We start from the raw sequence: 119,347 nt of genomic DNA on the forward strand, positions 1-119,347 counted from the left end.
TATATATATATATATTTTGAAAGTGTATGAATTTTATATATTATCATTCATCATTTATGTTTTGAGCGTGATATTAATATACTATTATTATAAAAATTTATACATAATTGTTATATGATTCACTATTCATTTGTACTACTTTTTTTTTAAGAGTTAATGATGACTAAAAATGAATGATGAATGTAGACTGAGAGTCTATAAAACTTTTACACCGTCAAAACATACATTTTTTCTCTTTATGTTTTATCATTATTGACTCCTCAAAAAATTGTGTATAAATTTTTAACAAGATATTACAATAGTATGGTACAAGATAAATTTTATCATTATTCTCTTAAAAGCATATATATTTCAATTTGTAGAAGAACATGAGTTGTAATTAAGCATATATATTATCTGACAAATCATAAGTCTATAATACATAGAATTTTATGGTACAAAGGGTGAGACAACCGATGTACTCCCGAAAAACATGAGTTGTAATTAATGTTATGATGTACCTTATCACCAAAGAAATCAAATAGATATCCAACATCACCACTAATTACACGCTTTCCTGAGATCACAGTCAAGATTGAGAGTCCCAATTGCAGAAGATTGTATACAAACCCAATTACTATTGTAGAGAGCATGTATCTACATTCAAAAATCGAAGCCGATTAATTAACAAAAGTAATATAAATCAATAGTGGATGATATGCTGACGATATAAAAGCTTTACACTATTAGTACATACATTTTAAATTCATAATCTCCACTTATCAAAACAAAAGAGATAAATATTATACTATTTTTTTATAACCAAAGTTTTAGACATGTATAGAGAAAAATACCATTTTGGTAAGTTAAGGTAGAGTTAATGCAATATTTAGAAGCCAATCCTTAAACTAATGATTTGAAACAAATCTAAATCTTGATCAATCATAATTGAATTAAAATCACATGAATTTATTTAAAATAAACTATTTGAATGTGTGTGACAACATAATCATGAAAATAAAGCATCTTTTGCTATACAAATATAAATTATCTACTCTGACCACTAAAATCATGACATATATCATATTTAACCATTTTCTACAAAATATTTCTAAAACTAAACAAACTAATACACATGTCATATTTTTACCGACAGTAGAAGATGAATTATCTCTTGATATGAGAAGATACTATCACAAATTACAATAATCCTTACCTATAAGCATGAATGTCATTGAATTTTGCTTCAAGAGGACCAATAGTTGTATCCTCAGTATCTTTGTCTAAGACAATAATTATGAGTGCAATCAAAAGGAACACAAAGGTTAAGATCCTCAAAACTAAGACAACACTTTTTGAAATTGTAGCACTTGAGGGTGTGCTATCCATCTCAGCCATTTCCTTAATGTTAATGTCAATGCACAAAATAAAAACCTAATTTTTGCAACTAAATTTGGTTTAGTTTCTGGCCATTTATAACCTGATGAAGAAGTTGTTGTCCTCTTTTTCATCAATAGAGACCGGATATTCTAATGGTGTCTCATTTTTTATCCCGAGTCAATAAATTATTGCCACATAAATAAAAAGAAATTTTAAAAAAATAAAAAAATAATTTTTATATTACTTGTTAAAATCTAATTGATCCATAACAAAGAACGAGGATACCCTTAAATACATGTGATGTAGGATCCATTTTAATAGTACTTATTATAATAATGATAAAGTCAAATTTGCCAAGTAGATACATAGAATGAAATTAAATAAAATAAATTAAAAGTTTAGTTTAAAAATGTTGGGCATCACAACGTGCTGCAATGAATTATAACCAAAGTCTATGGTTACATAAGAATTTATTGGAAAGGTTTTGGATATAGTTGACTTCTAATAGGTTGACCTTAGCTGGAAGATTTGTGACTTGATTATTGTATATAAAACCACTATGATTATTATTTGATTCATCTTATTTTTTTATAAGGATTAATCTCTAGGGCTTATAGTTACATGTTTTTTTGTTTCTTATAGATATCTCCATACTAAAGGTAATTATATTTGAGTCGAGAATATTTACATATATGTGGGGTTAACTCTCCCAACGATTATTTTTTTTATCCATAAGACTCGAACCCAAAACCTTATTTAAGAAGAATCAAACATGTATCACTTGAACCAACATATGCTGATCCAGTTACATGTTTTTTAATCCCTAGCAAATTTTATGTGTTCTTTAACCAAAACAAAGGCATTTTTTCACTAGGTGGATGGTTCTCTTAATTTGTGATGGGAGGGTAGATCTAACATTTTGTTTATGGATTTGAATTCAATTTATGAAATGAGGATATAACATACAACCTTACCTTATAATTCATTTTATGAAATGAGGATATAACATAACAACCTTACCTTATAATTGGGATGAGATTAGAATGTGGTGGTTTATGTATCAATTTAATCCCAAAAAATATAAAAAGAGAAAAAAATGTATACAGTGACAATGTAAGAGTTTCTTACATTATCCCAACATTATACACCATTCATTTTTAGTAATTATCGACTTTTCAGGAAAAAATAATTCAAATGAATGGTGGATGATGCACTGATTGTGTATAAATCTTTACACTGTCAGTGTATAAATATTATACTCATATAAAATTTGTAACTAGTATTCAAATAATGCCAATATGAGTCAGAATAGTCTCTATTTACTTGGTGTCACTCTCAAGAATTGATAAAATGACTAATTAAAAAACTTATATACTAGATTTCTCATAAGCTATTATTAGTAATATAATAGTTTTTTTTTTCAAAAACTCTAGATTAAAAGTAAAATAGTAAAGAATAGAGACTGCAAAAGTGATTTCACACAAAATGTAACATTAAAATGTGGGACTAGAGAAAAGAGAAATTTATAATTTATTTATACCTCCTCCATACTAATATGGAAAATAATATATGCTTCTATATCCTATAAAAATTTATATATATCATAATTATATTTTATTTGTTAATAATTAATTTATAAATGATATATATCAATTTCTTATAGATATATAAAGATTTAGTAGAATAATATATTATTACTTGTTGTCGATGATGTTTTGTTTATACACTTAGCGTTACAACTTACAACTCAAAAGTCTCATCTACATCCCCGAGAGAAGATTAGGTTACAATCTTAGGGAATAAGGAACTGTTGGAATATGGATATTCACAATAATGAATATTATATTATATTCATAAAAATCCATCATTATTCTATTTTTTTCACGTTTAGATATTCCCAAGCAGTCTTACTTTCCTGCGCATTTTCCCAATATCTTCTTTTAAAATGTGCACATAAATGATTTTGTGTACATTATCATTCTTATTATAAGACATTTTGATAGGAAAATGAGATATTCTTATAATAAATTTTTCTACAACTTTTCTTCTATTTAAAAGAAAGTGATATTATTCTCAAAATGATAATTTGTGTTATTAATAATTTTTTATAAATGACATATTTCACTTTTTCCGCAGAAGAATATATATGATGATTCATAGGAGGATATATCAATAATATTTTAATATATCATTGCAATTTTTAAGAATATTCATTATTTTTTCATTAAATATCCTTATTAATGACTTTTATGTACAAGAGAAAGTAAAAAGACAGAAATAAAGTAGATTTTACATTGTTTGGTTTTAGATAAAAAGAAAAGAGAAAATAAAAATATCCTGAATAGAGATATGTTATCCCAAACTATTGGACCAGACTGCAATCGGGGAGTCTCCAACCATTGGGGAGTTCCATTGTCATAGTGAGATGATATGAGATGAGTGGAAAATCACAAATGATACGTTATGTCTTGAGTCAAAACCTTAAGACATTAATTTCATGGATCTTTTCTACTTATAAACTCTTTCACCCCTCCTCGCATATCAAACGTGAGACTTCACACTTAAATAAACTCAACAATTTCCCCTTAAGTGTGTGTACCACACACTTTCTGATCCGTTCCCCTTAAGTCCACCATGTCCCAACCGAACCATCGACCCTGGTACAACTTGTTGGATAAGACTACAACCAGAGAGCCTCCAACCACGGGAAGTTTCATCGTTATTGGAGTATGAGAAGAGTGGAGAGTCACAAGTAAGATAGCACGTATTGAACCAAAACCTTAAGACATTAGTTCTATGAGTCTTTCTTACTTATAAACTCTTTCACTTCTCCTATATATCCAATGTGAGACTTTACACTTGATAAACTCAATACAAACAATGTTTCAAATCTTATCTTACACAAATGAAAACATACGGTGTCAATTAAAAAATTTAAACACTCATTAATTTTTTCTATTTTTGTTTCATTGTCATTGGTATGGAATATGATTTGGAGCATAATTTGAGACAATTCATCTTCATTTCATTTTCTCTCCAAATAAGAGGAGAAACAAAATAAGTGGGTCACACTCTATTTTTTATTCTCTCTTCTCATTCCCTTCTCTAAACCAATGGAGAGAAAGAGATCATTTCTCTTTAATTTCTCTTGCATCCTTCTCTTTCTCCCATTTCTAGTGAGAAAAAAACAATACAAATAAATGATAATACTACCTATATAAACATTAAGAAAAAAAATATATATACACCAACAATTTAAAGTTTTATTCATGTCAGTCTATTATTCATAATTCATTTTTAATAATCGTACTCTTAAAAAAGTAATACAAATGAATTATAATATAGTAACTACATATAAATCTCTATGTTTAATGTACATATATTTTAAGCTCAATTATGTTTGGCTACATTACATAGCACTACAGAGCTGAGAAGTCACCATACTAAATTATACTGCCTATATAACTTCTTGACTTCAATTCTTATGTATAACCTTTTTCAATCTTGTGACAGAAAATGGCAAAAAATGATGAGAGCATTGCTATTGGAATAGACCTTGGTACTACATATTCATGTGTTGCAGTATGGGAGAAGCAACACAATCGAGTTGAAATCATTCACAATGACCATGGCAACAAAATTACTCCTTCTTTTGTTGCCTTCACAGATGACCAAAGATTGATTGGAGATGCTGCTAAGAATCAGGCTGCAATTAACCCAACTAACACTATCTTTGGTATTTTTTTCTTCTTTAATCAGTTACATTTATTCGGTATCGGTTCTGGCTTCATTAGTTTTTTATCTTATTATTACAAGACTTCTTTTCGACTAACCGGGTATATGGTATGTTTTACGTAAGGTAAATAAGTGAACCATGTCACTATGCTTCTTTCAAATCTTCATACTATTATATATATATTTTTTGTCTTCTTTTAAGCAGATGCATAGAGTATAATTAAATGACAGCTAAGGATCATTGTTAATTTTGCAGATGCTAAGAGGTTAATTGGTAGAAAATATAGTGACCCTATTATTCAGAATGATTTGTTGTTGTGGCCATTCAAGGTCATAAACAGTAATGATGAAAAACCAATGATTGTAGTTAATTATAAGGGTCAAGAGAAGCACCTCTCTGCTGAAGAAATATCATCTATGATCCTCTCAAAGATGGGCGAGATTGCAGAGTCATACTTGGAGTCACCTGTAAAGAATGCAGTAGTTACAGTGCCTGCTTATTTCAATGACTCTCAACGTCAAGCGACGAAAGACGCTGCTACTATCGCTGGCCTTAATGTCATGCGGATAACCAATGAACCTACTGCTGCTGCTCTTGCATATGGTCTTGACAAGAGAGCTAATTGTGTCGATGAGAGAAATGTTTTTGTTTTTGACCTCGGTGGTGGTACTTTTGATGTGTCTCTACTTACAATTAAGGGTAAGATTTTCGAAGTTAAGGCCACAGCTGGAGACACTCACCTAGGAGGGCTGGACTTCGATAACAGAATGGTAAACTATTTTGTACAGGAGTTCAAAAGGAAAAACAATGTGAACATTAGTGGAAATCCAAGAGCTCTACGGAGGTTGAGGAGTGCGTGTGAGAGAGCGAAAAGGGTACTCTCTTTCGCTTCTAATACCACCATTGAGGTGGATTCGTTATTGCAGGGCATTGACTTCTGTTCATCAGTCACTCGTGCGAAGTTTGAGCAACTCAACATTGACCTCTTCAAGAAGTGCATGGAGCCAGTGGAGCAGTGTCTTAGGTTTGCAAAGATGGAAAAGAGCAGTGTTCATGATGTTGTACTTGTTGGTGGCTCTACAAGGATTCCTAAAGTTCAGAAGCTATTGCAGGATTTCTTCAACGGAAAGGAACTTTGCAACAGCATCAACCCGGATGAGGCCGTTGCTTATGGTGCTGCTGTCCAAGCAGCTATGTTAAGTGGTGAAGGCAATGAGATGGTTCAAGATTTGTGTCTTTTGGATGTCACCCCATTGTCTCTAGGTTTAGAGACTAGTGGAGGTCTTATGACAGTATTAATTCCTAGGAATACTCCAATTCCTACTAAAAGGGAGCTAGTATTCTCTACATATTCAGATTACCAATCTAGTGTCTTGATTCAAGTTTATGAGGGTGAAAGAACAAGAGCTAAGGATAACAATTTGCTTGGTAAATTTGAGTTTTCCGGCATTCAGTTGGTACCCCGAGGTGTTCCTCAAATCACTGTCTGCTTTGATATTGATGCCAATGGTATTTTGAATGTCTCTGCCGAGAACAAAACTACCAGCCAGAAGAACATGATTACCATTACGAATGACAAAGGAAGGTTGTCAAAGGAAGAAATTGAGAGGATGATTCAAGAAGCTGAAAAATACAAGTTTGAAGATGAGGAACATAAGAAAAAGATTGAGGCCAAGAACGCCTTGGAGAAATATGCATACAACATGACAAACACCATAGAGGATTATAAGATCAGTTCAAAGCTTTCTGCAACAGACAAGGCAAAGATTGAGGATGCAATTCAGAAGGCATTTCAATGGCTTGATGCAAATCAGCATGCTGAAGTTGATGAATTTGATGGCAAGGTGAAGGAGCTTGACAGCATATGCAATCCTATTATGGTCAAGATGTACCAAGGCGGTGATGACACAGATCGTGATGATCCATCTACTTTTTCTGGCCACAAAATTGAGCAGGTTGATTAACTGAAGCAATCAGCTGTTGGTAGAAAATGATGTAGGTTGGGTTATGGGTAACTGACATGGAATTTTGCTGCACAACTATGTTTTTATTTTCGTTACCATTTTGTTGAACAATTGGAAACTTGGTACTCTTAGCAAGAAAATATGTTTATCTATCTATTAGTTCGCAACTTATTAGTAAGAAAGCTAGAGCGGTATGAGTCACTAGCTAACAATTAAAAAGATAATGCAAGATTTTAATGGAGAAACAAATCTGCATCATACCAGATCAATAAGTGACTGCCTTGAACAACTCTAATTGATATAGAAAGTACAGGATGAAAAAATCAAGGATACATGTCAACATGTAATTAGTCCCTTGCATGTATGGCTCATTGTATCTTATATCTGGCAATATATATATAAAAAGGACCTGGTTACTGAGGCATAGTCTTTCCTCATTTTTATTTTAATCCACTGGAGCTTGAAACCTTGTCAACAACCTCCTCTTCCATTTCAGCTAGTTGACGACAGAATGCTTCAACATCATTTGCCTCTTCCTTGAACATGAACCTGAATTCTTTCCCCCGGTACTGACCAACACCTTCCTTTGAAACTGTACCGGGTACTGTTGCCAATACTTCAAATCCCTTGCGATCAACAGATGTTAAATATGCATCCTTGATATAACACAGGAGAATTAGTTAAGATGTCCTTTAATTTTTGTTACCAGATGTAAAAAAAAAAATAACAATGATACAGAAAATATTAGCTTTAAATCTATGCACCATCAATTTGTTAAATTATGATGTGCAATCTGTATGCATAAACTAAAATCATGTTTATAACATCTAATGAGATGATACTATTTCATGGTTTCAATATTTGTTCAGAAATCTTTGATACAGAAAGAACATATTTTAGTTTTCATTGCTTAAGGCTCAGATACTCTAAACTAGCAGACCAAAATGGCATGTAGAAGTTCTAACCTAACAATCAAGAACGGGGAGACATAACTTGAAAATCCTAGATTCTGCTGTATGGGATATTAGATCAATCATAATGTTTTTGAATTTTATATAAAACATAATCAGCAATAAAGAATAATCAAGATCATTAAATTACCTTTGCATGGGCATTCATGTAAACAAAGCAAAAAAGCATGAGTGCTGTCCGCCTAGATTTACTCTGGTTAATGCCATCAATCAACTTTGCTGAAAATGGTGCTACACAGGAAATATACAAGAGATGTGAATCTTTTATTACAGAAATTAGAGGTAGTGGTTTCATGCATCTCAAACCAGGTCTGTACCTATTAAATCTGCTTTGACCTTTTCCATATCTTCAATATCCACATCAAAAGTACTTCCATAACCATCGATAAATGTGCAAGACCTGTGCATTATATACTCTTACATTAGATGGATAGAAAAGTATATATATATATTTTTCTAATTTCAGTTGTGGCTTAATGATAGTCCTGAAGTCCTTCTGGTCATACTTTACAGGGTGCAGGACAGTAATGTTCGCTCAAACTGATTATTTTAGGAATAAGTTTCTAAAATAAATGACTTCTGTGAAAGCCTTAGTAACAGAATACACAAATAAGAAGAGCATGGACAATCATCTGATGCAGCATACTACACCTTTAACAAGTTCTCAATACTCTAATATCTTTTCATAGTGAGAGTTGGATACTATTGAAATAATATGATTCAGAGAGTTAAACATGAAGTTCATACCTCATTTTAAATCTATATACAGAAAATCTTTCATCGTCTTCCAATAGTTCCTGAAGATTATCACTTCGTGATGTACTGCTATCACTAGAAGTCAGTACTCCAGAAGCAGTGTGAGTGAATTCATTGATTGTTTTTCGCTCAGATATTATGACTTCTTGAAGTTTCTTTGCAAGAGACTTGGCCTACACCAAGATCAAGAACTTAATGTGAATATTGAGAGCAAGTCTATGACAATACGCTGACTCTTTTGCAGCTTGCCAATATTATGTTAAGCACCCGTCCAAAATAGTATAGCAAATGGTCCAAACCAGGCTAGCAGATGAAGTGTAAGTATAACTTTAATGGTTACATTAGAAACGGAAGATGGAGCAAAAAACAAAAGTTAAAGTAGCATTACCCATGAACATTTTAGTAGTATTGGATATATTGATTGACGTTTTTAAAAACAAAAGTAGAATGAATGAAAATTTTCAGAAAATAAAAGTTCAAAACATAGAGATACAATTAAAAGGCAGTGTCCTGAAAACATAGACATAACCTTTCCTTCTTCCAAATTTTCAGAAAATTGTGTTTTTCTTGTATAGGAATTTAGATATTACATCAAGAATCATGTATCCGGAATAAAAATAAGATTCCTTTCCAAATATAATATTGAAGGTAATGAACTATGTTGCATGGGTACTTCAAAGAAGGTGGCGTGTCCATATCGGGTAAGTACCAGGTACCAGTACTCATGGGTGAGACTCATTTGATGTAAATTGTTTCAAAATTGTGTCATTTTGGGATGGAAACATGCTTTTTCCCATTTTTCTTCTTAGTCAAATCATAACACTAAATATGAGTAACATAATTAGTCTTTCATCTTCCATTGCAGTCGGTTTGGATCTCAACCTCTCATCCTAAGCCTTTCGCATCCTCGGCTAATGCTAACTTTCATCATTTGTACCTAAATATATTACCGTACTTGTACGTTACATTTCTAAGAATGATGTATCTTGTGCATGTATACGTGCCAGGTATCATACCTGTAATCATTCAACATATCCGTACTCTAGTTTTTGAGAAAGTTCGAACGTTGTACCCGATACGTACCAGGTACGTACCCGTGTTGGTGTAACACAGGTAACAAGCTAATGTTTTACTGTAAAACAGAGCCATAATGTTATTTTTCCCAAAGAAATATATATTTACTAAGACCCTACTGGGAGTCAACTTTGTCCATTGAGGTTCCCCCATATATGCTGACATCCTCTACAAATTGTTTGTGTGCATCTTTATCAGTTGAAATGAGATATAATGGTATTTAAAGCCCGACTTCTTTTCAATTTTCATTCTTATCCTCATTTCTAATTAGTCTCTTTTCTCACAACTAGGTTTTGAGAATATCACCCTACCTGATTATTAAAAAATCAATCAAGAGTAAATTATTGACAATGATGAAGACATATAGGTGGTAGTGATGACTAGATCCCCTTTTTCCTTCTTATTTTTAATTTAAACTTCTTAAGGATGAGATAAAGTTTACTGAGGCAGCAGTAGTTATTTGGCCATGCTAAAGACATTGAAAAGCTACATAGCTAAAAATGAGAGACATTAAGGGGCCAGCATGAGGGTCAAACCTAGAAGATTTTCATTGAGGAGACAAAAGGCAACAATTTTATTTAGGGGGTGGGAAGAATTAAAGCTTTTTTGTTTTTTTTTATAAATTTATATGGAAAAAACACATGAGTTTTACAAATTTTGGGGTAGTAACCATGCCATCACAACAAAAGATGCTGCTCCTGACCAGCATCATTTTGGTAAATTATATTAGTGACATGAAATGATGAAGAGCAGGAATATTCACAGTTACTGTGGCATTACCTTATCTTCTTTAAGAGGAATAACATCCCCAGCTAACGCAACCCGTGCTGGTAACTGCAGCATGTGAATAAATGAAACCAATTAATTTATACATTTATTTCTTCGAATTTTGCGAGAATCGGAAGGCAGGCTCCATTATGACAAAATTCATTCTTGTCATGTAGAAACCAAACTTGGGTACTATAAGTTTCTCATTTAGAATAAGATGATATTGTTGTAGTACTGGTTTCAAAAGAAAAGATATGTGTAGCAGGCAAAACCTTTTTTATTGATTTCAATAAACCCCCCACTGGGCCTGGATAGGGACTTGTCACGGCAAATGAACCACGCTCATTAATTATTGTGTTCTGCATAAACAAATAAAAATTCTGTCATCCTTGCAACTACGAAATGTACTCATATTACTTGTTATCACATCTAGTCTCATCCTCAAAACTCAAAAGTGATGAGTGTGAATCAGTATTTGACTGAAAGAGTGGGGAATGGGGGGAAAATAAATAAAGGATTTCATATGCTAGATAGTAACCTTCTAAACTTTTCTGCTAATATATAAGTTCTCTGAAACAATTTTCTACTGTGATGAATTTGTCACTTCTTCAATTTCTATTTTTATTCCAAAAATGTTAGTAGGCTCTATCCCATCATAGCCAATGAGAAGCAATGATTGACAAAATAACTGTCTTGAATTCTAGTTCCATAATACTTCCATTTGGGAGCTGGTTCCTCTGCCCCTAGCAAATCTACCATTGCTGACATCATCGCTGGGTTTATGTGATAAAGTTCATATGGTCAGACAAATCACCCTAAAGCAAGGTTGTAAGCTAAACCACTAAAGGCTATGCACGGATTAGATAATGGCGACACGTCAAATTTGGCGAAGATAACCTCTCAGCTTCTGTAAACATTTTCTCTCCTCTCCACGGCTGCCATGTAGCAATTGCTACTAGCTTGACATTTAAAATATCCTAGTTCATGGCAAGCTTCTTAAGTTGAACAGACTTATCAGGAACAACAATCCAGTTTTGTTGCTTACGAGAATTCTGGATAGGTTTGCTACTTGTCTTTCACCTTATGGTCTGAAAATATCCCACAGGCTCAGTTTGGAAGATATAACACAGTTATTCAGCAAAGTGCAAAAATCGAAATATATTTTTGCAACCATCTCATCCCCGAAATTTTCACCAAATTACAAGGGGACCCCAAACTGAACCTTATAGTAAAGCAATATTTGATGTTTTTATGGTGAACTAAAGCTTTTTGACCTATAAGGGTAAGCTGTATAATAAATTTATGACGAACTAAATTTATCTCGTTGTCACATTGGATATAAGAAAGAAGTAGGAATAAAAAGGGAAGAAAACAGAGTAACATACCACATTATGAAAATCATTTTCTGGCACCCAAAGGTATGGCTGTCCCCTTCTAATGATGTACTTAATCTTAGATGTGTGAATATCCCCCTTGCTGTTAAAATCATGCAAAAGTAACAACAACAACCCATTATCAAAGTACTAATACTGCATAAGAATCATCATACAAAATATCCTTAACAATAACTTCAAAGAAAATAATACTATGGGATATCTCACTGGCCTCCCCTGAAATTTAGCTTAATTACATTCAACACCCTGCCGCGGCGCAACCATAAGGTTAGAGGTCACGAGTTCAAATCCTAAGAACGGTATCTTTTGTTTCGTAAATCTGCATACATCTAACCTTCTCACACTCCACTCGGAGGGTGTCCGATGCACTGGACCACCCTTTTTACATTCGACAATCGACACCCTCAAAGTAATTAAGCAAATATTCAAGAGGGTTAGTGTTATTATCCCATAATAACATTAAAGTGAGTGAAACATGAATAGATACATGACCAATCAAAACTGAATAAGTATCTACCTTCCTTTGGCATCTGCTTTGATAGTATTAAGAGAACCTTGCCAATTTGATGCTAATATATTCTGCATAATAATTGCAAGAACAAAAACATTGTGGTAGAAAATGAATGATATGTGAAGAAAAGTATGAGAAATGAAGAGAAAGAGAATGATGAAGAACCTTGCATTTCTCAGCGTATGACAAAACCGTTGCTAAGTTGCGTTTCATGGAGTTTGTTGAAGTATGCACACCACCTGTTTGATCAAATTTGGAGAATAGACACAACTTTAACTACACTGCTCTTGTGCTACTAGTAATGACTAAATGAAAATCTATTGGCTTGTTTTCATCTAGGTTTAAAGTTTAAAATTTGTGTGTATATGCAATAATAATGATAATTATTATTATTACATTTGAATGATATAATGCTGGAAACGAAGTGAACAGATTTGAACTATAATTTAACTTAGTTCAACTTGAAATTTGACTCTAGTTTGATACAAATTTTTTTTTAGCTTTAATTTAACTTGATTAAAGTTTGTGAAGTATTTGGTTTAATTTGAATTAGTTTATTTGGACAACTCAAATAATTAATTAATTTTAAAAAATAATACAAAAAATTATATAATAACAATAAAACATAAAAAAATAACACTCGAATCATATATAATAACAATAAACATAAAAAATAGTATATTTATCGAGCTAACTCAAGAACTAACAAATGAAATTATATTCACATCAAGTTTAACTCATTTATTTAATTAGCTCAATTTCCAGTTAAAGTTTGGTTCATTTAGTTAACAAGTCGAGTTTATCAAGCTAAATAATGGATCAAAATTCAATGTAGTATTAAATTAGTTCAGTTTATTCACGCTCTGAGTACTATTTATATAAGGAATACTTGTGGAGACTACAATAACACAACTCAAAATACTACTTAGAAAGAGATGTTTTGGTTAAACTAAAAATATATAATATATAGATGAGAATAAAATATTTTTTGTTGTTGATAGAAACAGATAAATATCTATAAAATCATACAATTGTCATATATGGTGTCCCACAATATGTGTCACTTAATGTACCGGTGATTATGATTAATTGAAAAAATATATTTAAATTAAAATTTTAATAATTAATTATTTTTCTGACCAATCACAAGTTGCGACACATAAACTGATACATTATTTCGGGACAACATATGTCTACCTCGTATGTAATTATTTTTTACAACATAATTTCTAAAACTAAACAAAATGGTACATATGTCATGTAAAATATCTCTTGATACAAATAGATATTTTATCTGATATTCACATATTTAATTATTTTTACAACATAATTTTTAAACTAAACAAAACAACAATACATATGTCATATAAAGTATTTTTTAGAAATAAATTATTACATATAAAACAATAACATGTGTTATATTTAATTATTTTTTATGACATAATTTCTAAAACTATACCAAAGATGTAAATGGGGGAGATAATGGACAAAGATCTTGATTGTTAATGAGTCATGAACTTGTGATTGTGGTTAGAAAAATATTTAATAATTAAATTATAACTTAAATATATTTTTTCTGACCAATCACAGACTCATAACACATTGAATAATACAACTATGAGACAACAGATGTGATGTGTACCTGTTGGTGAGCTCAAACACAATTATTATGTGTAATATAAAGGAATTGTCGAAGTTTTTTACACTGTCAATATCATCGACCATTGACTTGTTGTATTACTGTTGTTTGAGAGAGCCAATAAAGATTAATAAATCAACGATGAATGATTTAATGACGGTGTAAAAAAACTTACACTTTCCATATATACATATTAAACTCATATAAAGATATAGTTAACAAATTTTGTTGATTTAGTGGTATAAGATTCCGATTTCCGAAAATACAACAAGCACATCAAAAAGAGATATATTGGATTCCCCAACAGCACTAGTAGCATTTCCATTCTCATTCTCTCTCATCAATCACAATGAATTCCATAGAAAACTCATCATCTCCATCATCATCATCACCATCATCACCCATAGTGATAATGAACAAAGATCTTCATGTTACATTCATTGAGATGATGTATCATTTGCTTCCATCACCATATGAATCTCAAGAGATCAATCACCTTACTCTCGCTTACTTTGTTATCTCTTCTCTTGATTTTCTCAATTCTCTTCATCTTCTTACTCATAAAGAAGCTGTTTCTGATTGGGTTTTGTCTTTTCACCTTCACCCCACAACTATACCTGATCCCAACAATGGTATCAATTCAAAAAAATTGCATTTTTTTGGTTTTGAACCAATTGGGTACTGAAAATTTTGAAAACCCAAAATTGTTTACGGTTAAATTAGTTATTTTTAGTATTTTTATGAGTAGTTGTTTTTGGGTAATTTACTCGGGACTATTTTGACTCATATTCGCGATTTTGAGTATTAGTTTGGATTTTTAGTTTTTTTTTAGGATTAGTAGACTAGTGAAAGTTTATAAGGGATATAGTCATTTTATTATAAAACTGTTATAATGTGTTTCCAAGATTTGATTTTTGAGTTGACCCATTTGAAGGGATTTGTTGCAGGTCAATTCTATGGCTTTCATGGTTCCAGAACTTCAATGTTTCCTCCAGATCAAACTGGGGTATGTATGAAAAGATTTAGATAAAAAAATAACCAAGTTGGTCCATAAGAAGAAGAAAAATCCAAATCCTAATTTAGTTTTATGATAAATGAAGAATCTCAATTTGATCATAAGAATCTTAATTCATAGTCAAAATGTGTCCTTAACATTTTCCTAGAGAGGATTATTTTGACCCGCATTTGAGATTCTAGTGACCAAACTAAGTTGAGATTTTAATTTTATAGGGACTAAACTAAGTTGAGAATTCGAGTATTTGTCTCTTCGATTTCAATGTGTTATACTATTTTGTTATGAACTGTTTCATGTTGGTGAACAGTTCTAACTTATTTATTTTGTTTTCTTATTGAAGGCTTTGCTTCACAACAATAGTCACTTGGCAAGTACTTACTCTGCCCTTGCCATATTGAAAATTGTTGGTTATGATTTATCCAATATTGATTCCGAGTTAATGTTGTCTTCAATGAGGAACCTTCAACAATCCGACGGAAGGTGTGTGTATACTTTTTGAAAATTGAATTAGATTTGTGACTCTTAATGATTATGTAATGGCCATGTTAGAACTTAAAAGCAAAGAGAGGAAAGTGACTAAGTGAGGCACATAAAGTCTATTTGCCTGAATTACACACTAGAGACTTGTTTATGCAGAGTTAATGTATGAAATACAGAGATTACAATCAGCACCATTGTCATGGTTACATGATTTGGTTAACGGGTACGATAAAAGTATATACACTGTTTACATGGTTTCCATTCAGTCATATGTGTAATATCCGGCTCAAGTTTTCAAATTTTCGGTATATGGTTATTTATGCCCCTAATGATATGCTTAGTTGGAGTTACTTTTTTTTGTTGAACTTTTGATCATTGTTGACAGTTTTATACCTATTCATACCGGGGGCGAAAAAGATCTTAGGTTTGTATATTGTGCAGGTAAGAGAGAAAGACATGAAAAACGGTCCTACTTAGTTGATTAATTCATAGTCCTGCTATATTATATAATTATAACTATTTGACTGTTTCAGCTGCTATATGTTTCATGCTGAATAACTGGAGTGGCATGGACAAGGAGAAAGCTAAAGATTATATATTACATTGCCAGGTATGTGGAACTAGTGACGGGCTTAAGACTATTATCATATGATTGTACTATATTTATGATATTGTCCATAAACGATCCACGAAAACGTGTTTTTGTGTGTAAGAAATGAAATTGACATTTTTCTTCTTCTTTTTTCTGTTCCTTACAGTCTTACGACGGTGGCTTTGGATTAGTTCCTGGTGCAGAATCTCAAGGTGAGTTGAAACAATCCTTTATCTCAATTTATGCATAATTCTGCGTTGTAAGAGGGTCTGTTGATATTGCTAGTCACAACAATTATGGTAATCTTTTGCCTGAAGTAACTTCTCTATCTTTCTAAGCTATTTTCCATCACTTGATATACGTTTGATGTATATTTACGTCATTCTGGGTTGATAGGAGGGTGATATATAGGACCAATTCTATTTATAATGCATTGAAGTGCTGATGCTATCTGATCAAGATGCATTTTCATTTTCAAGATGTACTTAATGATATTTAAGGTTGTTTCATGAAATGGTACAGATTAACCATTACGGTAATGTTTTAGCCTCTTGGTATTCTGTCTCCCCCTCGGGTTAGATGATCGGATTGGTTTAGACTTTTGAGAGTATCATTCATTAAAAAAGAATTACAGATTAACAAGTTTGCTGCTATCTTGTGTATCATTGTGATAGATATTGTAATCCTCATAGACTTGTTGATGCGAACCTCCAGGGGATGGTTTGCTTTTTTTGTAGGACTGTTCCTGCCTGAAAGTGAATTGGACTCGCTGAATGTAACTTGTAAATGAATGTCCTCATTTTTGGTGTATGAATATTGATGAATTGGGTATGGTTTAGGTGTATTGTGTATTGGCACGGTTTTGCGACACATAAACTGATACATTATTTCGGGACAACATATGTCTACCTCGTATGTAATTATTTTTTACAACATAATTTCTAAAACTAAACAAAATGGTACATATGTCATGTAAAATATCTCTTGATACAAATAGATATTTTATCTGATATTCACATATTTAATTATTTTTACAACATAATTTTTAAACTAAACAAAACAACAATACATATGTCATATAAAGTATTTTTTAGAAATAAATTATTACATATAAAACAATAACATGTGTTATATTTAATTATTTTTTATGACATAATTTCTAAAACTATACCAAAGATGTAAATGGGGGAGATAATGGACAAAGATCTTGATTGTTAATGAGTCATGAACTTGTGATTGTGGTTAGAAAAATATTTAATAATTAAATTATAACTTAAATATATTTTTTCTGACCAATCACAGACTCATAACACATTGAATAATACAACTATGAGACAACAGATGTGATGTGTACCTGTTGGTGAGCTCAAACACAATTATTATGTGTAATATAAAGGAATTGTCGAAGTTTTTTACACTGTCAATATCATCGACCATTGACTTGTTGTATTACTGTTGTTTGAGAGAGCCAATAAAGATTAATAAATCAACGATGAATGATTTAATGACGGTGTAAAAAAACTTACACTTTCCATATATACATATTAAACTCATATAAAGATATAGTTAACAAATTTTGTTGATTTAGTGGTATAAGATTCCGATTTCCGAAAATACAACAAGCACATCAAAAAGAGATATATTGGATTCCCCAACAGCACTAGTAGCATTTCCATTCTCATTCTCTCTCATCAATCACAATGAATTCCATAGAAAACTCATCATCTCCATCATCATCATCACCATCATCACCCATAGTGATAATGAACAAAGATCTTCATGTTACATTCATTGAGATGATGTATCATTTGCTTCCATCACCATATGAATCTCAAGAGATCAATCACCTTACTCTCGCTTACTTTGTTATCTCTTCTCTTGATTTTCTCAATTCTCTTCATCTTCTTACTCATAAAGAAGCTGTTTCTGATTGGGTTTTGTCTTTTCACCTTCACCCCACAACTATACCTGATCCCAACAATGGTATCAATTCAAAAAAATTGCATTTTTTTGGTTTTGAACCAATTGGGTACTGAAAATTTTGAAAACCCAAAATTGTTTACGGTTAAATTAGTTATTTTTAGTATTTTTATGAGTAGTTGTTTTTGGGTAATTTACTCGGGACTATTTTGACTCATATTCGCGATTTTGAGTATTAGTTTGGATTTTTAGTTTTTTTTTAGGATTAGTAGACTAGTGAAAGTTTATAAGGGATATAGTCATTTTATTATAAAACTGTTATAATGTGTTTCCAAGATTTGATTTTTGAGTTGACCCATTTGAAGGGATTTGTTGCAGGTCAATTCTATGGCTTTCATGGTTCCAGAACTTCAATGTTTCCTCCAGATCAAACTGGGGTATGTATGAAAAGATTTAGATAAAAAAATAACCAAGTTGGTCCATAAGAAGAAGAAAAATCCAAATCCTAATTTAGTTTTATGATAAATGAAGAATCTCAATTTGATCATAAGAATCTTAATTCATAGTCAAAATGTGTCCTTAACATTTTCCTAGAGAGGATTATTTTGACCCGCATTTGAGATTCTAGTGACCAAACTAAGTTGAGATTTTAATTTTATAGGGACTAAACTAAGTTGAGAATTCGAGTATTTGTCTCTTCGATTTCAATGTGTTATACTATTTTGTTATGAACTGTTTCATGTTGGTGAACAGTTCTAACTTATTTATTTTGTTTTCTTATTGAAGGCTTTGCTTCACAACAATAGTCACTTGGCAAGTACTTACTCTGCCCTTGCCATATTGAAAATTGTTGGTTATGATTTATCCAATATTGATTCCGAGTTAATGTTGTCTTCAATGAGGAACCTTCAACAATCCGACGGAAGGTGTGTGTATACTTTTTGAAAATTGAATTAGATTTGTGACTCTTAATGATTATGTAATGGCCATGTTAGAACTTAAAAGCAAAGAGAGGAAAGTGACTAAGTGAGGCACATAAAGTCTATTTGCCTGAATTACACACTAGAGACTTGTTTATGCAGAGTTAATGTATGAAATACAGAGATTACAATCAGCACCATTGTCATGGTTACATGATTTGGTTAACGGGTACGATAAAAGTATATACACTGTTTACATGGTTTCCATTCAGTCATATGTGTAATATCCGGCTCAAGTTTTCAAATTTTCGGTATATGGTTATTTATGCCCCTAATGATATGCTTAGTTGGAGTTACTTTTTTTTGTTGAACTTTTGATCATTGTTGACAGTTTTATACCTATTCATACCGGGGGCGAAAAAGATCTTAGGTTTGTATATTGTGCAGGTAAGAGAGAAAGACATGAAAAACGGTCCTACTTAGTTGATTAATTCATAGTCCTGCTATATTATATAATTATAACTATTTGACTGTTTCAGCTGCTATATGTTTCATGCTGAATAACTGGAGTGGCATGGACAAGGAGAAAGCTAAAGATTATATATTACATTGCCAGGTATGTGGAACTAGTGACGGGCTTAAGACTATTATCATATGATTGTACTATATTTATGATATTGTCCATAAACGATCCACGAAAACGTGTTTTTGTGTGTAAGAAATGAAATTGACATTTTTCTTCTTCTTTTTTCTGTTCCTTACAGTCTTACGACGGTGGCTTTGGATTAGTTCCTGGTGCAGAATCTCAAGGTGAGTTGAAACAATCCTTTATCTCAATTTATGCATAATTCTGCGTTGTAAGAGGGTCTGTTGATATTGCTAGTCACAACAATTATGGTAATCTTTTGCCTGAAGTAACTTCTCTATCTTTCTAAGCTATTTTCCATCACTTGATATACGTTTGATGTATATTTACGTCATTCTGGGTTGATAGGAGGGTGATATATAGGACCAATTCTATTTATAATGCATTGAAGTGCTGATGCTATCTGATCAAGATGCATTTTCATTTTCAAGATGTACTTAATGATATTTAAGGTTGTTTCATGAAATGGTACAGATTAACCATTACGGTAATGTTTTAGCCTCTTGGTATTCTGTCTCCCCCTCGGGTTAGATGATCGGATTGGTTTAGACTTTTGAGAGTATCATTCATTAAAAAAGAATTACAGATTAACAAGTTTGCTGCTATCTTGTGTATCATTGTGATAGATATTGTAATCCTCATAGACTTGTTGATGCGAACCTCCAGGGGATGGTTTGCTTTTTTTGTAGGACTGTTCCTGCCTGAAAGTGAATTGGACTCGCTGAATGTAACTTGTAAATGAATGTCCTCATTTTTGGTGTATGAATATTGATGAATTGGGTATGGTTTAGGTGTATTGTGTATTGGCACGGTTTTGTATATGTTTTTGTATGAGTTTTTTTTTGTATGTATATTTTTGTGTTTGGATAAAAGAATGTGGTCGAGGGAAGAAGAGGAAGACACCACAAGCAAAGTTGCTTGATAAGCCAATGAGGTTCGCCACAAGAAATGATTCTTGATAAGAACAAGGTTAAGGCGTCATACCAATGGTGATAAGTCTTTGAACGCTACAAGTGGCAACTTCCATTTGGCCTTGAATTCAAGTGGCGTTCAAAGGCTTATCACCATTGATGTGGTTCCTTAACCTTGTTCTTATCAAGAATCATTTCTTGTGGCGAACCTCGCCGGCTTATCAAACACTTGTGGTGAATCGTTTCTTTTATCCAATCATACACAAATCATATACACTTCACCCTATCATATGCACGCCCATTCCATATCCATACCAAAAATCATACACACAAAAATATAAAGACAAAAACTACAAACAAGTTGTGACCATGCACTAATCTATACACAAACGTGGACATCCATATAAGAGTTACATTTCGCGAGTCCAATTCACTTTCAGGCAGGAACAATCGTGCTAAAAGCAAATCATCCCTGGAGGTTCGCATCACTTCCTTTAAGAAACGAAACAAGTTAACCCACCTCCCCACATAATGAATCCTTATTACACGCCTACTCCAAAAGAGGCAACATTCCATGCTAGTTAAAATGATTTATCGTCCAAAACTATGGCCTCCAGACGGTTCTCCTATCTTCATCCATGTTGGGTCCCATTTGGCTCACATCACTTGTAGTCATTCTTCTTTGCTAGTTGTGTAACAATTTCAATTTGATGTAAATATGATCCTCCTTGAGTCTCATGATTCTGGTTCATGCTTTTTGGTCTATTCGGGTCCTGTTCTTGCATCATGATAGGCGCTCATCATCCATTTTTGTAATTACTTGTTTTAGTGGCACAGGTGGAGCAACTTATTGTGCCATTGCATCTCTCCGATTAATGGGATTCATCGAAGATAATCTTCTCTCAACTTGTGCTTCGTCTTCTTTGATAGACGTGCCATTGCTGCTCGACTGGATCGTGCAGGTTTACATTTTTTCATCTTCTAATTACTTTCAATATCAGCTGAAGATATAATTTGCAAAGCAAACACACCGGATTGAGGGCCATTTTCACGAGATTCTTATTTGTAAAGGCCCCTCAAAGAATGGCTCGACGATTATTCCTTCTTGATTACTTATTTGCCGGTTAACTTTTAGCACTTCAAGCGTTTTTTCCGCTGGACGGAGATTCATTAAATCTGCCGTTGTTTTGCAGAGGCAGGGGACTGATGGTGGAATTCAAGGTAGACCTAATAAATCTAGTGACACATGTTATGCATTTTGGTAAGCACAATATGGATCCTTTGTCAACTTATACGATATTGCACTGCAAGTTATCGAACTCGTGACAGCATGTCTTTTCAGGATTGGAGCCGTTTTGAAGATTCTAGGCGGCTATGACTTTGTCGATAGTAAAGCACTACACGGATTTCTGCTTGCCTGTCAATACAAGGTGCTACAATAACTATTGTTTCTAACTTTCTGTTACGTGCGTCTCATGCACTAAGCCGTCCTTTTTTCTCGCTCGCTTCCTTTTCCAATTATTCACTCACGTCATTTCCCGTAACTTTAAGTCGGCAATAGCATCATGTATAACTAATGTTTTGGTGCATGTATATGTTTTTTACCAGTATGGTGGTTTCAGCAAATTCCCCGGAGAGTTCCCAGATCTATACCACACCTACTATGCATTTACTGCATCCAGCATGTTAGAAGAATCTGGCTTTAACTCACTTTGTCCTGAACTTGGAATTACTCAAGTAGCTGCAAAGGGACTCTAACTTATTTCGATATCTCGATAAAGCTACTCAAAATCAATCGCTAATCGTAGTAACTTAAAAAATCCCGATCGACCCAAAAAAATACTGACTATTTAAACAATCTTGATTCTTTAGAAATTGGACTAGTAGGAGAGTTTCTTCTACTTCAGTTACATGCTTTGGTTACTAAATTTTTGGTTTTATTATTGCTGTTATGTATGTACCCAATAGACATGTTTTTTATTTTATTTTTTATATTTTTATATGAGACCCTCACTAATCCACTCTTAATAGATTTGAATATTTCATTTATTTTCTTCTCGTGTATATTGATATGTATCACTGTAATTTTTTTGGGTACTATCAAGGGTGTTCTATCACACCATAAAGTAAGGAACTAATGTATTATGGGGTGCGTGATTGACTTTTTTAATAAGTGTCGTTTTCAGAAATTGAATCTTTGATATTTTGGTAACATGACATAATAGAAGTCATATAAGCTTGTCACATCAACTATACATATTTGTATGGACTAAAATTAAAAAAATCTTACTTTTGAGAAACTAAAATAAAAAAATATTAATTTTGAGGAGCTAAAATAACAAAAATTCTAATTTTAGAGGGGCTACAAGTAATTTTTTTATAAATATAAAACTTGGCCAACTACACTCTTTGAAAATCTCCAACACACCTTTATTTTCATAAACATAGAAGCAAAATTTAAAATGACCAAAGTCTACAAAAAAACGAAGTACATAAGCCAAATAAAATATGAAACTTGGAACATAATTTATTTATTTTGGTTTCCTATATGTATATCGCACTGGAGACAATCATGTTCGAGTCAGAAATATCCACGAGTATGTGGAGCTAACTCTCCCCGTGGACATTTTTCATTTCACAAGGCTCGAACCCGAAACTTTGTTTAAAAAGAATCAATCATGTATCACTTGAACCAACACTCGTTGTCTTGTTACATATTTTCATTATTTGTCAAAGTGTGTGAAACTTTTGCTTTGCTTTGAGTATTCAATACTCTCAAGTTCCAACAATATGCCCATGCAATAAATAGCAAGAATAAACTGATATATTTTTATACTAAATCATTCTACTAATTCTTATATAATATATGTTACAAGCTGATACTTTATTTATTAATGATTAATTTATAAATAACATGTGTCACTTTCATGTAGGTAAGGAAATTTATAAAATAATTTAGTATAAGAATATAACATTAGTCATTCTAAAGATATACAAACTAAGTTGAAAAGCCAAGTAACATCCCTTTGTTGAAGGTGTCAAAAATTATATGGATAAGATTTTCAATAATGAATTTGCAAAGTAAATAATAAGAGTGTACTCATCCTTAATTTGATAAAGCATATAAACATCTCAATCTATGACAACAACAAATAAATACATCATTACTTACTCACCTTAGAGAACCCATAATGGTAACAAAAAATTGTTTTTAGTGAAATAAGTACGCTCTTCATCCAAGTTCACTATTCAAGAGAGTCGTACTTGTTCTTATTTCGTAACAATAAACTAAATAAGCACCGTGTTGCGAGTCAACATTAAAAAATGGAAAATTTTGTTACAAAATAAAGAAATATAAATATGAGTAAGTTTGTGGGCTCCATTTAAAAACGGAAATAAAGTTGCAACATTGGAAGTGATTTTGGCTTGAGTTGCTGAAGTTGTTGGCAAGTATAAATAAATATAAAATAATCAGTATGACTCATTTAAAAACGAAAAATGTGTTGCACTATTACGGATGCTCTATTGACACTTGGGATAAGTTTGGTTGAGATTAATTTCACTAAAAATAGTTCTTACGGTTCGGTTCAAAAATAAAAATAATATATAATCTTAACTTTGGGCAATCAAATTATGTAATAATAAATTGATACCATTAACCAAAACACACTCATACTTTAGAATTGTCCTTTCACATATATTATATAAAGATACAATGTATCTAAAAAACCAGGTATTAATTATGTTTATTTAGAGCTTAATAGCTCATTCATAATGTACCTTAATCATGCAACAACACACACATAGATACAAGCAAAAAACAATGAAGAAAAAAGTGGTGAGAAAAAGTTAAGATTAAAGCCATTATTTATTCTTTGATTCTGACTTGTTATGATTCTTGAACATGGGAGTGGGGTTAGAAAGAGGGTACCTTTCGGTCATGACCCACTAGACAAATATTCACGGGCAAATGCATCACTTGTTGTTTACTATAAAACCCATAAAAGTAGCTACACTCTCTCTTTTACCCAAAATTGTTTTTTTGGTTTCCACATGTATCTTCACACCGGAGGCAACTCTGTCCGAACCGGGAACATCCACAGGTACATGAGATTAACTCTCCCAGCAGACATTTTTCTCATTCACAAGATTCGAACCGGAAACTTTATTTAAGGTAAGGATAACAATGAGATGAAACATATATCAGTAATGGTTTCTCATACTCATACTATTGCGAGTACTCATGCCGGTATGCATGGGTACTCAATAAATTTTTAAATTTAAATATATATATATATATATAAATTTTATAATAATATATATATATAAAATATTTATTACATGAATAATAAAATCTACCTACATATTAAAAATATCATTTTATTTTAATCACTAAAATTCATTATGAAATAGATAATATATAATTATAAAATAATAAAAAAGTACAATATATATAATATTTAATTAAAAATGAATTAATAAATATGTGGGTACCTACGATACGGGTATTATAGTACACGTTCTTAACCATATTCTATTTTTGTAGGTACTTGTTACGGGTATTTTAACAGGTATCCATAGAACGAGTATTTTTATTATTCCTACTTGTAAACGTATTTTATGATTCTCAAATATTTTATTTCTTTTCATCTCCTTTCGAAATTCAGTTCACAAATGGACTCTGAGTTTAGTGGTCGAAAGATAGGACAAAAAAAACATGACAAGAGACAATGTTGGATTAATATATGTCTCATTCACTGCCTTGTAATTAAAGAGAGGAAACAAATAAATAGCCATGGCTCTTGGAGAATTCTTTGGTTGTCCTTTAATTTAAACAGCTGCATTTACATGGTATGGAAGATTGGGACCATTTCATCACTCAAATAAATTACTAAAAAATAATAAGTACAATGTCACATTCATTAGAAGAACAAAAAATGTCACAATACATGAGTACCCCATCTAATAAAATTTACAAAAGCAAATGTTTAATTATTCCTAAGATTTGAATTACCCACTTTAAGGTTATATTGAAATTGTTGGAATAATTAGAAGATTGTTATGATACTTTAGAAGTTTCTATATCTGATTAGGATAAATATAAAATTATCGAACCACATAATGTATTTATCCTCTTGATTTTATTTTCCTTAAATTAAAAGATTCATATATGTGGGAGTCATAAGGTGCTGTGATAGTGAAAAGGGAAGGCTTAAAGGAATGAAGTGCAGGAGTTTGGAGGTTGAGGATGGAGTCACCCACAACAAAATACTAACATACTAACGATTACCGATAAAAAATGATTCATGTATGTACCCTTGTTGATGATACAATTAGTAACCCCTCTCTTTTCTTAAAATTATCACAACCAAAAGATCATATTCTCTTGTAATTTAGTCTTTGTTAATAAACTCATTTGCACTTTTAAGTGCTTAATAACATTCACTAATGATTCCTTTATTATATAAGATAAGAGTATCAAAGGTGCATGAGTTGAATCACATGGTTTATATTATTTTCACCATTCTCATTCAGATGTTTGCATTAGTTTAGATTCCTCAATTATGATTCTTTGTCGTAGGACATCGAAGTATAAATAAAATGAAGGAATTGACCATATCTATCTAATTTGAAGTCTTTAGAATGTAAGTCATGTCAACTTGGTAAGCATGTTCGAACTTCATTTTTATAGGTAGCTCATAATTAGTCGAATTCTCCTTTTGGTTTAGTCATTCAATGCCTTGGGTTCTAATCATGTCGATTTTATTTAGTGTATATGTACTTTATTGTTTTAATTAATGATTTTTAGAAAATGTAATTGGATTTATTTAATAAAAGATTGTCTAAATTTATTTACTATTATTCAAAAAAATTGGCATGAGATTCAAACTGAATTTGCTAAACCAATTTGAGTTTTAGAAAGTAACAATGTAAAAGAATTTTTTTTTTTTTTTTTTGCACAATTTAATAACTTTATGATCATATAACTCATCAATCTACTTGCCCTCACAAACCTTAAAAAAGGCATTGTTGAACTAAAACATTGTCACATTATTGAAACTACAAGAACACTTTTACTAAATGTAAGAACACTTGTTTGTTTTGAATAACAAAGTATCCTATTCTCTATTGTGTCCAAGTGATATAATCATTTTAAGGTTTGTTTACGAGTTTTTTATTTTACTTGTTTTGTGTATGACTTATCTCTAGGTCGAGATAAGTTGTCAACCCGTATAATCAAATTCATATTTCTCGGACAATTTTTCCATCCAAAAGGATTATCAGTGGTCGCATAACCGAAAATCGAGTGTTACAATCCTTCTACTCATTGGTTCTATATCTCACTCGATATCATATTCTTTAAGGATACTCCTTACTTTAGTACTTTTGTGGCCTTAGAATCCACATCTCATGAACTACCTCTTCCTCTTATTGTGTCACCAAACTCCTCATCCTACTATTGTTTACCAACATGATAGACAATGTTACATTAATGAATGTCTCATTCATTGCCTTGAAAAGAGATGAAACCAATAAATAGCAATAACTTTTAGAGAAATTCTTTCAATGTGCTATGGAAGATTGGGACCATCTCATCACTCCAAAGTAAATTAATAAAAATATTATAATTACAATGTCAGATTAAGTAGTAGAAGAAGAACCAACGAGCGTTAGTTCAAGTGGTACATACTTGATTTCCCTTAAGCAAAGTTTCGGGTTCGAGTCTTGTGGATTGAAAAAATGTCCACTGGGAGAGTTAGCCCCACGTATCTGTGGATGTTCTCGACTCGGACAGGATTGCCTCTAGTGTGAAAATACCTGTAGGAAACCAAAAAAGTAGTAGAAGAAGAAGAAAAATATTATGGTGTATAAGTCTCCAACATAATAAAGTATGGAAGAGTAAATGTTTATAGTTCTATTATACAAGAAAAGAAAAGGAGATACTATTTTCAATATTTGAATTCATAATTTATATATATTTATATAGTGATTGTATATAAATTTTTACGTTAGTATAAATATTAATTTCACTATTTATGAAAATATTGTCCCACATTTATCTTTGGTACAATGAAGGTATGTTTGTGACTTGGTTTTTGGAGGGAAAAGAAGGAAAGAAGAAGGCTTGGAAGTCTTAAAATATATTTATGAGATGGTTCTCGAACCTTCCTTTTTCTTTCTTTCTCATCCGAAATAAAACTCGTAAGTAGACTATGAGAGTATAATGCACAACTGATTTACTAGTAGATTAAACTAAAACTGCACCTAGAACAACTAAAAAGAGGAGAAAACAAATTTCCATAACAAAAAAGTGGAATTCATTACAATGTAATTACAAAGATTAAAAGATGAAGAGAAATTAAGAACTCTTTAATTGACTAACATAACTCATTGTTAGATTGTTTTCACTTTTCTTCTGATGAATGTGTCAAAGAAAGTAAGGGAAGTGCTTCACTTTCTATTTTCTTCTCAACAACTACACAGGTGGAAACGAAACGTCTTAAAGAGAGTGGCATGGTCGTGACTCAGCCAGTAAAGATTATTCCATGCCATTCAGAATTCTTGCAAGCTACGCAAACAACATGAACCATCACCATTTTTTCTCTCATTATGGTCTTCTTGTAATTTTCTCCTAAGCTTTTCTTCTGCTTCTTGCAAGAACTTGAATTTAGGAGGAGGTGATGACTTCATTCTATTGAATTCTGCATCAGTTTTTGACTCAAAAAGAGGGTTGAATCCATGGTTATAAGGACTAATAGGAGTGAAAAAAGTTGGAGATGCATTTGGTGTCAAATAAGGTGTTTCCACTACTAAAAAATCACTTAAACTTTTACCCTTTGAACCCTTTCTAGATTTTCCATCTTCAGATTCTAAATCTTCTTTTGATTCTTCTACTATTGTGAACAAGAATCTTGGAGGACCTAACATAAACTCAGCATCAATAATATCTTCACCAAAGGGTTTGAAAATAAATTCTTTGCTATTTTGTGATGATTCTTCTACTTCACTTTCTTCATGAACATGTTGTGAAGTGAAACATGTTTTTGATGTTGTTGTAGTTGATGATGTTCTTTTCCAACAAAACATGTAGAAAAGCTCTTTCATTGGGTTACCATAATCACTTTCAATATCTCTATTGATTATTATTTTCTTCTTCCACCATAACAAATAGTAAACTTCAGCTACTAAAGCCAATAAAAGACAACAAAAAACAATGCTTAAACCAAGACCTATACTACTCAAAGATTTCATCTTTCTCCCTCAAATCTCATTGAAGAAAAAAAAGCACTTCCTAGAATAATCAATTAATGACTCAAAAGTGATTAATATCTAAGGATTCTTATGCTTTGAATGCAAGGAGTGAAAAATGTAGAAACTCTTTTTGACTTGAACTCAATGTAAAGATTGAAGTTACAAAATGTGAAGCCTCAAAGAACACTAAAAAGCTAAAGGGTTCAAACAAAAAGCTCTATATCTATCTCTCTCTATGTATATATCATGAAAGCAACACTTGCAAATTATAGGTATGAGCTCATAAGACTTTAGCTTTAACTAACCCCACAAAATATTAATCACTAAACACCCTGTATGTTATGGATTAGTCCCATTATTATTGGACATTTCGATAATGATATGTTGTTTCAAATTGTGTCTCAAATCATGTTTTTTTTTTTGTTTCTCATATGTATCCTCGCACTGGAGACAATTTTGTCTGAGCCAGGAATATCCACGGTATGTGAGGCTAACTCTCCTACTGGGTATTATTTTCACCCACAATACTCGAACCCGATATCTTGCTTAAATGGAATCAAGCATGTAATACTTGAACCAAAACTCGTGGTCTCAAAACATGTTCTGAACCAATGAAATCATATTATGTCAATTAAAAAATTAAATTCATTATTTTTTCTTTCTATTTTTACTTTAATATCATTAGTCTATATACACGGTTTGAGTCAAAGAATCCTCATAAATTATTATTACCTATGAGAAAGAAAGATCCCTTAAACCATAAACCACTTGGGGAGGTGCACAAAAACCAGGAGCAATAAAATAAGTATAGTGTACAGGTCAGAGAGGCTCAGCATTCACCTATCTGGCTTATGGTTGGAGGGTCACGTCCTTCGATAGAAGGTCACATGCCATAAAAAAACAAATGGAAAATGGTATCTCAATATTCACATATTTTATATTAACCTATTTCTTTATAAACTATTTAAAATATATATGGGAGAACAATATTTATTACTATATAAATTATATACTTTAAAAAAATTAGTTCCAAAAAATGTTATAATTTATATGATGATAAAATTTGAGATTTTGCTAACCAGGAAAGACAATGGAATTAAAATATAAAAAATAGAATAAATTATATATTTTTATTATAATTTATACACATAAACTTTTTTTATTTTCACTCACAAGTACACATTAATAAATGAGTGTAATATATACACATTATCAGTAAAAAAAAATTATATATAATTAATGCATTATTTATTATTAATTTATATTATTTTTTCTGAAAAGTCAATAATAATTAAATATGAATAATAAATAACATAATTATAGTGTATAAAACTTTTATAGTATATGTGTATACATTATTTTCTTATGTAAGATCCATCAAATAAGGGAATATAACTCAAGTTTTTTGGTTTTTTACAAGTATCCTCATACTGGAGACAATCATGTCCGAGCTGAGAGCATCCACAGGTACGTGGGACTAACTCTCTCAGCAGACATTTTTTTCATCCACAAGAATCGAACCCAAGACCTTACTTAAGGAGAATCATGTATCATTTGAACCAACATCCATTGGTATAATAAGTCAAGTTGGTACACTGGGTTATGTCCCTGACAATTTAGGAGGGACAATGATTTCATATGGGAAAGTTAGCTACAATGCTTTCTGAATTTAAAATTTTAATCATCATTTTTGTTGAATTTTGTCTTTCATCATTTTTGTTTTGACTGAGAATATAATTTCAAAATGAAGCAAAATTGTTGTTACGTTGCACCCTTTCAAACCATTAATATATCAACATATCCAAATGCAACAACTAGATATATGGTCAGAGAAATTATAATTCAGAACACCTACGTTTGTATTACCTTATCTCATATGATAGGCTCCTAAATTAATATTACAAGAAGGGCTTCAAAGTTGTAGGATGTTTGTTCGATTTTTTGTATTATTAATGGTATTTATCACCTTTTCTAGTAATAAATTAATCATTTTCGGAGTTTGGGGTTGTTCCTCCCAATAAATGTAACTCGTAGGAATTAAACTCTCGACCTTGGGATCTAACGGGATTTATACCACTAGATTAATGTTTTGTTAATAGTTCAATCTAGTTAGAAGGATTTTATATTGTTTTATTTTTATTAAATATTGCTAATAGCAGTGTTAGTATATTCGAAGTGATCATCGTGCAACGTTGACCCCAAATAAATAAATACATGGCATAAGAATAGATAGAAGATAAAGAAAAATTGTTAACAAAGTTTGGTGAATTGTGTTTATATTTCTATGAGCACTGAACTACTACTAAAATATTATTAAAGAATAATGCTTACAATCTCTAACCGACTTATGAGTCTAATTGTCCAAGTGTTTCTAGTTGGTGATTATAATAGGTATGATGATAATATTAGAGTTGGATAATGGACTCCACAATAATGCCAAGATAATTGAAGAAGACAAGTTGGATATTGTTTAAGTTTGTGTTTAAATTTTTCTTCAAACAATAGTTTTTCAATTGAGCCTGATGTTAGTTGCTCTTGGACCCATTTTAGTTGTAGAATATTTTTAGTAGGTTAGTTTGTTTCAAATGGTTATTTTAGTTAACCTAACCACCAAGTCTTTACTACATATAGGTAGTTCCTTTTTTATTCTTGTAACTTTGATCAATTCCCTTCGAATAAAATCATCATTCATTTTCTATTATACTTCTCTTAATGGGATACCATCTATTTAATATGGTATCAGAGCAGTGTAACTCATCTTGTAGCAAAAAGTGCAGATTTTAGATCCTCTTCCACTTAAAGTTCTTGCTGATTTCCTTTCTGCTTGATTTTGATACATTCTGCCACTACCTCTTCCTCTATTATTTCTGAATGGTATTAGAGTATTATCTTATTTAAGATTTAATTAGTTTTGTTTATTTTGTTAGTTATTGTTCGGATCATTATTATCTTATTGTTTGTAACGGTTTTGGCCTATATGATAAATTATTTGGACTGACTCATTTTTGAGTTTGACTAATCTTTATCCTATACTTTTAGACGATGGCATAGTGATTTCATCCTTCGTAACATATTCGCTCACTATTCCACTATTAAGATATTGAAAATTCGGAACTCTGATTATTCATCTCCCTTTGTTCGGCTACGTTCTCGTTATTATTCATTCATTTTTTCTCAACCTCATAATTCCATTTACATTAAAAATTCCAAATAAACAAACACTAACATACTCCAATACAATATTTCACTTTCTTTCTTTATTTATATATATGTCAAATGACAATTTTCATATTGACAATTATTTCAATAATGTATTTTTCTGTTATTAATAAATTATGTTAGTAGCGACTTGTTTTCTTATCGACATTCATTTCGATGGTGATTATATAAATACGTTCTATTTCCAACAATGTTCATTCTAGTGGAACTTTTTTCTCCCACTAAAGAATTATATTAGTTGTGACTATTTTCACATTGATGTTCCTTTCAATGTTGATTATATAAGCAAATTTTACAATTCATAACATCTTACAATGATGTTTATGGAGTACATATAATTATTTGATTATTTTTAGTTTGGAAAAAATCATTTGTAGCAAACTTAAAGCTTACTAAGGTTTAGCTTGAGGGGGTGTGTTAGATATATTTGTATTGATAAAACATTATATTATCTAGAATTTAGTTACATTTTGTTGGACCAAAGTGCGACTGGAGAGCCTCTAACCACCAGAGAGTTTCATTGTTAACAAAGTATAAGAAAAGTGAAGAGTCACAAGTGAAACATTACATCTTGAACTACATTAGTTGCATGGACTTTTCTACTTATAATTTTTTCATTCCTCTTCTTATATCCAATATGAAACTTCACACTTAAATAAACTCAACAATTTCTTCCTCAAATGTGGGCACCACACTTTCCGGTATGCTCTCTTGGAACAATCATGCATTCATGTTGTATGAATTACACTTTTAAGTAATAAAACGTGTGATATTTGATTGCACATTTGCATATGAATTTGTACATAAAAGATTGATTTGGCAGCATAAATATTAAGAGATAAGCTTCATAGTGCATATAAGAGTGAGTGTTTTTCGTCTTTGGGTTGGGCCTTAGGTAAAATATTTTTTCATATGGATTTTGAATTATAGAAAAACAAAATAAAATCGAGCTTTTCCATCCAACAAGCTAGGAGTCTAAGGGTCACTTCACTTGATAAAGTTGTGGCTTGTGGGAGATAAGGGAACTGTCTCATAGTGAGTCTCACACCATATCCCATGGCCTTATGATTAGTCGAGAAATATATATTTAACTTAAAATTCAATTCTTAAATATTTTTCTGACTAATCACAATGTCATGACATGGAGTGACACTCATTATGGGACAACATATGTACATACTCGGGACATGAAATATGAATGTCCAGGTTCTAATGCCAACGTTTTGGATGAAATACTTGAATCTCTATTTTCTTATTTAGTCTAACCTTGCGAGGTTCAATATATCTAATTAGACAATAATGTATCTCCTAGTTAATAATTTTCTACAAAAATATTTCTAAAACTAAACAAAACAGTACACATATCATATTTTTACCTGCCGGAAGAAATAAGTTATCTCCTGGTACGAAGAGATACTTTATTCTCATCTAATAAATGGCAATGTTTACCTACTTACTATTTCAATATCTAATCAACATGTCATGGAAATTTTGATTCTTTAGTCTTTAAGATTACCCATGGACAATCTTTATATAGTGCATAGGGGCTTGAAGGTTGAAGCAATGAGATGCAAAATCAGTAGAATGTTTTGAATCTAAAATGTACAAATAGCACACTGATATATGCAGTAGGAGTAAAGTCTTGGACTAAAATTGTAAATCAGAACCACAGACACATTTACCATAATCCTGTACTTAGTGTTTCTGACCTATTTACTCAGAATATGAGTCATTTACTAGCTATCAAGCATGGCCTCACTTTTCATTTTCTTTGTTTTTTATCTGCATAGCTTGTGAGTGATACCTTTCCAAGTCATCGTCAAGATCTCTAGCAGATACCTTTCCGGCATGACCCTTCACTTGTCCACTGCCCTTTGAAAGGCGCCGATATCTCTCCAAGTCTTCATCGAGATCTCTAGCGGATACCTTTCTGGTAAGAGCTTTCCCTTCTCCAGGCCCCCTTGAAAGACGGCCATGTGCAAAGCCATTGTGGAACCTGCTACCATCAAAGGTGAAAAAATAATATGAAACTTTCAATTAATAATGAAGAGAAGATACTTAAGAAAATAGACATGGAGGATGAAACCTAACAACGAAAAAGCACAATACAGCATACCCAGGGTTAAATATTAGGGAAGGGAATCAAGACTCAATCCACATATATTCAATACCTCAGGCACAAAAGAACAATCATTTAGTAATATCCTCAGAATTTTATACCTTCTACGGCCATCATTTGGTATTGGTCCTAGTAAGCTACTTTGAAAAGGGGGCATAACATCAGGAGTTACCGAACCCGTAAATGAAGATAACCTGTGCAAAAGTTTAACAGAAGGTTATTGATATTCAAATGATACAATACATTCACAACTCAGAGTATATACATGAAGAAATTTATTGAATATATACTAAGAAGAATCTCATAAGATCAGGAATCAGAATTTCATACCTTACACGGCCATCATTTGGTATTGGTCCCAATAAGCTACTTTGAAAAGGAGGCATAACAGGAGGAGTAACTGAGCATGTTCCAACAAGCTCAATTTGCAATGTTTTCCCATCAAGCTTCATATTGTTGTATTTCTTTATGGCTGCTAAAGCATCAGAACGCCTCGCGAAGACAACTTCTGCCGTCCCTTTTGATTTCCCATTCTTGTCATAATGGATGCAGTATCTTTTCAAGTCACCCTCTTCAGAGAAGAGCAACTGGAAAGGAAGACAAGAGTGCATACTTCTTTACGTTATGCAACTTACCAAATTTTCAGGGTTACAAAAAAAACTTCAGAGATCAAAATAAAGTAAAAAGAAATACGACTTTGTGACCGGTCACTTGGGTGTAGCATTAGTGGTTAGGGTGAGTGGGTTTGGGTAGATGTCACAGTTTAAGATTGCAGTTATGGCCTTGATGCACCTCCCTCCCCAAAAAATTAGAGATGAGAGCCACCAAGTTCAATCTCAGGAACCAGATTGAAGGCGTTGTCAAAAAACTGATATTTAATAAACCAAACCGGGTGAAAATAATTTAACACTAGGCAAATCAGTGGCAACATGAAATACACCAAGATATAAGAGAAATGAAGTAAACTTCTAAACACCAATTCACAAACGTATATTATGAATAATGCAGAGAAACAGACATGCTACTTGCAGGAGCTACTGTGAACTCAACACTTGACATGGGAAGATATTTCTCAAGGACAAATTTGGGTGTTTACTAAAAAGTAAGCAGAATCAAAAGGATAAAATTTACACTTGACGTATGTATACCATTATTCTTATGAAAAAGATATACTAGCATCATGAAGTGTGCATCTTAATCTGTTCGTGAAATGGACATACCATTGTGTATTAATTTTCAATTGTTTGTGTGCTTTGTCAAAACTATTAAGGCTTGATCACTTATATAGAGGATTTAATGACTCCGTATTAATTAAAAACACATGTATGTAACTGAACATTGCTCGCTGAAAATGAGCTCATGTATAACACAACCCACAAACAGGGAAAATAGAACTTTAAAAAATACGACAACAACCAAGCCATACTCCCACTTTATAGGGTCGGATACATGGATCAAACAACATCATACTCTCCTATCACAAGTCATATATAGAGACAAACCATTAACATCTAAATTCTTCTACATGATTTTGCAAATAAATTTTCATGGTCTCCTCTTCCTCCCGTGATTAGCTTACCCTCCATCTGGTCTACTCTCCTTATTAGAACTTCAATAGGTCTTCTTAACACATACCTAAATCACATAAGGCAATATCCTATCATCTTTTCTACAATAGCTGCAAACTCAACTTGCTCTCTAATTCATTCATTTTTAATTATATATTATTTAGTGTACTTCGTCAATCACAAAGCATTCTTATATATTCCACATTGATTCTTTTCATTAGGTGTAAGGTGGCTCAACAATAAGGTTGTTGCTTAGTTACAATGATTTTACGGATTCAAATCCTTTAAAAAGTCACTCCACTTGCGGGATAAGGCTGCATATATTTACATCTAAGCGGAAGCCTCGACTACAACAACATCGCACTTGAGGTATAAAAAATTCCCATAAACATGAAAATAATAATTTAATTTCGTGGGTTGAGAAAAAATGATAATACCTTAATATCATAGTTCGTAACCTCAGAATGCAAGTTGGATATGTAAAGTACGGATTCATTATCAATCTCAGCATCAGCACCATTTCCATCAAAACCCATTTCTGGAACAATCAAATTCGGTTGCAACACTTTCCTTGACAATAATGCCCTTTCCTGATTCAAAAAAACACTAAGACCTTGTTTGGTTCATCAAGAATAATGATAATAATAATAATAAAAAAAATGAAAAAGAGAGTAAAACCCTAAATCACCTGCGGGATGAAATACGGTGTCGTTTTGGCCTGTTTGCGAACTTCGAATCGGCGATCGGGACCTGGACCGTGGGGTCTATCCCTGGAACGGCGGCGAGAGGCGGTGGCGGTGGCGGTGGTGGATCGCTTAATGATGTCGTCGAGAGACATGTCGATGCTAGCAGCCATTGCGGTTACAAAAAATGGGAACCAAAGGGTTTTGAGAAAGAGAGAGTAGTGTGTGTGTTTGTAGAGAGTGGGTAAATTTGAAACCTAAAAATAATAAAAATTATTATATATTTTCTATTACTCAAAATTTGTAATTTTATTGGATCGAGATATGATTAAAGATAAAGTCGATGACAACTAATCTACGTCTGTTAAGGCTATGTTCGGTTGAGGTGAAAAGTGAAAGAAAGAAAATGAGAAAAAAGGAAGTAAATGAATTTATATGTTTTCCTTCATTTGGTTTACAAAGAAAAGTAAGAAGGAAAGAAAAATATTATGCGGCCCCACCAAAAACTTTTACACCTCATTATGGAGAGAAAATGATGAGAAATAAATCATCAATGTATAATTATAATCTTACCCATAAAACTATGGATGATATACTATGGTGTGACGTAAATAAACATAAAGATGGATTAACTTTGAAACGTGTATAAATAATATTTTAATTAATTAATTTTAATATAAATATATTTTTTATATATCATTATTTATAGAAATATTGAATTCTGAAATAAAAGTAAATGTTTGGATGTTAATATTTGTATCTCTTTAATTATTAATGTTTATGTCATTTTGTCTCATTACATGTATTTTTCCTCTCTCTATCTCTCTTTTTCATTAATACCAAACAATTAAAAAATCATTCTACTTTCCACTGTTTTTCTTTACCTCACTTTCATTCCTTAAGTTTTCTTTCCTTTAATTTTCTCTCATAAACCAAACATAATGTTAAAATGGAGAGTTTGATGAGGATGTAGAATTTTTATCAGTCTTATATGGACATGTGTAAGTGATTCATCCGATGTAAGAGCATCCCTGACTCTTCGTTTGAAAATATCAATTACATTTTATTCTGGCATCCCACATTATTTTATGATTTATTATATATCCTCATAAATTAGACATAACATTTAGTTTTTCTTCAATATCATTCTTAAATTTTATAATTTATCATTTTTACTTGTGAGGGACACTTCTTGGAGAGTAAGTTTTTACTCCACAAATCATCAATTATATGAGAATACAATGATTTGAATTAGTGAATCTAAATCGTTAGATGTCTTTATAATTCATGGTTAGGATGAGAAGTAAGTTTAAAATAATTACTCTTGAAGTAAATGGATTTCTCCTCATATATATACATATATCATTTTGTATGTCAAATTACATATTCATAATAATAAATAATAATAAGAAGTTTTTATAAAAAATGATTACACGTTATATTTAATCGGGTCTAGGGTCGAGTTTGAAGGCCGACCAGTCGCTATCTAGGGCCGGGTCCAGGTTCAAAAAAGTGACCCGGCCAATATTTAGGGTCGAGTAAGGACAAACATTAACTCGCCCAACCCGACTTATGCTCACCCCTGGGTTTGAATTTGGATAATGAGGTACCCAGATTTGCAGTACTTTAACCCGTTATTCCTTCCTAAATCTATATATAGTAGCATAATTGTAATAGCATGTTAATCATAATTATAATGTTACATTGTTAATTCTTAATGGTAATGTTGTTAAACATTGATGTTCTATTATTAAGGAGTATGATATGATTTATGTTGTTAATTCAGCTGAGTAATTTAATGTTATGTTGATTAAATAGTTCTTACTAAGTCAATTTTACATCATAAAGTTGAAATAGCGACTTTGTATTTTTTATGATTATTTGATTAAAATGATTGTGTTTAATAGTTAATTTAAATTGTGTTTAAAACTTTAAATTATATTTTGTAACTTTGTCCCTGGTTGATTGTTTGACTAACATATAAGATCATAGGAAACAAAGACATAATTACATAAATTATTTATAATTATTTTTAATATTTTTTAATTTATGGGTACCCATAGATCCGCCGAATACTGGAAGACCCGTAGATAGCAGAGTAACAGACCCAAGAGTATCTGCACAGGTTTGATTCCAAAAATAAAGTAACAAGGTGAATCTCATTAATGCACTAAACAGACCCATCTATCTCCATCCCCATCCTTATAAAATACATAAAAAAAAAAGTTAGAAATTAAATCGAGAATAAATATCTCATCGTATTAGAAGATATGTTATCTCATCTACTCAATAAAAAGTATGACACTTATGCTTTGTTTAGTTTTAGATATATCTTTATAAAAATGGTTAAATTTGACATTTTATAGGTCGAAAAAGATAACTTATCTTCTTATACCAGAAAATATTTTATTCCTATTATATTATACTTTATTTACTCGAATTTTCCCTTCATTTCTCATTTTGTCTTTGCGTATGGCTCCAAAAACGGTTCTTCCATAGAAATAGAACACGAACGACGATAGAGGAAACCGCCGTTGACCTTAAAACCACCACAACCATGGCGTCGTCGGAGACCGCCACCGAGACCCCGAACCCTCAACCTTCAACGCTTCCTTCCAAATCCAGAGAAGAAGGCGAGCTCTCATCTTCTTCTTCTGATTACGGTGGCGGCAAAGTATTGTTTTCTCAGAACCCTAGGAGTTATTTTTTTCTCGTTCCTAATTTGAATATTTTGATTCGTGTTTTGGTCTCTTTGCTGTTTGTTTTGTTTGTTTCCAAGGAAAATGGAGAATATGTGTGAATATTTTGATTTCGTGCTTTTCGTATTGGTTTATGTAGTTAATCTTAGCTTGCTAGTGTGTTTATCTAGTTGCTGTAGATCTGAGAACAATACTTTAGTTCTGTTTAGCTTCAATTTCTCAACACTGAAGAGTAGGGTTTTATAGTTTTTGTTTCCTTTGAAGCACAAATACTTCAAAATAGTTGTTGTGCCTTACGAGTTCGTGTTGAATATATCACACTTTATGGATACTAATGGATGCTTCTAACTGGATTTTATAACTTTTTTACTTTTACTTCAAATAGTGATTAGATAAAAGTTAGGGTTGTATTATGTTTACAATTATTCTTTTGAAACATTATTTGGAATGTTTTAAATCGCGGTCATAGTCACTGTTGCATATACCACATCTGCGGACTATTCCGGGAAAATGGGGTTGCAGATACTACCAAAATCATGATTGTGTGGCCTCAATTTCAGCCATGGACCCAGATATAAACTTTGATTATTTGCCTCTTTTAGTCTAGGATTTGTGTTTTTATGTAAACCTTAATGTTATTTTTGTATATTGTATCATAGTTGTGCTGTGTCTATAAGTTTTAAAATTTGCTGTATTCCTAATAGGGATTCCCTCTGTCAGTGTCATGTTGTACTGTTCTTCCTAGTTTTTTATAGCCAAAACAGTGGAAATAGAAAGTGGGAGTCTGTATGAAAATATTTAGGCATGTGGCGAAATCATTGTTTTGTTCTTGCAAATTCTATTTTATTTAATTATAAAGTTAGGCTTTTGTTATGGAGTTGTTAATGGGTCATTTCTGTATATCAGGAGAAAAACCCTGGTAGCTCTACTGTGCAACTGGCACCAGCTGTTGGGGCAGTTCATTTGGTGCAACCAAGTACCCTAGGTGTCCATGGTGGTAAGTCTTGCTAAGTGTCGATTAAAGGAAAAATAGTGTGTTTGCCTTTCGGTTTATCTGGGTAGTGGATGCCAATGACCATCACTCTTTTGTCACCATCTTGAACTATATTTCTATCTGATTTGTTCGGTGTTTATTCAAATAATAGTACTCAATTTTTTTAATCCATAATGTTTATGATTGTTGTGTGTGTCGGATATGATTTCTTTAATATAATTTGAATTTTGATGTTGTCCTGGACTCCTGGTGCATTTTCATACGTCAGGAAGGATATTTTCCACTTCCTCTGGTCTGAGTGTGTTATATTTGAGTTCACCGTGTAGATCATCTTTCCAAAAGTATTTTGTTGGTACGTTCAATATCTGGAGAGTGAGAGCTTTTTGTGGCAATATTTCTATAGGTTCCAATAATATACAATTGCAAACAACTAGGCAATCAGCTTCAAAGATGAGCATAAAAGAGAACCAGTTACCCCCTAAATCTTCTCCGTGGACTGTTCACATTGGCGAGCTGTCCTCTTCCTCCGATGATGGCCAAGTATTGTTTCTCAGAACCCTAACTCCTTTCATTTCAATTTTATGTGTTTATTTCCGTTTTCTCTTCATAATGTGTACTACTTGAATCACATTTTGCTCTTTTTGCTGGTTGTCCGTTTGTTTCCCAGGAATATGGAAATATTGTGTGATTTTTTGGATTTCATGATTTTTGTAATGGTTTCTTTAGTTAATCTTAGCTTTTCTCATTATTTATCTGCTTGCTGTATATCTGAGAATAATCTCAGTTCCGTTTAGCTTCAATTTCTGAATACTACAGAGTAGGGTTTTATAGTTTCTTTGTTGTTTTTGTGAAGCATAAATACATTAAAATAGTCACTTGTCTGTGTTGGACACATCACACTTATAACTGTAGTTTGTAACTTTTTTACATTTGCTTTTTGAATTTTTATATCGTCATAGATGGAAATGCCATGGCAATTAGGTAAATGTTAGCATTTTCTTATGTTTATTATTACTCATACTAACTTTTCAAACATTTTAACTCTTTTTGTTTAAGATGTGTTTTTATTTTAACCTTATATTAATTAATAATCTTGTATCATAGCCATGTCTCTCTATAATTTTAAAATATTTCCATATCCCTGCATCCATGCTGTGTTGTACTGTCTTCCTAGGTTTTTTGTTGTTGCCAAAACAGTAGAAATAGAAAATAGGAGTGTGTCTGAAAAATTAAAGCATATGGTGGACTCAATGTGTTCTTGCCATTCTATTCATTCTATTTTATTTATGTATAGACTTTCTTTTTTGTTAAGGTTTTATTAATGGGTAATTTCTGTATACCAGGTAAAGCCTGATAGCTCTATTGTGCAACCCGCCGCCCCTGCTATAGAGTCTAGTGCTGTTCATTTGTTGCAAAAAAGTACTCAAGGTATTCAGGGTGGTAAGTCTTGCCAACTGATGGAAAAATAGTGTGTTTGCCTTTTGGTTTCTATGGATAGTGGATACCAATCTCTCCTACTCACTCTTCTGTCATTATCTAGAACTATGTTGCTATCTGATTTGTCCAATGCTTTTTTCAAATAGCAGTATCCACTCTTTGTCCATAATGATTATGATTATATGTGTGTTGGATATGTCTGGAAACAACCTCTTCGCTTGCAAGGGCAAGATTGTGTACATCTTCCCTCTCCAGACCCCACTAGGTGGGAGCCTCGTGCACTGTGCTGCCCTTATATTATAATGTGTGTTGGATATGACTTTTTTAATGTAGTTTTTACTTTAAATTTGTCTCGGGACATTTTCATACGCCATGAAGGATATTTCCTCTTCTTTTGTTCTGAACTGTCATATTTTGTTTCACTGGTACATCATCTTTCAAAAGATATTTTGTTTGCATGTACAATATCTGGAGTGTGAGAGCTATTTTGTGGCAATATTTCTACAGATTCCATTAATATACAGTTGCAAAGAACCAGACAATCAAATTTACGGGTGAACTTAAAAAAGAGCAACCTACCCCCTAAATCTTCTCCGTGGACTGGTCACGTTGGTTCAGATGAAAATCTAGTGATAAGCTTCTCTGATGATGACAGTGGTAGTGACCTTGAACCTAAACGTAATGCTTCCAGGTTGGGTAGCAATACAAAGCGTCCTAGCTCATCCTTGGAAAAATCAAACAAGTTAGAGCAGAGTGCTAGAAATGCACCCAAGGCAATGCCCAAGAAGTTGTCTTTGAGTCGCACATTCATCTCATCAACTTTCAAAGTTGGTGGTTCTAATATGAAAGGTGTTGGATCCATGCCATTGGGACAAGGATCACGAGCTAGAAATTTCAATCCAATAAACAAAAAATTAGCAAGCCAAGAGCATGGGCGTGATCAAGGAGTGGTATCTGACAATAAACTTCAGGATTTGCGGCATAAGATTGCACTTCGGGAGACTGAACTAAAGTTGAAGGCTGCTCATCAAGTTAAGGAATCTACTTCAATTCCGGGTAGGGATCATAATGCCACAAAACTGAAGAATGATGCTGGTAGGAAATATACTCCAGTTTCTTCAGAGGCTGCACAATTGGAGCCAAAGGAACCAGATACGAAGCGGGTCAAACTCAACCCATCTTATGGTACCCCTCAAGCTGTTGGTGGTCAGCAGGAAGTTGCTGCTACAAAATGTATACCAATATCAAAAGATTCTACCTTGGACAACTGTTATCCTCAGGAGAAAAACAAGGTTAATCATAGCCAAAAAGATATTCCATTAGGCAGAAGAGAGTCAACTATTATCAGATCACAAAGGCAACCTGACAAACAAGTTAATTATTCATTACAAAGTATGCCTTGTAGATCAACAGACAGTAAGTAATATGCTTTTACATCACTGTATCTTAAACATTTGAGGTCTACAAGTTGGCTAAAATAAGTTTTAATCAAGTTGCTTGTTCTTTCTGACCAATTCTTAGATCTTTAAACTTGAAAAAACCATCTTTTTTGTATTTGTGTCAATAACTTGTTACCTTTTATTGTGTTGTATTCTCCGTTTTTTGATCTCAAGTGTTTTTGCAAGGCCGCCTCCAAGTACCACACTATATTTGGTGTAAATTTTTTGGTCAATGTAAAATCATATTGCCATGTCATAAGAATGTATAGAATATCACTATCCGATCTTACAAGATGTTGCTTTGATTTAAATGATTTGTCTGAATATAAGGAAGCTCATGGCTTGACTCATTTTATTGCAACCTTGCCTAAATATCATGTAAACCCTGGTTAGGCCCTTTTCTGGTTAAGATCTCTCATGGCCTGGTTATACTCTGCAGGTGATATCAATTATGATGGCAATCAGACTGAGAAGAGTGATAGGTTGCTTGATCCTTCCATTGCTTTGAACAAGAACACACTTCCAGCAAATATGACTTCCAATAATGTGCCAAAAGACTTGGTAAGTAATAATTTTATGTAGTATACATGACATCTGGTTTTACTTGGTCTTGGTGACTTCACTAAAAGCTAGCCTTCACTTTTTCTGTTTGCTAACTAACCATAATTTATATTTTGCTATAAATGACAGTTGCTTTTACAAGGTGACTTCAATGACTCTGTCTTCGCCTTTTCTGTTTTGTAAAAAAAGAAAAGGCGGCCCAGTACACGAGACTCTCACTTAGTGGGTCTGGGGAGGGTAGATGTAAGCAACCTTACCCCCGCAAGCGGAGAGGCTGCTTCTAGGATTTGAACCCGTGACCTCATGGTCACTAAGCAACAACCTTATTGGATAGCCTTTTCTGTTTAGTAACCAGCTATGAAGTATAATTTGCTATACATGACTTTCATCAACATAAAAATGCCATACATTACATTGGCAAGTTTATCATTTTGAAGTCTTCCACCTAAAATTGATTAGGAATTACCGATCAGGCGATCAGTGATTCTGTGTAATATACTGTGGCATATAATGTTCTAACTCTCCTACTCTTGCTTGATTTATTAGTGAGGACCTCTTCAATTTGGAATCCATATGCCCATTTTCATTGTTGCTCTTGAAAGATCTATATACGAATAATTTATAGATTATCATTTTAAACCTTTGATGATACCACAGTACCACATAGTGTTTCTAGGAAAACTTTGAATAATGTCGAGTTGAGTGCTTTATCCATTAAGTTCCTTATTGGTTCAAGTGCTAACTGTAAATGGTTGCAAAGAGGCCTTTAAGATATCTGTTTTTCTCTCATGTATTTGACTCTTTCCTTAATCTTTATCTCATCTCTCATTTAGGAAGAATTAAGTAATGCAGTTCGTTCGAATCATAATGGTAATGCAAATATCTTGGAACATAGCAGCATAGATTTACAGTCATTTTTTGGAATGGAAGAATTGATAGACAAGGAACTTGAGGAGGCACAAGAGCACAGGCACAAGTGTGAAATTGAAGAAAGAAATGCACTGAAAGTTTATCTTAAAGCTCAGAGGTCCTTGCTTCAGGCTAGTGTTCGATGCACAGATCTTTATCATAAAAGGGAATTGTATGCCAGTAAGTTACGATCTTTAATTTTAAACAATTCCAGTCTCTCTTGGACTTCAGGGCAGCAGCAACATCTTGAGATGGGTCAGGATTACTTACCCAGACATGGATATGAGATACCCACATCAAGCAGTCAGAGGCAAGCCGAGTATAATGATATTAATAATCCGAGTTTTGATTCTAATAATCAGGGCATCAATAATGGGTATTCCAATACGCTCTATCACCGAATGAATGGAACAAATTTAGGATCTGAACCTTGCATTGAACCAGATGCGAGTACATCAGAGCCATTGCTTCAAAGGAGTAATGCTGCAGATGGAGGTTATTCTCCTTCGGATGAATTAGGCATGTCAGGTAATGAAAATGAAGAGATGTCTCCAGCTGGACATGTTTCCACTCATCTTGATGTTGAAAATCTTAGAAACAAAGACTCCAAGATGAAACTAATGGACATAGATATTGCATCAAATGGTAAAGGTTCTACTGATAGTCTCCAGGATCCTTTGCAACTTGAAGCAAAGTTGAGGTCTGAATTATTTGCAAGAATAGGGACAAGAGCTATGAAGAGTAGAAATCCATGCAGCAACACAGAGCCCGCTGTTGAACGAGGGGCTGAAAATGAGGTTGGAAGTGAGAAAAGTCAGGTGCCCCACTGTGTTGTTCCACTCTCTAGAGCAGAAGAGAATTATCTTAAAGGTAATTTTTTATTTTTAGAATGAGCATACTGCAGTGTCTTCTTTTCCTTATACAAATATAACTGTCAAGTCTTAATGCTGTCCTGAATCCTGATATAGCATAATGTAGCTTAGATCATTTGTATAGAACGTATTCTGTTTCTATGCTTTCTTCCCCACTCAGTTTGCTTCTTGACGATTTTTTCCTGGAGTATATTCTCCTTGTTTTCTCAGTTTTATTGTTTTGATTTCTTTTTAAATCGTCACTGTTTCTTTTTTTTAACTAGAATGTTTTGTATTATCATGATTGTTTATAGCGGTAAACTGTTGATGCTGAAAAAATGTAGATCTTCAGTCTTATACTTGTATTTTATGCCAGTAAAAGTAGTTCAATGTGAAAGTTGGTATTTGTGCATGTATTTAGTTATTTTACTGTAACTAATGTCGTCTATTGGCCCTAGTTGCTGAATATGTGCTTAACGTATCTATTTGTTATTTGATTACAGGTTTTTATCTTAGTCAATATTGGTTTTGGGTATAATTTGTTTCATAGGTTGAATCATGAGTTGTTTGTGTAGTGCAAAGAAATTGTTAATAAGTGTTTCTTGTTGTAGAGAATTTTATAATAAATTAATAACTTGCTGCAACAGATTTATGATGGCACTTATGTATTGGCTATGATTCATTGTCTGAGATTCAAAGATGTGTTTATATCAACATTTTGAAATTTTTTCCTTTCTTATAAAATATTTATACGTAATAAGTGGTTGATGAACTTTTAAATTTATTACTTGTTTTCCTGATTACTTTTATTCTATAATTATAGGCATCGAGAGGCATGAAAGGAGTATCTGTCTGGATTCCAAGGAGATGCAAACTCAGCATAACATTGGTGGGAATTTGTTAAATCCCAATTGCAGTGCTGTTTCAGGAGATCAAGATGATATGCCTCATCAAGATCCTTACTCAACAAATACGATAAACGTCTCACCTTTGGTTTATAGGAGTGCATATAGTCAGCTGAGAGAAATGTTGCCATTCAATTCAAGTCAATTCCTGAGTAAAAATAATTTCATTCATGCTAATGATGGTGAAAATGAAAATGCTACTTGCCTCGCTTCTGATGAAACAAAGTGGAATAATATGCTAGCAATCCCAATGCCTGTCACTGTTGGGAATTTACTCTCTGAAGAAAGCTCTTATAGCTGCAGTCCTGCAGTTGATCCATTTTGGCCGCTTTGCATGTTTGAGCTCCGAGGAAAATGCAACAATGATGAGTGTCCTTGGCAGCATGTTAAGGATTATGGAGATGGAAACATTTGTCAACGTCAGCAAACTAATTCTAATGATCCAGGTATAGAAAATTAATGCCAATTTGAAGCCTAGTTATGCATTTATTTTTTGGTTTGTGATTATAGGGGGACTTCCTGAAAATATGAATGTGACTAGGATTGATATCTGTACTTTTTTGGTGTTTTCTAAAACTGAACAAATTTTTTGTGTGTGTAGGAGTTAAGTAGGTTAGTAGAGGATGAATGGATAATACATATACATGTGTTGGTTTATGATTATAGGGAGAGTATAGTGTTGTTTATCCCTGGAGTTAGTGTTTGATAGTAAAAATAATATCTTATATCTGGAGGTCAGGTTTGGGTTAGGGTATGTCAGATACTCAGATTTCAAAGTTTTGAGTAATTGAATTTGTTGTGAATGAGGATAAGGTCCAGTTTTAGTACCTCTACAGGGTAGACCATAGCAGAAAAGTGAGAAAACTGAAGATTAATTTCCACAAATGATTGGATTCAGTAGTTCCTCGTAAAATAATTAACTCTAGATATAGTAACAAGTAATATAAAGAAGACACAATTGTTTCAAGTATCTGAGAGCAGAGGCAAGTAGATGAAGTACAACTGTATGTCCGTTAGTTACTGACAGTTACCAGAGCAGTTATGTACTAATCATTGGCTGTGCAGTACTATAAGTACCTCCTAATAATTGTCAGTGTAATTCAATCATTTGAAGCAATAACAAAGAAATTCTATCTTTTCTCTCTATTCCTTTCCCTATTTTCTTACCTTTGCATGGTATCATGCCATGACCGAGCCTACTGGGACCTCTCCTTCTATGGCTTCACCACAGTATCAACATGCCACACACCTCTTCAAACTGTTCCATCACAGCTTAACCTTCCTCTTCCAGCAATGAGCTTATAGAGAAAAACTTCTTGTGTGGGAACACTTCATGAATGTGATTCTCATCTCTAATCGAGCTTCAAGGTTTGTTCGAGGAACTTAACTTCCTCCAATATGTAATACTTACAAATTATTCTCATTTCAGACTCGACTACTAAAACTCCCAATTGAGACAAAAATATGGCTTCCTTATTCTCCACCAGAGGTGAAGCATAACAGTAGGAAAACTAGAATGCTATGGTCGTCAGAATATAAGAATCAAATTCAGACAATAAGATCTTCTATTGCTATTGTTATCATTGAGTATGGAATATAAATGCTGAAGTATAATTTCCTTTTGATATCAGCCCTCTATCATCTATTAAAATAATTCCAGATACATTCTTGTGCTTAAATATTCCTTGCTGAAGACACTTCTATATACTTCTTGCGCAGATTGCGAAGGTAGATTACAAATGCATCAACAGAATTGTAATGGTGCGGTAAAAGTTCCCAAGTGTCGCACAACTACAATTCTGCCAACTTATCTTGTTGGCTTAGATACCCTGAAAGGGGATCAGTTCGGATATCAACCTGTCGTGGCACTTGGAAATCCCCAGGGCTGGCAGAAGTGTTTCAGTATAACTTTAGCTACTTCAAATTTGCTTCGAAATGGTTCACCCAATGATGGTCCATTACTCGACGTTGGTGCTGAACGCATAGAGGTCCATGGAGCATGGGGCAAACAGTTATCTTCTTTTCAGTGGAGAAGTGCAGCTGGGGTTTGTTATTTCTGACTATTGTTTTTTGTTTTCATGGTTTATAACACTCAATTTGTTTTCAAATATGATCTCTTTAATAACTTTTAGTCTAAATTTAACACGTTCATGCTGAACTGAACAAAATGGGACAATTATTAGTGTATTTAAATTTTTGGTGATTTTATTTTAATTTTCGCAACTTATTTTTGGTATTTTATTTGGTTATTTAAGTGATTTTTATGCCGTTATGGTAGATATAGGAAGGATACGGAACGAATTAGGATTGTCCTTGATGAATGCTTGCTTGCCCCAATATTTTATCATGCCTATAGTGGAACACTTTTATTTCAACAATCTATATTATTCCAATTGGATTTCCTTTTCTCCTGGTAAATTCCGAAGTTTTTGCAGTGGATTCTGAGTCACTTGCCAGAATGATACCTACTCCTTTCTTATTCCTTTCTCATCCATTTATTGCTTCCATCTAGTGTCACTTCTATGTTTTTTAACGAGATTATGGTGTCGTTCGATCCATGTAGCTTACTCCACCTAGTGGAATAAATGTTTGGTTGTTGTTGTTGAAGTGGGAAGTATGTTACTTATCAGATTTCTGTTATTGAACAATATGAAAACTCTACATCATTACAATGAGTGTTGTGTATATATCTAGTTCATACACGTGTACTGCAAGTGTATAGCTGTCACAACCTAACACTTCTTACTATACTCAACTAACTCTAATCCTTTCATAATAAGCTATCCTAGATCTCTAATATACAGCCGAGGGTGCCTCCTGAACTTTGAGATGTTTTCTGAACAAGAGAATCTGAAGAAATGTGTTGAACTTGTAGAGTCTTTGCTTGAGTTCTGTCTCTGACTGAAAAGACCAAGCTCTATATGCTTAGTCGTGTTATGAAGAACAGGATTATGAGCCATTGCAACAGTACTTAGAGATTATCACATAGGATAAGAGGTGTTCTAGAGGAAATTTAAGCTCAGTGAGGAGTGATTCAACGACCCATGACAACTCCTGACAGGTTAGAGCCAAGCTTCTGCATTCTGCCTCTGCGCTTGACTTGGAAATAATGTTTTGCTTTTTAGATCGCCAAGTAATAAGATTAGGTCCAAGAAATAGACAGGCTCCTGAAACAAATTTTCTATCATCTGAATCAGAATCCTAATCAATGTCATCAAATGCTGTAGTAGGCAAGGAAACAGAAGCAGAAGTAGGCTTAAGAAGAAGACAATAAGTAGCAGTTCCCTGTAGATATCTAACTATTCTATTAACAGCTAATTGATGATCTTGAAGCGGCTAGTAACTGTGGCATATTGCAGATCACCCACAATGGATCTAGAGAGTAGGGTCTTCAAAAACATTACTACCATGCCCTTGTCAACTGACAACTACTGGCCATAGGAGTAGCAGCAAGCTTCACAGAGCTCATGTGAGCCCTTGCTAGAAGATCCCTAACAGTTGGATTGATTTAGTAGAAGAAAACCATCAGGATTCTGCTTGGTCAAAACTCTACTCTATGTTTTTGATGAAACCCCTTGGCTACAAATCTTGCTTTATACCTTCAGACAGTACTATCAGGATTCTGCTTGACCCTGAAAACCCACTTACAGCCTATGGCTTGCTTATGAGTGGGGAAAGGGACCAGGGACCATGTTCCCAAGCCCAATAGTGCATCATATTCAACCTGCATGGCTTGTTTCCACAATGGATCTGCAAGAGCTACCTTTGCACTTGTTGGTTCCGCCTGAGTTGATATAACTTTTGGGCTGTATGTGCTTGAAAGTTCCTGATTTGGATCTTGTCTGCATAGGATGCAGAGAAGCTGGCAGAGAAGGTCGAACAGCTGATATAGAAGTATGAGAAGAAGAAAATATAGGAACAATAGGAGTGTATGAGGAAAATGCTGAGTAACAGAGTTATGAAAATCGTTATGAAAAAAATGGGAGAAGAGACATTGGACTGAGAAACAGGAATAGGAGAGTTAGGAGAATAGAAGGAGCACTAAAGACAGGATCAAAAGGAATAGGTTGAGAAGAACTAGAAACAGAAGTGGGAAGAGAAGAAAATGAAGCAGGGGAAGGAACTAAAGGAATAGTATGAGTATTAGAGGAAATAGTATGCTGAGGATTGGACAACAGATAGTAGGATTACATACTGAAGGACAGGAAATGAGTTAGATGAATTAGACTCTTCAGGTGCAAAGGGAAACACAAACTCATTAAGGAGAACATCCTTTGATATGTATAATTTCCCTTCTTTAGAAAGACACTTGTAGCCCGTATCCCAAAAATACACTCAATAGACCTCAAGTCTAGTTTATGCTTGTCGTAGGTTATTAGATGAGGGTAATGGGAACAACCAAAGACTGAGACTAATATAATCAGGGACAGTACCGAAGAGTGAAGAATAAGGAGATTTATGCTGTAAAGTTGGAGTAGGAGGTCTATTAATAAGGAACAGCAGTGGTAAAGGCTAAAGACATGCTCCCAGTAAGATGGGTAAACAAGCATGGGCAAGTAGAGTAAGTCCTGATTCTACAATATGGCTATGTTTTCTCTCAACAGTACCTTGTTGATGATGAATATGAGGATGTGGAATTCTGTGTAGAATGCCTAAAGACTTTGAACACCATGAACTGTTTTATTAAATTGAGTTTAAATCATTTGGACAAAGTGTTTAAAAATAAAGGGTTTCTTATTTTTGTTTAAGCGAATAGATCCAAATGTGTCCCATCTACTATAGAAACATAGTATCTAAAACCAGACAGAGAATAGATTGGAGCAAGGCCCCACAAATTCATGTACATAAGATCACACTCATGTACAGCTGTCAACAGCTGACCGTACAGTTGTACTGCAAGTGTACAGCTGTCACAAGCAGACACTTCTAACTACGCTTAACTAACTCAAATGCTTACATAATAAGCTAGCCTAGATCTCTAATATATTTCATTTGTTAGCTACATAATATGGTTTAAATTTATGAATTACATGGGTATATGAATTTATTTATTAATGCTAATTTCCCCTTTATTTGTCGCATACTTTAGAATCAAATTAAGCAGGCTATTGGTGATGGTGAACAAGCTGTTGAGATGGCTCTTCTTATTGTCAACCAGGAAATTAATACATTGCAGGGTGTAAGAAAGGTAACAGTTGTCTGTGAATTGGTTGTCTTGATGGCATGTTTGAGTTTCATCACATACTTATTTCTCTTTATTTTGAATATTGGGTCTTTTAGGCTTTATTCGTACTGTCAAAAGCTCTGGAGACTGATCCAACATCTGTGGTTCTGTGGGTCGTGTATCTGCTCATTTGTTATGCAAATTTGAAGCCAAATGAAAAGGATGACATCTTCTTTTTTGCGGTATGTTTATTCTTGGTTTCCGACTTCTATATGGAGTGTGCTCTTTATTCATCTCTTAGCTCCTTCAATATAAAATCCAATGCTATCCATGTTTCCTATTTTATTCATCTCTTAGCTCCTATTTCAATTCCTTTTTGACTGTATGTTATATGTACCTTCTGTGGAAACACTGAACACTTGTTTTTCAGGTTAAGAACTGTGAAGAATCTTATGTACTGTGGCTCATGTACATCAACAGTCGGAAAAGGATCGATGATCAGCTGGCTGCTTATGATGCCGCCCTCTCGGTGCTCTGTCAGCATGCATCTGCTGCTTCCAAGGACAGAATGCATGAAAGTGCATGCATTTTAGACCTGCTTCTGCAGATGATGGATTGCTTATGCATGTCGGGAAATGTTGACAAGGCCATTGAAAGAAGTTATGGAGTATTTGCTTCTAAAACTAAATCTGATGAGCCTCATCATCTGCCACTCTCAGATATACTAAATTGTTTAACAATTTCTGACAAATGTGTGTTCTGGATTTGTTGTGTTTACTTAGTTATTTACAGGAAACTGCCTGAAGCTGTACTGCGTAAGTTTGAGCATGAGAAAGATCTCCTTGATATCGAGTGGCCTTTTGTCAGTTTATCAGATGATGAAAAGGAGATGGCTTTCAAACTTGTGGAAACTGCTGTTGAATCTGTTGACTCTTATGTTTACAATGAATCGGTGAAAAGTGAAGCTAACCTCAGGTCTGCTCAACTTTTTGCTCTCAATCATATTAGATCCATGGTCGCACTTGGTAACCTAGATTGCTTAAGGAACTTGTTGGATAAATATGTTAAGTTGTACCCTTCCTGCATAGAGTTGGTCTTGGTATCAGCTCGCATAAAGAATCATGAGATTGGTGTTGACAGTTTCATGGGGTTTGAGGAAGCCATCAATATGTGGCCGAAGGAAGTTCCTGGAATACAGTGCATTTGGAATCAGTACATTGAAAATGCCATCCAGAATCAAAAATTTGATTTTGCGAAAGAAATTACAGCGCGTTGGTTTCACACTGTCTGGCAAAAGCAGGATCTTCAGAATAGGGGAATGGATGGCACTGCTGGTAATTCTTGTGGTTCATTGGGATTGAATTCGAAATCTCTTCCAGACACATCAAGTTCGGAACTTCACCAAATTGATGTGGTGTTTGGATTTCTTAATCTTTCTCTCTATAGAATTTTTCAGAATGATAAAACAGAAGCATGCATAGCAGTTGACAAGGCTAGGAATGCTGCTATGTTTGGAGGTTTAGAGCAGTGCTTGACAAAACATATAATGTTTCTGATCTGTGATTCAATGAGCTTAAAGGAGGATGGTGCCATCAAGAAGGTTTTGGAGGTATATACGGATATTTCCTCTAAAGCTTCTCTGACCCCTAAGGTTCTAACAAGAAAATTTCTTCAAAACATCAAAAAGCCAAGAGTTCAGAACCTTATTAGTAACATAATATGTCCAGTTTCATATGATTGTTCTCTGCTAAACCTTATACTTCAATCACGGTATGGTTCATCTCTTTTACCCCAAACAGGTAGTGATCCAAAACATTTGGTAGATTTTGTTGAAGCCATTATGAAGGTTGTTCCTTACAACTTCCAATTAGCTATTAATGTGTGCAAGCTATTAAGAAAGGGCTACAATTCTTCTGACCTACACTCAGACGGTCTATGGTTTTGGGCTTGTTCGACCCTGGCAAACGCAATTTTGGATGCTGTCCCGATACCACCAGAATATGTCTGGGTGGAAGCTGGAGAATTTTTGCAAAATGGCATGGGAATTGAAGCCATCTCTGAGAGGTTTTATAAGAGGGCTCTATTAGTGTATCCATTCTCCATCATGTTATGGAAATGCTTCTATAAGCTACACAAGACCATTGGAGACGGAAAAGATGTTGTTGAAGCAGCCAAAGAAAAGGGTATAGATTTAGTAACTGACACAGTTTCTGGTTCTTAGGATCAACATATTTGCTCATGGAATTTTGCTTCTATGACAAGTAGGCCTCAACATATAGACGATTTTGTCCCCGTTCGTTCATCGAACATTTGCACATATTTGGAAGCAGTTCTAATGATAGAAATTCCAGAACTTTGATTGTTGAACTTGTACAGGAAAGTTCATTGAAGATTTTGAGTGCATTAGAATTAGGTGCAGATTATAAGGCAGTGTTGTTGACAAGATAGGATTAGTAGATCTCCAAATTTACCTTTATTTTGCCCCATTTTCCTTTAAACTTATGTTATTACCCTACATTTTACCCTATAACCCCACACAGACACACACAAATGAAAAGGAATAAGTGTCACCATATTATTATGGTGGTATCATATCTTTGACATTATAATTTTGTAGGTTGTTACTTGAGACAGATGGAATGAAAGAAACATGTACAATATCATGGTTAAGTTAGTGTTATTCCAATTTATTGTCTTTTACTTATAATATAAGATTATTATAGATCAAAACCTCATTGTTTTTGTGTCATGTACCCTCAAGATGGAATGCTAAGTTAGATGTGACTACTACCCTAAAGTTTATAGAAAATTATACGAAAATATAAAGACTGAATATTTTTGCATTTCCAATCACATCTTAATCATTTATTAATATGCATGTTAACTACTTTTGTGTGGCTATATCAATCTCCAAAATTATATATTTTAAGGGGAAAATTTATACTCTAAATTTTATATTATTGATGAAGTTGGTGCATATATAAATCTATTGTTAAGTTTTGATAAATCAATAAAGAAATTATTATTAGACTCCCAATAGTAATAGCAATGTGTCGTTGCAAGTTATTCATTGGAGGGATCTGCTATGAAAATACAAAATTGATTAAAAAGAAGAAAAAATTGATTAAAAAGAAGAAAATAGGTAAATTTCAGAGCTAAAAGTGATTAATTAGTATATATGTAAAAAATAAATTAAATAATAATGGTCTAGTCAAGCTTAAAACAAAATGTATAAGTTATAATTTTCTATTGCTATTAACTTAATATTATAATTATGTGATAACCAATTTCACTAATAATTAAAATTTAAAAAGTAATTAATAATAATAAATAGTCTATAATGTCCAATTATAATTAAAAACATAAAATTTATGGTGTTCTTATACACTTCTTCTTATTTTCAATATAATTTAATAGTGTCATATCGTGAAGTACTAGATTTTAGCTCTTAAAAAAAGATAATATGATGTGTTAATGTTAAAACAATATAAAACTTGTAACTATCTAAGATTTTCATACTAAATTTCCCAATAGTTAGAGGTCAAATTAATAGTAACATATTCACCAAAAAAACAAAATTTAGTAGCAGCATGTCTTTGAAAATAGAGTCAAAAAGCTAATTAAGAAATTTATCTATGATGAATTTCACGAATAAAAAATGTCTTTAAATGTTCAAGAAATGATTTTGTTAATTTTCTGAAAGAACTTGCTACAGAAAGCTATGTTCAAGACACTGAGAAGTCAACAAATATTTATTTTTTAATTAGTTACAATATATAAAGGGAAACTGAGACTCTTGCAATTTAATAACAATTAATGGAGCATCTATAAGGGGGTATTTGAATGCTTGAGTGTTTGCTTACTACAACCCTGTTTTTTTGTAGTCTCATCACCTATTGGGTAAGAAACTAATCAATTTCGGTTCATGACTATCTCTTAATAAATGTCGTTTTTAGGAATCGAATTTTCACATTTTAATCATTCTAGAAATCTAGCAGACCCTATACTAATAGACTAACAACTTGTTGGTGTTTACCACAATCCTATGGACTTAAGTAAAAGAAAAATAATGTGCATCCAAAATTTATTTTTGAGACCAACATGAAAACAAGTTTAGATTGTTCTTCTAGGGAGATTATATATTAGGTCGAAGTCAAGACATATCAAATTATTGATTTATAAATAGATCAATTAATGTTTTTAAAATATATTTAACTAAATAGATGAGACTTTAGATCAATCAAAAAATATATTGAATCAACATATTTACACAAATATAAGTAGTATAATAATAATTAAAGATTATATATTTTATTATTATTATTATTATTATATTTTCATAAATAGAACCATACCCTTATCTTTGATTAAATTTTTAATGATGTCTTCTGTATAAACGGCTTTATTGGGATGTCTTCTATATGAATAGTGTAACGTTTGTTTAAAAAAACAATATCCTTATTTATATTATTATTTTATTCAAAGGCCTTATTAGGAAATAAGTTTATCCATTGTTTTGTTTGAGGAAGATAATAATACTGAGGAAGGAGAAAAGAAAAAGAATAAAACAAAAAATGAAGAAAAAATGGAAAACAAAAATGAAAGAAATGGAAAACAAAAATGAAAAAAAAATGGAAAACAAAAATGAAAAAAATGGGAAACAAAAATGAAAAAAATGGGAAAAATGGAAAACAAAAATGGAAAACAAAAAAAATGGAAAACAAAAATGAAAAAGGGCCCAACCGGGTTCGAACCGGTGACCTCTTGATCTGCAGTCAAATGCTCTACCACTGAGCTATGGACCCATTGATGTTTAATGTTTAATAAAATAATATTATATTTTATGTTGTTTAAGATTCAATAAGATAACAAATATACATATATTATTGGCCCTAGCTAATATTACAAAAGTTATAATAACTCATCAGCTTTTAGTTCCATCCATTTTTTGAAATGGAAGAATAAAAATATCATGTACATATAGATTAATCAACTGAGAGAGGTGTCCAAATTCTAGTTTTGAAAGATAATCATTAAGTAGATATTTAAAATCTTATGAAAATATTAATAAGAAGAAACTTGTAACATTTTCATACCATAGAGTTATGGAAGACTTCAATAAAACATCATCTATAAGTCAATAATTCAAGAATTCAAGATCTATGCATGAGGGTAAAGATTTATATATGGTTAATGCATTATTCATAATTCATTTATATTAATTTTATTTAAAAGTAAGTGAAAACAAAAAATGAATGACAGATGATGCAATGACAATGTAAAAATCTCTTACACTAATCTATATCTTTTTCAGATAATTCAATGGATAGTCTCAAATCTATGTTTATGAGGAGTTAGAAATTAATGGAGAAACATATACTTCAAAAAATAAAGGAAAATACAATTTTCAATAACATTTTTATTCTTTTGATTACAGGGATATTACACTTTTGTCATTAAAAACAATGAAAAAATGTATTTACCTATCCATTAATAGAGATGATGCTTGTTCGTTTATGAAATCTTCCATCAAAAACTACTATAAAAAAATAAGTAAGAGAAGCTTGAACAATAAATTAAAGATATTTGGAAAACTATATTTTGATTTAAGTGAACAACTTATGAAATTAGCTTTTTAGCTTCCTACAAACTTTATTTATTTATGTTGATAAGTTTTATCAGAGAAGGAAAATAAAATCTATTGTTTAGGTATTAATTTGTCAAGAAAATAAAATTTGAAATTACTAGATTTTATGAACTCAATTTATCCAATTGTATCTTATATACATAAAGAGGGTTGGTTAGGGATGAATATTGATAATGGTAGAGGTTTAGATTTTTTAGCTTTGGACTTTGGTAACAATGAACCAATTGAAATATGATAACTAAACTTACATCCAATTGAGCGATTAATTCATAGAAATCTTGACATGTGACATTGAATTTATTTTAACCATTTAGATTTGTAATTAATTTTTAAAACTTTAAAATTATCTCATCCTCACATTCCAGTATTTGAGGGTCAATGGAGAGGATCTTATAGATAATAAATAGATCATAAAATAAAGGTTCTCGAAGTCTTCATTTGATAGAGTAGAAGGAGACGAAAGAAAGTCGAAGAAAAATAACATATTTTTCTCCTTTGATTAGGAGAGAGTGAAAAAATGCAGTGGGACCTAACAAATTTCTTATATATCACAAAAGTATAATAACACTTACCATATATATATATATATATAAAAGTTTAATATTTTTCTTGTAAAGTTTTTTTTACATTGATCGTTCAATCATGTGTGTTACTTTTATTTAAAAATCAATAATGATTAATACATGAATTGATAGATAATATTCTAAGAATGTAAAAACTCTTAAATTGACAGTAAAAAAACTAAGATACAACCAGTATTTTTGGTACATGGGATACAATGATTAAAGTAGTGAAACCCAATTGGATATTATTGAGAATGGTAAATGCATGCAGCCTTATTTTTGTAAGCTAAATGACTGTATCTAGGATTTAAATACATGACCTCAAGTCACGTTACAAATAACCTTACCGTTGTGCCGAAGAATAAGTTCTATAATACATTAATCAATTTAATGTCATCACTTTCAACAATGTAGAATGTACCTTTACAATACATTCTTAACCTCCTCTCCTCTCAACATGGTTGCTTCTTCAGACAGATCCTATATACCAGTGTCCCTAAGATTTACATTTCCATTGAACATAAGGCACAGAAGATTCCACAGATTGAAGAAAGATGAAAAGTTAGAAAAAGTGCAGGACCAAGAAAAGTGGCTTTCATTTCCATTTCCAAAGCTGTTCTTTACTGTAGAATTGGATTGTGTAACCCCAAGAAGAGTGGCAATGCAATTATTGTTTACAATAGAACCAAAGAATCTGTAATTTTTCTTGAAGTCAATAATCTTGTAACAAACTAAGCTCTAATGTAATTAATGTATTTTCTAAAAGAATGTAATATGCAGGTTAAGGTAGAAACAATACCTGCTTTGTTTCGTGCACAAAACCGATAATCCCTGTTTCGTTGTTCATTCGTCCTGCGTGTTGATTCTAAAAGCCACCATTAACCCAAGAAAATTACACCATACAGTGAGAGATCTTCATACACTTTTTTAGCACACCAATAATTCTTCCAGAAGCAAATCAATCCCAAAGTGATGTAAATGGGCACCTTCTTTAAACATGATCATGTAACTTGCTGATTCTCGTAGACTTCTTTCATATTTCTACTTGGAAAGAAAGAAAATTGAGTGCATTCCTTCTACCTCAAATTTAAAGAAATAACTCTTTTTTCGGGTTTTCCATATCTTATAATCCATTCTTATCAGGAACACACTATATCGTTGCTTCTTAAGTATCCTTCAGAACTGTGGTTACGTCTTCTCAGTTGCCAGAAAGGCATGGTGCTTGTTTTTCAGCTCCAACCCAACTATATCCAGGAATTTTCTTCAGCCCATGGTCATTAATATTTGACCTTGCCCTTCCGGCATCAATCCACCTACCACATTGTGCATATATATCCGACAAAACTACGTAATGAGTTGGGTTTCTTGGTTCATGTTTAAGAAGGTGATGGAGGGCAGACTCTCCTAATTTCACATTGGAATGAGTCTTGCATGCTCCAAGGAGGGCACCCCAAACTTGAGCATCAGGTTCTGTTGGCATTTTACTAATTAAACTTGAAACTTCGTCAAATAGACCAGCTCGGCCGAAAAGATCAACCATGCAGGCATAGTGTTCCATATTTGGTTCAAAATGGTGCTTTTCACACATGGACTGGAAAATGTGTCTTCCTTCTTGAATTAAACCAGCATGTCTGCATGCAGATAATACACTAAGGAAGGAAACAGAATCGACATGGACATGAGTCTCTTGCATTAGTGAAAAAAGAGCGAGGGCGCGATCAGCTTGGCCATGCATCGCATAACACGAAAGCATCACATTCCACGAGATACTGTCTTTATTTTCCATCTCCTGAAAGCATTTCTCAGAATAACTGAGTTGTCCACATTTAGCATACATATCTATCAGACTGTTTCCGACAAGGGTACTAGACATAAATCCCATTCGGATTATGCAGGCATGAAAAACCATGGCCTCCCTTAATATTGACAAATATGATACAGCCGGAAGGATCGTCACAAATGTGACTAAGTTGGGCCTCACATTTTCCGATTTCATCTGGTTAAAAGTGGAAATTGCTTCATCAGCGCATCTGTTATGCAGGTACCCTGCAATCATCACATTATAAGATACCACATCTTTTATAGGCTCGGTTAAGTGAAACAAGTTTTCCGCTGAACAAAGACTCCCACATTTGCAATACATATCTATTAGAGCAACTTTTACATGAATGTCAGATTCAAACCCACTCTTTATGATATTCCCGTGAAAGCAGATTCCTAGATTTAGGTCATATAGAAGGGCGCAAGCTGAAACCAAACCCACCATGGTTCCTCTATTAGGTTGAATCCCACTTAATTGTAGTCTGTGGAACATTCCCAATGCATGATGTGGGTCACCGTATTTGGTAAACCCGTTTATCAAAGTATTCCATGCCACAACATCTTTATAGAGCATTCTATTGAATAGCATTGTAGCATATTCAAATAAACCACATCTAGTGTACATTGTGACAAGGGTTGTTACTGTCGAGATATCGGATTCAATATCCGCTTTAATAGCATAACAATGCATAACCTTACCTATTCTTGGATTTGAAATTTCTGCACATGCAGAAACAAGACTTGTCAGAGTCGCTTTATCTGGTTTGAGACCTTCATTCTGCATCTCTTGAAATATCGACAATGCTTCTCTGGGATACCCGGCTTGGACAAGAACTGATAGAAAAGCAGACCAAGCAACTAGATCTCTTCCTTCAAGACTCTCAAACAAATTTTTAGCTTTCATTAACTCGCCACATTTTGCATACATGCACACAACAGGAGTAGCAACAACAATATCTGACATCATCCCTAGCCGTGAAGCGTAGTCATGAAGTTCTTTCCCTTTGTCTAGGTCTCTCATCTCTGCAGCTGCCAAAAGGGCATTTACAACTGATACCTTATTCATATAAACATTTTCCCGTTTCATTTCATCAACTAATTGAAGAACCTCAAGGAAGCAACCATGATGTACATATCCAGCAATCATTGTTGCCCACGAGACATCATCCTTAGCTCGCATTTTGTCAAAAATCCGACGAGCCAAATTTACCTCAGCACATTTAGAGTACATATCGATCAATGAATTCAAAACTGCGCCACTGTAAATACATCTCCTAACTACAAAACCATGAATAGCCTTGCAACAATCAATATCCTCTAACTTAGAAACAGCCGGGGCTAGGTTCAAGATGCTGACAGAGTCAGGCTCAACACCCTCCTCCATCTGCATGCTCTGGAACATTCCAATTGCTTCCCAAGGATTTGAGCTCTGAGATAAGCCTGAAATCATTGCATTCCAAGAAGCAAATGAAATTCCTCAGCAAATTTGATAGTTATAGGCTTGTAGCAACTAATTGGCATATTTGAAATTCAACAACATTTTTTATAGAAACCATTTTCCTGAAAAAGAAATGAATTAAAAGAAAATAACCAAAATGGTCACTAGAATTGTACCTGAAATCATTGCATTCCACGAAGCAATATCCTTAACAGGAATTTTATCAAACACCTTTCTTGCACTATCCCAATGACCCATTTTACAATACATATGAACAAGACCAGTCCCAATAAACACATCACATTCTAACTCCCTAGAAGCTACATCTTGGTGAATTCCCACACCCTCATTAAAATCAAAAGAATCATTACAAGCCTTTAAAACAAAAGTAAATGTATACTTGTTTGGTTCAACCCCATTTTCCAACATTCTATGATACAATTTTATAGCTTCCTTGAACTTGTTATGTCTAGAATAAGCTCTAATCATTGAATTACACAAAACCAAAGATGGGTTTGTTATGGAATTGAAAGTTGATTGTGCCAAAGTGAATTTGTGATAGAAAGAGTATGAATTTATGAGATGGGAAAGTGTTGAATGATGATGTTGTTGTTGGAAACCTGAAACAACTAAATGGCCATGGATTTGGTAGAGAAGGTTTAAGTGTTTGCATGAAAGAAGAATAAGTTTTTGAAGTGATTGTATTGGAATAATGGTTTTCATGAGGATTTTGTTTTTTTTTGGTACATTAGAAATGAGAGAAACAAGAAAAGAAAAGAAAAACTAATGGGAAAGATCCATATGCAAAATGGCGAGAGCTTCGGAAGGAGAGAGTCTCGAATTCTTAAATCTTTCTGAACTTTCAAACTTAGCTTAGACATGTGATTTGTTAATATATTTTATAAATCCGAATGTCTCGGTTCCTCCTAAGCAACTCACGTATGTTATGTAGCACAGTAGCAATAGAATCTAAGCGAATCTGCACTATGTCAATAATTATATGAATAGCTTCAAGGCTGTCTCTCTAAAATAATCTGACTATGACCCAAGTTCCAAGATAACTCAAACCCATGTTCAATGGCTACGAGTTCATTTTGGATAGGGGAACCAGTTCAAAAAATAACAGTGAAACCAGGTCATTGTTGCAAATAACTTCACTCCTCTGACCTGATGATCATGCAAAATGCATCTACCATCCACGTTAAGTTTAATCCTACTAGTTTCTAGAGGACACCAATGAACCCTTGGTAGAGATTCTTCAACCGTCATAGGATTCATAGTATACCATTCTCGATAAGGTTTATTTCATGTACAAACATTAGTAATTGAAATGAACTATAAATTATGTTGACTATGTATTAATCAATATTTTCACACTAATAATATATAAATATTACAATTGAAATAATGTTTGTTTTATGTTATAAGAATAGGAAAATATATTTTTATGCTTGAGTGTTTTCTTATTTCTATGGAAGAAGTTGTGAATGTTTTATTCTAAAAATTAAACTTTTCGATTATACTAATGTTTGTTGCTAATTTCCCACTTTTTGCCTATAGTCAAATGACAATATTTTTGGTATTTAAGTTGTATTAAAGTATCATTTAACATATATTTGTTTTCTTATTATATGACATAAAAAATATTAATCTTGCTTTCGAAGAAATGTTGAGAGGTGATAATTGACTATATTACTCAAATGGTAAATAGAATAATATATTTTTTTATGTAAAATATAAGTATTTTGATAATTGTATGATATATTTCCGAGAATATATATAAAAAACAAACAAATATAAATATATCTATATTATGGAAATGAAAATATGTACCCTAAATAAATGTTTGGTTAATTAACTTATTTTTCTTTGGTAGATAAACATTGAAGAAGTTCATTTTCCTATGAATATATTTTTGGAATTAGTTATTGCAAAAGAAAATTGTTTTGTATCATGATAAAAAAAATATGGTTGATTTGTATATTACAAAGTTAAAAGCCTTTGTTTTTATACTTTACTAACATATCATCTTTGCAGGGCAAGGAATATATAAATAATAATGTGATATTAAACAAAGTGGAAACTTTTCATTTGATATTTATTTAAAAAAATGCAAATGAAATACGTTTTTCACTTGCATATTTATATGAGAAATAAGTTTTTCACTTGCATATTTATCCCAAGTCCTAAGTATTTTCTAAAAGAAATGTATTATTGCTTCATTTCCAAAAAAGTTAGTCAATTTTTTTAATATCCTACAAAATTAAGGAATGATTCTTTTTTTGCAAATTACAATTTACACCTTAATCACATCTACTCTTATTCATTATTATTAATAGGTAATTATTGTAAAAATTACTAGCAAAAATAATTCCATCTAATGTTAAAGGATTCATGAATTTGCTAAAACAACAATTAAATTTGCAGCTCTTATATTTAATGTGTTTTTTTTTGTAAATCAAGAAATAAGAAGAAAAAACGACAGCTGAATAATCACTCTTAAGAACGTCGTATGCTCTCGGAGGTCCTAAGTTCCATACTTTTTTACCATTTCCTAAGACTTTGTTTGGGAGTTAAGAAGAAAATGGAAGAAGAGTGATTAAAGGGTTAGGAAGGGGAGGAAGAGAACGGAAAATGAAAGAAATTATCTTCATTGTTTGGGGTATAAAATTTAGACGAATGAGGATAAACTAATGATAATGTAAGAATATTTTTTTATTTTTCTTTAAAAATGTAATTAACAATAAGAAATGAATAATAATATATAATTATTACTAAACATATTTAGCTATTTTGACATTTTATATCAAAAAAACCCTAAATTGTGAGAACTTAAAAAATAGACACATGAAGGGTTTTGGACCCTCCAAAACCTTCATATCTCCTTAATCAAACTCTCAAACAAGGGAAATACTTTCCAAAGGCATCCCTTCTCTTCCCCTCCAAAACTCTATTCTCAAACAAGGTCTAACCGTTCCATTTTGGTCATAAAATATGCAAGCATATTTGCCCCTTTTTCCATATTAAATTCGAATAATATTCCATATCCATCAATTTAGCTAAGATCAATACTTCTATACTACAATAAACATAAAAAAATGAAATCCAATGACCTCATTATCACATTAATAGCCATCATCGACATTATTATCCAACAAACAACTCTCATCAATATTTAGCTTAACTTATTTTGCCTATAGAAAATATCACCGAACTCGAGAACGACCCTCGTCTAAAGAATCATTGATATAATCATGATGAACATTACAAACTATATGACTAATATCCACATTATTGAATTTAGAATAGAGTCGTTCTTCTATCTCCATATCTACCACATGCCCACTATAAAAATATTGTATTGAATTTGGTTCTTCATAACCACATATTTCTCAATTTCTCATTTTTAATCTCTCATTTGATTATGCAACTTATTTTTCACAATTTTCATAGTTGAAAAGACTTTTTCTATAGTTGTTGTGACAACCGGTAAAAATCATTGTTAACTTCAAAACAAAATAAGTTAATGAGTAAACAATGTGTCTTTTACTTTCAAACAACTTATCTAAATATTATTGATTTCGTATAAAGAAGCAAAATCAACTGTAATACACATTTCAATGATGTAAGTCTCAAGTTGGTTATTAATCATTGCCAAATTAATTGAACAAAAATCATCACTTAGGTAAAACTTTGCAAATCCAAATAGTTTTGTCATATCAAAATTAGAGAACAAATAATTGGCTCAAACAAGACAATTAAAGAAGCAATTGAGTATATTTTATATTCAATTCCATAATGTTTTTTTTTTCATGAAACATGTCATTTGGAAATTATATACTATTTTTGTATTATCAATTATATTCTTTCCTTTTTGGATAATGAAATAATATCTTTTATGATACGTGAGTATCCTCCCAACAAATGTCACTATCAGATTCAAACATTTATTCTTTTGTATATTACATACTATGATTTATGAATGAGTAATTGACAAAATATGCATTAAATTATTCATATAATAATTAGCCAATTAGGTAATTTGTTTGTAACTTACCGACAAAATGAATTAATTTGATTTTAGTCAAGATATACACTATAATGATTTTCTTAATTGAGCCTCTAGGTAGTGAAAATAAAAACATGTTGAAGTTTGATTGACTTTTTTATTTTTTAGTTTATAATTTTATAAATTATAATATTATATTTTATAAGCATAATATAAAAACAGAATCTATATTAAATGTAACTCATGTTTGACCGATTTATTTATTTCTAATAATATTGACTTATTATTATTACTACTAACACTCTAGATTGTAGAATAGAACACTTTCCATAACTTTTGAGTTTTTTTTTTAAATTTATTCATATTTTTTTGATATTTTAATAATAACCTTTTTAAATTTATGCTTTTAATTTAAGTATTTTATCCCACGTAATTTAGTAATTAATATTATTCTCTTTTCTTAATTTTTCTTCACTTTCGATATGTTTATTCTGTTACAAAATTTTCTCAATATAGTGTGAAATTGAGATGGAGCTCATTGTTCGACTTTGCCAAGTAATTTTATCTCTTAGTAATTGTTATCTTAATAGCTTCTATTTCAAGTTTTTTCCTCTCATTTATTAGAATTATGATTAAATTTAGATTGGGAAATTAATTTTAGATATGAAAATTTGATAAGAATATTTTTATTTAGAAAAAAAAAGATGAGGATCTATTTACATTTAAATTAAGTTACAATAGTTACACAATGTCATCTATCCATTTTCATAAATCCAACGGACTAAAGAGGTGAAACTTAAAAGTTATCTAATATTCCTGTTTTTCTCTCTCATCACTCTTTCACTAACCATTTGGTTCATTAGATTCAACGAAATAAATGAATGAAATTGAATATAACTAGTATAACTTAATATAAGTGTAAACAAATCTCTCCTCTTAGAAAATGATATATCTTCGTACTAAATCTTCAAACAAATCCTCCTATCTAAAAGAAAGAATTATATCACAAAATAATATTTTATATATGAGAAAAACATATATGCATCGATAGTGTAAGAGTTTTTCACAATGTCAGTACATTATCCATTATTCATTTTTAAATAATACAAATAAATGATAGATGATATACTAACAATATATAAATCTTTATACTATTTTTTGGTAATACCAAGAATGTACTTAATCTTGTTGCTTGTTGGGTAAGGAACTCAACCTTTTAGGGTTCGTGATTGTTTCTCTCAATAAATGTCGCTCCTAGAAATCAAAGCCTCGACCTTCGAGATCAAGTAGAGTCTTACACCACACCACAATGCCTTGTAGGCAATCTTTACGATGTCAATCTAATGATTTTTTTGGTTTCCCACATATATTCTCGCATTAGAGGCAATCATGTCCGAACCGAGAACATCAGGTACGTGAGACTAACTCTCTCATCAAATATTTTTTCATCCATAAGATTCGAACCCGATACCTTAATTAAGAGAGAGAAATCAAACATGTACCACTTAAATCAACACTCAACCATTATCTAATGATTTAGAATGACATACTTTTCTTTGTGTGGATTTGGATGAGATTTTAGCAAGTGTAGAAAAGTTTAGAAAAAACAGCAAAATGAAATGAAATAAAAAGGTAAGAAAATAGCATACACAATAATACGCAACCAAAGAAAGAAGGTATCAAAATTAAATCAAAATTTCTCATTCATTCCTTCAATTCTCTCACTCTTTCACACACCGCTATCAATTAGGGTTTGCACTCTCACCAATTTCTCTCCCATTCCCCTTATTCTCAATTTTCCTCTTCAATCTTCCCAATTCCCAATATTTCTAACTTCAATCAATTCATCAAATATTATTTTTTAAATTGCATTCCGCAATCAACATTACGCTCAATTGTGATTTCATTTTCCTACAATAACTTTATGGAAAAGTCAAAAAAATTTGGTTCTATTAAGGATATCTTTCACCTTTTGAGTAAGGAACTTATCCTTTCGGGTGTAACAAGTGTCCCTCGAACATTTGGTCTTTTCGGGATCTAGTAGGTCTTACATTACTAGACGAACGCCTTGTTGGTAGCGTGAAGGGAATTTAACACATGGATTCATGTTGAATCAATTATAGTTTTTGTTCTAATAAATAACATATCTTGTATTTTTTTTCCTTTTTTGTTTTTTATTTACTATTTTTTGCTAACTTTTTTTTGCATATATGGTTTTTTCAGATGTGTTTTAATTGCAAAGCCTGATTCTTTAGGATATAAAGATCATTGAGAATTTGGTAATTGTTGTTTGATATTTTGGTGTGAGATCAATGGCATGGTTTAGAGCTGGTGCTAGCATTGCAAAGCATGTAATTAGGAGGACCCTTTCTCAGGGTGGATCCTCATATCTTGTGTCAAGAGCTAGGGCCCTTCCACCATTATCAAATGGTAGAAAATTACACACTACAGTTTTCAATAAAAAGGCGCAGGCGGCACCGGCCCCTCACCCTGTGCCTCTTTCTAGGTTAAGTGATAGTTTCTTAGATGGTACAAGTAGTGTGTACTTGGAGGAGCTTCAGAGGACTTGGGAGGCTGATCCCAGCAGTGTTGATGAGTCTTGGGACAATTTCTTTAGGAACTTTGTTGGTCAAAGTTCCACGACCCCTGGGATTTCTGGTCAAACAATCCAAGAGAGTATGAGGTTGTTGTTGTTGGTGAGGGCATACCAGGTTAATGGACACACCAAGGCCAAGCTAGATCCGTTGAGTTTGGAAGAAAGGGATGTCTCTGAAGAATTGGATCTTGGCCTTTATGGGTTCTTTGAGGCTGATCTTGATAGGGAGTTCTTTTTGGGTGTGTGGAGGATGGCTGGTTTCTTGTCTGAGAACCGCCCAGTGCAAACTCTTAGATCCATTTTAACACGCCTTGAGCAGGCTTATTGTGGAAACATTGGGTATGAGTATATGCACATTGCAGATCGCAACAAGTGTAATTGGCTTCGGGATAAGATTGAAACCCCTACGCCTATCCAGTTTAACCGGGAGCGTCGTGAGGTTATCTTTGATAGGCTCACATGGAGTACACTGTTCGAGAACTTTTTGGCCACCAAGTGGACATCGGCCAAGAGGTTTGGGCTTGAAGGGGGAGAGACACTTATTCCTGGCATGAAAGAAATGTTTGATCGGGCATCTGATCTTGGGGTTGAGAGCATAGTTATTGGAATGGCACACAGGGGAAGGCTGAATGTTCTGGGTAATGTAGTTCGGAAGCCTCTAAAACAGATTTTTTGCGAGTTTAGTGGTGGTGTTCAACCTGAGGATGAAGTTGGACTTTACACAGGAACTGGTGATGTCAAATATCATTTGGGGACATCTTATGATCGCCCAACTAGGGGTGGCGGTAGGTTACATTTGTCCTTGGTGGCAAATCCTAGTCACTTGGAAGCTGTCAACCCAGTTGTTATTGGGAAAACTCGAGCGAAGCAGTATTACTCAAATGATGTGGGCAAATTGAAAAACATGGGTATTTTGATTCATGGAGATGGTAGTTTTGCAGGCCAGGGCGTGGTCTATGAAACCCTACATTTAAGTGCTCTTCCGAATTATTCTACAGGCGGGACTATTCACATTGTGTTCAACAACCAAGTTGCATTTACAACTGATCCAAGTTGTGGCAGATCTTCACAGTATTGCACTGATGTTGCCAAAGCTCTAGATGTTCCCATCTTTCACGTGAATGGTGATGATGTGGAAGCCGTTGTTCATGCTTGTGAACTTGCAGCTGAGTGGCGCCAGACTTTCCATTCAGATGTAGTTGTTGACTTAGTGTGTTACCGTCGATTTGGCCACAATGAGATTGATGAGCCATCCTTCACACAGCCTAAAATGTATAAGGTTAGCTCTTCGTATATTATAGTTTTTTCTTTCTATATGCATATTGCTTCTGGATAAGCTTGTTATCTTTGCAACATTATATGCTATATAGGTCATCCGAAGCCATCCCTCAGCTCTTGAGATCTATCAGAAGAAACTTTTGGAAACAGGGGAACTGACAAAAGAAGACATTGATAAGATACAGAAGAAGGTCACATCAATTCTGAATGAAGAATTTATGGCTAGCAAAGAATATGTTCCAAAAAGAAGAGATTGGCTTTCAGCATACTGGTCTGGTTTCAAGACACCCGAACAGATTTCACGTATCCGAAACACAGGGTATGGTGAATTTAGTGTTCTTTTTTGCTTCATTTTTTTCTGTCTTTATGTATAACACTTCTGAAAGCTGTGATCTTTTCTTGTGCAGTGTGAAACCTGAGATCTTGAAAAATGTTGGGAAAGCAATCACAACCCTCCCTGAAAATTTCACACCTCATAGAGCAGTGAAGAGGATTTATGAACAACGTGCCCAAATGATTGAAACAGGTGAAGATATTGACTGGGGATGTGCAGAGGCACTTGCTTTGGCTACTTTGCTTGTTGAAGGTAACCATGTCCGATTAAGTGGTCAGGATGTTGAAAGAGGAACATTTAGTCACCGCCATTCTGTGGTTCATGACCAGACAACTGGGGAGAAGTACTGCCCCCTTGACCATGTTATAATGAACCAAAATGAAGAGATGTTTACCGTTAGCAATAGGTAACCTTTCTTCATTATATACATTACCGTCTTGCTTGTTTCAGCATTGTTATACTGTTATACCACTGGTATCCTAGTTTTCATAGATATAAGATCTGTAACCACTCTCTACTTATCTTTGGCTCTGATTTCTTGGTCTTCCAACTTACAGGATATATGACATATTGCAACTATACTTTTACACTGAACGGTTGTGCATTTCCTGTTTTGTAATTTTGTTTTTTTACAGAATGATGTTTTCTTAACATTACTAACTTTAATTAAAGATTATAAGATTGTAGTGTTTCTATAATTGTGCGAAGATAATAAATTTTTATGTATGGCTTATTTTTCATTCTATATTAGTCACAGAGAGGGTGAGCCTCGGTGCAACGATAAGGTTGCTTGCCTTATGACCTGTAGGTCATGGGTTCAAGTCCCAGAAATGGCCTCTTTTCTTGTGAGGGTATGGTTGCGTGCATCTACCCTCCCTAAAACCCTCTAGGTGGGAGCTTCGTGCACCAGACCACTTTTTCTCCCTACATTTGTCACGTGGCATAAATTTCTGATTTTTTTTTAATATCTTGCTGGTCAAGTGATTGTTGATAATTGGTTATATTTTGGATGTTGAAATGTATCTTTATTCTGCCTTGCTTTTTATGCTTTCTAATGGTTTTCAATTAGTTTTGATTCTTGACATGATTTCTTGTGAGTGTAATGTTCATAATACTGTAATAAAACTTCATATACCCTTAAGAATTTTGTATGCATATTGGATAATGAAATTTGAAGAGTTGAAGAAAATATTGGGTTACATTTCTGAACTTCTATCGTAGGAATCTTGAAGAATATGAGGTTTGCATTTTGTATGAAGGTTTCATTAATGAGGAAAATTAATATGAACTACTTTTATTTTGGCATTTATATTTGTCTTCCTTTGGTTTCGTTGATCCTTTTTGTAAAACCTTAGTGATTGGATTTTTTGTGTGTCAAGATAATCACTATTGTGGCATTTAGTGTGTTTTACGCATTCAAGGCTTTATTCCTATACAAGCACTTGCATTTTTAGTTAGGAACTATTATTCCTTCGTTCCCCATTCTTACTTCCTAGTTCCTATGTTATATGCCTTCTTCTGGATGAAAATATTACATCTTGATTATTATAAAAATGGGTGTGCATTCCACTTGTCTAGTATTTTGCCTAAGAAGTTTTTGAAACATTATGCAGCTCACTTTCCGAGTTTGGCGTTCTTGGATTTGAATTGGGTTACTCGATGGAAAACCCCAATTCATTGGTAATTTGGGAGGCTCAATTTGGTGATTTTGCTAATGGGGCTCATGTGATATTCGACAATTTCTTGGTTTCTGGTGAGTCTAAGTGGCTCCGTCAGTCTGGGCTTGTTGTGTTACTTCCTCATGGTTATGATGGCCAAGGCCCTGAGCATTCAAGTGCAAGATTGGAACGCTTCCTTCAGGTTCTGTTGTGAATCTATGCTCTAATTTTCTTTAAACTAATTTAAAATTTTTATTCCTTCTGCTTAGACCTGCTTGCCAACATTGGCTATTGGTTTGTCTTCCTCATTCTATATTTGTTGTATTTATTGATTGATGAGATTGATGGCAATCATGTTGGCATTGTCTGTGAGTTCTATGTATATGGTTGTAGTTCTTGATTGATTTATCTACTTGAACTAAATAGCACTTTCATATGAAAAATACTCTGTTAATTGTCTGTTGTGTCTTTTTCTCTTAATTTTATACATAAACTTACATATATAGGTACACACTTATACATATATAAATACACAGAGACAGGCACACATATATAGTATGTTTCGTACAGCCCGTACTATTACAAGTAGGCACACATATATAGTATGTTTCGTACAGCCCGTAATATTACAAGTAGAGACTTGTAAATACTGATTATGCATAGTTTGAGTAGTTTGTGGTTACCAAGGGTGATTGTCAATGGAACAACTGAGACTGAAATGAGAGATCAAAGAACCCCTTTCTCAAATTTTGATTGGTGGTTTGGATCTTTGTCAATGGACATGATTTATGATAGAGCATTATGGTGTCATTCGACCCGTGTAGCCGACCCCACCTAGTAGGATTAAGGTTTAATTGTTGTTGGTGGTTTGGATCTTTGTTTCTACTACTAACAAGCATAAAACTTAAACAAAACTGTTGTCCTGCCTGTTTTGGAACTGCTATTTGGTCTTGTTGCATGTGCTCTGTTTGTCACTTGATTTTATTTGTATCATATTTAAATTTAAGTACCATGTGTTCAATAACATTTTGTCTGTATTTGGTATTTAAATAATTTGCTCACTAATCTAATGACAGATGGCTGATGACAACCCACATGTTATTCCTGAGATGGATTCAACTCTTAGGAAACAGATTCAGGAGTGTAATTTGCAGATTGTGAATGTCACCACTCCTGCTAATTTTTTCCATGTGTTACGGAGGCAGGTTGGTATAACTAATTTTTTGATGTTGGCTTTGTTGTCTCATAAAGTTACATTCCTAATTTTCTCATGCTGTGATACTATTGTTCTTGCAGATACATAGAGAATTCCGTAAACCTCTCATTGTAATGTCCCCTAAGAACCTACTTCGTAGTAAGGCTTGCAGATCAAATTTATCTGAGTTCGATGATGTCCAAGGCCATCCAGGTTTTGACAAACAAGGAACAAGATTTAAGCGCCTCATTAAAGACCAAAATGACCACTCAGACCGTGAGGAGGGTATTAGACGACTAGTACTTTGCTCTGGAAAGGTATGTGATACCAATTAGAACCAGCTGTCTTCATGTTAATGATATTATCTAATTGTTATGCACTTTCATCTGCTGGATTTTAATAACAACCATATTTTTGAATTTGGTCCGGTTCTTCAGTTACATGTAAGCTCTATGTCTAGAGAATCCATTGTTTTCTACGATGCTGTCTGTAATATCAATATCAACTATTCCTTGCAGGTGTACTATGAACTTGATGATCAACGAACAAAGGTTGATGCGAAGGATGTTGCAATATGTCGGGTGGAACAACTTTGTCCTTTCCCCTATGACCTTGTCCAACGAGAGCTTAAAAGATATCCAAGTATGTACTTTCAGTTTTAGAAAGTTTTCTTTCAAAATAAAATTGTGATTTCTTAATTGCTTGCTGATGGTGACGAGCGAGGGTATTGGCACTCCCAAGTGCCTATTCCCATTTCTCGCAACTAATAATATTGTAAAATAAAAACCTAAAGAATGATTGGTTAATAGAGAGTGTGGATAAGAAATTTGGACTGCCGATAGCATTACCTTGATTTGAGTGAGTGTATAGTTAGTATATTGTCGTAATTCCTGTGGGAGTTTATTCCTTGTCCATTTCTGATTGAGGGTGAGATTTACATTTTCTCACATCAATGTTGGCATACTTTACCTTATAAGCTTAGCAAATAGTTTAATCAATTAAGACATAGTTGTTCACGTTTTGCTATTAAGCACTAAGCAGGACCAACAATTTGGGGTGCAGGATAATTTTCTCTTCTCATGAATTTTTTATCTTCTACCGTGCAAAGCCTGATTGCTTCTGCTGCTAATTTGTTTATATATGTCGTTCAAAATTCAAATGTGGTTAAAAACCTAAGATTCTGAAGTCTCAACTTATGTAATGTGTCTACCGCCCCTTCGTTTCACCTAATCAAGTATAAACTGTGGTGTTAGAGCATGAAATAATTAGTAACATGTTCTCCTTTTCTTGCTTGAAAGTTGTGTTTAAGCAACAATGGTATGGTTTATGTTTAGTGATCATGAGGTCACAGGTTCAAATCCTGGAAACAATTTATCCGCTTACAGGCGTAAGGTTGTGTATATCTACCCTCCCCAAACGGCCAAACCCCACTAAGTGGGAGACTAGTGCACGAGTCGCTCTTTAAAGTTTATGGTGGGTTTCCTTACATTTTCTTCTGTTTTGTTTTTTTGCAGATGCGGAGATTGTTTGGTGTCAAGAAGAGCCACTGAACATGGGTGGATACCCTTATGTTTTACCCCGGCTTATATCTTCCTTGAAAGCTGTAGGTAGGGGAGGTTATGAAGATGTCAAATATGTCGGTCGTGCCCCATCTGCAGCCACAGCCACTGGTTTCCTCAAGGTTCACCAGAAGGAGCAGGCTGAGATTGCTGAGAAAGCTCTTCAACGCGACCCAATCAGCTTCCCGTACTGAAGGCTTCGCCGATAATTTTCCATGTTGTGCCTGATTTATCATCCATGTAAGGATCAATAATTAGAAGGACACTATTTGGTGTTGAGTTTTGGCCTTTAAACTCAGGTTATAGCTGAATTTCATAGTATATAACTATATACTCATGATGAGGTGTTTTCTTTTTCTTCAGTTTTGTTGTTAAAGATTCAATTGCTATAGAATATGGGAAGGCGTTTTTGCCTTAAAAGATTGAATTCATACCATGTGATTTGGAAGAAATGAATCTTCAATAAATTTATTTCTTAACTATTATTTTTACTACTTTAATACATAGGTCACAAATACAAGTATAGGTTTACGTAAATGATGTATCATCCATCACCATTATGTATATTACTTTTATTTAAGGGTCAATAGTATTCTATTAGTAGAAAAACTGATTGTGTAAAAAAAAATTATACTAAGTGTAAACATACACTATTTTCTCTCTTTTTTTGTGTGGTGTAATTGATAGAAAATTCAGGAATATAGTGTCCAATTTTACTGGAGAGGGACCTTAATAGGGATTTAGAGTTTAAAATGCACTTAGTAACCATTTATTTCAAACAAATGATTTTGATTATATCAACAACTCTCATTTGTGCAAACCTATTATATTACAACCAATGATTTCTAAATTAAACTTTTAGAATGCAATCTAATTTTAGAGTCTGATTATGGCAATGATTTATGTTTATTGTAGAATTTTCAGGATTTATTGGCGTATTAGAATATACAGATGAGTAAGGGAAATAAAGTCATCTCATAAGTATATTTTATAAATTTGAAGTCTTTATTTTTTTTCTTTTCTTTCCAACGTTCAACTCGCAAATAATTTGTGATTTTTGAAGGGCAATAAAGAAAAGAAGAAGGCTTAAAAACTTTAAATATACTTTTAACATAAAATGAACTTTAACAGACAAATTATATATTGACAATCCAATTTGTTTTAAATTGTTGAATGATATTTGAACTTTTTATGTGGAGGTTATAGAGAGTTTAATTTCACCATATCAATATTAATTTAGTGGTCTAGCACTTTTATCATTTTCCAATTTTGATGTTGCAACTTTGATCTAAGAGCATCTACCAAGTATTCAACAATTTTTTGAAACAAAAATCTTAAATTGGAGAACATTAGTAGAATACTAGTGCTGCATGCATGCTTACCATGGAATGTTGTCACTTTCTCTTCAAATAAAATGATTGACATGTTTTTCCACTATTTCTCACATGGGTAAATATTGTTTTCTTATGAGATAGAAATCATTAAAATGGGTACAACTTGGGAAAGCTTTTTCTTATGACAAAATATAATTTGACAATAACAACTAGATTGTGTTTAATAAGTAGAGTAAATATTCATTTTAGTTGTTCATATTTTTTGAACTTACCATTTTGGTCCTCAAAATTTGAAAAATCCAAAATGTTCCCAAAATTTTAAAGGTAAGTTAAATTAGTCATCTTTAGGGTCAAATTAGTCTCTAGTAAAACGTGCTAAAAAAACTAATTTAACATACATTTTAATTTTTTGAGACCATTTTAAATTTTTTCAATTTTTGAGGGACCAAATTGGTAATGTCAAAAAACATGAGACTAAAATGATTATTTACTCTAATATATATGTACTGTCAGTTTGGATATTTTAACATATCATCCACCATTCATTTTTATTATTTCTATTAGAGTCAATTTTAATCAACATATAAATGATATGGATTACAATGTAAAGCATATAGTTTGTACTTACATACTAAATCCTAATAATAAATAAATATAGCATGTACTAATAAATAAATATAGCATGTAATGATATAAAGGTATAGCATGTTCTAATAAATAAGTATAGCATGTACTTATATTTAGTTATATGCATGAAGTTTTTTCTGCCTGTGTTCATTCATGGCCCAATATGTGCACTCATATCAATATAAGTACATTCAATCATACAAACTTGTAAAAAGTATGCAAGGTTTAGATTTAAACCAAAAAAATGCTCCTTTTCTTTCCTCTCTTTAAAAAAAAGCAATAAAAACAGAAAATATTATCATATAAAGAAAGCACAACAAATGGGATATGGTAAACCAATTGATATAAAATATAATTATTTAATCCATGCAAAGTCACAAACACCAATTCTCTCCCAAAAACTAAAATTAAAATGATTGTATACATTCAGCATAGTTTTGAACGGTTTCTCTAAATTAATAACTTCTCTTTAACTCTGATTCCCAGTAGCGACCCTTGTGTTTTCTTTCAAAATAAAATTGTGATTTCTTAATTGCTTGCTGATGGTGACGAGCGAGGGTATTGGCACTCCCAAGTGCCTATTCCCATTTCTCGCAACTAATAATATTGTAAAATAAAAACCTAAAGAATGATTGGTTAATAGAGAGTGTGGATAAGAAATTTGGACTGCCGATAGCATTACCTTGATTTGAGTGAGTGTATAGTTAGTATATTGTCGTAATTCCTGTGGGAGTTTATTCCTTGTCCATTTCTGATTGAGGGTGAGATTTACATTTTCTCACATCAATGTTGGCATACTTTACCTTATAAGCTTAGCAAATAGTTTAATCAATTAAGACATAGTTGTTCACGTTTTGCTATTAAGCACTAAGCAGGACCAACAATTTGGGGTGCAGGATAATTTTCTCTTCTCATGAATTTTTTATCTTCTACCGTGCAAAGCCTGATTGCTTCTGCTGCTAATTTGTTTATATATGTCGTTCAAAATTCAAATGTGGTTAAAAACCTAAGATTCTGAAGTCTCAACTTATGTAATGTGTCTACCGCCCCTTCGTTTCACCTAATCAAGTATAAACTGTGGTGTTAGAGCATGAAATAATTAGTAACATGTTCTCCTTTTCTTGCTTGAAAGTTGTGTTTAAGCAACAATGGTATGGTTTATGTTTAGTGATCATGAGGTCACAGGTTCAAATCCTGGAAACAATTTATCCGCTTACAGGCGTAAGGTTGTGTATATCTACCCTCCCCAAACGGCCAAACCCCACTAAGTGGGAGACTAGTGCACGAGTCGCTCTTTAAAGTTTATGGTGGGTTTCCTTACATTTTCTTCTGTTTTGTTTTTTTGCAGATGCGGAGATTGTTTGGTGTCAAGAAGAGCCACTGAACATGGGTGGATACCCTTATGTTTTACCCCGGCTTATATCTTCCTTGAAAGCTGTAGGTAGGGGAGGTTATGAAGATGTCAAATATGTCGGTCGTGCCCCATCTGCAGCCACAGCCACTGGTTTCCTCAAGGTTCACCAGAAGGAGCAGGCTGAGATTGCTGAGAAAGCTCTTCAACGCGACCCAATCAGCTTCCCGTACTGAAGGCTTCGCCGATAATTTTCCATGTTGTGCCTGATTTATCATCCATGTAAGGATCAATAATTAGAAGGACACTATTTGGTGTTGAGTTTTGGCCTTTAAACTCAGGTTATAGCTGAATTTCATAGTATATAACTATATACTCATGATGAGGTGTTTTCTTTTTCTTCAGTTTTGTTGTTAAAGATTCAATTGCTATAGAATATGGGAAGGCGTTTTTGCCTTAAAAGATTGAATTCATACCATGTGATTTGGAAGAAATGAATCTTCAATAAATTTATTTCTTAACTATTATTTTTACTACTTTAATACATAGGTCACAAATACAAGTATAGGTTTACGTAAATGATGTATCATCCATCACCATTATGTATATTACTTTTATTTAAGGGTCAATAGTATTCTATTAGTAGAAAAACTGATTGTGTAAAAAAAAATTATACTAAGTGTAAACATACACTATTTTCTCTCTTTTTTTGTGTGGTGTAATTGATAGAAAATTCAGGAATATAGTGTCCAATTTTACTGGAGAGGGACCTTAATAGGGATTTAGAGTTTAAAATGCACTTAGTAACCATTTATTTCAAACAAATGATTTTGATTATATCAACAACTCTCATTTGTGCAAACCTATTATATTACAACCAATGATTTCTAAATTAAACTTTTAGAATGCAATCTAATTTTAGAGTCTGATTATGGCAATGATTTATGTTTATTGTAGAATTTTCAGGATTTATTGGCGTATTAGAATATACAGATGAGTAAGGGAAATAAAGTCATCTCATAAGTATATTTTATAAATTTGAAGTCTTTATTTTTTTTCTTTTCTTTCCAACGTTCAACTCGCAAATAATTTGTGATTTTTGAAGGGCAATAAAGAAAAGAAGAAGGCTTAAAAACTTTAAATATACTTTTAACATAAAATGAACTTTAACAGACAAATTATATATTGACAATCCAATTTGTTTTAAATTGTTGAATGATATTTGAACTTTTTATGTGGAGGTTATAGAGAGTTTAATTTCACCATATCAATATTAATTTAGTGGTCTAGCACTTTTATCATTTTCCAATTTTGATGTTGCAACTTTGATCTAAGAGCATCTACCAAGTATTCAACAATTTTTTGAAACAAAAATCTTAAATTGGAGAACATTAGTAGAATACTAGTGCTGCATGCATGCTTACCATGGAATGTTGTCACTTTCTCTTCAAATAAAATGATTGACATGTTTTTCCACTATTTCTCACATGGGTAAATATTGTTTTCTTATGAGATAGAAATCATTAAAATGGGTACAACTTGGGAAAGCTTTTTCTTATGACAAAATATAATTTGACAATAACAACTAGATTGTGTTTAATAAGTAGAGTAAATATTCATTTTAGTTGTTCATATTTTTTGAACTTACCATTTTGGTCCTCAAAATTTGAAAAATCCAAAATGTTCCCAAAATTTTAAAGGTAAGTTAAATTAGTCATCTTTAGGGTCAAATTAGTCTCTAGTAAAACGTGCTAAAAAAACTAATTTAACATACATTTTAATTTTTTGAGACCATTTTAAATTTTTTCAATTTTTGAGGGACCAAATTGGTAATGTCAAAAAACATGAGACTAAAATGATTATTTACTCTAATATATATGTACTGTCAGTTTGGATATTTTAACATATCATCCACCATTCATTTTTATTATTTCTATTAGAGTCAATTTTAATCAACATATAAATGATATGGATTACAATGTAAAGCATATAGTTTGTACTTACATACTAAATCCTAATAATAAATAAATATAGCATGTACTAATAAATAAATATAGCATGTAATGATATAAAGGTATAGCATGTTCTAATAAATAAGTATAGCATGTACTTATATTTAGTTATATGCATGAAGTTTTTTCTGCCTGTGTTCATTCATGGCCCAATATGTGCACTCATATCAATATAAGTACATTCAATCATACAAACTTGTAAAAAGTATGCAAGGTTTAGATTTAAACCAAAAAAATGCTCCTTTTCTTTCCTCTCTTTAAAAAAAAGCAATAAAAACAGAAAATATTATCATATAAAGAAAGCACAACAAATGGGATATGGTAAACCAATTGATATAAAATATAATTATTTAATCCATGCAAAGTCACAAACACCAATTCTCTCCCAAAAACTAAAATTAAAATGATTGTATACATTCAGCATAGTTTTGAACGGTTTCTCTAAATTAATAACTTCTCTTTAACTCTGATTCCCAGTAGCGACCCTTGTAGCGACACTTGTTGAAAGAAGCAACCACACACTCTGAAAGAGATTAATTCCTCGCCTTAAAGATGAGGATTCCCTTGGTAGCACAAAAAAAAACTTCAAACCAAGTTTTCTTAAACATAACATGATGTAGCATTAGATACCACATGTAAAATAGACATTGACAACCCAATATTCATAAGATTTTCTCAAAGGCACCTTGCTTGCAAGGAATTTAATGAAAGTGACAAATATAAACAAATTTGGGAGGGAAGAATTACTCCCAAAATACTTAGCTGATATTCACTCACTATAAACATATCACATATCTACCATGCTTCTGAACTTTCAATATAAATATTGAACTCAAGATGGTATGGTCAGTTCATCCTTTCCATAAATGCGCTGAAGCTCCCTCGTTGCAGCTTGGTATGATGCTGATAAGAAGGGAAATAGATTAATAATAGAAATGAGTTTGTGTTGTATTTGAGTATAAAGAATATAAGGCAAGAGTGTTGTGTTGTATTTAATCAAGTATAAATAATATAAAGCAAGAGTTTGTGTTGTATTTAATCAATCGTAAAGAATTAAAGGCAATGGCACATAGTCATCCAAAGTGTTCATAATCACAACTAAATGACGTGAAAAATAATATGATTACCTTTCCATGTATGGAAGTTCTTTTGGTTAATGGTGGAGCCAGTCACGTTTTGAATTGCATCAAAAAGCATCTCTTGAGGAGTGTTTTTCAGCTCTTGAACAACAGCATAGATGGTTTTTCCATTCTCAAAGTATATGTGATTGTTAGGGTGTTTAGTCTTGGCACCAGCATGACGCTCGAACTCATATGCATTAAGCGCCTTCATCATAGAATTTAAGAAATAAGCACAAACACTACTCCATGCATATTATCAGAATGTGAGCAATTTTAAATTTCGATGCTAACCTTTGTTTGCTTGCAGTCATCACACGAACACAAATACCCAGTTCCTTTAATGACTCCGGTAAGATTTTTCTGCCAAGTAGAATACGGAACATGTTGAAAGGAGTAATAAAAACAACTACAACTGCTCAAAAATAATGAAAGACATATGAAAACACATTTTACCTCGCGAGACCATGAAACATATCTCACATGAATACCATCAAAAATGCCGGTTGACAACAAACTTTTGACATTTGAAGGGAAGTTGTTAGTAGGAGCCTTCTTGGTTGTCTTTGGCTCTTTGTTCTTAATGATAATATCATTGTTAGTATTAGGGTTTGGAGTGCTATTTATAAGTGACTGGGAGTTTGACTCGGTGAGATCCTTCTGGCTATTCAAACCCTGAATTTGGTTAGGGTTGCTCACGAACAGATCGTAGCCACAAATTATACCACCAGAAGGATTTGGCTCAGTGTCTTCATGAAAACCTCCGAAAGATATAGTACTGCTCTCGCCTTGGCTGTGGTTGAGACCTATTGGCAAAGAGCTAGAATCTCCTTTTTGATATGATGATGGAATGTTCGAATTCAACTTATCGAACACTGGACCTGTTGATATTATATGATCATTTCCCTTGTCATAGGAAGGAGCAACGGTTATGACATTTTTGCCTAAACTATAGGTTGGACCAATTGATATAAAGTTCTCATGCCCCTTGGCATATGAGGTACCCACAGATATCATATTATTGTCATCCTTCTCAAATGACTGACCCATTGACATGAAATTTCCATCCCTTCTCTCATAGGGCTGACCCATTGATAAGATACTAGCGTCTTTTTTTCCGTAATTATGACCCATCATAACATTCCCCTCTCCTTTATTGAAGGCGTGACTCATTGGAACAGGATTCTCATCACCCTTACTTATTCTGGTCCCCATGACGATGGTATCGGCAGTTCTATTGTCATAAGTCGGGCCGAGTGAAATGCTGCCAACATTCTTATTGTAGCCAACACCTATTGAAGTTGTATTATCATCTGTCCTACTATAGGAAAGCCCTAAGGATGCAGGAACACCATTGTTAGAGTTCCCTATGGATGCAGGAACACGATTGTCAGAGTTCCCTATGGATGCAGGAATGCCATTATCAGAATCCCTGACTTGATTAACTTTGACTTTTCGGATGCCACCAAAATTGAGACACGACGAAGGGTCTGCAATGGTATGAGATATCGACAAGCCCATAGAGGGATCATTAGCATACTGACTCTCAAAATCCTTCCTTCCCATGTTCACATTTTCACTTCCAATACCCCGTACAAGATCAGATCCAAAGAGACGGTCAGAAAATTGACCCGTAACTGAGTGAAATCCTGTATTGTTGTCCCATGGAGAAGCATTTACATGTGAAACTCCTGAAACTGGCCTGCCACTAACAGCTTCAACTGCTTGTTTCTTGTTGCCAAACATTTCTGGCTCGCCTGTATCCATAAACCACTGATGACTACGCTTCGGTTCATTTCTGGAAGAATTCTCATATCCTGTATTTTCTTCAGTTAAGCAGCCAACATCCTGTTGCATCCAAAAGCTTTTATTCTGAAAAGGCTGCAAAAAACCGTACTTAGAATGATCATCTACCGATATAATAAAAATTATAAGGTAACCAGAATGACAAAAATATAGAAAACAAATGCATCAAACTTTAGGTTTTTCATAACATAATAAAAAATAGAGCACCAGGTCATAAGAAAACAATGTATGATTTAAATCCAGAAAAAGAAATTCGTCACTAGCGACAGAAAATATTCCTACCGAAGCAGTCAATACATGACCTTTCAATACAAAGTCTTGAGCACGGCATTTTATGCACAAAAGCTGCCTTTAGGAATGAATAACACATTAAGCGATGACAAAGATACAAAAGTAAAATTTCAGGGTAACGGAAATATATCCCATAGAAGATAACACTCAGCCGGAGGACACTTTCAAATCAACGCGTCACCTTTCAGGACTACAAAATAAAACTCCATAGCTACCAACTTCTATGTTACATGTGCACCTCAATCTTATATACAAATGACAGAATCCTACAAATATAAGAATGTACACAGAGAACCCATTGGCATGAAACATAATGCTTTGTAATCACATTCAACAAGCACATCGATTGATGTAAAACCGAGAAGCCGACAACTAAACTGATATACAAACAATTGTAGCAATCCGAAAAACAATGTATTGATTGCAATCATATCATTACATTTCCGTATATGACCACCTATTTCCAAGAGTGGCGACTAAGCAAGGGAACTAACCATACTGATCAAACCACAATTTCAAATCATACAAAATAATTTCATTAAATTATCATCAAGGATCTTCAATTGACCACTAAATACTTACCAAATATTTTTATGAAAGAAATTTCAGCATATGTATGAGCAATCAACAAAAAGAATAAGCCACTAGATGGGTATATTCTGCTCGAATGCTCATGTGGACAAATTCTGTTCCCTTGTGCCTTGACCATCGTCATAGAGTTGGTAGCAGTAAAAAATTTCTCCTCAAATATTTTAACTTATATACTAGTCTTACATGGTTACACATAGTAGTCAATCTCGGATAGTGGCCGGCGCCAAAATTACTATTATGCTAAAGCGGGATGGCCACTACACCGCAAATTGTAGGTGTTAAATGAATAATTTATACTGTGTATGTAAATGCTAAAGAAATATACCCAAAATTAAAGATATTCATAAATATAATCAAAATCCATTGTCACTAACATTCAAATTCAACATATCTAGAATAAGTATAAGCCTCAAAGGGTGAAAGTTGGAAAATTTAGCATTCAAATGAAGTGAAAACAGAAGAACAAAATGAAGACGGCCCTCATCATTTAGAATTAAAGCAGTGAAACACAAATCAAGCCACTGAACAGTAAGCAGAAGGTGGGGGCTTGCTGATGCAAAACCCACTGGGCTCGCAGGAAGTCGGCAGATAAACAAAGGGCTGCAGAGAGAAGGTGATTTGGGGGGTGTGGGGGACGCTAATCGAAGATGGAAACTGTGAGATATGAGAAGGGTTTCTCGCCCTAACCTCGTAGCCATGACTACATACCATAAAGAGCATAGAGCGAGCCTCATTAGTTTTAAAGAAGTTATAGCATTCCATGAACAAAGAAAGAAATTAAATAATACTTGTCAAAAGCCGGAAATTAGTTACACAAAGGTAGTTAACAAAATTCACCAACCATACAATCAGCCATCGAAGTCAGATATTACGATTTATAAACAGGATTGCCATATATATTTAGCTAGACATGTATTTTTTCTATCTTCAACCAAACATCCGAGACTAGATTGTTGCTTAATGACTCATAACATTTTTGAACACAAGATAGAAACAAATGGGAAAAGAATTTTCATAGAAATGACATCTAGAATCCATTTCAAGCATTGCATTCGTATCGGGCGTTAGTCACATTATCATTACAACCATCTTGACAATCAACCTATTTTTTCTATTTACAAAACATGGAAGTAGAGAATGCAAGGGAAACCAAACTTATTGCAACAAAAACGAACAAACAATGGTAAAGAACAAAATTGTTAACCCTAAAATGAATATATGATATATATAAACATGAAGCACAATTCAAATCAATAATTAAAAAGGGCAAAGAAAGTGTTTGCAAAATCATGTATCAGAACCTGTGTTTGCATCAAATCAACAACTTACCATTCTCTCTTCGATGTTTCAATCTGATTCAGATTCAGGGTTCCACCATTCACTAACTGAAAATGAAAATCAACTACGTAGCACTGTAGAATTCAAAATCTTTCAACTTGATCAGTCCTATCCCACCATAAAATCAAATCAAATATAAAATCTTGTAACTTGAATCAGTTGATCAAACTAAAATCATCAACATTTTTTTAAACCAAAAATGAAAATTAAAACACAAAAAAGTCGAAACAAACCTACAATGAGAAACCGGAATATATAGACGAGGAACACGAACAAAGAGACGGGTAAGAGAGCAACTAAACGGAGCTATAGCCGGAGTGTGGTTTTCCGGTAGAGGGGCTCCTCCAGAGAAAGAGACAGTTGAAAAAAAGTGTTGTTGGGATTATTATTACTCCTTGGACTAAACATCAGTTATATATATAACATGTTTTTTTGGAACTATTCAAAAGATTGAGGCTATGTTTTTTTAGGATAGATTTTCCGCTCTACCAATTTATCCTTATTAAAAAAAAAAAAAACAGGGGACACATTTGTTGTGTCACATTTTTGTGTCATTCCATGTACCACGAATTTATAATTGATCAGAAAAATATTTAATAATTAAATTTTAACTTAAATATATATTTTTTGACCAATCATTTACAAAATGACACAAAATGTGAAACAATAGATGATAAAAAATAGGTATCCAAAGATCGGTGTCAAAATAATAATTCTTAGTAAAATTAGTCATAGTTGAGAGTTTGACAATTTATTACAATCACAAATTTTGAATACAAAAAATAATGCTTGGTCTATGATGTAATAAATGAATAAAGATTATAATATTGGATACTATGGGTCAAAATTAATTTCTAAAGATTATAATATTGGATACTTAGTATGGGTCAAAATTAATTTCTTTTCACATGATGCGTTACTGTCATTTTCAAGAATTAAATTCTTAATATTTTTATATAAATCTAACGATATTTTATATTTAAGAATTAATAATATAAATAATATATGATATAATAATACTTACAGTTATGGTACATATGTATTGTATCATACTAAAATAAAATAAATTGATCCATCAGCCTTTTTATTTTTTTTACTCCTGTTGGTTTATGTTTTTTATGAATATAAGTTTATTACCCCATCCAAATTTGTATATAAAAAAAAGACAAAAAAATAAACAAGGATAAAATATACACACATCTCTAGGGTTACATTCATGATTAAGGAATGTGGACCATACACGTGGCGGTGTTTAGAGCTTCGAGTTTGTCGGATAGAGAATCTGGACCATTTATTATTTTGGAACGCGAGAAGAATGCTATATAGGTAAGCCACGTGGCTTGTTTTGATAGGTTGGGTACATTTTCAGTGCTACATGGCATGGTTTGTTTGGTGTAAGTGGAATCTTTGACATTGTAATTTTTTTTTACATTTTTAGTATAATATCAATCTTATTAATTACTCCTAAATAAAAGTAATATAAACAAATAATGAATAATAGATTGAATGTATATAAATCTTTACAATAATAATTTAAAAATATTATTTTCATATATAAATAAAGGAAAGTCATATATGAATAAGAGTTTTTACAATTAGGTAACCAAGAATATGGTAAGAGTTTAATATTATGTTTAGTTACTTTAAATTATTTTTTTATATAATTAGTATATTATTTATGTGTTAATTTTATAAATAGTTAATAATATTTAAATATAAATGATTTAATTGAGATTGTTAAAGCTTTTATATTATGAGTGTATAGGTATTATCTTTCCTAATGGCTCAATTAAATATTTATTTTAAGAAATATAGTTTATATAAGTTACATCTTCCATAAAACTTATAAATCACATTATTATGCATGTTGTATTTTCTGTCTTTATCTTATTAATCATTTTTCATGATTAATAATAAATATTTGAAAACTATTTTCAAAGAGAACTATTAGGAGGATAAAATGGTAGTATTGTCTTTTAAAAAATAAGACAATTAATTATGTCTATTTACGTGTGCAATTCCATTAAAATTATAACCCATAGTGAATATTTTATTTCCATAATTTAAAAATATAAAATTAAATAATTTATCCAAACATGCATCCTTTGTTTGAAGCATTGTTGTAAAAAATGGTCCGTATAGATCAGTTCAACTAGTAAACCGGTCTCAATATTAGTATAATATAATAATTATACTGGTCATGTAATCATATTGGTCAGAACGGATTATACCGACCAATTTCAATTGAACTGTGCCGGTCATAAGCCAGTTTTTATTTAAAATTAATTTTTTAATGAAAATAAAAAAAATTATTGATTTTTTTTACTTTTCAACATTAATGTTAATATCAGTTAAACCCTATACCAATTTTTTATTATAATTTTTTTTTCTTTTTTAAATGTTGTGCTCCAACGTTCATGTTTAATCTTCAATGACATCATTCAATGATATAATTTCTTAGTACATGTAAAAAATTAAGGCTTATGGTATTAACAATAATGTTTATGATCATTAAAAAAAGGGATGAATATGTAATGTTCGTATTTGATTTTGAATAACATAATGATACACGACATGTATCATATCTCACAATTTTTATTATAACTTTTAATTTTCCATATTTTTCCATTTGAATAAGTGAGTTGGACGACCCATAACTAAGGGAACTCAATTTGATGAGATGCTAGCTTATTTTTTGACTTTTGATCATTCACTTTCGTAGGAGTTAAGATTTTATACAATGTAATGGTAGTGAACAACTCTTGTGACATTTATTGAAGCTTATTATTCATCCTTAGGTGTGATATCATTTCATCGAGTTAAGATTTTTTCATTAATGGAGAGACAAATGACTACTTTTATACTTATATATAAAAATAAAAATATTATATTATTATATCTTAAAGATAAAAGTGTCAAATCATATTATTATTTTTCTCTTATTTTGGGTGTACTTGCCTCTTCATTAATGGAGAGGATCCTAATTCCATTTCACCACCATCACCATTCCATTCTTCTTTGTCTTCCATCCCCACATATTCATATTGTTCTTAGTATTTTGGAGTTTTATTCTATTTGATGTGTTTATGTTATGAATTTTTGTCACTTATACATTCATTTTGCAACTCTACCCTAGAACGATTATTTCAACCGAGCTCCTAAGGAGGAACACACCAATTGGTATCAGAGCTCATATATAGGATTGATTCCCGTGAATCATAACCCATGAGTCCAAGGATCAATGACATCCATTGTTGAGGACAAAACTAAATCTAAACACATTGGAGGGATACCAAGTCAATGTCTCTTTATCTATTTGTAAATATAAAGATATCGTTTCTTTGTAAAGTAAAACTCATGGAGATATGTCGTTTTTTGCTTGGTGAACCACGACATAAAGCTAAACATGTATTATTCCTTTGTCCCCCAACGCATTCTACTTTCATCAGGGTGAACGTATGAGAACTCTTATTCCTTTATCTATTGAGTACAACTAGAGAGAACAGAAATAGAAATGAAAGAAAATAAGTTGAGAAAAAAAAAGGAACTGAGAAAACAAGTAATATCATCTTAAGCGTACCCTTGTTCATCCAACCCGATTTTGGAAGACCGTCTCATCAAGACGACATGGATAACAATCACCATACTAACATCACTCCAAGTGAACCTGTACACACCCAACCGATCATTAGCAAAGATCCAAATTTGAGGAAAAGTTATTTCTAAGAAGAAGGATATGATGTATGTTGAGAAATTTTTTGAGCAACTATATATAGACACACAATTAACATGAAGTATTTTAAATATCCTTTATAAGAAATGTCACCCACGCAGAATAGCGATAAAAAATTTAAATGAAACATGCTTTGTTTGAATGTGTGGCAAAATGTTGCATATTCAAAGAAATTACATGTACAAGGCATGAGTGAGGCTCATCTAATGCTTATAAGTTATAGTTTAATAAAATGATATTAATATTGTACTCATCATCAAAGTATGAACTAGAGCTATTTATATGTCCTATCCATGATTAAACTTATGGCTGGAAATGAGCCAAATCGAGTTAAACCAAAATTATGCTCAGTTCAACTTAATAAGGATTTGCTTAACTTGAAACTCGACTCGAGTTTGATACGAGTTATTTTTAGCTCGAGTTTAGTTCGATTAACGTTCATGAATTATTCAGCTCAGCTCAGCTCGAATTCGTTCATTTGGATAATTCAAATGATTAATTTATTTATAAAAAAACTACACAAATTTATACATAGAAATATAACTTTGTTTATATGTATAATAACAATAAACATAAAAAATAATGTGTGAGTCATTGTATAATAACAATACACATAAAATATTACATATATACAGTGACTAAAGTAAGAACAATTATCATAATAAAACTTAAAACAATAAATATGGGTCTTACAACTAATCATGGATAATTATGATTAAAATTTAGTTATTCATCACATGATAGTCATGTGCATGTATCTTTTAATCTTGACCGTTCTGATAAGATCGAACTGTCCATATTAATTGTTCTTATTTTTCACGAAAGTGCACTATTCTCACATGAGTAGCTTCGTATATAGACAATGTTATGTTCATTTCAGGGTGTGCAAATGCACACACTGATTGTTTTAAATTATGTATATTATTTTTAAAGAAAAAATGTATACATTGATAATATACGAGTTCTATATGTTTTCACTGCATCATCTATCATCTATATTTAATTATCGTCGACTCTTCAAAAAAGCATTCCAAATAATTGGTGAATAATATAGTAATTGTGTATAAATTTTTACACTAAAAATATGCAGATATTGCACTCTTATTTATAACTTGATAAGCCCAATTTTTTTTGTAAATGACATGACATGCTTTGTGAAAAATAAATAATCATTATTGTCTTGAATTATTTTATAATATTATGGATATGCGATTTAAGGAGCAACATGGTCGTTCTGTTAGAGAAATACTCATCTGCTGTTTTGAATGTTTTGTTTGAGTTAAGTCTATTTATTTTCTAGTTTTGGTATGACAAAACTAATTGAATTTGCAAACTTTTATACAAGTAATTTCTGTTCAACTATTTTGGTGATGTTTGATAATGAACTTGAGACTTGTATTACTGATACGCATAACAATTTTGAACTTGTTTCTTTCAAATGAATCAATAATGTTTAACATAAGTTGATTGAAATTGGAAGACATATTTTTACTAATTAGTTTAACTTCTTTTGAAGTTAGCAATTCAAGTATAGAAAGAGTTTTTTCAACTATGAGAATTGTGAAAAATATGTTGTGTAATCGAATGTAATATGTATGGATGAATGACTGTTTAGTGACTTACATTTAACGAGACATGTTCAATAACATTGATAACGAATTGATCAATCAACAATTTGAAGATGTGAAATACATACAGGTTAATTATGAAATATTTAATTTATGTCATTAAATATATTTAAAATTTGTATCTTGACATTAATATTACCATTCTTTATAATCAATAATACTTATTATTTTAATTTTTAACATATGTTTCATACCCTACTCTATGTCCTAAATCCGTCAGAATATATATATATATTTATATACACAATGTTTTTATGTGACCCTGAAGATTTAATAACTATCTTTGTAGCTCCAAAATGTTTTAGTTCATGCTCCTATCTACTAACTAGATATACCAAGAAAAATGTACCGTCTAATGAGGCTACTACGAAATATTTAGTCATGGATGAGGCAAGCTCTTCTATTCTGGTTCATGATTTTTCTTGGTTATATGGTTCATTTGGGGAGAGATCGAACTTCAAGAAATAGTGAATGCTCTTATCAATACAGAAATGTATAACTCCCAGAGAATTTCAACTGCGCTTATATTCATCATTATAGGAATTGGGTTCAACCTTTCCCCAACCATATATATAAACCTAACTAGTCGAATTGTAGTTAGCTCGAATTTGGTTATTTTATTTAACGAGTTCAATTTTCAGTTCCAATTCAACCAATTTTGTTAATGAGTTAAGTTTTTTGAGCTAAGTAACAAGTCAAATTTTGAATGAATATCGAGTTAGTTCGATTCATTGTCAGCTCCGTAAAAGTATTCAATTGGGTGCTAAGAAGATATATTAATCAGTCGTCACTATAAATGTGCTATATACAGATTTGTTAACAAAATTCACATTTGTCTGGTGTTTAATGTGAGGAAAATGATGTATTAAATACATTGACCCAACATAAAAGTTGTATATTTTACACTACTGACTTTATATTTTGGCAATTTTTTCTTTTTTTAAAGGAAAGGTCAACCTTTATATTTGACTCATGTGAAAATTCAGATTTCTAAATTCTATGGCTAGCATTAATTCTTCCTACGAAATATCATTACGTGTATGACTAGTTTAATTATATTGCGTTGATTTTGTTATTTTTCTATGTGAATTAGTAATTAAATTTTATAGATATTGAAATGTCTTATAACTTAACAAATTCTCTTATTTTTTTCTAAGTTGTCCATTCATCTTGTTTTTAGGCAACTAAAAAATTAAGTAAAAAATTTACTTAGGAAAAATAAATAAGTTCAAGGTTGAAACATATGGAAAATGAGTCTTTCCTTTTAAAAAAACACCATTCTTTAACTTTGCCACATGAAGATATTGAATATAATGAATCATTTTCCATTGAAAATTTCAATTTAACCTTTACAAATGGATTTTCTTTTTTTAAAAATATCATCATTCTTTAATTTTCCCCATAAAAATATTGAATAAAATGAAATATTTTGATTGGAACTTTCAAAATCAACATTTATTTTCGAAATAAGTTTTTATGTGAATGTTATCTACCAAAATTTTGACTTTTAATTCCTACACACGAATCATCATTAATTTTTTTCTTCAGAATTTTATGAATAAATTTTCAGAAAAGTCAATGTCCACCATGAATTTCGACAAATAGTGAAAATTACATTCATATTATCACATATATATGACTTATTTAAATCTACTTAGCCACCAACATGATGTTGGTCTACTGGTGTAAGATTCTGCTAGATCATCAGAAAAATGAAAAATGTAAATGTTCGATTTATGAGAACGATATATATTAGGAGGGACAATCATACACCTCGAAAAAGATAATTCATAGCAATATCTTTGATAGTACAAAAAAATTGACCTAACTCCCCAAATGTTTGAATTAGGAGAGGCTTAGATATTCTAGATGTTACTCAAGAATATATTTGTAGTTTCATTCACATGGTATATTTTTTATAGGCAAAATTTGGATGGGAAGGGCTAGAAGAAAAAATATACAATTGTTGTATTTGAACTCAAGTGTCCACACTTATGTCCAAGCAAAGTGCATCATATTAGAAATTGTTAAGTTTAATAATTCACGAAATTATAAATTCGTTATTTTTCAAGTTCCACTTTTAACTTTTTATCCTTATCTCATCATGAGAGTTTCCCCTTAAAAGTAAAAGAATAGTAACCGAATGACAAATGGAAACTATATATTATTAAATGTGTAAAAAGTTCATAAAAGTTGGTCAAACTCAAGCAAGTCCAAATAATTTATTATATAAGTAGAAGTTGTTACAAATATAAAACGATAAACTCTAATAATAACTAGCAAGATAAATATAGACTATAGATAAACATAGAAAATGGAACTAACTAAATCATATATAAGATCATGCTCTATCAATTCAAATATATTTAACACGCCCCCTCAAGTTAAAGCTTCGTAAGTTTTAATCTTGTTACAGAGAATTTTTTTGAAAATGAAAATGGTCAAAATAATTATATGGTTCTACAAAATCATTAGAAATGTGTTGTAATTGTGAAATCTTTTGGTATAACCATCATGGAATGATCATTACCATTGAGAGAAAAATCCAGTGGTGATAAAATTCATCATTAGGAGAAAGTGAATCACTGATACGATTGTTGGTGGAAAGATAATATGCTATTATAATTATCATCGAAATAATTTTCGATGAGAAAATAAATTACCACTAACGTAATTCATCAATGGGAGAAAAAGCACCACCGAAATGAGTGTCGGTGGGATGATAACTCAGTAGTATAATCACCATTGTCGAAATGATTGCTAATGCGAAAAGAAGTTAGTGCTCGTATAATTTATCACTTAGAGATAAGATGTAATCTAAATGATCATCGAAGGGTGGAGAAACCAAGATATAAAACAATAAACTACATTTTTATATTGGAGCATGTTGATATTTGCTTATTTGGATGACTTTTGTATGAATTTTGGAATTATTCGGTTGAAAAAATGAATACTAATGATAAAGTGACAAAACAAAGGAATATGACTAATCGAAGTTCCAAATTTTCTGTATCTCCATAGTGGAATAGTGATCAAATAGGTCACAAAGGATAAAACTGCTTTGATAACATGTAGAAATCGAGGATGGCAAAGATGATAATCATCAAAAGACTAAAAAAAAGCTATCAACAATGAATACTAATCATGACTTTTGTATTATTATTATTCAACTTTACCAAGTTAGTTCATAATAATTTTAAACTACCAGTTTAGACTCATGAAGTTTTTAACACAGAATCACGTTAGTCCTCCCGTTCTTATCAATGTGTTAACATTAACAGACTCGCCAATGTAGTCCATTAAGTGATAACATTATCACACATGTTATGTTTCTATTGTTAATTTTGACACGTCACTTAGACTGCGCCATTTTTATTAATATATTTGTTATTTTTTAGTAAAACGACATCATTTTGATTATTATTTTTAAATAAAATAGTTATTAAAAATGATGTCATTTTGTTTGATTTTGTATAAAAAAAAACTTATACACAAAACGACACAGCTAAATTTTTTATCTTCCACCTTATCTCATTGTCTTTGTTCTCTACATTGTGTATCCCTCATCACTATGCTTTAATTCCAATTCTTCATTTTGAGTAATTCAAATCATGAACATTAAATTCTCTTAATAACTTGCCTATTTCATTCCTCTTCTTTGTGAAGCTAATTGATGCAAGGTGGTGTGTTCAACCATGTATTTTGATCCAAGCTTAATGGTTCACAATAAATTATTGAAATCTTCCATATTTGAATTTTTTATATTTTCCACCCCTTCAATTGCTTTTGGCTAAATATTCACATTTCTTGCATTAAAACATTTTAATTTCAAATCTTTATTCTTTGCTTTCAATGAATACATAGTGTAGAGTACAATGATGAAATGATATTTCTTCTTCAACAATAATGGAAGAAAAATAGGGATGAAGATAGACGTAAGTAAAAAGGTAGAGATGAAAAATTTATCAATTTTCCTTTGGCAATATAAGGAGGAAGAAGATAACTTAGATGATATAGTTTTGTGTTTATTCAATGTAGAAAATAAGTGAGATTAATAGAAAAATTTGTGCTAGGTATGAAAATATTGATTGTATAGGGGATAAAATGTCTTCCAAAACTGATTACTAAAAGGTTTATTTATATTATCAATTATTATTAAGTAAATTGTTTTATAAAAGAATATGTATAACTACTTCATTTCATTTTAGAAAAATAAAGCTAAAGGAGTGTTCCTAATTGTAAAGAGATATACATAGATACATGCGCTCATAAAGATGAAACAATTGTCAATGATGAAAAGATGACAAAAGTGATTGTTGTGAAGAAGATCTTTGTTCTTGATCTTGACATAATTTTGATGAAGACACAAACATTACCAAAAAGAAGAAAAGGAAGAACACTTATGAAGACAAAGCTTCAAGACAAATTAGTCTAAATCTAAATAGACACTTCTATTTTATACTCTTGAATATACAATAGTAGTAATGCTCAAACTATTTTTAAAAGAAAATTGAAACACTTCAATTTATTCAAAACAATTTTCAAAAATAGTGTGTAATGGGTTACTGCATCGAAGTAACAAGTTACGTGTGTGAAAAAAGAGTTATCCAACTTAAAACTGATCACAGTAATCCATTATTAGTTTTAATAAAGTTGAGTAACTGATTACCCACTTGCTATAATCGACTACTCTAAATCGAATTTAAATGCCCAGTGGACAGAACGTTTGGGTAATAGATTACCCATTGGTTGTAATCGATTACTGAGTGATGTTATATCATATTTCATATTTCAAAATGAAAGGTTTTCATCCCAAACAAAATGTTTTCATTCCAATCCCTTCCTACCTTTTCGTAGAGGCACTATGGGTGATTGAAAAGTCTATTAAAAGACATTGAATCTCACAACACAAACACACAACTCTCATACAAATTTTAAAAGCTCTTACACACATTCTGAAATTATTTTATGCACTTTTGGCAACTAATTCTTAAACTTTCAAAGTTGATTTTTCTGAAGTTGCTTAAAGTAAAGTGTTTCAAGTTTACCAACTTATAAAGATCATTATTACTAAGTATACAAAAGAGTTGATTGGATTGCAAGTTACATTACTTTCAAACTTGTAAAGACAATTCCGCCGTCGTTGTACATTCTTAAATATTATTCCAGAATACTTTCTTTCACATGTGTGTGATAAGAAAGGGATTAGAATCACTTGGAAATGTGTTTTTCCAAGACTGAATAAGGATTAGGAAGTGTGTAAGTTCATAGAGATCTCGGGGTGAGATACTGTAATTGCAACTCATAATCTTTAGTGGAAAAATCTCTTGTGTTGCAAGAGTACTGGACGTAACCTTCAGTGGGAAAGAAGGCGAACCAGTATAAATATCTTTGTGTATTCTCTTCTCCCTTATCTCTTTGATTATTTATTTGGTTAATTTCTGTATATATTTTCCGTTGCACTTTAATTCTTGATTTTGAAGAAAAAGTGACCATAATTTTAAGAAGTATTCCTAATTGTAAAGAGATATACATAGATACATGTGCGCTTAAAGATGAAACAATTGTCAATGATGAAATGGCGACAAAAGTGATTGTAAGATTTATTTTCCTTTTCAATTGCTTATGTTATTTTATGTAATTAATATATATATATATATAGCCCCAACCATCTCACTCAAGAACACAAAGTTGTATGCCTTAGAAGGAATACATATTTTCCAAAGTAAAAAGACTCGATAAGAAATGACATGTATGTTGTATAAGAAAGATGTCGAAATAAAAAATGTGAATGTTTCATCTCCCAAAAATCAAGAGTTACACTATAGACTATTTTTTGGTGCATTAGGATTTTTTGGGTACATCGTTACACTATAGACTTAAGCATATGAAAAGTATGATGACAAATATGATGTAATTCATTTAAAGTCAGTTTTCCATAGAAGATATTAATGACATGATAAAACTTGTGAAACATGTTTACCATATTTTCCCTTGGATAGTATGACTTGTGTGAACTGATTGATATAGTTTTGTAGTTCTACTAAAGTTAATTCTTTATATGTATTTTTATGAACTAGTACTTCCAATTTTGTTGTTGGGACTTCCATTCCATAACTAAATGAACCATAGCTAATTTTTTAGTATGCTACTGTTATTTACAATTTGAGTATGTTTTCTATTTTGTTTGGAATATTAGTACCTATTTACATTAAGTTAAAAGATTAGTAACTTGTATTCTTTTGCTTTGAAAAACTTTAAGATTCTTCTAGTATTCTAACTTCTTTGGGTTCTTCAAAATCAGACGTTGATGAAGATAATGAACATGGTATATTAATTTTTATTACTAAAGTTTTTTTAGTAGATTATTTTATTCATTCGTGACTTTTTTATTTCTTGTTGGTGAAGATTAGACAACTAATTTCTTCTTGATGTAACAAACTCGGAACTAATCGTATTGGTTTTTTTGGAAACATAATTGGTATCTATTTAGATGAACATGATCCTAATTGTATAGTTTCTAGGATTTTAAGACCTTTTACATGTATATTATATGCAATTATGATATTTTTAGGTAAACATATTATACTCATATATTTGATTGAATTGAAAAAACTTTTTTAATTTTAAATATAATGATGTGTCCGAATATTTAGTTTTCATTCTGTATTTAGATTATGAATTAATCAATTGTTTTGAAAAAAATATAAATTAAATTTACCACCATTAGTCACTAAAACACGTTGTAATGGAACCATGTCATAGGTTTATAGGTTTGAGTATGTTACTATCGGGATTACATCTGTTGTCCCACAAAGAGTGACATTCCATGTGCCACAATGTATGATTGGTTGAAAAAATTAAAATTTTAATAATTAATTATTTTTCTGACCAATCACAATTAGTGGCACATGGAGTGGCACACTATTGTGGGACAGCAGATGTCCACCCGTTAAAATAGTAGGTTTAGAAAACATGTTTCACCTATAACACTGATATTTTTAGACAAAATCAAAAGGTATATAGAGACTGAAATATGTTGGACATAAATGTCGGTAGGTAAAATAAGTGTGTTAAACCTACAATTACTTATCTTTTACTAACAACTTTGCACTGTAATTAAATGTCAAATATCTCGTAGTATTAATATAACTTCTAAAATTGGGACTAAAAACTTAATCAAATTAATTGATAATGTTAAAAACAGTCGAGCTACATTTAAGCAAATTCGATTTTTTGATCAATTTTCAATTTTTTGGATTAATCTTTATCTGAACCCCTCAAATTTGATTAGCTTCACTACTCACATGAATGGGGAGTTAAAAACAAGGAAAATTAATATATAATGATATAATTTAATAGTTATAAATAAATATATAATGAAATTAATATAATTTCCCTTAATTGACCACATAAATAATTATAAATGGTTGAAAACTCAACAACTCTCACAACATTAATTTTTAAATGATTACATAAATATGATAAATGTAATTAAAATTTGAATACATTTAGCCTAAGCAAGATAAACAGAATTCAGACCAATGTCACAAACTCACTATATTTTTTATCAAATTAGGGTATAGAGCACACCCTATTTCATTAAAAAGAGTAGAAAATTACAAATAAAACGATAAAAAAGTACTATCTCTACCAACTCAGAGGCCAAATAAAAAACAGCAGGCACATCCAGTAGAAAGGGCTGAAATCCAAGCAAAAGACAGTAGAAAAAGCATTAAAACCCGCACAAAAATCAGCACAGAACAGCTACAAAACCAGCATAGAAATCAGCAAAAAACAGCAGCAAACAGCCCAGCAAAAAACAGACAGCAGATGCAGGAAAAATATACGAGTTTTATATACTGTCATTATATTATCAGACATTGATGTTATGTTATGTCATCATTAACTGTTTAAAAAATATGATACAAATGAATTGATACAATATGAGTTTTATATATTGTCATTATATTATACACCTTCATGTTATGTTATCTCATATTAACTATTTAAAAAATGTAATAGAAATAAATTGATATTATATGAGTTTTATATATTGTCATTATATTATTCATATTTTATGTTATGTCATGTCATTATTAATTTTCTTAAAAATGTAAAACAAATGAATTGAAATTATATAAATTTTATATATTGTCATTATATTGTTTGTCCTTCATGTTACGTTATGCCAGTATTAACTGTTTAAAAAATGTAATACAAATGAATTATCACTATATGAATTTTATATATTGTCATTATATTATTTATCTACATGTTATGTTTTGCTATTATTAACTGTTTAAAAAATGTAATACAGATGAATTATGGATATTACACTTGTTATATAATCTAAACGAATAAACCTATATTAAAACATGAAAATGAAAGCTTTTACTCCATAATAAAACCACATATATCCTCTAAGGGGAGGGAATATGATATTTCATATTTAGTAGAGTTGGAATAAGATTTCTATACCAATTTGCTTGGTGTGATTGATTTGATAGTATTAAAATTTAGTCATTGGTTAACTCTTTATATAAATAAAAGATTTCAAAATAATAAATCCTATTATTAATGACATGATATATTTAGCAATGTTACTATAATGTTTGTTGAAACTTGAATAAAAAATATATACGGGTAACGTAAGAGTTTTATAATTGTTTATTCTTTTTTAATTATTATTGAATATTTTAAAAATATAATTAAATGGTAGATGATATACTAATTATGTATAAGATTTTATATTAATAATATATAGACATTAAGTTTATCTTTAACTAAACACGTGCATTGAAGTGTTAGGTATAGAGAAACTACCATTAAAACATTTGTTCAAATATTATGACTAAATTTCATAACGTAAATGGTTCATGCTGCTAAAAAAGTGGTTTGATATATTTAAGAAAAGTAACTCTGATCAAGTGGGGAAAAAACAACACAACCCAAACCACCTTTCATTTTTGTTTTACTTTTTATGGCCACTATTTAGAAAGATTATTTCGTCCATCTCATTTTAATTTTCTTTATTATTTTTATTGTTGTTTGCCACTTAAGAAAATTAAAAATCATTCAATATATTTTCCTCATTTTCCTTTTCTGCTATATGCTATACATTAATTAACCAAATTACTTCTCGTGAAAGTAAAAATAATTTTGATAATTACAAAGAGACTTTATTATAAATAATTTGATAATTAAAATATACATTATATATAGATCCTTGTTATAAGATATCATCTAGAAGTTTTTGTGGTGACAGTTTACATTTTTGTGCACCTATTTTTCACTCATTTGTCTCTATTAAAAGCTTTTATTGTCTATATTTTTGTGTTGTTTTCCATAAGAGTATTAATTAATAAATAATATAAAATGAAATAGAAATATTGCAATCTTATAATAATTTTATATAAATAAAAAATAAAATTATTTTATTGTAATTACAATATAATTAAATATATATTCCAAATATGAATTATCCAATTGGGTTTTGTTTGCCCAGTTTCATTTAACTAGGTTTTTGTTATTGCAATTAGCGTAACATGATTTTTCTTGAATGTAACTCTAATTGAACCGCTGAATAGATATAACGTTCGGGTATGTATTTAAGCTTTCTAAAATATAATTTCTGAAAATAGCAAAATTGAACTTATTTAGAAGTAATGTATAGGTAAAATATAATTGAATTTTATGGAAATACTTATTATATACATAACGTTCAATTTTAGAAGATTATTCAGAAATAAATATAGAAAGGTGTTAAGATTTTGGAATTATCGGGAAAAATAATAATAAAGTTCGTATCTAAATTCAAAATAACTAAAATTAAAAGATTGCGTTTTATGATAAAGTTGGTAGATAATTGGATTTTCAAACATAATGTTTTCAAGGATTTGATTTCTTCCATTTGTATGTAAAATATGTTGTTGGCAGAAATAAAATTCACTTAGATGTTTTTAATGACAGAAAAGAAATTAGTATTCAGTTGTTTTAAAAAAAATGTTTATATCAACCAAATGTTGACCAAATATGAGAATATAATGTATTTACTCATCAATTTCTAAACATTATATTATAAAAAATATGTGAAGAAAAACCATTCCTTTTTCCAAACACCACGTAAGGGTTTATCTAATTAATGTGTGTTTAATGAATTTTTTTTATTTATCTAAAAAAAATATTTTAATATATATACCATAACAATATAAGTATTTTTTACATTGTCAGTAAATTGTCAATCATTCATAAGTTAATCATCATTGATTTTCAAACAAAAGTAATACAAATTAATTGTAGATGAAATGCCGACAATGTAAAAAATTTAGACTGACGGTGCATAGATTTTTAAACTATATTTTAATTTATCAAAAATGGTAGACAAAATTAGATTCATACACATGAATTTTACAAGTAGATTAAACGTGTCCATTTGACTCTTTTGATTAAATAAAATGTATATAGACATTTTTATATTTCTTAACTTATTTCCAATTTGAATTATTATTTTTATATTATTATTATTATTATTATTATAATATTATAATAATATTTTCCAACTATAACAAAGGTGTAATGGGGGGTACATGTATATAAATATATACATTAGTAGGTAGGTTCACATACATAGAGAGAAGAGAAAAAGTTTCAGTTTCAAAGAGAAAATGAAGGGAGAAGAAAAGAACAAGGGGATTGAGAATGGGAATGCTTCTCCCGATGGTTACTATGAAGTCGAAGCCATTCGTCGCAAGAGGATATTCAAGGTTAATACTCTTTCTCTCTTATTTCATATATTATTTATTCTTCATTTCATTTCAATTTCAATTTACTCACTCTCTTTTTCGTTTTTTTTCTTCATATATGTAGGGCAAGGTCCAATACCTTGTGAAATGGTGAGTGATTCTTTTTTTTTTTCTCTTAGAAAAAGAATTTTATTAATATATAATATGATAATATTTTGAGAACAATAATCAGATCAAGTTTGATTTAAAGTTTTAAACCCTAAATTATTGAATAATTAATTGGTGATGAATTTGATAATAGGGAGGGATGGCCTGAGAGTACCAACACTTGGGAACCAATTAAGAATTTGAAAAATGTTCAAGAAATGATTGATGACTTTGAAGAGAGGTATCTAATTTTATTAATTTCTTTAATTTTCAATGAATATGCATGTACCTATATATATATATTCACTATAACTTTCTTCAATAATTCAATGGTTTTTTTGAAGCATGACAGAATCAGGAAAAACCATTAAGTACAAACCCAAGAATGTGGCTGAAGAAGTAGATGAAGATGAAGAAGAATCAAATGAAACTGCTGCTCCAGAAGAAGAACAAGAATCAAATGAAATTGCTGCTCCAAAAGAAGAAGAAGAAGAAGAAGAAGAAGAAGAAGAAGAAGAAAGCAATGATAATCATGGTGTTACTTTTGGTGCAAGTTATAGTCATGCTGCTTATGTTGCTGCAATTGAAAAACAACAAAGGCCTCCAAAAAGAAAACCAGCAAAAGTAGTTCCACTCAGTGATGATTATCCTGTTATCAGAATTTTAAGGGTTACTCATTATTCTCTCCCTGATCATATTCATAAGGATATTTTGATCCACTTTCTGGTTTTGAGGTTAGTCAAATCTAGTAACAACTCATAATTTCATTCTTACACCTTTCATATTTATGTTACAATAATTATATAGTAAACCCTAAATTTTATTTCTTTTGTAATAAGTAGAAATGGTGAATTATTTTTTATTTCTAATTACCCCTTAAATTTTTACCGTTGATGAAGTAATAACAATGAATTTTTTAACTCATTTATTTTGTTTTAACCCAAACTTTGATTATTATTATTTTATCATTTATATAAACTAATATTATTGAATTAATCACTTTTATGTTTGAATTTTTCTTATCATGTTATTCTAAATTAATTTTGTATTTTGATATGATTTCCTTCAAATATGAATACTTGCTACATGTTGTTGCATTGTTATTGTTGTGAATATGATTATAATGATTTTCTTGTGGTTTAATAATATATTGATATATTGACCAATTTCATTATCTACAAAGTTTAAGGAATAATTAAAAAGAAAAAATAGTTTATGATCATGGTTATAAAAAACAAAACTATTAGAGGAGTTTCATCCACCTTTCCCTTTCCCTTTGTATATTATAATTGCATTTATTTTATAATTTTGACGTTTGATATATATATATATATATATATATTATAAGATTATAGTTTAAAATTTTATGACAATTAATATATTATTTACTATTCATTTATATTACTTTTTAAAAGTTAATGCTAATTAAATATATTTGATAGATGATCTAATGATAATGTATACAACTCTTACACTATATATACATTTCCCCCTCATATTATAAAATTATTAGAAGCATACATTTTTATATTATAAAAGGTTATAAGTTCCCCACCAAACATATAAGCTTTGGAAGAGGGGAATGCAGCAGCACTATATTTTCTCATATCATTAGCTATGTTAATAATAAATGAATAGATTAATTCTACTTTTAATAAATTTTAATATTAGATTTAATCCAATATGCTATGTTAATTTTTATGAATATTTTTTAGACAATAGAGGCTTTGATTAGGCTCATTTTCTTGTTATTTGGAGTATATTATCTAAACTTCTATCATGGAAATTGGCATGAACTTGATGATTTTAATAATTATATATATATATATATATAATAATTTCTACCTAATTTATTTTGCAGAGCTGATGGAGCACAAATTACAGTGAGCAACAAGTACCTGAAGTTAAACAATCCCCGTTTGGTAATTAATCTTCTACCTCTTAGCAATGTTAAATTAATCTATTATTTCATGTTCATTTTATTTGCATGTACCTAAAGTATTCTAAAAATGTTTTTGTACCATCTTTTAACCTGAAGCTATTGATTTTCTTCATCTTGCAGCTGATTGAATTCTATGAGAGTCGTCTCAGAGTCAATGTCATATAGGTTGACTTTATGAAGCATTGATGGAGTTTCCATTTGCATTACAATGTGGTTTTGTTGATGAAGATGGTGAAGGATTATTAAGAATATGCTTTGTTTGTTGATTTTAAGAGTTTTATTATTTCTGCAACAAATGTTTGTATATATGGTATTGGATACCATATATAATTATCTTTATATTTGACATTCTCGAATATTTTATGTGACTTATGTTTTAAATGTTTGCATGATTATGTACTGTGGGATTTATATTTATAATATTGGAGTTGCCCTAGATTGTTAAAAGTAAGTCGCATAATTAAAGCTATTGCATAGAGTAGTAGCAATAGGAAACTAAATATTAGGAAGAGTTGCAATTTCATTCCGAGTATGACAACTTATTCGCGTTTTTCCTTGGATCTAGAGTCATGATTTTATCTTTATATTTTTCACAATTTTTTGAATAGACGTATTGTTGGTGATGAATATAACCCTTGATAAGGTCATGTGCATTATGAAATGTTATCTTGCATCTTGATGAAGAGCAATTTCAAAACTGAGTCAATTTCATATCATCTGCCGAAGTTGATATGTGATCCTACATGATAAGAATGAGAATAAATGTAGGTTAAGTTTCTACTTCCTCATTGCAAAACCTATAAGTAGATCCTCCTTGTTGTTAAATCATCTCCTTAGCAAAGATTTCATGGTTGGTATTTTGTCTTAGTATAATCTCCATGCAAAAGCAGTGACCTTCAAAGGTGTTTTAGATTCGCACAAGAATTTGAAAATGATGTGTTCATGTGTCTGGTCATTCGTTTGGCTAAGAAGGACATTGTATGCTGATTTGGCGGTGTATTAGTCTGATTTGTCATGAAGTCGTTCTCATTACTCTAATATATCTCTCCTCAAAGTAGCTAATTGTAAATCCTACTTCAGATTGTTTATTAGGTCAAGTTCCCAAACAAAAAAATATTTTCTTCCGGTTAGAGACCACCTCCAAACTCCACTCGACCAACTTCCTAAGTCACCTATGTTTGCATATATTCCTACTCAATGTTAGATTATAAAGCCTATTTTCTCTAACCTCAAGCTTTATAGAATGGATTAGCCTAAGACTAGTGTTTTTCCCATTCCCACCAACCTCTTAATATTGCTCCTAAACCATTTTTTATAGCTCAGAGTCTAATATGCCTTTTTCTTCCATTTAGGAACCAGAACCCTACACTAAAGGTTATCTTTCTTTTTTGACTTGGATAACAACATATGCATGTTTGGTTTTGTATTATGGACACCATTTTCCTAATGTTTTCTAGTTTAGCAGCCATGGATTAAATGAGTTAGATTTTTATTGTCTTATAAAAAAAATTAAAGTTTTTATGAGTTGATTTTTTATTAGTGATCCAAACAATTTATTATTTTAGGTTAAAAGGTGGAAGCTTGATCCGTTGATATAGTTTTTCAAACTAGTCACCATGTTCATTCCTATAGCTACCTACCAACACACCTTATTGACATTTTCTTATTTAAGAAAAAACTTAAGTCAAAAAGAAATAAATTTTTATATTATCCAAAATAGATATTTTTGTAAGAATTAAGTTTTTAATATATAATTAGTATTTAATTTTATTAATTAATATATTTAGATACGTTTTCCTACAAGTATATACCATATGAACAAAATAATACAGTCAACACATTGATTTTTAAGTATATATATAACTTCTTTTTTTACTAGAGAGCATTTTATTTTATTTTATTTTATTTTATTTTATTTTATTTTATGTTATGATGGTTTCTACTTTCTAGATGTTTTGAATTCAGTTTCACATGTTGGTTTGAGCTGTTGCTTAGTTCCTCAGTTGCTTCCTTTTTTCATACAATTAAGGTATTCTTGTATTCTATCTAAACTTTGAAAAATCTAATTCATTTTTTCTGTAGTATTAAATGTATTCTCTTATTTTTTGAATAAATGACTAATTCTTTTTAGAGTGTTTTGCTCTTCCTAACAAGTGTATTCTAAGGAATCGAATTCTTAACATTTTAGTCTTTCTAGGGATCTAGCAAAGTCTTACATTGGTAAAATTAATTAACTGACCCCATACCCTTGTTTGGGTCAGCAAATCTGTCATACCCTATGTTCAACGCACCAAATTAATTGCTTTAATTGATGCAGCAGTCACGGTTACTTACTCTACTAGCAATTTGTATGTGTGGCTGTTAGGACCCACCACCAATGTATCTCATTATTATCGGATTATGAGAAGAGTGAAGAGTTTCTAAGTTACTAAATATTTAACCAAAATTTTATAAACTCGGCATGTTTTACTTATTTCATTGTATCAAATATGAGATTTCACATTTTAATATATTTAATAATTTTACCGTTACATGTGGTACCACACATTTACTAGTTACTTCATCACTTCAATCAACCATGTCCTAATCGGACCAATAACTATAATACTACTTGTTTGAACCACCATGAGGTAGGCTCCAACAACCAATAGTCAGATTATTAACGGGATATGAGAATTGTGGAGTTATTCATAAATTAGACACTATATTTTTAATCAAAACCCTAAGACAGTATATAGTTAAAGATATGATATGTTACATATGAGTAGCTCTTCACTTTTTCTATGATCTGGTAACAATGACACTTTTAGGTGGTTGGAGATTCTTATATGAGAAATCCTAATAATGTAAAATATAATTTATCATAAAAAGTCAACAATATAAGATTTCTAAACTCCCAAGCTATCATCAACCTTTATAAATACCTCACTTTTCCAATTATCCTTGAGTTCCATTTCCACAACTTCTATGAACTCACACACCCATAATTTCAAAATTCTTTGTGTTGATTAGTTTAATTTCTTGTGTGATGAAGAGACAAAGAGAGATTGATAACATAAGCATAGCAAATTGTTTGATGTTGCATTCTTGTAGCTTTCCCAAAACCCCTATGTCTGAGTGCAAGACATGTTACAAGCAATTCCCTTCATTTCAAGCACTTGGGCTAGCCACAAGATGCAAAGATTGAATATGGCAAGAGATAAAGACATGAATGAGCATTTAATATTAACCCTAAAGCCTAAAACCCATGAATGTTCCATTTGTGGGTTGGAATTTGCATTAGGGCAAGCATTGGGTGGCCACATGAGGAGGCATAGGTCTAAGAATTTGAATGGAAACATGCATAGTTCAACAACTAAGAGTAATAATTATGGTAGCACCATTTATTCTCCATCAAAAAGAATTGAAGCTAGCAACAAGGGAGTTTTTGTTTTGGATTTGAATTTGACACCCTTTGAGAATGATCTAGAGCTTTTGAAGATTGAAAAGAGCAATTGCTTTGTTTGATTATTTGTAATAAATTGTTGAGCATGTTAATTAAACTTTGGGGTTAGTGTATCTAGGTATAAGAGTGTTTTTATTTTGTCATTAACATTTTTACTTTAATTTGACAAGCATACTATGTATAATATTTGTGTATATAAGGGAAACGTCACATTTTCATTTATATGCTAACTTTTTGTTCTCCGGTGATGTGGCACACCTGATTACAAGAGAAATTTTCATGGACTCTTTAATTTATGATTCTCTAGTAAAAAGAATAATTATAGGTGTAACTTTTATATTTCTTTTAAGTCTTAGTTGATATGTTCTAGGTGTGTTTTAGTTGAAAGATTTTTGAGTTTGCAAATATAATTCCAAAATATATATTTTGGATTCAATGAAGAATAGATATGAAGGCTCCTCTATTCTAATCTTTGTGGATAAGAAACATCAAAGTCAAACATAGTTTGATGCTAACAGCCTCAACTAATGATGACTTTGTCAACATATGATGTGTTTTAATGATTTATTAAATTGTGTAGATGATTATAACTATAAGTAATAATGATGTAAAAACCTTATAGTACCAGCCGGTTCGACTAGAAAACTGGTGAATCGGACCCTTAACCGGTACGGTACAGATGTTGAACCAGTCAAATATCAAAACCGATCAAAGTCAGTTAAAAATCGGTTAAAACCAGTCAAAAATCGGTCAAAACCGGTGAACCGTCCGGTATTTGACTAAACCGGTCGGTTTATACACATATTTTTTTTTTTTAAAAAACTTAAAAACTCATTACAAGGTGACCCATATTTCCAACTCTTCTTTAACACTTCAAGACACATGCTTCCAAGACATACTAAGATTACATCTTTTGGTTTTTAACATTCGTGTGTAACCTCAGTGACATTTATGTAATCTTAAAGTACTGTCTGAGGATAGGATTTGGTGCAAAAATATAATCTCGATATGAGACAACTTTGACTCATTGATGTTAAATGTTAAAACTCCATATTTATTTGTTTTGTCTTTTGTAGAGTGAGTTGTGCACTTGTGTCATTTATTTATATTTTGCAGTTGTTAATTGATACTTTTGAATTGATATATGTTTTGTAATTTAGACTTTGAATTTGTTAAAGACTTAAAGTTGTTTGTTTATGTGAATTTTGAGTAGATTATGAATATGAATTATAAATTTGAGTATCTACCTATTTGAATTTTTTGTTATAGGTGTTTAGAGCATGTATGTACGGTTTAACTGACATGCGGTTTAATCACTGAACCACCGGTTAAATCACTGTACCACTATATTAATACTCTGACCGATTTAATAACCGTTACGATTTTAACAATACTGAGTAACAGTCACACTCATAAGGCATGGTAAGATCATTCATTCCTTGAAATAAATATTCAAAGGAAATCCTTGAAATGCATATGTTTAGTCCGGAAGCTTTTCTATTATATAATCATATTGTTCCTTTAACAATCTCAATTTCAAAAATGTTAGAGACTTTAACACATATAATTGTTAGTAGCTAGTAAACCTAGCAACATCCTTATTGTTTTAAATTGTAATTATGATTACATTAAGTTTATCGTAATCCTGAATTTTTTTAGAAAAATATAGATAATATAACCATAATTATACTCGTGACATTATTGTAAAGACTCTAAAAACTACCAAAAAAAAAAAAAAACTATGCTTCACACGTGTATTTGGTGGTTTCTAGCTTTGATTTTCCCTTTCTCTTTTTAATTTTTAGTTTTTAATTTTAGTGTTTGTTCTATATTTCTGTTTTTCAAAAAGAGGTATAATTTATTTGTGATATTACCCACCTAGAAGTGCATGATGGTAACAAATTTTAGATGCCAATAGAGCAAGTTTTCAGAAGGTACATGTATGATGGTTGATCCTAGGTGATTGTGACACAAAAATGGTAAGTGTTACTTGCAATTAATGGGATAAGAAAATCGAGAGAAAAATTTGCATGAAGATATATACGCTACGTCATATTTAAAGATAAGTGTTTTAATATTTTTTTATGCTATTATTTATAATTAAAATTTAATTGGACTTAAATTCTTAATGTGTTGACAATGTTTTATTGGTTATCTCCATATACATATGTTTTTATACAAATCTTTCTCGCTTATGCAATTATAATAGACTTTTGTTCACAATCAAACTGTCTCATTAACAATTAATCAAACTTTCTCTCATTAGCAATTTCCTTGATTTTGCTTGTGACAATGCGTTGAAGACTTTTGGAACAAAAAATTAGTAGAGCAAGTTTCTACATTAACAAAATGAGAAGATAAAAAAATGAATTTTAGAACAACATGTGGGAACTATTATATTAACTTCGTAACTGGATAAACATTTTAGTCAATGATTATCTAAGTATGTCGGCTTGTTAAAATAATCAATTCTTCAAATGAAAAATCAATGCTTAACTTTTTAGCATAATCAAATGAAAAATCGATTTTTCATTTGATTATGGTGCTTAATTTATTCAAACACTGGAATTTTTACTTCATATTTTAATTAAGATTAAGCTAATGAGCATCATAAAGATAATGTTTAAGGAATACAAAAAATTGAATATTGAAAAACAAAGTACAACACTTGTCAATATGTTAAAGCATTATTTTTCAAGATCAATTAAATTTCTCTAGTTTTTTCTTTACAAAATATCCTTAAGTTTTTTTTATAACACTCACCCTTTAATTAAAACAAGTTGATCTATTTTGAAGCTTAATTATTTTAAAATATAAAAGGATATTTTTGTTTTGTTTTTTGGTTGCTTGTGATGTTGGTTTATGGCTTAACTTCCATGCATACAATTATCATAACAAAATATAAAATGACTTGATCTGGTTGAGGTCAAATATACAAGTTCAAGAAATAGTAAGGTAGATTATCTTATGAAATGTACTCCTTTCCAATACTTGATTCTCCGATATTGAAATATGAATCCACTACTAGACTCTCTTACTGGAGTGGATTCTAACTCAACTATTATACTATGCTACCTTTTGTTAATCAAGTTGAAGAAGCATGACCTAACTTTTCATTCAAGCTTTATACATGACCCTCTTCAAATTTTATGATTTGGAATAAGTCTCCAATGTTGAATAAGTCTCCATTTGTATGTTTTTTAGGGTAAAAAAATGTATGTTACGGTTAAGTAATTAATATTTTATTATAAATACAGAATCACTTAAAGCAAATATTTACTCTTACTAAAAAAGTCTACATTCTCTAACCACACATTTACTAAGATTGGAAATGTTGATGTTAATTATGTGGTTGGAACTTTTTCAGAAGCAGTTCCTTTCCCACCAAACAACTCGTCAGTGACATGTTTGATTCCATTTAAGTAAGGTTTTGGTTTCGAGTATTGTGGATGGAAAAAAATGTCCGCTGGAAGAGTTAACTCTATGTACCTGTGAATATTCCTGGCTCGGACAAGATTGTCTCCAGTGCGAGAATACATGTTGGAAACCAAAAAACGATTAGTCAGTAAGTAATTGCCCTCTAAGTTCAATGAATCATAATAGAGTTAATTACTCTAGAAGTCACACTTGCTTATTATAGAAGCTGTCAAAGTTTTTTTTTTGATAAACAGTGCCAAGGCACTAGAAATATATTAAACCATGGAGAGCTACAAGAAGAAAGAAACTAAGATACAAATCTATAGTTAGGAAAGCTAAAACGGTTCCTATTAACCTCCTTCAAAATGAAGGGAGGAGCATGATTCCACCAAACTATATTTTGGATAGTTAAGCCAAAATTTGCAAGTTGATCAGCACAACTATTACCCTCCCTATAGATATGAGTGACTAGCCAATTCATTGAAGAAAGTAATTTGTTGCAATGATTCCACTTGCTTAAGAGCTTCCAAGGGGGATTTGCTTTATCATTGAAGATGTCAACCACTATCATTGAATCACATTCAAGCCAAATATTGTGCCAACCTTTTCCATGAGCAAACCTAACCGCAAGCATAGCAGCATTGAGCTCCACAAAGAGAGCATCATTGCAGCCATTAAAACAAGCAAAACAAGCCAAAGTTTGTCCCTCATGGTTTAGGAGCAATGCTAGCCAACCTATCAACCAGCACTTTGGAAATGATCTTGAATTGGAAATTGGCCATAGCAATTGGTCTAAAATCATCCATTTTGTCAGCACCTATGACTTTTGGTATGAGCACAACATTATTAGAATTCAAGTTAGGCAAGATATAATCATGAGTGAAGAATTGCAGGGTGGCTCTGCACACATCAGGACCAACTATGCTCCAGAAAGCTTGATAGAAGCTGCCACCAAAGCCATCAGGCCCTGGGGCTCCATCCCCATTCATATAAAAAACAACAGCCTTGATTTCATTCTGAGAAGGAGTGGCTGAGATCCACTCCACTTCCTTTGAGTTAACTTCAACAGGTTTGGCAAGGAAGAAGTGTCAAGAGCAGTGTCCAGGGTGGTGCTCAGCCAATTCCAAACAAAAACAGAAAAAAGGCAATTGAAAAACAAGTGTGTGGCAGTCTCCTCCTCTTTGTTGCATAAGCTGCAAATAGAAGCCATAACACAACCTCTTCTCTTGAGATTATCATCAGTAGGCATCTTGTTGTTGAGTAATCTCCAAGCAATGAAAGATTTTGAGGGAGGAATAGCATCAGACCAGAGGATAGGACCCCAATTGTGTTGAACTGAGCCAGGATTGAGATGAAGATAAGCATCCTTGGCAGAAAGAAGACCATCATTGGAACTTTTCCAAGCCAGTTTATCAGTTTCAGAGTTTGGAATGATGTTGCAAATCTGAGAAGTGAGATTAGGATATTTAGTAGTCAAAGTGTGAGGAATGATCCATGCTTCATTACTGATGAAATCAGCCACAGAAGCTTTCAGATGATTATGAAGATGCAGAGGAATGTTAAGAGTATCCACTAAGGGCTCCCCTAACCAATTGTCAAGCCAGAAGTTTGTTTTTTGACCATTGCCAATTATCCAGACAGTGTTCAAGTGCAGGGTATGCCAATTAGCCTTGATAGTAGGATTAGATCCAAACCTGTCCCTAAAGAAGATAGCCCATTCATGATTAGAGCTGATCATTTCCCAAGCTAGCTTTAGCAAGGCAGCATGATTTATCTTTTTCAGAGATCTAAGACCCAATCCACCATCCTTGAAAGGAAGGCAAACATTCTTCCAAGCCACAGTGACCAGCTTCCTGTCCTCAATATTACCAGACCAAACAAAATTCCTTATGCAATTGTCAATGTGCTTAAGCAGAGAAGTAGGCCAGGCATAGATTTTAAAGCTGTAAAGCAACATGCTTTGAATTACTGATCTAACCAGCTCAATTCTTCCCATGATTGAGAGCAACATCCCTTTCCAGGTGGCTAACTTGTTGGTTATCTTATCAGCAATCCTTTGCAGATGGATCCTTCTTGGTTTGCCAAGGAAAATAGGCACTCCTAGGTAGTTTAATGGCAAACTACCAGAAGAGAAACCAAGCACCTGAGCTATAGAAGCAATTTTCCTTTGAGAAGAGTTTGTGGAGTAGAATTTACTCTTAGCAGCATTAACACATTGACCTGAGACATTGGAGTAATTATTAAGCAGTTGCTTAATTTTGAGAAGCTCTCTTTTTTTCCCTTTGCAAAAAATGAAGATATCATCAGCATAGAGCACATGAGAAGGAGTTTTAATGCCCTTAGGACCCTCAATAGTGCTAATTTGCCCATCCACTAACAGCTTGGACAACCCTCTACTTAGCACATCTTCAGCAATGCAGAATAGGAGAGGAGATAAGGGATCACCCTGCCTCACCCCTCTTGTGCACTTGAAAAATCCAACCATTTTGCCATTCACATTAATTGATAGCCTGGCAGAATCCAGAATGATTTTAATCCAGTTTCTGAACTTGTGGTTGAAGCCAAACTGCTTGAGAGTAAGCAGCAAGAAATCCCAATCAAGAGTGTCAAAAGCTTTCTTGATGTCAATTTTAATGGCTAAGTTTCCACCAAAAATTTTGTGATCTAGGAGATTTATAGCCTCAGAAGCTAGACATATACAATCATTGATTTGCCTATCTTTGATGAATCCTCTTTGCTGATTAGAGATAATTTTAGGAGCAATGCTAGCCAACCTATCAGCCAGCACTTTGGAAATGATCTTGAATTGGAAATTGGCCATAGCAATTGGTCTAAAATCATCCATTTTGTCAGCACCTATGACTTTTGGTATGAGCACAACATTATTAGAATTCAAGTTAGGCAAGATATAATCTTGAGTGAAGAATTGCAGGGTGGCTCTGCACACATCAGGACCAACTATGCTCCAGAAAGCTTGATAGAAGCTGCCACCAAAGCCATCAGGCCCTGGGGCTCCATCCCCATTCATATCAAAAACAGCAGCCTTGATTTCATTGTGAGAAGGAGTGGCTGAGATTCTGGAGTTATCAGCATCATTGATCAAAGCAGGAACCACAGTGCTAACCATATCATTATGCACAATGCTATTAGGAGCAGCAAAAATATCCTTGAAGTGATTTAGCACCAAGGTTTCTATAGCAGATTGATCAGTGAGTAAGGAGCCACCTGATCTGAGCATTGTGAGAGACTTTGAAGAGTTCCTGATCTTAGTGACTCTATGGAAAAAACTAGTGTTTCTGTCCCCACTGGTGAACCAGTTTAGTCTGGATTTTTGCTTCCAAAACTCTTCCTCAATGGTTAAGGCTTGAATGAGAGTCTGCTGAGCCACTCTATCCTCTTCCAAGTTATCATCATTAGGACCATTCCTAGCAATATTATCTTGTATTAGGGCTACTGCCTCTAAAGCCAAAGTGACCTTGTGACTAACCAGACCAAAGACCTCAACATTCCAGACCTTGAATTCTTTCTTCATCAACTTGAGCTTCTGAGACAAGATGGACATACTGCAACCAGAAATGCTTCTTTGCCAAATTTCCTCCACCAGTCTAGAACAATCCTGGTGGTGTAACCACATTTTCTGAAATTTGAATTGGGCTGGAACCCCTAATTGACCATAATCAGAACACAGCAGGATGGGGTGATGATCAGAAGAGATCCTAGGCAGGGTACAGCAGGCAACTTGAGACCAAAAATCAATCCACTCCTTGTTGCACAGGCTTCTATCCAGTCTTTTCTCAGTTAAGGCATTCCCCCTTCTTCTATTAGACCAAGTAAAAGCAGAGCCTCTTGTCTGCAAATGTATGAGGTTAGCAGAGTCAGTGAAGTTTTTGAAATCAGCACAGGGACTAGAGGGGGTTAGCCTCATTCCTCTGCATTCATGATTACCCAACACCACATTGAAATCACCAACACAGCACCAAGGACCCTGGTTGGTAAGAATCAAAATCCTGAGCTCCTCCCAGAGAATTCTTCTGAGCAATTGAGTAGTACCACCATATACAGCAGCAATAAACAAGTCTTTGCCATCAATAGAGATAGTCATAGAGACTTGCTGGATGGAGCTAGAAATTATTAGAGGAGCAAGATGCATCTTGCAAAGCCCCCCAAATAGAGGGAATGAGGGGACCTCTATCATTTTCAAAGAAAAGCTTGAGGTTCAAGGAAGTCCAAAACCATTGAGGAATGCTAGTCTTATCTATCATAGGCTCAGCTAAGAAAACCAAATCTGGTTTATGAGAAGAACACAGATTTTTTAACACCAATTGAGTTTTTTGATTCCCTAATCCCCTACAATTCCAGTACAACACTATCATTGATTTGAGATTAAGTAGCTGCCCCTGCGGGTGTTGTGAACCTTTTCCAACTTATCTTTTTTCTTCTGCTTTTTCTTTTGAGATCTGGAAATAACATTTGTGAACCTACTGTCATCATCCACTTCCTCCTCAATGTCCTCATCAGCCCAAAGCCTGCCAAGCAGCCTCATGTCATTAGCAGCTCTAGGATTGCTCATTTCTTCGACCATTTGACACTCTACTGCCTCATTGAGCTCAATTCCAGCCAATTCAGTAGGAGCAAGTTGCTCTAGACCAGCTAGAGAATCCTCAACCACAGTTGGTTCAATATCAGCTATATCCTCCATAGTTTCACTGTCAGATTGATGTGTCATTGGAGTATCCTCCACCCTAGTAACCTTTTGAAGATTGATTTCTTCATTGTGGTTTATTTCCAAGTTGATGACAAAATCCTTGTCAGTGCTCTTTTTGAGAATCTTATCTGGCATTTGCTTCTTTTTTGGCAGGGGGACACTAGCAGGGATCTCCTTCATTTTTTTCCTGCAGTTGGAATGCAGATTACCAATTGTTTGGCAACCTGTGCAGAACTGAGGGAGCTTTTCATATTCAAGTTCCACAAAGAAAGCATAGCCTTCTCTTTCCACTAGGATCTGGTTGGGCAACTCTGATTTCAGATCCATATCAACTAGCACCCTTGCAAAGTGTCCAAAAGCTCGATTGTTTGTGGCATCATCCAGGGAGATTGGAGCACCTATCCCCCCTGCAATAGAGAAGATGATTCTAGGGCTCCAATACTCTTGAGGCAAACCTATTATTTTTACCCAGCATTGAACATGAGAGAACTTCTGCAGTGCTGGGTTAAAATCAGGTGTCCATAGGTACAATCTAAGGTAACCTGGACGAAGATTCCAAGCCCCTACAGCACAAACACTTCGCATATCCTCCAGGGATGAGAATGAGAAATCATAGTATCCCCTTCCCAAGGATATCATGCTCCATTTACCTATGCTACTCCATAAAGAGCTTAGTTTAGCCTTAATCTCTTCGAACTTTAGGGGGGCATCTCCTTTAGCTAGAATGAGCCTCCCATGAAGGTGAGTTTTGCATCTCTTGACCCCTTCCTGATAGTCCTCTTCAGGGATCTTGATAGCAATGGCATCACCTTTGATGCAAGGTTGAGGCAGCTGAGATAGTGCAATGTCATTTGAGTTTTTTAAAGCTTGGGCAAATGACTTTTTCATGTGGGTTGAAGGAGGAGAAGGAGGGTTCACAGGAGGGCATTCAGTGCCATCTAAGAAGTTCCAAGGAATGAGAGGCGTGCCAACGTTCATTGTGGCCATTAATGGACTTCCAAGAAAGTTGGAGGTAGAGAAGAAGAGCCCTAGCAGAGTGTTTTCATGCTAGTCACCATAATCATAAAGAGATTTATGAACAACTTTATCCATAGAAGCTGTCAAAGTAATAAAGTTCTTCATAGATTTTTTGAATAGGGGTTGAAAACATGATTTAAAAGTAATTTATAATATGTCGTTAAATCTTTAACATAATCTATTCAATCTTTGATATAATCTATAATTTTTTTATGTACCAAAAAGAATCATAAATTATATTAAAGTCCTTTTATGTGAGCTAATTCATAGGGTGAATCTAAACCAAATTATGATATCAGAATCCGTCACAAATATGTTACCTTCATAATTGTCTAGTCTTGGATACATGAGGGGGTTTATTAAAGAATTAAATTCTCACTTCAATTTAAAATTTGAGTGAACAACACAATTATAATAATTTTGACAATTTTCTATCTATAAGCTGGTGTTTTTTTTGAAATAGTTAGCCCAATTATCCTAATATAAACAACTATATGTGTGGCAAAAAATAGATATAAAAAAAAAGTTGTGTGCACATTCAAGCAATGAAAAGTCAATTATCAATAGCAACACCCCATCTAGAAATCCTTTTTATATATTGACCACATTTGTTATCCCACAACTTGTGTCACTGTATCATCAACATATGATTGGTTGAAAATGTTTTTAAGCTAAAAAATTAATAAGTAATCATTTTTCTGACTAATCATATATAATGGTACATGCAATGACACAAATTGTGGAACAACATTTGTGTACCCTTTTATATACACCTCACCATTCCAAGTTTCCTAGAGTTACATTCAATTACTTCTTTCTTTTATTTTCAAACTTTCAAATCCATTATACCTCACCTTCAAAACCATTTTCTTAGGGTTAGTTTAGCTTCTTTGGTCATGAAGAGAAAAGGAGAGGTTGATAGCATAACCATGACAAATTTTATGATGTTTGTTTCTCATGGTGGTGAATTTGAGACCAATTATAACAACTCTTCTAACAATCATGTGTATGAGTGCAAGACATGTAAAAGGTGGTTCCCTTCATTTCAAGCACTTGGTGGCCATAGGGCTAGCCACAAGAAACCAAGGTTGATGATGGTAAAAGATAGAGACATTGATAACCAATTGGTTCTAAATTCACAATCACTTTCAAAGCCTAAAACCCATGAGTGCTCAATTTGTGGGTTAGAATTTGCATTAGGGCAAGCCTTGGGTGGCCACATGAGGAGGCATAGAACTTCAAATTTCAATGGAAACATGCAAAATAATACTACTACTATGGTTTTGGATTTGAATTTAACACCCTTTGAGAATGATTTGAAGGTTTTGAAGATTGCAAAGATACCTACTTTGGTTGAATATTTGTAATGCATTGTTCAGCATGTTATTTCAACTTTGGTGATAGTTAATTTGTCATAGGTACATGAGTTTTCTATTTATTTATTTATCTCTTAACATTTTTTCTTTATTTTGGCAATCATATAGTATAATTTTGTACATCTCTTGGGCATATAGTAGAACTTCATCTTCATTTCTATATCAAACAAATGTGCAAAAACCAACAAGGCATTGGTCTAGTGGTGTAAGATCCACTAGATCCCTAAGGTCGAAAGTTTGATTCCTGTGAGCGATACTTATTGGGAGGGATAACCATAAATTCCGAAAGAGATTAGTTTCTTATCCCAAAAAGGTGAGTAGATACACTTGGTAGTACCAAAAATACAAATGTGCAAAATCTATAAAAGTCAAGGGTTTAATTTTCTTCTTGCTAAATTGGATTAGGAAAAAATCTTAATTTCATTTGTTAGCTAACTTTTGTTTTATATGTGATACAATCAACATTAAATATCTATAATCAGGAGAAAGTGATTTTAGATCGCTAATTTTGATCTTTGTTTTTTGAAGTCTGAATGCGTGTTTTGAAAGAAATCATGTTTCACCCTAGAAAATCACTTTTGTATGGAAGTTTAATTTGGCTTTGAAGCTTCTATACAAATGTGTTTTTAAACCTTGCAAACATCAATCCAAACATACACTTACGCTTTGTTTGGGGCGGGTTTTGGAGGGGAGGGAATGGATGACTTTGGAAAGCCTTCCCATTTTTCAGGAGTTGGACGAAGGAGAGAGAAAGATTTTGGAGGGTCTCTCAAACCAGTGGCGGATCTTAACTTAAACATTAGGAGGGGCAATAATATTTAATTACATGTTAATTAATTGCACATGTGGTAAAAAAATTATTTATTTCCTTTTCAATATTAATTACTATGTTGTATGCAATAAATTCATCTTCTATTTTCCTACCTAATTTTGTTTGGTTGTTTTCATTGTTGAAAATGATATTTATGTTAACTGAACCACAATAGTTAAGATAAGACGAACAATTTGATAAAACAAGACATGACTAACAACATATGGTTGAGAGTTTTTCAAACTTGAATGACTTAATAACACCAAGAATAAAGTGTTGAAATTGACATCTCAAACTAATCTTCTCTCTTGCTCATTAAAATCCATAGCATATAATTGTTGGACAAAAATACATATATTATTAATATTAAATGAATTTTTATGATATATATTATCAATACATACATAATCTCTTTCATTATGCGTAAAGTATTTTCGAACTCAAATGAAATCATATATTATAAGCAACATCATCATCTACATGTGTAAAAGAATTAGATCCATTTATGTATAAATTTTAGAATGACAAACAAGTTAGACTACATTTATTTATCAAGGTAGAAATTAAAGGAATATGTGAGCTTCAATGATTTACTTCATAAAAATGTGTTTGGGTGTAGGTAAGTGAGTGTCCGTGTTGTTTCAAAAAAGTGTATTAATCTATGTGTCACTTGTTATGATTGGTTGAGAAAATGTATTTTATAATTTAAAAGTTTAATAATTAAGTATTTTTCAAGTATCACATGGATTGACATATTTTGTGGGACAACAAATATATGTTTCTGTGTGCAAAAATTCAGGGGGGGCAACAGCCCCCACCTGTCCCTATAATCATCCGCCACTGTCTCAAACCCTCCAAAACCCTTCATGTATCTATTTTAAAGTACCTTATTATATGGTTTGTTAGAGATAAAATGTTAAAATAGCTAAATATTTTTAGTAATATTATATAATTATATTATTGTCGATTTCTCATAGTTAAAAATAAAAAAATTCTTATACTATCATTAGTTTATTTTTTTCTTCTAAATTTTATACTCCCAACCAAGAAGAAATTTATTCATTTTCTCTTCCTTTCCTCCCCTTCCTAACTATTTAATCATCTTCTTCCATTTCCTTCGTAACTCCCAAACAAATCCTTAATCAATTAGTTTTCTCTAGGTGTTTGGGTTGAAGGTGTTTTGACTTTTGCTTATAAAAAAAAAACTGTTATGTTTTATTAAGCTTTTGGGTAACCTAAGTAATTTTTTGAATTGAATAAGTTATGCATTTCAAATAAATGGTGCCTCAGTTTCCTTTATATTTTGGGATATCTATTTACTATTTAACAAAAAAAACTCCTACACATACATGTGTTATCACCTCATTGATTTGACACATCATCTATCACATGTGTCATGACCTCATTTAATCTATGTTTTCCCTCCAAAAAATTCTTGCCAACAAACCTCTTTCATATATATATATGTCATCATCTCATTGAATTGCATCATCATCTATGACATGTGTCATGACCTCATTAAATCTATGTTTTTTCCCTCCAAAAATTACCTTCTACACATACATGTGTCATCACCTGAATTGTCACATCATCTATGATATGTGTCATGACCTCATTATTATATACGAAAAATAATACTATCAATAATTCAAAATGATTTACATTATTATTATTACACATTATTTTTATAATCTTAATACATAATATTAAACTTCCAAAAAGTTAACATGGTTCAATAATATTTTGCATAAATCATTTAATATTTTAGCTATAAAAAAGTTAACTATCTACAATTGAAAAAGATTTACATTATTATTATAATCTGAATACATAACGTGCGTAAATGCTTCAAATATTAAACTTCCAAAAAGTTCACATGGCTAAATTAACAATTGCCTAAAAAAGTTAACCTATAAGGTGGTTAAATAATATTTTGCATAAATAATTTAATATTTTGGCTATTGTTAACGTGTTAACTATCAATAATTCAAAATTATTTACATTATTATTACAATCTGAATACATAACATGTTCAAAATATTAAATGATTATTATTATTATAATCTGAATACATAAAGTGTTCAAAATATTAAATGCTTCAAATATTAAACTTTTATAATCTGAATACATAAAGTGTTCAAAATATTAAATGCTCCAAATATTAAACTTTCCAAAAGTTAATGTGGTTAAATTAACAATTGCTACCTAAAACAATTAACGTACATAATAATTGTATAGGAAAAAATTAACGTTTTCAAAATATTAAATTCTAATAATGATAATGATAACTACTAGCTTTTAAAATATTAAATTTTAATTTCCACAATCTCCTTTTATTTTCATACTTATTCATCTCTC

At 32.0% G+C, this 119,347-nt stretch overlaps 12 protein-coding genes, 1 non-coding gene and 1 pseudogene across 27 annotated transcripts in view; 7 read left to right on the plus strand and 7 right to left on the minus strand.

Moving 5' to 3' along the window:
* The window catches only part of LOC109353800 (CASP-like protein 4D1), a 7,275-nt gene extending 5,845 nt beyond the window's left edge, over positions 1–1,430 (minus strand). Inside the window, exons 1-2 of the mRNA XM_019596163.1 lie at positions 1,196–1,430; positions 462–636 (exon numbers count right to left, since the gene is read on the minus strand). Coding sequence (XP_019451708.1) covers positions 462–636; positions 1,196–1,377 — 357 coding nt within the window. The 5' untranslated portion in view covers positions 1,378–1,430. The remainder of the gene's footprint in view (positions 1–461; positions 637–1,195) is intronic.
* On the plus strand, positions 4,783–7,458 carry LOC109353267 (probable mediator of RNA polymerase II transcription subunit 37c). The gene is made up of 2 exons (XM_019595472.1): positions 4,783–5,095; positions 5,351–7,458. The coding sequence occupies exons 1-2, from the start codon at positions 4,876–4,878 to the stop codon at positions 7,057–7,059; spliced, it is 1,929 nt and encodes a 642-aa protein (XP_019451017.1). The 5' UTR covers positions 4,783–4,875; the 3' UTR covers positions 7,060–7,458.
* On the minus strand, positions 7,317–12,834 carry LOC109353266. The gene is made up of 9 exons (XM_019595471.1): positions 12,699–12,834; positions 12,540–12,601; positions 12,014–12,104; positions 10,901–10,987; positions 10,641–10,694; positions 8,778–8,959; positions 8,348–8,430; positions 8,161–8,261; positions 7,317–7,715 (listed from the first exon to the last, which is right to left on the minus strand). The coding sequence occupies exons 1-9, from the start codon at positions 12,744–12,746 to the stop codon at positions 7,500–7,502; spliced, it is 924 nt and encodes a 307-aa protein (XP_019451016.1). The 5' UTR covers positions 12,747–12,834; the 3' UTR covers positions 7,317–7,499.
* Positions 14,481–22,584, plus strand: LOC109354957 (geranylgeranyl transferase type-1 subunit beta). Of its 4 annotated transcripts, XM_019597807.1 has the most exons (11): positions 17,917–18,242; positions 18,558–18,616; positions 18,966–19,105; positions 19,491–19,546; positions 19,639–19,715; positions 19,864–19,909; positions 21,494–21,618; positions 21,850–21,917; positions 21,999–22,086; positions 22,265–22,455; positions 22,502–22,584. In XM_019597807.1, exons 1-10 carry the CDS (start codon positions 17,960–17,962, stop codon positions 22,412–22,414), a joined length of 1,092 nt encoding a protein of 363 aa, XP_019453352.1. In that variant the 5' UTR covers positions 17,917–17,959; the 3' UTR covers positions 22,415–22,455; positions 22,502–22,584. The 4 variants fall into 4 exon arrangements, with proteins under 4 accessions (XP_019453349.1, XP_019453350.1, XP_019453352.1 ...); XM_019597804.1 differs by lacking the exons at positions 17,917–18,242; positions 18,558–18,616; positions 18,966–19,105; ... (1 more) ...; positions 19,639–19,715; positions 19,864–19,909 and adding exons at positions 14,481–14,804; positions 15,120–15,178; positions 15,528–15,667; ... (1 more) ...; positions 16,201–16,277; positions 16,426–16,471 and having other exon boundaries at positions 22,265–22,580; XM_019597805.1 differs by lacking the exons at positions 17,917–18,242; positions 18,558–18,616; positions 18,966–19,105; positions 19,491–19,546; positions 19,639–19,715 and adding exons at positions 14,481–14,804; positions 15,120–15,178; positions 15,528–15,667; positions 16,053–16,108; positions 16,201–16,277 and having other exon boundaries at positions 22,265–22,580.
* On the minus strand, positions 27,941–29,084 carry LOC109353596. Its single transcript, XM_019595928.1, has 2 exons — positions 28,231–29,084; positions 27,941–28,073 (listed from the first exon to the last, which is right to left on the minus strand). The coding sequence occupies exons 1-2, from the start codon at positions 28,907–28,909 to the stop codon at positions 28,063–28,065; spliced, it is 690 nt and encodes a 229-aa protein (XP_019451473.1). The 5' UTR covers positions 28,910–29,084; the 3' UTR covers positions 27,941–28,062.
* On the minus strand, positions 33,884–36,351 carry LOC109353802 (THO complex subunit 4B-like). The gene is made up of 4 exons (XM_019596164.1): positions 36,253–36,351; positions 34,578–34,834; positions 34,349–34,441; positions 33,884–34,124 (listed from the first exon to the last, which is right to left on the minus strand). Exons 1-4 carry the CDS (start codon positions 36,349–36,351, stop codon positions 33,884–33,886), a joined length of 690 nt encoding a protein of 229 aa, XP_019451709.1.
* Positions 36,505–54,058, plus strand: LOC109354217. 2 transcript variants are annotated; one of them, XM_019596559.1, is made up of 14 exons: positions 36,505–36,716; positions 39,004–39,172; positions 40,104–40,194; positions 40,595–40,731; positions 41,535–41,631; positions 42,136–43,044; positions 43,507–43,628; positions 44,462–45,407; positions 46,212–46,739; positions 48,013–48,338; positions 51,383–51,481; positions 51,574–51,699; positions 51,888–53,689; positions 53,767–54,058. In XM_019596559.1, exons 1-13 carry the CDS (start codon positions 36,511–36,513, stop codon positions 53,676–53,678), a joined length of 5,547 nt encoding a protein of 1,848 aa, XP_019452104.1. In that variant the 5' UTR covers positions 36,505–36,510; the 3' UTR covers positions 53,679–53,689; positions 53,767–54,058. The 2 variants fall into 2 exon arrangements, with proteins under 2 accessions (XP_019452104.1, XP_019452103.1); XM_019596558.1 differs by having other exon boundaries at positions 51,888–54,058.
* On the minus strand, positions 43,818–61,656 carry LOC109354218 (pentatricopeptide repeat-containing protein At2g39620). Of its 4 annotated transcripts, XM_019596563.1 has the most exons (5): positions 61,103–61,656; positions 58,654–60,928; positions 58,467–58,532; positions 58,010–58,163; positions 43,818–43,950 (listed from the first exon to the last, which is right to left on the minus strand). In XM_019596563.1, the coding sequence occupies exons 1-2, from the start codon at positions 61,647–61,649 to the stop codon at positions 58,866–58,868; spliced, it is 2,610 nt and encodes an 869-aa protein (XP_019452108.1). In that variant the 5' UTR covers positions 61,650–61,656; the 3' UTR covers positions 43,818–43,950; positions 58,010–58,163; positions 58,467–58,532; positions 58,654–58,865. The 4 variants fall into 4 exon arrangements, with proteins under 4 accessions (XP_019452108.1, XP_019452107.1, XP_019452106.1 ...); XM_019596562.1 differs by having other exon boundaries at positions 58,010–58,532; XM_019596561.1 differs by having other exon boundaries at positions 58,467–60,928.
* TRNAC-GCA lies at positions 56,191–56,262 on the minus strand. Its single transcript has one exon. It is a non-coding gene; the product is annotated as a tRNA-Cys (tRNA).
* Positions 66,565–73,982, plus strand: LOC109354219 (2-oxoglutarate dehydrogenase, mitochondrial-like). Of its 3 annotated transcripts, XM_019596565.1 has the most exons (10): positions 66,565–66,686; positions 67,159–68,810; positions 68,902–69,128; positions 69,217–69,549; positions 70,757–71,003; positions 71,878–72,006; positions 72,098–72,313; positions 72,515–72,638; positions 73,511–73,754; positions 73,807–73,982. In XM_019596565.1, exons 2-9 carry the CDS (start codon positions 67,248–67,250, stop codon positions 73,747–73,749), a joined length of 3,078 nt encoding a protein of 1,025 aa, XP_019452110.1. In that variant the 5' UTR covers positions 66,565–66,686; positions 67,159–67,247; the 3' UTR covers positions 73,750–73,754; positions 73,807–73,982. The 3 variants fall into 3 exon arrangements, with proteins under 3 accessions (XP_019452110.1, XP_019452109.1, XP_019452111.1); XM_019596564.1 differs by having other exon boundaries at positions 73,511–73,982; XM_019596566.1 differs by having other exon boundaries at positions 66,586–66,686; positions 67,244–68,810; positions 73,511–73,982.
* LOC109354358 lies at positions 79,642–84,422 on the minus strand. Of its 6 annotated transcripts, none has more exons than XM_019596803.1 (6): positions 84,326–84,422; positions 84,015–84,066; positions 80,454–81,878; positions 80,292–80,360; positions 80,007–80,208; positions 79,642–79,782 (listed from the first exon to the last, which is right to left on the minus strand). In XM_019596803.1, the coding sequence occupies exons 2-6, from the start codon at positions 84,015–84,017 to the stop codon at positions 79,712–79,714; spliced, it is 1,770 nt and encodes a 589-aa protein (XP_019452348.1). In that variant the 5' UTR covers positions 84,018–84,066; positions 84,326–84,422; the 3' UTR covers positions 79,642–79,711. The 6 variants fall into 6 exon arrangements, with proteins under 6 accessions (XP_019452348.1, XP_019452350.1, XP_019452349.1 ...); XM_019596805.1 differs by having other exon boundaries at positions 84,321–84,393; XM_019596804.1 differs by lacking the exon at positions 84,326–84,422 and adding an exon at positions 84,261–84,292 and having other exon boundaries at positions 84,015–84,070.
* Positions 100,028–102,566, plus strand: LOC109354167 (chromo domain-containing protein LHP1-like). The gene is made up of 6 exons (XM_019596514.1): positions 100,028–100,150; positions 100,254–100,279; positions 100,431–100,517; positions 100,621–101,010; positions 102,138–102,198; positions 102,339–102,566. Exons 1-6 carry the CDS (start codon positions 100,052–100,054, stop codon positions 102,381–102,383), a joined length of 708 nt encoding a protein of 235 aa, XP_019452059.1. The 5' UTR covers positions 100,028–100,051; the 3' UTR covers positions 102,384–102,566.
* LOC109354139 lies at positions 105,131–105,900 on the plus strand (annotated as a pseudogene).
* Positions 115,619–116,236, plus strand: LOC109354185 (zinc finger protein ZAT11-like). Its single transcript, XM_019596525.1, has one exon. The coding sequence runs from the start codon at positions 115,699–115,701 to the stop codon at positions 116,167–116,169; it is 471 nt and encodes a 156-aa protein (XP_019452070.1). The 5' UTR covers positions 115,619–115,698; the 3' UTR covers positions 116,170–116,236.

The sequence above is a fragment of the Lupinus angustifolius genome, chromosome LG08 (assembly GCF_001865875.1).
Source record: "Lupinus angustifolius cultivar Tanjil chromosome LG08, LupAngTanjil_v1.0, whole genome shotgun sequence".
In the NCBI taxonomy this organism is placed as follows: Eukaryota; Viridiplantae; Streptophyta; class Magnoliopsida; order Fabales; family Fabaceae; genus Lupinus; species Lupinus angustifolius.

What these genes read in the sequence shown, in the direction of transcription:
- LOC109353267 (XM_019595472.1), top strand. Translation starts at nt 4,876, where the DNA reads ATGGCAAAAAATGATGAGAGCATTGCTATTGGAATAGACCTTGGTACT. An exon ending in CCCAACTAACACTATCTTTG is followed by an intron (nt 5,096 to 5,350) that starts GTATTTTTTTCT and finishes TTAATTTTGCAG; the next exon opens with ATGCTAAGAGGTTAATTGGT.
- LOC109353266 (XM_019595471.1), bottom strand. Translation starts at nt 12,746, where the DNA reads ATGAAACGCAACTTAGCAACGGTTTTGTCATACGCTGAGAAATGCAAG. An exon ending in AAAGCAGATGCCAAAGGAAG is followed by an intron (nt 12,105 to 12,539) that starts GTAGATACTTAT and finishes TGATTTTAACAG; the next exon opens with CAAGGGGGATATTCACACAT. An exon ending in AAAATGATTTTCATAATGTG is followed by an intron (nt 10,988 to 12,013) that starts GTATGTTACTCT and finishes TTGTTTATGCAG; the next exon opens with AACACAATAATTAATGAGCG.
- LOC109354957 (XM_019597804.1), top strand. Translation starts at nt 14,522, where the DNA reads ATGAATTCCATAGAAAACTCATCATCTCCATCATCATCATCACCATCA. An exon ending in TAGGTTTGTATATTGTGCAG is followed by an intron (nt 16,109 to 16,200) that starts GTAAGAGAGAAA and finishes TGACTGTTTCAG; the next exon opens with CTGCTATATGTTTCATGCTG. An exon ending in TCCTGGTGCAGAATCTCAAG is followed by an intron (nt 16,472 to 21,493) that starts GTGAGTTGAAAC and finishes TTAGTGGCACAG; the next exon opens with GTGGAGCAACTTATTGTGCC.
- LOC109353596 (XM_019595928.1), bottom strand. Translation starts at nt 28,909, where the DNA reads ATGAAATCTTTGAGTAGTATAGGTCTTGGTTTAAGCATTGTTTTTTGT.
- LOC109353802 (XM_019596164.1), bottom strand. Translation starts at nt 36,351, where the DNA reads ATGGGTTTTGATGGAAATGGTGCTGATGCTGAGATTGATAATGAATCC. An exon ending in TTACGAACTATGATATTAAG is followed by an intron (nt 34,835 to 36,252) that starts GTATTATCATTT and finishes CTTCCTTTCCAG; the next exon opens with TTGCTCTTCTCTGAAGAGGG. An exon ending in CCAAATGATGGCCGTGTAAG is followed by an intron (nt 34,442 to 34,577) that starts GTATGAAATTCT and finishes ACTTTTGCACAG; the next exon opens with GTTATCTTCATTTACGGGTT.
- LOC109354217 (XM_019596558.1), top strand. Translation starts at nt 36,511, where the DNA reads ATGAAATACGGTGTCGTTTTGGCCTGTTTGCGAACTTCGAATCGGCGA. An exon ending in AACTAATTCTAATGATCCAG is followed by an intron (nt 46,740 to 48,012) that starts GTATAGAAAATT and finishes CTTCTTGCGCAG; the next exon opens with ATTGCGAAGGTAGATTACAA. An exon ending in ATGACATCTTCTTTTTTGCG is followed by an intron (nt 51,700 to 51,887) that starts GTATGTTTATTC and finishes CTTGTTTTTCAG; the next exon opens with GTTAAGAACTGTGAAGAATC.
- LOC109354218 (XM_019596563.1), bottom strand. Translation starts at nt 61,649, where the DNA reads ATGAAAACCATTATTCCAATACAATCACTTCAAAAACTTATTCTTCTT. An exon ending in GTGGAATGCAATGATTTCAG is followed by an intron (nt 60,929 to 61,102) that starts GTACAATTCTAG and finishes CAATGATTTCAG; the next exon opens with GCTTATCTCAGAGCTCAAAT.
- LOC109354219 (XM_019596564.1), top strand. Translation starts at nt 67,248, where the DNA reads ATGGCATGGTTTAGAGCTGGTGCTAGCATTGCAAAGCATGTAATTAGG. An exon ending in TCACGTATCCGAAACACAGG is followed by an intron (nt 69,129 to 69,216) that starts GTATGGTGAATT and finishes TTTCTTGTGCAG; the next exon opens with TGTGAAACCTGAGATCTTGA. An exon ending in AGAGCTTAAAAGATATCCAA is followed by an intron (nt 72,639 to 73,510) that starts GTATGTACTTTC and finishes GTTTTTTTGCAG; the next exon opens with ATGCGGAGATTGTTTGGTGT.
- LOC109354358 (XM_019596803.1), bottom strand. An exon ending in ATGTTTCATGGTCTCGCGAG is followed by an intron (nt 80,361 to 80,453) that starts GTAAAATGTGTT and finishes TCTACTTGGCAG; the next exon opens with AAAAATCTTACCGGAGTCAT. An exon ending in ATGACTGCAAGCAAACAAAG is followed by an intron (nt 80,209 to 80,291) that starts GTTAGCATCGAA and finishes AATTCTATGATG; the next exon opens with AAGGCGCTTAATGCATATGA.
- LOC109354167 (XM_019596514.1), top strand. Translation starts at nt 100,052, where the DNA reads ATGAAGGGAGAAGAAAAGAACAAGGGGATTGAGAATGGGAATGCTTCT. An exon ending in ATCCACTTTCTGGTTTTGAG is followed by an intron (nt 101,011 to 102,137) that starts GTTAGTCAAATC and finishes TTTATTTTGCAG; the next exon opens with AGCTGATGGAGCACAAATTA. An exon ending in AGTTAAACAATCCCCGTTTG is followed by an intron (nt 102,199 to 102,338) that starts GTAATTAATCTT and finishes TTCATCTTGCAG; the next exon opens with CTGATTGAATTCTATGAGAG.
- LOC109354185 (XM_019596525.1), top strand. Translation starts at nt 115,699, where the DNA reads ATGAAGAGAAAAGGAGAGGTTGATAGCATAACCATGACAAATTTTATG.